At 40.6% G+C, this 121,896-nt stretch overlaps 4 protein-coding genes across 6 annotated transcripts; 2 read left to right on the top strand and 2 right to left on the bottom strand.

The window, feature by feature from the left end:
- Positions 1 to 3,053: 3,053 nt before the first annotated feature.
- tspoap1 (TSPO associated protein 1) lies at positions 3,054 to 69,937 on the bottom strand. 3 transcript variants are annotated; one of them, XM_029447730.1, is made up of 33 exons: positions 69,761 to 69,937; positions 67,681 to 68,716; positions 62,689 to 62,955; positions 44,151 to 44,258; positions 43,666 to 43,794; positions 41,653 to 41,829; positions 39,885 to 40,088; positions 31,814 to 31,981; positions 29,890 to 29,973; positions 29,161 to 29,250; positions 28,734 to 28,856; positions 28,554 to 28,658; positions 28,266 to 28,316; positions 27,252 to 27,272; positions 25,148 to 25,328; positions 24,198 to 24,287; positions 23,562 to 23,767; positions 21,656 to 21,762; positions 21,461 to 21,570; positions 20,514 to 21,374; positions 18,533 to 18,684; positions 17,543 to 18,019; positions 16,765 to 17,154; positions 15,778 to 15,933; positions 13,502 to 13,601; positions 11,513 to 11,655; positions 11,117 to 11,285; positions 10,253 to 10,321; positions 9,021 to 9,068; positions 8,228 to 8,346; positions 8,065 to 8,136; positions 7,247 to 7,351; positions 3,054 to 6,708 (listed from the first exon to the last, which is right to left on the bottom strand). In XM_029447730.1, exons 2-33 carry the CDS (start codon positions 68,593 to 68,595, stop codon positions 6,385 to 6,387), a joined length of 6,321 nt encoding a protein of 2,106 aa, XP_029303590.1. In that variant the 5' UTR covers positions 68,596 to 68,716; positions 69,761 to 69,937; the 3' UTR covers positions 3,054 to 6,384. The 3 variants fall into 3 exon arrangements, with proteins under 3 accessions (XP_029303590.1, XP_029303591.1, XP_029303592.1); XM_029447731.1 differs by lacking the exon at positions 62,689 to 62,955; XM_029447732.1 differs by lacking the exons at positions 10,253 to 10,321; positions 62,689 to 62,955.
- Positions 69,938 to 79,177: 9,240 nt separating this feature from the next.
- LOC115018741 (scavenger receptor cysteine-rich domain-containing group B protein) lies at positions 79,178 to 89,842 on the top strand. The gene is given in 11 exon segments (XM_029447934.1): positions 79,178 to 79,313; positions 80,946 to 80,971; positions 82,151 to 82,199; positions 83,389 to 83,694; positions 83,805 to 83,870; positions 85,628 to 85,773; positions 85,775 to 85,943; positions 87,540 to 87,608; positions 87,735 to 88,049; positions 89,327 to 89,410; positions 89,526 to 89,842. Coding segments are annotated over 11 exon segments (1,683 nt in total).
- A 3,549-nt stretch (positions 89,843 to 93,391) lies between these two features.
- ywhag1 (3-monooxygenase/tryptophan 5-monooxygenase activation protein, gamma polypeptide 1) lies at positions 93,392 to 107,424 on the top strand. The gene is made up of 2 exons (XM_029448391.1): positions 93,392 to 93,643; positions 105,281 to 107,424. The coding sequence occupies exons 1-2, from the start codon at positions 93,557 to 93,559 to the stop codon at positions 105,935 to 105,937; spliced, it is 744 nt and encodes a 247-aa protein (XP_029304251.1). The 5' UTR covers positions 93,392 to 93,556; the 3' UTR covers positions 105,938 to 107,424.
- A 9,092-nt stretch (positions 107,425 to 116,516) lies between these two features.
- hspb1 (heat shock protein, alpha-crystallin-related, 1) lies at positions 116,517 to 121,641 on the bottom strand. The gene is made up of 3 exons (XM_029448776.1): positions 121,088 to 121,641; positions 117,769 to 117,832; positions 116,517 to 117,245 (listed from the first exon to the last, which is right to left on the bottom strand). Exons 1-3 carry the CDS (start codon positions 121,536 to 121,538, stop codon positions 117,089 to 117,091), a joined length of 672 nt encoding a protein of 223 aa, XP_029304636.1. The 5' UTR covers positions 121,539 to 121,641; the 3' UTR covers positions 116,517 to 117,088.
- Between the last annotated feature and the right edge of the window lie 255 nt (positions 121,642 to 121,896).

Raw genomic sequence — 121,896 nt, 5'->3', positions numbered from 1 at the left:
CTGACGTTGCTTCAGGAAGACATCTCTTTGCTGCCAGTATCAATTCCTTTAATGTTGGTATGTTGGTGTTTCACAGCTGATTTCAGTTAAATCGGTAGATTCTGAACAAACTCGAATGTGAAATGTCTGTTCACGGTTCACACAGCTGCTGCTCATCCTGTAGCTGCAGTCAAAAAGAAGCAACACGTATCATCCATCATCATCTCATCCATCAGAAATATACTTGCAACACTTTTGCTCTAGAGTTTTCTAGTGATAGCCTTATCTCACAGAAACTGCTTTACATACATCATCAAGCACTTGTAACAACACCTTCCTGCTCGTCTTTGTCTTCTGAGCAGGAAGTCACAAATCTGCACAGCTATGCTCATGTATACTTAATATCTATCATATGTTTATTAATGAGTGGTGGAAGAAGTATTCTGACCCTTTACTGAAGTAAAGGTACTGTGAAAACACTACATTAAGAGTCAAAGTTCTGCATTCAAAAGCCTCCTTAAGTAAAGGTATGTAAGTTTTAAGCTAAATGTTCTTAAAGTATGAAAAATAAAAGTATTGATTGTGCAGTAAAATGTTGGTGAGCAAACATCTGCGTTTCCTTTTTCAGTGGCCAGTTAATGTAATTCACTCCAAAAGTACTCTTATATACTAATATTATACATCAGACTTATATCCAGTGGTGGAAGAAGTAGATCCTTAACTTAAGTAAAAGTACTGATACCACTCTGTGAAAATACTCCACAACTAGTAAAAGTCCTGCATTCAAAAGCTTATTAAGTAAAATGATGTAAGTACTATCAGCAGAATGTTTCTTGTGCAGTAAAATGTTCCCTGTCAGTGTTTTATTATTATATATGATGTTACTGGATTAATACTACAGCTGCATTAATGTGTATGTTGCATTGTCCTGCTGTAGATGTTTACGGTTGTGCTCATTTTAACTCCTTTATATACTGTTGGGTAGTTTAATCTACAGCAATGCATCATATTCTATAAGATCATCCTGTTTGTAGCTTCTCTGTCCTGTGAGAACATAGTATCTATAAAAAGTCAACTTTTCTCAGAGAAACCGTTTTCTTTAGCGTAAGACTTTTTCTTTTAACTGGAAGAATATGACAAACTGTAAACAGCAAAATAACTAAAGCTGTCAGACAAATGTAGTGGAGTAAAAAGTACAAAATGACCTCTGAGATGTAGTAGAGTAGAAGCAGAATGTTGCATTCAAAAGGAAATACTGAAGTAAAGAGCCAGTAACTTAAATCTCTTAAGTACAGTACTTGAGTAAATGTACTGGTAATAAAATGAACTTAACGTGAAATATAAATGTATAAGTGGGTCACATTCACCTGATGAGAGCGCTACAGATATGCTCAGTGTGTGCTGTAGTCTCTCTCCACTTCATTACCGGTTTGTTACCCAGTTTCACGTGGCACTGTGCTGTGGACTGAATGTGCATGAAGCTACAGAGCGTCTACGAGTGTAAATGACGTCATCGCTCGCACCACAGCATCTTGATCAAGATGGAAAAACGGAGCTTAAGCCTTAAAAGGATTTCATGTGAAGTTAATTAAAAAAATGAAATTATTAAAATGAAAACTGGGATGTTCTAGTGTTTAAACTTAACATAACAAACTCAAATGTTGATTATTGTGTTTAAAAAAGGATCCTCTCAGTTGCTGTCAGCGTTTAAAAAAAAAAAGCGGCAGCAGAAGGCAAGAGAGTTAAGACGGAAGAGGAAAAGAGAGGCTGTGACTGTTAGACCTCTTCCTGTGGTTACATCACGTGTCTGAGGAGGCTTCAAAAGGAGACAATTTCTTCTTCTTCTTCATCCACTCCTTGGACAGACAGGAGACACCTACGAGTCCGCCGGACGACCGTCGCTTCAAACCAGAGAGAAGACATGAAGGTTGAGGTAAAGTACGATGGACGACATTACGTCTTTAATGCTACAATTATTTGGGTCGACGTTGTAAAAAGAAGCTTTTTATCTATAATATAATTACTGCTATATTATTATATTACAGCTTTTACTTTAATCCTCTGCATTTCTTTTAACTTCTTCAGAAATTCATTTGGAACTTGGATTAAAGAAATTGCACTTAATGGCTCTTTTTATTTGGCTAATGCAAATGATTTATTTGTTAGGTGTTTTTATGTATCTACTGGATTTTCTTATTCTGTCCGATCAGTTTCTGATCCGATAACAGATGTCTGCGGTTCTTGTCGGCCTTACTTTACAAGACTTTTCAATGTAACAAGTTGTTGTCTGTTGCTCAAGACAGAAAAGCTTACTCATGCCAGCCAAAATGGCTTCCTCAAGATAGCGCTTCTTCTGACAAGTTCTGGCTTCCACTACCGCGGGGCAGTTTGAGGCACCAGGGTGGGGTTTTTTAGGTGGTTTTTTAGGTGGTTTTTTTTCTTGTACAAAAATGCCAAAAGGCCTTACTTCGATTTGAACGAACTTTCGATGCATGCAAATGTTTCAAGACAAATCAGGAAGTGTGCATTCTCTGGTTTGACATTGAAGCGGCGGCTGTTGGAGGGTTGAGGTTTCAGTCTGGTGTAAAAGTGTATCTGGGAGGGTGGGGGGTGTGTACGTGCAGGTGCAGAAGCAGGAAGAAGAAGAAGAAGAAGGAGAAGACGAACAGTGGATGTACAGTGCAGTCATCCATAAAGTAGAAAGCACTACTAAACTCCTCGCCACAGTGTAGTGTTTCCTACTTTATGGATGAGTGTACTGTTGGCTTCAGGGAGAGCAGAGGCCGCGCGTGGAGCCCGCCACGCAGGAAGTGCGAAGAAAGAGGAAGCGGCTTTGTCTCACAAGGCCACGCATCGCCCAGAGTGTTGCCCCAGTCAGTTCACATGGGCGGCGTGTGGTGTGGCGCAAAGCTCGCACCTCCATTTTATAATTCATGTTAACTGTCGTGAAAAAAAGAGATAATTATGTTCATATGATGTGTAATCTGTTTGAGATATAATAAAAAAGAAATAAAAAAAGTACCTTTTGTTATATTCTGTCTTCCAGGAGCACCACATGCATTACAGACTCAGCGTTTTCTGTGAAAATATACATACTTTATTCCTGTAAAAAGATCCATATTGAAACAAACCATCACAACTTCAAGTCCTCTGTTACTACATCTTCAGTTTCTGTTCCTCCCTCAACATTGCCCGGACATGCAAAAAAAAAAAAAAAAGAATCTGAAAAACAATATTAACAAAAATATTTACAGATGAGTATTAAAAACATTAAATATATAAAAAAAGGTAAATCTTCCACTTTCAAACAATGAATGCAGGTCAGGAAGACAAAAAAAGAAGAAGTTTCCCGCGCTGTATGAAAATATACCACACTGTCCCAACACTGTTCATTATATACACACAACTTCTTCTCCACTGCATTGACAATCTACAACTCAAATATTGTAGACAGGTCCGCCTAGAAACATAAATATGACAGTAACATAAATAAGGCCGAACATGGGTATAACATTGGTATGCATGCAGTCAATAAACAGCCTGTAAACAACATATTAAAGACTAAACAAGGTCTTCTTGTAAGGCTAAATATGATCAACTGAGCTAAAATACGACCTACGTGGGAGCTATTCAGTCAACAGCGGAGCCGCCTACTCACTACACAGCAGGTAGAGGAATACTTGTGCATTAAAAGGCCGTCAAATACAAGATCAGTACAAATATTCGCTGTACATTTCGGCAACTTTTGAGCATCCAACCCTCTTAGAAAACAAAACAAACTAAACATACAGTACAGACTCAGTCTATCTCACATCTAAAGTGTCTTTGTCTTGGCGTCATCATGCTCCCTTTATGCAACACTGACACACAAATAAAACATTCATGACAGTAAAGAAAAACTATTTGCCTCCAACTTGCGTCATCAGGTGTGACTCCATCAAGCAGCACGAGTGAAATCAGGCCTGATCTTCAAAAGAGGAACCTTCACGTATCGTTGACTCCCACCGAGTATATCCCCACGCTGCTGGATGCCTGCTCTCTCGTAGCTACGGTAACGGGCAAAGCACCTAAGATTTTGGCATATTCTGCAGTTTATTTTTGACAGCCAGAGTCAACAAGTGGCTCAGCGTTAATAAGAAACTACAAGTAAAAACCTGAGAAGTTACTTAACAGCCCTGTGCCACAGAGAAAAAGATCTAATCAGAATGTGTTGTAACTGCTAACACGCTCAATACTAAGGCCGGGTGCACACACTCACAGCACAACTCAGAACTACACCTTCATTACAAGATACAGAATCGTTAGATTTCTGTTCTAGTATTGCTGTACACAATAAGCTATATTGCTAAAGTTGTCTATACTTTTCTGATGCACATGTTTGGACACAAAGAACGAATCCTCGCTACACTGCACGGGCTGTTAACACACCGCATGTTGAACTTCACTATACTTAGACATGGAGGCAAAAGAAAAGATACATGAAAAGGTTATTGCAGAGTCCTTTTGGAAAAGAATTGTAAACAAATATAGGCTAAAATACACGGCTCAAGTTGTAGCCCGCAGCTAACTCCCTAGAATCATGGGAACTGTAGTTCCAAAACTTGGAGCACGATTATCCCCTTATAGAACATTATTATTATAAAGAAATCCATTAATATTAACTTATTTCAAGTTGCTTAATAGATTCTTTTCAATACTAATAGTATTATAATGTTCAGGTACTTGTACTTTACTTGAGTATTTCCATTTTAAGCTACTTGACTACATTTTGGAAGCCAATATTTGACCCATTTAACGTTAGTTAATAGTTACTTTTTAGATTCAGATCATAAATACAAAATATGAATCAACTACGCTGCAATATAACAACTAGTTAATATCCAACTTCACCAGCTGCAACTTAAAGTGATGAACACATTAATGCATCCAAAATGATAATGCAACAATATAATATATATTATTTTGACAAGGGGTCATTCTGCATAATGAGTCTTTTACCTTTTGTACTTTAAGTACATTAAACTTAACACACACCGTTAGACTTTGAAAACTCCTGGATAAGTCGATCTAGAGAAAATTGATTAGCAACTATTATGATTATGAATTTAAGCACAAATGCCAAATATTTGATGGATTTTAGGTCCTCAAATGTGAGAATTAGCTTTTTTGCTCCTACATCACAGTACGTTGAATATGTTTGGGTTTTGAAGTGTTGGTCTGACAAAACAAGATGTTTCATGACATCACTGTGTGCTGTAGGAAACTGTGATGGCCGTTTCTTTATTGTTTTACAGGCCGAAAGATTAAATCGATAATGATTTAATAATAATAATTAGATGTCAGCGTATTAGCTAATAGAGCAGCATACTGATCACCAGATACTACATTGTTTTTGTACACGCTGCACGTCTCCCACACAGACAGAACATATGTATTATGCAACATTTAAGCCAGTTGTGACTGTTGTCACAAACATCGAGAGTTTCCGTGCTAATGTTTGAAAGGCATCTGTTCTCACACACACACACACACACACACACACACACACACACACACACACACACACACACACACACACACACACACACACACACACACACACACACACACACACACACACACACACACACACACACACACCTTGAACCCCATAACTAACTAAATCTAAACTACCCTTATCAGAGTAGGTCATGACCTTCTGTCTGTATGACTAACCTCCTGCCCTGATGTCACTTCATGCAATGTGGTGATGGTTAGGGCGAGAGTCTGACACAAATAAATAACAAGTTCTGTACAAAGTATAAATACTCTTATAGACACGAAACAAATGTGAGGGACAAGCAGAAAGATATTTAAAATACATCCGCTCGGGATGGGTAGTGCATTCTTTAGTCACACAGAGGAAGAGATAGACTGCTGCTTCTGTTCGTCTGCTTTCAAATCAATAAAGTGGCACCAGTACATGAACGGTAAAGCCAACATTTCATTATCTGTGCGTGTCTGGGCTGAAGTCTGCTGTGCTGTTCAATATCGTTCTGTATCATATTGTTATAAATAAAACCGATCCATTGAGAGATAACTTAGTGTTTTATATCGAGCAGTAAAGCCTATTGAGTTGAACATTTGCAAATGCTTAGATAGTTAGGTAGTATTCAGAGAATGTATCTGCACACTTCAACATGCACATCGACATGCTCGTGTGATGCTGTAAGCGGTATGTTGACGTACTCTAAATGTAACAGCTGCTAGCAGTGCTCTAAGGCAAATGTAGAATTACTGACGGTTACAGCATCAGTTATTAGATCTGATAGCCACTCACCGTGCCGACTACCGACTGAGACTAACAGTGGAGATAGAAAAAGTGCTTTCAATGTGACGCGAGTATTCTGAGTCAGATGTCCTGACTCATTCTTTCTTGCTGGATCCCAGCTTTTTGAACAGCTTCTTGCCTTTGGAGAAAAAGCTTTTCTTCTTCTTGCCTTGTGGGGAGCAGTCTGTCTGTGCAGGGCTGTCTGCTGGAGGGAGGGGGGCTGGAGGGGAGCAGCAGGCCTCCACTGCTGCTAGAGCTGGAGCTGGAGCTGGAGCTGGAGCTGGGTCCAGGTCCGACGCGAAGCTCGCAGCGGGTGCCAGTTTGGGTGCCAGGTTTGTGTGCTCCGTCGGGTCAGGGAAAGCCTCTTCGAGGGTTGAGGGCCCGGGGTCTTGTGGCTCTGTAGAAGACGTCCCGGTATCCTTCAAGAAGAGAGTAAGACTTTAAGTATGCGATAACTAAAGCTTAGTTATGCTAAAAAATTAGAACACCAAAGGGAAACATAAGGATAGGACACACACAAAAGAGAGGACAGATCTCAACTTTTTGTGAAACTAAAACCATCGGGAGGTGCAGGATCCCACCCAAATAAGCAGTGTAGGGGTACAGTTAAGGTGGAGGGAAGAGGACATAAACAGGGAGTGAACAGTGAACTCGTGGGGGTCGCTGAGCTGCCATAGTTCTCTCTAAAAACACTTACGATCAAGTCTCGAAGTGTACACTTCGTTTCTGCTTCTGCAAAAGGCCATGCAGGAAACAGTGGGGCGAAAGAAATGCAACAGGACAGAGTTAAAAGAAACAGAACAGAAAATAACCAGACGCTGGAAATGCATGAAAGAATGTAATAAAAAGAACTTTTTGATGTCAATGATTTGTGAAAATGACACATATTGCGGGAGGAGGTCGCCCACAGTTCCATATACAGTAATGCATGCTAGATACACAGAAAAGCTAAGCCACCTGTAATTCTTTCCTGTGTTCTGGTGCTGGCTGAGCCTCAGCTTCCTCTGGTACGGCCTGCAGGAAGTTGGAGGGCACCAGGCCGCTGTGTCCATTCAAGTCTCCCTGGAAGAAAAATACAAGAAAAAGTTACAAGAGTGTAATTTAACTTCTGTAAACCCATACTCTGCTATTTTGTATTAGTCAATCAACAGAAAATTAATTAACAACTATTTTGATGACTTTTTATTATTTAAAAAAAAGGTATAAAACTTCACATTTACATTTTACACTTTAAAATGGCTAAATATTAATAGACCTGTCATATATTTTGTTGAGCTGTGTGTTTCCAACAAATATGTTCCAGGTTCTTAAATGTAAGAAGTTACATTAAGCTTTAGAAAATAATGACCAAACGATTAATCGATGTTGCTAAATATTTGTTACTATATTGCTAATATTGTTATAAATATAAATATATATTTATATATATATATTTTTTTTATATATATATTTTTTATATATATATTTATATATATATATATTTTTTTTTAATATAGATATAGATTTATATATAAATATACAATATTCAACCATGTTGTATTATCACTGTATACTGTGTGTATATTACATATACTGCACATATATTATATTTAACATTATATTATGTATATTGTATTTATTATTCATTATAATACCTGTACTATGCTGTAATGTATTTCTTTTTATTTCATTCAAATAGTACAGATCAATAAAGTCTTGTTTTATTTAATCTCATTTTATGTAGATTTGTTTGTCTTGCACACAGTAATGGATCCTCGAGTCATGTTAACACTTACGTAGAAGAAGCCATCTTCGTCCATGTCACCAAACACATGTATGATGTCTCCTGCACTGAAGGTCAGCTCAGCCTGAATCCAGTCATAAAAGAAACAGGCAGATAATGACCACACATGTAGTGCCTTGCCTGGAAAACAGATATTATGCATGTGCAAGTCTGACCTCTATATCATTGTTTGGGGAGCTCTCTCGTGGATCATAATCAAAGATGGCGACCATCCTGCGAGCTCCTGGGGCGGGGTTCCCCACAGCTGCAGGAGCAGCGGCAGTCTGGCTGGGATCTGTCAGTCAAACAGAGAGAGAAGGTCTGATGAACTAATCATGAGAGGAGTAATTCCAATCAGCTCATCAGCATGCAGCTCATCGTGTCTGCATGTTCCCACTCGCTCAGCGTCATGCTAAGCCGAGGAAAAGTCACATCACTGCAGTCAAACACATGGAAATAAAAATAGAAACAAACAGGAGATTAGCAGTGAGAGTTTTTATCTTCATTAAAAAGCTTGTAGCAGCTTGAGCTGTAAAGATGAAGACAACTGGAAGGATGTGATGATTAAATGATGCCACTGTGAAATGAAAAGAGGAGTTAGGAGAAGGGACTGCTTGACATTTATAAATGGGGTTAATGAATAACTTAATAAGAAGACATTAGATTGATCTATTGTTCTGCGATTATTCTTTCCAACCGAAGGAACATTCTTTCCTTTATTGAGGATCTTAAAAAGATTCTTCAGTATACCCCCCAAACAATCAAACAGTCCCTAAACAGGATGGATGAAGGTGAGCCCTGGTGTTATCAGCCGTTAGAAAACAGTCCAACCAGTTCAAAAGAAGGTCACAAAATGTAAATGCATTATATAGCAAGTAAACGCATGCTGTCCTGGTGGACGTTGAAAGGGTCGTCTGATCATGCAGGTGAAAACAGAGAGGCAGAGCAGTCAAGGGGGCGACTACAAACCTTGGCTGGAGGAGTCTAAGCTCTCCTCCCAGAGCGCCGCAGACTCCACTGGAAGAGACGAGGAACGGGAACAGAGCATAAGCACAATCACAGAATGATACGAGACCTCAAGGGCCAAAGAATAAACTGTCTGAAGAGAAAGTATGTCTCCGTCATCACACACAGTCACAGATGGAGATCAGAGGGGATGGATGTCTCAACAAGTGGACTTTAGGTGATCATGTAATGCAGTTGAGACGTCGAAGCAGAATACTGGCAAAAAGGGCTATTTTATATCAGTACGTGACCACTGGGGCTGAACATAGGGTTATTTTACTTTTTAAGCTCCTCTTGAGATTTTCTGAATTAAGCTTTAAATGTCTGTTGTCATATTTTATGACGACATCACTCTTAAAAAACGTAAAAAAGGTTTTGCACTTTACAACGCTCTGGAGTTATCGGAAATGTTTGGATCACACAAATCAGAAACATGAACTGGAATCTAGTTCTGCAAAAAGTACAATATAAATCTTTATCTGCAAGAATAGAAAAAGGTTTCTAGCATTTGAATGTAGATGTAGGCAGAGTATCCACCGTCTGTCTTCTGAGCGAGAAGCTTGTTTTGGCCCGTCTGTCTATCTGGAGATGTGCGTATATGTCAAACTAGAATTAACGCCTCGTGGTTGTATGCTAAGTTGCAGTTTACATCCATTTCTGTCAAAAATGTAATCACTTCATAATTCTACTCTATTAGACATTTGTGTGACCTTTGACCTTTCCCCACCAATTCATAATCCAAGTTCCCTCAAGACTGTTCCTGAGATACTGCGTTCAGGAGAACGGGATGAAGCAGCCCTGACTGCCACATTCTGCTGCTCTGTCTGCAATGTATTACATGAATGTCCAATGAAAGCTGACAGGACTGACTCAGAACTTTAACATTTGTGAAGGTGTTACTGACAAAAATCATAAAAAGGTTAACCTGTGGAGAGATGAAGAGCCAATAAGCACTAAGAAACAAAGTGTAACACTAGGCCTTGATTATAGAATATGACACTACTGTAGAGAGACTGCTGGGAAGCTGTCTGATAGCATTACTACAGCAGCTGACCTAAAAGTCCCCCCCTGGTCGCTGAGTTAGAAACAGCAACTGAAAGAGCAAAAAGCTCCAGTGAAAGAGACAGAAAGAGAAGCAAACCAGAGAAGAAAATAGAGAGGGGAGGTGGGAAGCCGCAATCTGCAGCGAGACACACCTTTCTTGGATCGTCTCGGTTTCGGCGGTGGAACAGGGCGACGGGGAAGCTGTGCGTGTGTGCGAGTGCCTTTATGGAGTTTTAGAAAGGAAAACCCAAAAAACAAATGAAACCAAAAAGAAACACAAAGGTGCATTTTTTGAGAGAAGCAGACCAGACAAAGTAGACAATGAGAAGCCAGTGAAGAGCAATTTAAAAATGACAACCAGTGAGCAGAAGACACAGCAGTGACAACAAGTGGAAGTGAAAAGGTTAAACCATCTGCAAATACCGCGTTGGGTAGAAAAGCAGAAAACGGAAGCAAAGGGTCCGCTTGACTTTGCTGTGGGCTCGCTACAACCCGCCACAGGCAAACACCTAGGACTTGGGGTTTTCTTTTTTTTTGACACCTGCATGAAAATGCACTCAGTGACTGAGAACTGATGCTTATGATTTCCTTAATAGCAACACAGTGAACAAAAAGCCATAAAAACAAAGTAATGCCACTAGGAAAGTTTGAAGATTAATTTAGTTCAACAGAAATCTGATGTGATGAGAGAGCTTTTACTTCTCCTCCTCTCATCTGGAGAACATCAACAACTTCCAATCCCCCCAATTAATAACAGACTAAAACATGACAATGTGTCTCTTTACACAGCTGGCCAATTTAAAATAAATATATTTTAGGTCTGGATTCTGCATCACTTGTGCTGCTATTTTCACTTACCACTTAAAAATGACCAGGGGAGATATTATGAGTAAAACATTACATTTCACACCTATATTAAAGGATGTCCTAATTGACTAATTTCTAACACATTTACCAGCAGACAGCATCATTAGAATGTAAACAGAACCGGCACGCCTTTGGACAGTTTCACCTACCGATCTTCTCCATGGAGGCCGCTGTGGACAAGAAGCCCTGCTGCAGTAGCTGCTGCCGGGTCTCCTCGTCCTCCACCTGGATCTCAGACACCATGTTACACGGCACGTAGCCCAGGTGACCAGCAGACTCTCCTCTGTAGAACCCGTCTGCGTCTTTATCTCCATAAACCTGTGGAGAGGAGTGTACAAATGTACTATTGCTTTTGAGCGTTCAAACACAGGCCAAAGTTACAGAAGTTTCCCAAAATATCTCATGAGAGGGGCATCATATACAGTGTGCATCTTTAACCGTGCACGTGCTGTAGCCTTCCTTTTAATGTGAGCTTATCAGGGATGCTGTGAAGGAAAAAACATGCATGATTGTCGTGGTCAGTAGTGTGTGAGCTGTGTACACACTTTGATGATCTGTCCTTCAGTGAAGGGCAGCTCTTCCTCAGCAGCATCAGGATTAGGTGACATAGAGACAGGATCGTACGGGAAGAGGGCCACAAAGATACGGATGTCACCGTCGACTTTGATCTTTGGGGAATCAACACCACCTGCAGAAACACACACGCGTACAAATACACGCTTACAATACTTCATTTGCTACGCATATCCAGGTGTATTTGGCACAGGTATGGTGATGGTGGATTCTACCGGTTTAATGCAATCATTTCCTGAATATATAATATTGCTGAAACTGGAATACATTTGCACTTAACCTGATCAATGTAATAAAACCCAGTTAAGTAAAAACTCAACCAACAATGTAATAAAGTGTCTGAAAACGTTTTGTGTAACGTTAGTGTAACTGATGGTGTCTAATCTCAGACTCACTTTGGTCTTATGGACGATCCGTGCATCAGCACGGTTATGGGCGGGTTGTTTCACATTCAGAGGAATTCTAGTTGAACAAATCTTTGCCTGATAAAAACGTAGCACTTGCAATGCACATAAAGCTAGATTTTACATTTGCAAACATGAAATCAGTGTCAAATGTTTTCAGTAGGCTAACATAACACTAACAGTATTTTACATTTTGTATAGTTGCACTTATTTTATACATATTCTTTTACATTATTACATTATCCGTCAAAATGATTACATCATCAGTTATGAAAGGTATTACATCATCTGTAAACATGTTATTACAATATCATGTCGGGACATTTGTATTACATTATTGGGTTTTATTACATTTTCAGGAGTGTATTACTTCATTGGGTGCCACAGCGCTACGCTAAATCAGTCACTTCTTGAACGTATTTTCAACGGGTTTAAGAAGTTTTTGTTTTCACGCCATTTATTTTTATTTGTTTACTTTGTCTAAATAAAATCGATTGTGACTATTTTTACACGACGCATACTCTGCACACAAGCCGTGCAAAGCTTGCAATAGCACGGCCAGCTCTCCCCTCCCCCACCTCCCACCGACTGCACTGCTGCTATGAACGGTGCTCGACGAGCACAGGCATGTCCTTAAAAGAGGTAATGAAGCTAAACCACTGATCCTAAGCTGTGTGAGCCGTTTGACAAACGTGCATGATCTGCAGCGAGCAGGCACCGGGGAAAACGCTGTTTGACCCACTCTCTGATATAAATCTGAGGACGTTTACTGATACAGGCAAAAGAAAAGAATATTATCAAAGATCGTGCAAAGCAGCCCTAAAAATGTAGCGTTTAGTGCGGTTTACAGCATAGCGGACATGAGGTTTGACACCAGTGTGGCTAAAAGTGTTACAGCTGTAGCCTATTTGACAGAGAGCGACACATTTGAAGAGCTGTAGTGAGACTTTAAGCTGCACTAAAGAGACATGTTCTCTATCTCATTAGGGAGAATCAGCCCATCTGTGGCAAGAGTCACGGGCAGACGACTTGGACACTTTCACATCCTCAATCATCTTCTAGTAGATAGAGACAGAACTTCTCCTGGCTCCCTTCCTCTATCTGGGCGCACGTGCATGCATGTGTGTAGTGCACCCAGATATCCCAGAAAGGTTAGGTTTATTAAATGAATGTGCAGTCTGTATCATCACTGAGAAGAACAGAAAAGAAGGAGGAAGAGGAAGAGAAGGACTCGTCCTCACTGCAAGCCGTTTCTTTGCTGGCTAATCGAGGTTACTATTTTAATGTCTGTCACTTCCTCCTGTCATGACAAGCCACTTTGAGTTAAGCCGTTTCTCAGCTTAGCAGGCTCTCTCGCACTTCTTCACTGCAGCTACAGCACCTCCTACCCCATGACCCCCACCTCCCTTCCTACACGAGGTGCTAATCTGACTACCAACATGTGAGAGAGGGCGAGACTTACCAACAGAAAGCACAGGTGTGTGAGCATCAGAATACTTCATATTTAAGTTAAGAGAGAGGGGAAACAGGAAGACAAAAGAGGAAAGATTGTCTGACCTCTGAGTTGCCTGGCCTGCAAGCACGCTGGTTTAGAAGAGAGCTCAGCCTGCACTCCCCACGATGGACCTGCCTCAGCTGGAGGGACCTGGCTGGGCTCCTGGTCAACATACAGAACAATAAAAAATCAGAAAAACCATCTAATACAGAATCACAATCACTACTGGGGAGAAGAGGGCAACTCTGGGTTCAGAGGAAATGAACGGCAAATGCAGCCGTTTAAAAACAATATTCAATAATCTATGCTTCATCCAGTGTTCATTTCTCTGAATTGTTACTAAATTCAGTAGAGATCAACACTTCATCAAATACAGAAACAAACAGGTCTACTGCTTCCACATAAACATGTTCCCTTTTTTGCATTGTGGTGGTGTTAGGCACACAGACCAAAGCACTTTGACTGTAAACTAATGCGGGACAAGGCAGACCACTTAAAGACAAGAGCTGAGTGGTGAACAAGGTGTAGGAGGATATGAATGCAACAGGAAGTATTGCAGTCAGACAGAGGGAGAACAGAGTCAGCTACACTTTGGCTGACACACAAATGTATAAAGATTAGAAGTAAGGATGGAAATCGAAAGGCGGTTCTAAATCGTCCGACCCATTTGAATTGTATGCCTTCGCATTTATTGATGGCGGCATGTTTTTATGACAGTTGCGTGTTTGAAAAAAACTCATTTGTCATCACGTCAAACTCTGTGTTCATGCTGCTGGAAACTTGCAACAAGAAGGAGTCATGGCAGGGATACAAAATAAAAGCCTGGCTTCATTTCACGAATAAAGATGATCAGTGCTGCTTGTAATATCTGTAAAATGACTCAAAGAAAATAAAACGGTTGCGTTGATACTGAAAGGCCTACTTTTTATCCAACACAGAAAAATGGATCAGGAATCAACAGAGGAAATACACCGATAGGCAGAATCGATGGCATTGGTATCAATACAATCTTCATCAATTCCCATCCATAACTAGAAGACTGAAGCCAAGGGTTTAAACTCTTTAAACCTTTTCTTGGTAACTAAATAATATAATGTATTTTTCTGGCTTTGATAACAGCCACAGAATGTGCTGCCTGACCTCCCTCTGTCACTGCACTGATGATGGAAATCGTGGCTTTCTACTGAGCGGTGGAGTAAGAGGGTTAGATCCACACTGCTAGAGGGAAGAGGAGGGGGCTGGGACAACACACCCAAGGCAGCTGGTCTGCAGCAACATTTACCAGCGGGTCAGCCTTCAGCCCTCGGCGGTGAGCAGGTCTGCTGTGCTCCATTTGAGCCCCCTCCACCCACCACTCAGAGCCCATCTGCTCCATCACCACCTCCCCCGCACTGTACTGCACCGGCTCCTCGTTGTCATCTGTGCCGTACTCCACGTCGATCTCCGCCTCCTGACCTACAGGTGACCTCAGAGTCCGCTCTGTTTGGCTGACCGGGTAGGGTCTTGGCGGGATAAGACCGTGGCCGGGGTTGGCTCCTGTGGCGGCGGCATTCTGACTCCTGAGCATAGCCTCCCTCCTAAGGCGGTCCCCTAGCCCTCTGAGCAGCGATCTGTCTTTGCTGTAGGGGGGCATCTTGGGAGGACAGCGGAACCGCATGCTGCTGGGTTCCTCATATAAACTCATGTCTTCTTCTTCAGGATAACTCATGGTGTCACCTGCGTCGGCAGTAGTGCACCCGGTGCTGCGTCTTAGGCTTGAACTGCGAGGGTCCGTGCCGGAGTAAAGGCTCTCTGGTTAGGGATCTAGGATCCCTGTTGAAGTGGTGATGGTGAGGGGGAAAGTTTGGGTTGTGGTGATGCGGGTGATGCTGGGGGGCATGGTGGAGGCGTTCTGAGTCTCCGGGGCGAAGGTGGCCGGGCCTGGGCCGAGGCTGACCGCGGCGGGTTAAAGGCTCGTCTTGACTGCTATCTTCCTCTTCTGTCAATTCAGGGATGCTGAACAGCTGCGCGTCGTGTTGCGCCTCAGGAGGTAACTTAAGGATCCTCTCAAGTACCTCCTCCTCACTGTCTGGAGTCTGCACATTACGTGACTACAAGGCAAATAATGGGTTGGTGAAGGTGGGATGGGATATCATATTGTTCAGTGAAAATAAGGGGAAGTGCAGACACAACAGAGGGCAACCGGGTCATGCAAAGGAAAGAGAAAAGAAAGAGGAAGAAAAAACAAAAAGAAATCAAGCATGATCAAAAACAGGACAGAAGAAACAATCTAACTATGCAAGAAAAACTGAAAGAAGCTCATCTTCCACAACATATGAAGTGCTCCTCATTCCTTCACCCTTAGTGCTCTGACTGAGTAGCCCCTGGCCTGTGCTTCTCCAAAGTGGTCGGAGTAAAGTTCCTCCTCCTCCTCCTCCAGGATGTCGGACAGATCTGAGCGGCTGTTGTCTGCGAGGTAGTCACCGGGAGGCTCCACAAGCCCTCTGCTGTAACTCTGCAAAACAATATGTCAACATTTTGAAACAAACTATCCAACTTATCTTACATTTTAAAGACTTAGTAATCATTCCACTGAGTGTCGAGTACAATAAACAATACAAAAATCTACAAGTTAAACTAGAATATGTTGCAGATGCAGATGCACTTGAAACAAAGCTGTGTGTCTGTGGCCTTTTTCTGGCATTGGTCCAACTCATGCACCTCTGAGACACCGCACTGTGAGAGCTCACTTGAAATATGATGCAAATGTATAACTAGGGTTAAAACTTTCTTAATATGAGAGCAAGATGTGAAGAAAAAACTTTGTCTGATGCATCATCTTCTTTAATAAAGTATCTTTTAATCAGGGCTTCTGTAGGTTCTCTAAGTAAAAAAAGATGTAAATACCGCAAAGAATGTAATTTAACACCACAACCATATTACATTCTATATCGAATATAAAAGTATGACAGCGTGGCCTTGAATTATTTAATATTAAGTCACATTTCAGTACTTCCCAGCAGCATATCACTGTGTTAAGTGTAACTTCTGTATTGTTTAACTGAACATGCTGTGCAGGGCTCCAGGGAGGCTGTCCCTGTAGTTAGTTCACTGTAAGTCGCTCTGGATAATAGTAAGTCTACTGAATGACAAATAATATTAATAATTACAATGATTAGATTGATGGTTATTGGGGAATAAGACAACAACCTCTGGAGAGCTCAACCAAAAACTCTGCTCCCCACTTTCAAATCAGTTCTCAGCAGTGATGGACTCAGCTACACCTGCATGAAATATTCATTCTTGTTGTGGAGAGTAAACCATTTCCAATAGTAGGCGGGCTGACCTGCTGCTTCCTGTACGCTGGCTCTTTGTCCTGTGTCAAGAACTCCTCAATGGACACCAAGCGGGTATTCTCTTGATCCTCCTCCGCCTCGGACTCCAGCGGAGAGGAGCTGGGGGGTCGGTGGACGTTAATGTTCTGAGGGTTAAGGAGGTTTGTGATCGGGGCTTTGGGTGGGGTAGGGACGCGCTCAGGGGTCCCGAGGAGCTTGGCACTGGGGTCCTCCATGAAATCTGTGATAGATGGGAAAGGACGTATTGTTCCAGGGCTGGCGGTGTCTCTGCGCTGCTCCAACACGGCTGCTACTGCTGCTGCCACCATGACTGGGGCTTCTGCAGCTGCTGCTACTATAGATGGTTGAGGTGCTGAGGCGGTGGGGGAGGTTACATCAACCTAAAGATGACAAACATAGTCAATACACTGTTTAGCTCACTTTATTATTCTAGAACAGGAGTCTGACAGTGTTGGCCCCCCATGAGAAAAACACCCGTCACATTGTTTTTAGATTATTGGCAAATTGGCAATATTCAAAGTATGACGAATTAGCAGTTCCTGTTTGCACTGTACCCATGGATATACTGACAGTTATCACTGGATAACTTCGATACAGATGAACACCTAAATGATTGTAAGATACAAATGTTCACACTGAACCTAAAACTATTGAATAACAAGTCTGTGTTCAGGTTTTAAAGAACCTTAATTGCATCTATGAGCTGCCACTGCTGAATAAACAAGTTGTGGCCTCTTATATATAGGAGGATGGAAGAGTGATGATTACCACAGGAGTAATGGTGGAGTCTCCCGGTAATATGGCCTCACACACAGCCATGGCATCAGCAGAAGAGGGGTTGGCCCAGGCGTTCACATATGAAGCAGACAAGAGAAGATTTTCTGAGTGGAGAGCATGAGGAGGGTTGGCAGCAGCCTCCACTGCGAGGCCAGTGATGTTTGTGTCTGATGGCAAAGTGCTGGGCAGCATGGAGACTTTGGCAGCAGAGTGTTCGTAGGACGGCGGTGAGGACAGGTTACTGCAACCTGTAGGGCTGCAGGGTTGGGCTGGCACAACTGGGGCGGTGAAAGCTGGACCTGCCATGATGGCAGCCAGCTTGGTGGGCACATTGACTGGCAGAGAGTCGCAGGACTCCCCGTGGGCGGACATGGTGCGGACAGTGAGCTCCCGAGCTGCCAGCAGGGACTGCATCTGAGAGGGGCCCAGCAGGGCACTGCCGGCCGTTGGGGAAGACACCTCCAGCACCTTGGATGGGAGAACAACGTACATTATTTAAATTCAATCATCACATTGACGTTATAAAACTGCACAGCAGCAACAAAAAGCCAAAGAAAGACAGAAACACACGGAGATTAAAATGCCCGGGCTGGTAAATAATCGACAGATATTTTTGGTATTGTCGGTTTCACAGATTTAGAAGAATACACCACAGTTGCAGTTTGAAATACAAACTTTTTATGTACTTTACTAGAATTTCTTTTACATTGAAAGAGTCAGAAGTGTTCTTTGTTTTGTTGGTAACAATAGTGAAGTCACTCAGATTTGGTTAATAATAAATCTTACTATATCTCAGCTGTGCATGAACTACAGGTTGTGAACTTCTTTTTGTTAAAAACAAAACTGTGAAATTGTCGGTTATCTTATCGGCTATAAGAAGCATGTAATTATCGGTATTCAGTAACAGCTGAAAAAAATAAATCCATATTGTGCATCCCTGATAGGAATGTTAAAGTCCTACAGAAAACGTCAAGTTCTTGCCTTTTTCTTGTCAGCATATATCGTGTATCCAGTGACACGGACTCCGTTGGAGGTCCCGGAAGCATCTATAGTGACTGGCAGCCAGCTGATGAGGGCGATGCCCGGGGAGGGGCCGTGCTCCAGCTGTACATCCAGAGGAGCATCAGGGGGACCTGCAGGGATTGAAAGCATCATACCACAGCCAGTGGCAAGCAAAAGATGCAGAAATATTTTCATATTAATATATACGATCAAGTGATTCACATATATTAAAAATACAGTGTTTGGGATATTACAATGATTATCACAATGGGAACATGATTCTACAGAGAAACAAACATCTAATCTAAAAGGGACATTAAGAAATGTAGAATCATGTACCTGAGTTCTCAGACTGTGGGCATGAAACTTAAGCAAATTTGAACGATTATTTAGAGAAATACAACTCAAATCTAATATGACACTGATCACACATAAGCATCTTACAGGACCAAGATTTATTCATGAACAATTCAATAGTGTTGAGTGGAAGGAGCAGATTGGCATTATGGTACAACAAACCGACATCAAATGATGTTTGTGACAAGATTGTCACTTTGAGCTGAATCTTTGCGCCTCCCCTTTCACTCATGCACAAAGCTTTATTGGCAGGGCAGGAACATATTAAACAAAATGGCAAAGTGCACTTAAAGATCAAGAATACACCAATTTGCCATGATAAGAGAACCCTACTTTGACGTCAGTAGGAATACTTGATCATAGAGGATGGCATCTGTCACAACCAAGTCACTGATTTCCCTTCCCTTTGAAGTAATGCCTTCTGTGCCGCCGCGGTGCTTGGGCTGCTTGATAAAGGCGAGGCGAGTCAGAGCAGCTCTCAAAAGCAGCTCTCAAAAGCAGCTCTCATGAATAAACTGATTTACGTGCGTAGGAGATACACAACCACCACCACTGATTATAAGACGTAAACAAACAAACAAACGTTTACGATACTTACACGTTTTGTTTAGCTAAATAATCTTCATAAATGAACATCTGTTTATGTTTTTTAAAGCGTAAATGCAATCGGCAGAGGTTAACAGCGTTGGTTAGGCTATAAAACTGCATGACTTCACGTCATGTAAGGTGGACTGGTGTTCGGCGTGATGACCTTTAATGTCCCAGACAACCTCTGGAGTCTCATTTAGCCACTTGTTAACAACCGCCTTTTTTAAGGGATTTTAAGAGTGGGGTTTAACGCCTTAACCCTAACCCGTGAAAGTCTCTTAAACTCGTGTTAACCGCAGACCTTAGTTCAGGCATCTAACCAAAAAAACATTAAAAACAAAAACCCACTGACTTATAGACGAGGGGACAGGAAGTGCAAACATGTTCATTAGTCATTTCAGTGTTTTAGGACTTATTCCTGCAGCACTCTCAACATGTATCTCTGATCACTGGGCTGCACTGCCCAACAGTTCAGTTTGTAACCAGCTGGACCAGCAGTGGACTGTCGCCTACAGACCGTGTGTGGCACATACCAGCACTGCTACAGTCTATAAAATGTCAATCACTAACATATGCATATGGCACACAAACACCAGAGATGATGCATTTTTAGTTGATAATACAAGTTCAGATAATCTGATCATCTACCTGTGAATCTGTTTTCATTCTGAACAGCAGCTAATGTTGGAGGGAAGCAGATCACAGTGTAAGGGTACTTGAGCCTTCTTCGCTCCATATTGCTGAATGTTTTTTTAATTTGCAATCTTGCAAAAACAGTAAGTCTGATGTTAGACCCATCCCTTTTATTCTGTGACTTAATTTAAATAAAGTAGTTTTTCAGCCACAGTATGAGGCCAGACTGGGCCTTACATGTTCTGTACTTACTCCTCGTCCAACCTGCAAGTTTGATATGATTTCACTTTAAAGGTGGAAATATGTCTTATTGATTCATGTCCAATCGACGATGTGTAAGTGTAGTAAGCATCTGAAATGAGATAAAATACTAAATCCTGACCTGCCATCAGTGTGGTGAAGGTGATTGTAGCGCTTCTGTGTTCGCGTCGCTCCACGGGTAATTCCCATGGCGTGCGGTGTGGCCGTGCCTCCACTTTGACTGTGTACTGCAGGCTGGGCAAGAGGTTATTGAGGCACAGCGAGTAGCAGCCAGCCTTCACCAGCTCGCACTCCTCCTCGTTCAAGGACACAATGTGCACATAGTTACTGTTGCTGGGCAGCCAGGACAGGTTGGAAGAGGTGGCGGTGATCCTCTCCACGCGCAGCTGCGTGGGCGCCACACAAACGTCCCGACCAACCAGCATGCTGCAGCGCATCTGGTCTGAGGGGCCCTTCTCTGTCAGGCTTTGCACTGACACGCGGTAGGCCTTGAGGTTTATGTCCAACCGCTCCAGCACCGCTTTGGTCTGGGCACCGAAGGGCACATTGAGCCGCAGCTCCTGGTCCACATACACATTATAGCTCCACACATTGCCCCACCCAGCCGGCACCAACGGAGGGTCCCAGCCGATGATGATGCTCTTGGCAAGCTGCTTGATGAGGGTAAGCTTACGTGGGTAAGGCACAATGTCCACTCCCACCTCCTCCAAATCCAGGTCCAGGCCGTTGGTGAGGGGGGCTGGGACAGCCAAGGCCGATGCTGTATCTGAGGGGGCTGAGGCAGGGGCTGAGGCGGCTGAGGCCTCTGTCCTTCCTATGTGGAGGTGATGCTGGTGGCTGGCACTGTGCAGGCTGCTGTCGAGCAGGGAGTTATGGGACATGTCCGCTGTCTCTGGATGGTGGGTGCTCATGACATCATCGTCCGATACGCGTTCCACAAAGTTAGAGGGGACCAGCCCTCGCCGTCCATCCATCAGCTCACCTGTAGGGAGCCACATTAAACACTGAACACCACGCCGAAACAGAAATATGAAATTGTAGATGCAAACATTTATTCTCCAGATTTACCTTCATAGAAGCCATCGTCATCCATGTCTCCATACACGTAGATGTATTCTCCTGCAGTGAGTGGAAGCTCCACTTCAGGGTTGTCATTGGGGCCATCATAGGGATTATAGCTGTAGAAAATGTATTTACAGTTACCAAATCATATATTAACAAACTGTTGCTATAATGAGTCAACTGTTGCTTTAGTTTCCTTACCTGTATCTTGCAATGAAAACCTGAAGCTTTGCTGCTCCTCTGCTGGCTGTGTAAGGAGCCGGGGCTACATCAATGTCCAGCTCCTCCACTTCACTGGCAGTGTCCACCTGAGAACACCAACCGAAGATGAACTGCCTGAACCTTTGAGCAATCCTGAACACTGAACACTAGATTTAGTCTTTGAACACATGGGACTACAGTTGTTTTCTAGTATCTAGTAAAAACAGATGATTCATATTGAAAACATTTAAAGAACATAATGCTAGCGTTTTGACTATTGATTTACTGATTTCAGTTTTACTGTTAGATAAATGCCCAAAGTAAGTCCATACCAGATTTCAAGACTTAAAACGTAAACCAATCAGAACAAATGTTGTGGCATGTTTCTTTATCACACTAAATATAGTCTTTGGGGACACACTTTTTATTCTTCTCACATGCTAAATCCACAAAAAGCAGATGTCGAGGACTTGTAGTGAACTGGCTAGAAAAAAGGATATTCTTTAAAAAGTGCTTTTTTTCAGTGCAATTCATTAATAATTTCTATTAAAAAAAAAGTCTATTTACTGTAATTACAGAACGAGCTATAAACTACTATAGATGATTGCTCACGAGAAGATACTCTGTACAATCCTCTTATTATTATATGGTGATTTAATATCCATGAGTCACTGATGTTGGGAGAGAATCACCTTGATACCTGGGTTTGATATCCATTCACAGAGGTTACACACAGTACAATAAGAGGGCTGGTATATTTATAGCTCCCTGGGAAAACCTTTTTAAGGATAATCACTTACAACTACTACTGTATAACCTTCATAATCCACAGTGGCAAATGGATTATCTCACTACATATGAGCTTTATTGAAATGTGGGACGAGGAGTGACTAGATGAAAAGACCACCAGGTGACCTGTCTGTCATGCAAGACCAGACACCGACTCTTTACAGGCAACAAACGTACTGAATCATAGCAGCAGATTCAAATAGCCTCTTATAAAAGAGAGCTTGAGCATATCCCGCTACAGTGTGTCCTCGCGTGAGATGACAGGGAGGTAAAGGAGGATTTTTTAATCCATTAAATCCACACAATCAATGTGATCGTGCGTAGCCGTCTTGGTAATCTTGATGAGCAATCTGCCTGTCTGTGTGGAAACAAAGAAAGCAGAAGAGCTGCAGGGAGCAGGAGTCCTGTAAAGTGACATAACCTACAACCAGGGCTTAAAGTTAACACGAAACCTTAGCCATCTGATGCAGTTTAAAAGGAAACCATGTTGGCTGGCAGATATTAAGAGCTTTCAAATGTAGTAAAGTTGAAAAAGTTTTCAAACATTTTCAGCCATGCCGACAAACTGTACTACATTGTGAGGTGTGGCTTATACTCTAACCCTGTTTTGTCCAGTGTTACTAAGATTAATGCGCCTTTAGAGCTGCACCAAGTCCTTTTGATGATACTTTTGATGAGTCCTTTTTCATGGCAAAATTAAATTAGTAGATTTTCTGCTTTTTTCTCTGTTTTGTATAATATAAAACGGAACGTCTCTGGGGGTTGGACTGACAAAACAAGACATTTAAAGACATTACCGAGGACTTTGAGAAACTGGGATGGATATTTATTTTCTGGCATTTTATAGATCAGACGATTAATCTAGGAAATAATTGGCAGATGAATTGATAATTGATGCCTCACGTGCAAAGTGTATATTTCAGTATGAGTATTGCCACAGTGACAGTATCTGCTCCCAGGGTATCAATTAATTATTGTTACTTATGCTAGTACGTTGTTTTCTATGTGTCATTTGTCTCTTTTAATGTATAAAAACGACATATTTACATCATGTTGATGTTATTTAATGTGTGTTGCTCCTGATTCTAAAGAACGAGTAACAAGTGGTGCACCGTACCTCATGTGTTGGGCTTGATTTGTGCGGACTGAGGTGGGTGTCAGACTTGGGGGTGAGGTGTGCGGTCTCTGACTTGCTGGAGGAAGAGCCTGACTTGCTGACGCTAATGGTGGGCAGCTCTCGATGCTTGGTGACAGGCGATCGCTCCACCCGGGACAGCCCTGCAGCGTGGGGGGTGGCCCCCAGCCGCAGCGCAGCGGCCACATCTAGCAGGAGAGAGGAAGAGGATATACATAATCCATGACTTTAATAGACGACGAAGGCTGCGTCACTTGTTAAACTAGGTGAATCCACGACAAGCAAGGTGGGTGAGGTCACTCTGGTTGACATGCAGGAAGGCTCAAGGTTGAACCTGGCTGATTAAACAGTGGAGGAAAAATCCTGTCTCCATCTGTCTGAGGTCAGAGGTCACGCTACCTTGTGTCACACCAGCACTGTTAAGGGGCTTAACTGGTACATTTCTCAACTCAGCCCAGCAGCACTGACCCTCATGCGCTGATTACACGCATTACAGACAAGCTCCGTTGCAGTGCTGGACGGTGACGGTGAGGGTGAGATGACGGGTAAGAACATGCTGTGCTTTTGTGACATATTATGAGCAACGGAGACGGAGAGAGTACCGAGCGGATCATTTACCCTCAGGGCAGGAGAGAGTGTCACCTCCCTCGAGACTCCAGAAGGCTATATCACCCAGAGACACCATATCCCATGAGCCACCAGTGCAGTCTAAAACACATGAACAGTGTAAGGAAAGAGAGGTTGGGTACATTTGTGGGAGACATACAGTAGGAAAGATTTGGACTAGATTTGCACTGTTGTTGTTGTAGTTGTTATGTTTCAGGTCGTTGTGCCTGGGATTACATTAAAATGGATACTTTGTTTGTGAAGAGGAATATAAATTCCCGTGCCTTTAATTCACAGTCGAACAAACTGAGATGTGACACACACAGCTGATTGTGCTCAGTTTGTATTTCTGATACACAGAACAGATACACTGGTATTAAGATCCTTTTAGGGATCATTGCATGTGGCCTTACTATTTAAAGAAGAAAGTCAACAATGAATAATCCCTATACTGAAAACTGAAATGATGCATCCTGATGGGACAGTTTAAAATCCAGTCTACCAAGTTTCCCCAGCCTTGCTTTCTGCCAGGAGATAATTACTCTTTGATTACATCTTTGGAACTGAAGACACAGATTATGTACTATGACAGTTGCATTATGGTGGGACAATACTGTAACTATTACATTATCTTCAAAACAAGACAGATAAAGTGATCTGCCGTATTCAGTATGTCTTAGTCATCAATCCGTTGAAAAGGTTACTTCAAGGACACCACTGTGCGTTTACTAAAACTCTTTCATTTACCACAGGTTGCTGTTATGCAGTTATATGCAGGTACACATTTAATGGATATTATAAATCAAGCATTAATAAATAATACTAATTAGTGATTCAGAATCCTCTCATGTACAGCTAATTGCAGTAAGGAATCTATTAAAAGCGAAAGCCCTCAACCGCTAATACGCTCTCTGTACAGGTTGTACTTGTGAGTGAGCACACGTCACGGTGGTCTGGCTCACCTCGCTCTGTAGTCAGACCCACCCCATTGGTCAGAACAGAGAGGCTGGAATTGTTGAAGAGGCTAGCGCTGGCCAGGTCCGCCTTCGAGGCCTGCAGTCGAAACTTCTCCAACTCTTGGGACAGCATGCCGAACTGTTCGCTCTGGCTGCGACATTTGTCCTCCAGGTCTCGTACCTTTGACTGCACACATGACGTAACAGACAGGGAAAACAGCCATACAGTAAAAACCTGTTTTTAAACAATTGACTTTAAATGGGAGAATCCACCTTTCAGCGTTTTTAAATACTCACGCTAAGCTTTGTTTATTAGGTTAGTTAAGTAGTGGTTTAGCATAGGGCTTGTGTCGTAGTTGGATTTGTGCTTTAAGTGAATGTGTTTTATTGTAACACATCATCATCATGTGGAGGGATCTAACCCTGTGGGCTCTATTTTCGTGCAGGCGCAACGACTAGTGCAAGCAGCACAACGGCTGCTTGATATCTTCCTGACCTTGAAATTGTTTTGTTTTTTTCATTCAAATGAAGCAGCACAAAGCCAGTCATTTATATTTTATTAGTATTTATATGCGTCTTAGATCATTTATATATTTTGTTTCTGTCACTCAGCTGCCAATTTTGGTGATTTTGTCCACAACAGATAAATGTGGAGAAATTGCGCAGAATTAACAGAGTAATGCTTACAATGTAAATAAACCATTTTAATTAAACAGTCTCCAACCAGTAGATGTGTTTAAATCAGCATACAAAATACAGTTTAATGTGGATAAAGCAGCCTGCGTTAATCTATAAATGAATATGAGTAATTCTTAAAGTATCCACAGCTGCTTTATACTGTGCCCAAAGGCAAAACGGCCCTTTTGCGCTTCACGCTGCTGCACATACATGAACCAAAATAGCGCTTTGAGACGCGCAGCCAGTCTGTGCGCCCTGGATTCACCACTCTGCATTTCTCGCTGCACTTGCACGACTAAAACAGGGCCCTCTATGTAAAAGCATGTCATGCAGAAACCCTTTATGCCTACAGTATACAGCCTCTCACTTGGTTACCATGGAAAACATTTTTTATCACATCTACGGAAGAGTATTAGGGCATAAGGGGGGAAATAAGGGGATATTTTTTTTTATTTTACATTTCGAGAATAAAGTCAAGATGTGGAGAATAAAGTTGAAAGTTCATTTCAAGAAATTCTGTTGAAATGTTGAAAACAAAGTTTAAATGTTGAGGTTAAAGTGAAACTTTGGAGAATAAATCAAACTACTAGCATTAGCGCATGTACTGAAAGTTATATTTTATTCCCGAAATGCAAAATGTTTAAGCCTGGCCCTAATACTCTTCTGTACACATCTGATCTTACACAGAAAGGATTATTTTGGTGGATGCAACACAATAAACAACACACAGTAAATACATTGCTGCTTATGTAAAGTATAAATAATACATTACAACATTAAGTAGAGCAATATAAGGTTGGGTTTCTAAACAGACAACATCAACTGTCAGTGAAACATTTGCTAGAAGCTTCAAACACAAGTTCAGGTTGCGGTGGGAGTTTCCTGGCAGGCCCATCTGACAAAAGCCTCCGCACGAAACTGACTGAATAACATTTCCTGTAAACTCTCACCTACGCATAAAAAACCTCGTCTGCAGTCAGTTTGTATCGAGCTACACTGAGGTGAAGTGGTACTGGTAACACAGGTGAAACATGTTAAACAGAAACTCGACGTATATGATTAAATACCAAGGCAGTATGATGAGTGTGCTCCACGCTGCTGGGAGCGATAAGTGTTGCACAGATACACTGTTATCTGGCTTCATGTGAATGACCTGATTTACACACACTCTGGGAACATAAAAGATCGCATCAGCATCAAATAGGCCTCTGTGGCTACATGAAGCATTTATGAAAACTGTTTAGCAGTCATTACTGCAGGGCTGTTACTCATGCTTTTAATTTAGGTATTTGAACAAAACTGTCAACTTGAAGGATTCAAATACAAGTAATTGGGGTTTGGAGGTTCTATCTACAGGGGGTTAGGGGAGGTGTAGTGGCAGGAAGGTAAAGGTTTGGCCCAGGAGGTCAAGCAGGCTAAAGGTGAACAGTACCTGCATGCAGTCCAGTGTACTCTGGTTAGCAGAAAGAGAACACAACAAAGGAATACAAAAGTAAACATGCGGGAATCTGAGAAACAGAAAACATATTTCAAAAGTAGAAACGCAGCAGAAGATCCTGTATCACTAGAATGTATCTTGGCCCTCAGCAGCCAACGCCTTTTGAATTAACACAAATATTCTGTGTAATTTTACAAAAGGCAGCGTGTTTACAACGAGCTCTCGAGAGGGAACGAGACTTTCTCCTGTGATGCTTTGAGTTCAGAGTCAGAAAGTGAGAGAATCTTAGCAAGAGGAAGCAAACAAGCATTTAAAAAAAACCAAACACAGAGTAACTATACTCTACCAGCTCCCTCTGCAACACAAGCTGAGTCAACTCCTAAAATAAAATACACACTTCATTTAGCAACAAGCACAGTGTGAAGAACAGAGCCCAGACAGCAGACTGGATTTAGTAATCAACTGTGGAGGACTTTTTGAGGATCGGAAGGATCATTATTCAAAATCAGCAGCCAATCAGAAAAACGGGGACTTCCGCTGTCATCGAATGTCTGCTTTCATTTTGAATTCAAAATGTGTCACACTCACACAGAGCATCAGCGCCACATAGCAACGGAGCAGCCATCTGTTCTAACGGTTTTCCAGGCCCATGAGTGCAACAAAAATATGAGTATTTTCTGCAACAGCTTCTCCGCCAGGTGTTTAGATAAGAATAAAGAGCATATTGTGCTGCATGTCCGTGCTGCTACAGTGGCAATGGCATGTATTGTGTCTACTAAACACAGGGAAATTATCAAATAGTTGATTATCTCGTCAGTCGGAAATTCACTAGTGTATGAGAGAACCAGTGAGGAAGTCTCTAATATCGGGGCTGAGTGAATAAAGTTCCACTCTTGACTGTAAGAAACACTAGCACCTTAGATTGTTGTTCAGTAAGCAACTCAGGGCTTATATAAGCAGTATAGAGATAATATCTTTGCTAGTCCCAGTGGTGCAACACAAACTCACCTCCAGCATCTGAACCACTCCTTCATGCTCCCTCTTGGCATATAACTGAGCCTGAGGATAAAAGAAAAGTCATTAAAGTCTTAGTAATGTTGGTTGTTTGCTCATAACATTTACAACACAGCGAGCTCCATTGACAAACTCAATGTTTTATTGGTGCCCAAAGGGTGCCTCCTGCTGGATGAAGCCGCCTATCCCTCATAATGCGGCTGAAAGCAGCCTGAGGGTTTCATTTTAGCAAGAGAGACATTAGTGAAATATGTAAAGTGTACAAGAGGCTGTGCTTCTTACCCGCTGTAACCGTTTGATTTCATCCTGTTTGAACTTAAGGATAGCCAGTGCCTGCTCATGTTCCAATTCCAGCTGCTGCCTTCGCTCGGCGACCTCTCGCATATGCTGTTCAGAAAGAAAAACATCAGAAGGCCATTCTTTTCCAGTAAGGGAGTAAAGACTAAGTGAGCCCAGCAGTACCTTTAGGACCTGCTCTAGGTCCTCCAGTTTGGCACGGAGTCTCTGGTTCTCCTCGAGAACTGAATTGTGTTGAGCGGTCACTTCAGAGAGATCTTCCCTCAGCTCCTCATTCTCAGCCCGAGTCTGACAAACAGCAGCAGCAGAAAGGAGAATTATATTAGAAGGATTTCATTATGTTGCTCTTGGTTACTTTGAGATTTTACTCTCAAGCTACATGAGGCTGAAGAGTTGTTTACAGTCTCTTTGATTGTCACAACACTTGTGTTGCTTGACCTCCTTTCTAGTGATGTCACTGCATCACAAGATCTCAGCATTGAGTTGGTGAGTAAAATATTATCACGACAAACAGCTCTGATGGCCAAAACTTTGAAATTCAGAGCCACTTTAAAGAAAAGCAAAGAGCTCGACGGGGCCGGCAGACACTGACCTGGTCGAGCAGCTGCGCCTTCCTCCTGAGGAGATCTGCCTCCTCCTTTAGTCGCTCATTTTTGCCTCGCTCATCCTCAAGCTGGCTCTCCTGTTACCAAACCACAAGACAAAGTTCAGATAAAGCCAAGTCATCCTTACGTCCACTCCGGTAGGGCTGCGCCAAATAGTTCAAAGCTTGATTCATACCGTTGACATTATTAAAAAAAAAAAGAAATGTCATGTCTCTTCATTATGTTTGAACCCAGTATTTCTGCAGCAAAATATTAAGCTACACTAATATTATTAGTATTATACTATTTGTAGAATTAGATTCCGGTGGCTGTGTAGGATTGTTTCAGACTGTTGTGATCCAAACATTTCCAAAAGTCAACGTTTAGTGAATAAAGAGAGAAGTAATCGTTTCCCTTGTTTTTATCAAATATCTGTTGGCGTTTAGCTTTCAAAAACATTTGCACTGCGGTGAAAAAGCTGTTAGTTCTCCTGCTTGTCCCTCACAAAGGGAGGGAGGCACCAGTATTAACGGGGCGGTCTAGCAGCAATCTAATAACACCATAAATGACATTTATATAACCACAATAACAAAAAGAAATCTCTTCTTTTTCCTCCCCCATTTCTTTTTGGATGATGACATCATAAAATATAAAGACAGACATTTGAAGCTTCATTCAAAAACCTCGGTGGAAGTGTACAGCGCTACATAAGGGTAAAGAACAAGAACATTTCTCACCAAATCCAGACATCTCTTCTGTCGCTTCTTTACTTCATGCTCAAAGTTTTCACATTCTTTTCTCTTCTTGCTCAGCTCACTTTCCTGCACCAACAACAAAGCAGAGAGTTGCATTGAATCCTTATTTTTTAATTAGAATATGGCCCTTTAACTTTAACTTATACACTGAATAAGAGCAAAGCCAAAAACAACATGTAATGTAATTAATTATTTGTATTTACATTTTGCAGAATACACATTGGCTTTAGTTTCCATATTGACCTCTGACACGATAGCAATGAGGTATTACAAAGCTTAGCATCCTTTAATTATTCTAAATGCAGCTTACATGCAGGACCAGCATAGGAGAAATCAGCTTATTTCAGCATGGCTACAGGACCTCAATCAAGTATTACCGCTGGGATTGTGTGGGGGAGGCAACAGGACAGACGGGCTAATTGCAGACCACCAGCAGCTGACTGAAGAGATACTGTACCAGTGATGGCACAGCAAGACAATAATGATAATTACACTGGACTCTGTGCTCTGATTTGCTTGATTGTGTATCAGCCGCAGCTTTAAAAGCCTGAATAACGTTTATCAAGCTGCTGTAGAGTCAAATCAGGGCTTTGAAGCTAAACTACCACGACGGTTTCACAATCAACAAACACTTCTCACTGAACTGTTCATTTCTTGTGGCTCCCCATGAAATAAATCGTTGGCCAGATGGTGCAGAGCAGCGTTCTCCTAAAGGGACCCCTGACTGAGGACCGCTGACTAAGTGAAATATTTTAAGGATATTTCATATTTTATACAATGCACAACCATAACTGTGCAGAACAACTGATAAACTCTTAATTTAACCCAAATAGTGAACGCAATAGCTGCAGGAAGTTTGTGTAAAATAATCGATTTGGATGAATTGTGAGCAGATTATTTACTGTGAGTATTGAATCAGAGATCCGTTTTCCTGTTACTTACAATTTTCTGTCTGTATTATGTATTTGTCTCTACAATTGAACAATCATTCAGACTTAATAGGCTTCTCCTTTTGACAAATTCAGTGTTTTCTTCCCCCTCAGGCTTGTCCATTGTTCCAGTAGCTCTGTGGTTGTTTGAACAGTTTTCTAATGCAGGACCTAAACTCTGTTTAGCAGAGAAGGAAACCTCTGTCTTCACCGTGCACTTATACTATGTTTAACAACACAAAGATAATTTAATGTTCCTTGTTAAACAAAAACAAAAAGAAACTCAAATAAGCCACGTTACTCCTCGTGCAGCCAGACTGCGTACTAATGTAACGATGCAGAGCATAACACTAACTAACCTAAATTATACACTCACTCATTCCCTTCATAATTAAATAAAACAAGAAAGCAGTGTGTGCAGAAATGATGCAGTTGAGCAAACCATGTAAATAACTTTGGAGAGAATGACATTAACTATAGCTTTAATGCTACGGACACATCAGTGAGAGCAGATATGACTGCTCGGCTCAGTAAAGGGTGAGGCGACATTTTCCATCCTGACAAAGAAAGTAAACACAGAGCTGAGAGGGAACATGTTCTATTTAAGCCACGAGACCCACTTGTGGAATCAGCAAGGGCAATGTGCTATTCTTTGGTTTCCAGGGGACAAGATCAAAATAATCCCAGCGTTACATAACAAAGCTGACCGTAGTTTCCCTTCAGCTCCCGTCAGCTCAGGCAGAGCTGACGGGAGAACTGAATTCAAGCTTCAGTATCACATGCAAAGTGGAGAGCAAGACTCCTGCAGTTATTGCTGCTAAGAGGAGTGTCGGACTCTCACAAACATTGATTTGAAAGCCTTTGGGGACATTTAGTTACCCTGTGCATTACTAACCCTTGAACTTCAGAACAGGAAACAGTCATAATTGGTGCATTCTATTGCAACATCATTTGAGTATAGTACGAGATGCTCTCACCAGAAACTGTAGGTGCTGCTCCTCTGTGTGCTCCTCCTGATGGGAGGGGGTCGGGCTAAGGCCCGGTTGGGGGGTTACTCGCAGCCCCGACTCCTCCTCCTCTCCGGGAGTCTTCTCACACCTGGATGGAGCTTCATCTAATACCACACACGGGGTCTCTCCTACAACCTGACGGGGACAGAGGCAATCATCCAGTCAGTACGTCATTTATGTGACAAGTAAACGTTGACTTCTGCTTTCCCACGGGACACGAACACCTCCCTACTCTTTATACTACGTCGTCTATCCTGGCTCACCATTGCGTGGGTCACACACATACGAATGAATCACGTGGGTGATATAAGAGTTAAAGTGCATGACTTTTCGTGGGTATAACTACGGAAAGTGTATGGCAACAGCCTGGATTGTTATATTGTAAAGTAACACTAAACGTTAAACCCCCCACAGTGAGTGAGGGATTAACAGCAAGCCTCCTTCCCAGTGGTCCAACCATAATCAAAGAATAATCCGGGGGGGGGAATCCCTCTAGCCTGCAACAAGATCAAAACCCATTACCAGGAAAGCCTGTTCTTTCTAATTAGGCTGCAGTGCAATTTCACAGTAGAATGCTTTATTTTGCTATTTATTTTCATAAATGGTATGATTTGTCTAACTTGGATCCAGGTGGAGGCCATTGGCTGACTTTGGTTAAGGGTTAAGAGTCAGGAATCAATTTCTAATTTTGGAGCAAACCTACTTATGCTCAAAGTAGAACTGTGCTAGTGCAGCCAAAGCCATGACCCAATAACAGGATCAGAGGCGCTGTGCCACGTGCTTCCTTTACACTCTCCTTTCTTTCACATTGTCGGTCACTATATATATATATATATATATATATATATATATATATATATATATATATATATATATATATATATATATATATATATATATATATACATACACACACACATATATACACACATATCGGTGCAGACTTCAGGCAGTTTACACTTGTAAAAGAAATGATTTCTCTGTCCGGACACAGCATGGAGGGACTCAGAAGTACTGACAATTTATACATAGGGGTAAAGTTCAACCAGTCACATAACCCCCGTCCAAAAAGAATTGCATTGCATAACTGCATTAAAACATACTGTTCCAGATCAACTACAACATTAGCAAAAAGATACACTTTGTATGTATAATACTCATTTGTTCCTTCTGATCTGTCGAAGTTTACTTCAGATGGTCATTTGTAGGGTTTTAACATATAAAACAATTAAAATCTAGCAAATGTAACACAACTTATTTTGCATCTCTAAGATCTGGTAGCATTGCATCTGTAATATTTTAGAAAAAAATAACAAATTCAGTTGAAAGTCGCTCTGTTAGAGTGTTTAGTGCGATGACACTGTCCTGAACAAGTCAATAGAGAAACGCACCTGGACATTGAGGGATCCTCTCCAACCACAGTTATCTTTTTACATTTCCCTATTCTTAGAACTTAAGTATTGCTCCTTCACACAGTCGACTGTGTGATACAGCTACCAACCAATCCACCCTTGAAACCATGAACGCATCATGTTGGGAGTAGAGACGTGGAGGCTGAAGGTTAGGAGAGATGTGCAGTCCCATTGGAGAGAAGGAACTGAAACAAGACTTCTGATAATAACATTTATAAAGACTTTTTAACATAAAGTATCGACAGCAAACCGCAGAACAAAATCAATTCATGTTAAATCTCTGTAGCCTTGGTGATATTTTAATATCGACCACAATTTGGGACAGAAAAGAAGAACAAGCAACCGGTGAGCTGCTGGAGTCATGTTTGAATGATCTGTGAAGAACACGAAGACAGCTGCAGTACTGCCATTTCTTATATCAGGAATTGACACGTTAACTGATAACATTTAAGATTCAAATTCTGTAAAGGTATAAGACAAAACACAAACTACAAAGAATTGTGTTTGCTTACTGTAATGGAGCTTTTGGTCTTTTATGTCACATTTATATTATTAAGCTGACATCACTGCATTAAAGGAGACTAAAAATGGAAACCATATTTTCAGTGTCGGCCACCAAAAGCCGATGCCTGGTTGCTAGCCCGGCAACCGCTTTAAAAAGTTAGTATTGGGTCCTGGTTGGTAAGATATCATACTAGATAGAATAGATACATGCTGCACGTGTTCTGTGTCCACCATGTTGAAGCTCTGTTAAATGCTGCATGTGAAGCATCAGGGAGGGTGAAGGTTTGTTGTCTTGAAGGTCAAGGATCATGACGGCTACAGAAGATCTCAATATGATGCAATGACCCACTGTGACTGTTTAGCACCAACATCAGTGTCATGTCTGTGACGTTAAGCGAGGCTGTCCCCGGTTTATCTTTTGGCTAGGAGAACAGATGGTGTTAGTAGTGGTGACGAAAGGCCAGCAGGAGGCACTAATTCCATTGGCTCCTGTACAAAACGCAGCAATGAGGGCTTTAAACAAACACTGCTGACTTTTCTGTTCCTAATTCCTTTTGGTGGTCATTTCAGGTCCCGTCACATCCATCATACATGCCAGGTGATCCAAGAACCCTGGCAAGATGCCCACCTTTGTATTCAGTCAGTCATGGTTAAACCTGTCTTCTTGTGATTCTTAATTAGGTTGTAGCACTTCACACCCACTGTCTTAAGTGTGTGGAGTATGCTGCTATAATCTGGCAGTCATGTGCCAAAATGGGAGTGACACATAAGTGGTGGCCAAGGTAAAATCCCTGAGCAAATTTGAACAAACCCCATCCTTTTAAGTTATTATTGTCCTACTTTTCGCAGCTCTTTCTAACGCCTTTGCATTAAGTAAAGTTGATTCAATTTAACTTCTTCTATCACAGGTGAAGTTAAGGAAAATCTAAACTTTTCATACCGTGACATCATTTCATACACAGTAACGACATATTTCAAACAGTATGACATACATTGCTATCAGTCTGCAGGGGAACACCCATAAAATGAGCAATTGTTTTTGTAAAGGGAACGTTAGCTTCAGTTATAGGCAAATATGATCCGGGTTCAGGCGACGCGTGATATAATGCTGACATGGTTTTGACGGATGAGCACAGACGGGAAATATTATATAATGCATAATTTATACAATGTTATGAGGAATAAAGGGACTATCATAGAGCGCATTAGACAAGGGCTTAGGATTTCATGTATAATTTCAAAGGTTGTGACACACTGACGTGAATTAGTGGAACATTTATGAGAAATGATCGGTTAAATGTTGGTGCGCCAACAAATTCAAATAGCATACTTAACCATTTATTTTAGCAAAAACAGTAATGCATTGACAGCAGCGACATTACATTATATTTAGGAACAAAATCAAAACTTAGACGCTCACTGTGTTGTTGCTCAACTATTAGCAAATGAATATTTTTGAATTTAATGTTATAGCATAGTTTACAAAACATGATCTGACAGGTCAGGTGTTGAAGGAGTACAAACATGGGTTAGCTATGGGCCCATGTGGCGTTCCTGTACCCACTTTATAGAGCCTACATTCACGTCATGTTGCAGTAGTGCCGTAGAATAGAACATAAACAGGTGTTCAGATGGTTTTAATAGGATTTTGGGTTGACTCTTTTTAATTAATTCTCAATTAAAATTCTACTCATTCTTATCCATATTGAGCAGCAGCGACTCTTAATTAAGAAGATAAATATTAAATGTATCCTGAAAAACCCATTACAAATTATTTCTTTGTCATTCGCTTGGACCAGTGAAGGAAGGATTCACCAGCTGTTTCAATCCTACCACCAAGAAATGCTGATTACCTTTAATTACTTTTATCAATTCAAGATTCTTTTAATAATCATCCTTTATATTTTGTACCTAAACTAGTTACAAACAGTCAATCTGTGTTTAAAAAATGAATGACCATCTATTACAAATGATAAGTAATAGTTGCATTAATATAAAGCTGAATGACCTCTGAACAACTATAATAAAACATGGTCCTTTAAGGGAACATGGTTTGAGGATTGTATACAGACAGCAGTCATTTCTTCTTAAAATAAGTGTAAAGCTGGTTCCTGCTCTTAAACTATCTCATAAAGCCATCCAAAGATGTTACGTTATAGTTAAACTGTACATTCATTTGTTGACTTATTGTGTCCTATTGGTCTTTCATTAAATATGAATATATCAACCAACCAGTCAATAGCATGTGTTGAGTAACTGGTGAGATTCAATCATGGTTAGCTTCAAATCTAAAACATCAGTTCCAGCTTTCAAAAGCTAATTATGAAAATCCACTGAATTCAAAGTGTGATGAATACCTCACATTGAGAGGTTTGTGAAAATGTCATGCGAGAATGTTTTCTTCATTTTACACAAGTATTAAAGTATTATTAATGCCACTTCTGCAGCACGGGGCGTTCAAACACACTCTGCAGACACAGTCCACATTGTTGCTGAAGCCACTGGAGTCAAATGAAATCATCGATGACAAAGGTATGCTGGTTAAAGCTGCTTGCAGCTCTGAGGGAAAATGTGCTGGGTCCATCTTTATCTGACACGGCAATGACTATATTGTCAATTACAGCTAACACACATTAATAGTCTACAAATGAATGCTAAATGAGGAGCTAGGATGCTAAAATAAGATCTAAATATATTGTTTCTTGGCATGCAAACGTGCTTTATTGAAATAAAGGATTGTGATTGGTAACACCTGAAGTGGCACTCATTTATTGGTAAATATAACTTTATGCATGTACTTTTATTTTATGAAATGTTTGGGATTTTAAGGAGCGCATATGAGCTTTAACATTTTACGTGCATATACCGGTTTGCTTTGGATTCAAGCACGGAGTTCTACGTCAGGCTTTCATAGAGTATAAATGTATGTAAATGGATCATTTGCACACATATGCAAAGTATGTCAAATTAATGTAATGTATATTGTATTATGAGTTTTATTTATTTCTTAAAAGCCTAACCAGGGACAAGGTCAGCCAATGAGCTACGGCTAGAAGTCCTATATACATTGCACTGGTTGCACTTTATTTAAATCTAACAATGCCTACATGTATTGTCAGTCAAATTAATAATAAAAAAACTCTGCCTTAATATGTATTACTAGTGATAATTATAATACTGATCATTGTGAGCTGCACGCTAAGGTTGGAAGGCCCCCTCTCTGTGAAAGACACCCCCTGACATTACTTCAGTCACACCTTTAATATGGGCCTTCATCAAACACTCGTGTTGCAGGTGAAGCTGTTTTTGCTGAGTTTGGAGAATCCAGTGTTTTCCTCGCTGGTTTCTCTCAGTGTAGATGCTCAGTTAAATTGCACACACTACCTGGTGGAGGAAACATGCTTTGGTGTGTATTTTGGCTGGATTTGGTCACGACAGACAGAACAATACGTCCTGATGTATCAACAAGGAAGACGAGCACGTCTATAAACTTTGAAAAGTACAGAAACACCTGACTCCGTCTCTCTACTCCTGTGCTCTTTGCAAATGCACATGTTTAATCTGACGTGATGAACTTTGCAAAAAGTTGGTTTCTCAGTCACAGTAAGGGGTGAACTAAAAACAATTAACAATGCATGCACAAAAACATAATAATTATAAAATGAATAAAGTAAATACTCAAATCTTGCGGATGGGTAAAGCCATCTAAAGCAATATCAATAAATGACCTGATGAAGGATACAGCCATGTCTGAAGTCTACCCTCAGCAGCAGGCGCCTCTGAATGTCGCTGTAGATCAGATCCTGCATTAGAGGCTCGCCTCTGCATCACAGTGATGTTCCATTGTGTACACCTCACACTGATGTGGTCCATTTACTAAAGGATCAAGTGCACCTTGGGCCCATGCGTACTAAAGCAGGGTCAGATCCCATTCAGCAGGCCCTGAATGCCATAAGCACATTGGTGTAATCCCTGCAGACTACTGAAACGGGTAACTGGATCACTTCTTTTAAAAGCACCTTAATGGATTGGCCTGGCCGTTGATTTTCTTTTTAATACGGAGCATATCGATGTCCACCAATGAAACGCTCTACCACCCTGTCACTAAGTCAGCCCGTCTAAATTCTACATCTGGAAGCTCCAAAATATGACCGTTATAAAACCGTGTTTCTGACAGGCTGCCCTTGACTAGGCCTCATGCATGTCCTGTGTTTCTCATTTGTAAGAAAGTGGCATTCCATCACAGACATGGCCGAGATTTAGCCCAGGATTTACTGAAATGAATATTAAAATACGACAGCTATGAGACCAAAAAGAAAAATCCCCTTAGCTGCAAGTCATATTGTTATACTCACATAAAATATTAATAATCTTTCACAATAAGCTGGTGATTTTAATATAAAGCACAAATGCAACGCTCGCTAGCTTGAGCCAATTCTCTCACACTGCAGATTCGTCATGACACTGATTAGTTTTCAGTGTTAAGTCTAAACTTTGAGTCCTGCACGGCTTCAGGCTCACGTCCAAGCAGACACATATGAGGTTATTGAAGGAGAACTACAGCGGACACTGAGACCGACACAAGGAGACGACAAAACTCAGAAGATGACCTACCCCTTTCGTGTGATCTGTGGCAACGTCAAGGCTTCCCTTGGCCTGCTAGTTATCCAGAGCAGGGCGAGATAGAAAAGTCTTTAGTGCGGTTGGAGTCTTACCTACCACCCAAAACCCTCTCACCGCTGCCACAGCAACAGAGAGCGGATTACTGGACTGTACCATTCTGTTGTTAGAGGGGATTAGAGTTCACACAACATGGCCCCTTTCTGGGTGTGCGCGTGCCTCTGGGAGTGCGTGTGTGCGTCCCACAAACGGAGAGATTACCACTAACGGCATTCTCATTTGAGCTTCACAGGCAGATAATTTACTCTACTTCACAGGCAGTGGAGAATATATACATATATTCTCCACTGCCATCATACAGAAATTGCATCTTTTCAAATCATTAAAAATAAATGTTCCCCTGTTACAGATGTTCAATGCTATGGCCACCTATATTTCACAATTACAAATAATGTCCTTTCTGCATTATGTAACATGATTATATATTTAAGATAAAGAATATGTGCATTTTCAACTTTGAGACTGATATACAGTATCTGCGCATCACTTCACCAGTGAATTACTGTTTCTAAGAAGTGAAAAGAGAGGAGATCAGTTTTAATTGCAGAGACGATCAGAGTGTGTGACTTTTGTATCTTTGATCAGGCCCAAGTTCAAGGCAGGGAATCATCTCATTATGGCTTGTGGCAGATTAGTATCGGGTCCAACAACAAGCCATTACATAACATTGCGAAACAGCATCCATGCCAACATAAACGTACAGTAGGTTTTAGAAATACTCAGTGGGCTGTATTTTACACGAACAACATATAATCTAAACTATAATGTAGTACAAACACCAGCAACGCTCCTACTGTAGGAGTACAAACATGACCTGGTGTGTGTTCGTTTATTATCACATAATTAACTTCTAATAAAATGAATGATTAATTTTTTTCTTTCAAATTTACATTGACTTAGATTATGCATTATTTTGGTCTTGTTTATAAAAAAATTAAAAAGATCCCCACTACACAGCAACTATGATAGAATTTTCTTAGCTATTTTACAATACATACAGTTACATTCCTACTTTTGCATATATATATATATATATATATATATATATATATATATATATATATATATATATATATATATATATATATATATATATATATATATATATATATATATATATATAGAACTCTGCACCTTCATACGTATTTATTTATTACTATTGTACATATAAATATAACTCAGCAAATGTGCAATATTTCAACTTTTTAATAGGTCACAGCAAATCTTTTTTTTATTCTTATATTTTATTTATAATATAGATTTTTATTCTTCTCTATTTTGAAGACTGTTATGTGTGAAAGGACCGTCAGGATTTCTACAGAGAAATTATTTTTCTATTCTATCGATGTCACCAGATTTAGTGTGCATAGACAAGCTAAAAATAAATGAGGACCAACAGGGGTCAGTGTAGAGCCGTTATGTGCTCTGATGGGTGACTTTACCTTTTCTTCTTCTTCCTCCTCCCCCTGCTCCTCATCCTCCTCCTGGATTTCCCCACACTTCCCTGGGCCGCTGGAGTCGAGACTATGGTCGTGCTGATGTCCGGATGATGTGACCGACAGCTGCCTCTGGAGCCGCAGCACCTCCCTCTGAGACTCCCTGAGAAGCCTCTCAAATTCCACTCTGCCAGATGGACCAGGGGAGCCCTACACAGACACACACACACACACACATGCATCAATGACCACCTTAAGACAGTAACGTCATGAAGTCTTACCCCCAGGATATATATATATATAGATATAGATATAGATATATATATATATATATATATATATATATATATATATATATATATATATATATATTGTGTTTGGTAGATGAATACATTTAGAAATAAATATAATGGATGTAAACAGTAGTACATATAACAGTCAGAGGGGGCACTGCATAGCTAAAAACAAAAAGATGCAGTAAAAGTGATTCTGGGTCATGGACATCCTCTCATTTGGACTTCATATAGAAATGTTCCCACTCAAGTTGTGAAGACCACTTCACCCTCCCTCCCCGTCACATGGTGAGATCACTGGGATCCAGCACAGACACTCTCACTAGATCATTAGACAGCTCACCCTGGAAGACCCTGCATTATGAAAGGCAACAGATTTTCACATTCAGGAGAATGAGCTCTTAAGTCAATGGAGCAGTAATTAAAAACAGGCACTTAGAAAGGCAGCCTATTCCTGCTCATCTAGTCATCAGCAGTGACGCAGCCTTTGTAATACGGGCTTAAGAGGGAGTTAGGATGAGTAGTACCAGTGTTGTCCAGCAGAGAGCGAGCTTGTGGCAGGGATGATGATGATGATGATGATGATGATGGTGATGGTGATAGTGTTGATGGGACACTGGGGCAGAAACTTGAGAGATCAATGATAAATTACCTTAAATTGAACTCAACTTCATTTATTTATAAAGTGGTGGAGGAAGTTTTCAGATTCTTTACTTAAGTAAAAGTACTAAAACTACATTGTAAAAATGCTCTCTCTGTCACAAGTAAAAGTCCTGCAAGATGTTACTTAAGTAAAAGTGTGTAAGAATAATCAAGAAAATGTACTTAAACTGTTAAAAGTATCCCCTGCCACCCCCATTAGATCTGTTCTCAAAACTTCAGAAGAAATTGTGAGATTTGTATGGAACAATAGGAGGGCAAGACTTCGTTTGTCTTTATTGTATTTACCATTTGATCGAGGGGGTTTAAAATGTCCAAATATAATGTGGTGTTACTGGCTGTACAGCTGAGAACCATTGTGTTCTATTTTTCAACGAATGATGCTCCTCATTGGACTGTAATAGAATCCCATGGTTTAAAATGACCTCTTCCCTTATACATATATTCAGATACAGTAAGAAAGCTACGTAAACAAACTAAACATACAAATGTAAAACATATGATAAAGATATGGTATGATGTAAAACAAATTTATAAAGAGCCGCATTCACTATCACCATATAGTCCAATATGGGGTAATCACTGAATGAAAAACAAAAGACTCAATTAAAGTACAAGTACCTTATAATTGTACTTAAGTACAGTACATGAGAGAATGTACTTAGTTACATCCCACCTCTGTATTTATATAGCACCTTTCATAGAAACATGTCGCCCAAAGTGCTTCACATAAAAGAGAACAACATCTGTCTTTATTATGAGCCCATGTCCAAATCAGTGTCCACACTTCAAACTGGTCAGTGAAGAGTTGTGATGAATACCTTGGTGGTGCCGAGCCGAGCCTCCAGCTCTCTGCACTCGTGCTGTAGGGCAGCGATCTCTTTGTCTTTAGACAGCAGAGCATCGGCGTGCTGGGCAAGGTCCCGAGCTCTCTGACGGGCAAACGCCCTCTTGTACTGCTCCACTGACCCGGGTCTCATCAGTGACGGGGAATTCACCTGATCAAGGGCAAGAAGGAAATATTTATTATTGAACACCAGAAAGGATTTCATAGAGAAAGACAGTTTTACACTTTTGAAATGACTTGGATTCATGTGAATATCTTTAAACTTTTACAAGAACCAAGCTCTTTTAACAATATAAAGTCTCGTGGTGGTTTGCAGGAAAGATTGCTGTAGATGTCTGGTATTGGCAGGTGGTGCAGGGAAAGCAGAGTTACCAGTACTGTCCTGCTGAAGACAGTGAGTATAGTAGTGAAAGATCAGCTAGAAAATCACTATATCAGATATTGCTGTCCAGCTACTGAGCTTTCAGTGTTTGTCAGGAATGTATGGCTCTCACTTTGGCTACAAGCAACAAATATTATTCCTTTAACAGTATTTTAAAGGAATAGTTTGGATTTTATAGTGGGGTTTTGTGAGGTACTTATCCAAAGTGCAGTATATGGCGGAGAAGCAGACAGGAGTACTAGTCCGGAAGCTAAGCTCTACTGCTGTGGACGGGGGCAATATGAGTTTAAATGTACGCTAAATTAAGAATATTTTCTCCACATTACCTTGCTGTCAGACAGCCCTTTCCTTATGGGGAACTGAAGCCGTTATCTATGCGCTCTTCAAAACCACCAGACCCTGAAATGGTAACTTGTAGACCAGCAACTCCCGTGTTCTGCGAGTTAAAATGTTTTTGTTAATGGAGTCTGGTGGCTTTGAAGAGAGCAAAGATAACGGCTTCCCTTCCCTTTTTGTCTGACAGCAAGGTAATGTGGTGAAAATATTCTAAATATAATAAACTTGTTGTTGGTGTAGAATAGATGTATCAGAGCTACATTGCGGTGCCCTTCAGTGAGCAGCAGGAGGTGAGGGGGGAGGGCAAAGGTCCCCCCACAGTCTGGTGAACAGGTGCACTGAGAACACACAGCAGCCGGTGACAGTAGCGGCCAGGATAGCGTAAGCTGGTTCTTTAATTTTTGCAAAGAATACTGTATTCTTAACTCTTCAGAAGAGACTGGAGGATCTTTCCCCCTTTAGGACTCTTCATCTGTTACGGCAAAAGCCTGCTTCAAATGCTGCTTCATGCTTTTATAGGTGTGCACATGATTTCTTTACGATCATCCACTAATTTGTGAGTTGTGGAAAGATACTTTTTACTTGCCAGAATCTTGCACTCAATTGTTTCATGAGGAATGTAAATGTTTTTCACCCAAACTGTGGTTGATCTTTAGTTTGCTACATGTAATCTTTTTTGCAGCATCTCTTTTGTAGAGATATTTACCAAAGAGTATTAGGGCTATGCAAATAAGGAGCATGATTTATTTAAATTCTGCATTTCGGGAATAAAGTCAAACTTTCAGTGTTTGTGCCAGGCTTATAAAAAACATTAGAAGGGAGATTTACTTTTCATTTTTGCAGTTCAACAAAGTTGAAATGTCGAGAATAAATAAAACGACTAGCATTACTATTGGCATATACGGAAAATTTTACTTTTTATTATCTAAATGCAAAATAAATAATCTTTTATCTTCCTCCTCTCATTTTTGTCACTTATGCCTGAAGGTAATTCTCTTCCGTAGATTTTACATCTCAAAGTTCTTGCAGACGTTCTAGTGATGCATTAAATTACTCAATTGCATGCCGGTATTTTTCAACAAGGCTCCCATTCATCACATGCTGAACTATTCCATTCAACTCATTACCGGACATTAGGGTGAAGTGGTGATTTGGAAGGAGGTGCTTGATAATGAGTCACTCTCCAGTATTTAGGTCACAGTGGGGGCAAAGGCTGGGAAACGCAGTTCACTTTGAAACAGCTAGAGGTACGTTATTTGTGCCGTATACCACTCTGAGGTTGGCCTCCTGCAGTTTTCGAGCTCTCTCTTCCAGCCTCTTAGCAAGAACAGACAGCTCTGTGTTCTTTCTCCTCAGCCGCCTGACCTTCTCCTCGGTCTCTGGTGCGCTGCTCTTCCGCTGGGAAACAAATATCATCATCAGACAGTGCCTGCAGCAAGGGTTAACACAAACACAGCAATGCCAAGCAAGCAACATTTCACATTTTTTGTTTATTCCTGAATAAATGTTTGGAAAAGGGATTCAGAAGCACAATTCCTACGTTTATATCATCTGTGTGTGTTACTAGTGGACATTCAGAAGATGAATGGGGAAAGGCCAACACACTGACAAAATAATTATGTATTTATAAAGTGAATAAACGACTAAAAGAACAATGGACATTTAAAACATGTTGTTGGCTGTTTCTGTGCACCTGGCCTACTTTCTAGGAAGCCTTCAGTCAAGACTACAAACTCTGTTATTTTTAGTCTCACCAGCAGGCCATTCTCCTCCCTCAGTGTGGTACAAGTCTTCTCCAGCTCATCGAGGGCTCGCAAGAGCTCAGAGTTCTGACGCACCAGGAAGCCATAGTCGGTACCATTCTGAGAAACAAGCACAGCACAGACAGATGTAGAGTTTACATGCTTTTTATAAAAAGAGCTGGAGTTTTTGTGTTGTTTAGAGAGAAAAGGGATCGAGTTTCATTTGTCTAGAAGCACTAAATCATGTTCCATCTCTGAGTAAAAGGAGAGCTCTGCTTTCAGACAATGTTTACATAGTGCTATCTAATGGTGTCTGACAGCCCACTGAAAAGGCTTTTCATTAGACCAACTCAATCAGCCTACCTCTGAACACCTATTACACCACCCTAACTCAGCATAAGAGAAATGCTCTGCTCTCATATGAAGCTATGGAGAGAAAGAGCAAATACAATTACAAGTCAAGTTGCAGTTTACATCCAGACTCATATACCGGTAATATATGTAGTAAAGACTTGCAAGGAATAGGAAATGTATGATTCCAGTGAATAATATCCAATGAGAAACATGCTGTCTTCACTTGGGTATTATTTTTTATATACAGAGGACTGATAGAGCTCAGTCACATGGTGCAGCGACAATCATCTGAAGCTCAACATCAATTAAAAGCAATGAGCTTGTGGTGGACGACCAGAGGATAAAACACAACGCTGTGGCCATGACTGTAGGCAATGCTTCCAACGTGGATGTTACAAACTCTTAAAACCTATACTCACATATTCAACCCAGCAGCACAGAAGAGTTATACAACCAGCTGTTTCAAGGTGGACACCCAAGATTAGTGTCTGAGTATCTGACCAAATGTGAAATATGGCCATAATCTCCCCTTTGGTTTCTGAGTTATAAATTAATACATTCAAGTGTTTTTTTCCGGCCATTATTCAGAACCTTATGATGTCACAGGGAATATGATATTTGACCTTTTGGATATGAAATGTCATCACTTTATAATTTTATCCTACATTTGTGTGAAATTTTGAATTAGTTTATCAATTCTTGAGTCTGGGCAAAACATGACTTTGACACTAAATCAGTCCAAAATGAACGTTTGTGCCATATTTTAAGAAATGACCTCATCAAGGCATTCATTAGATATCACGTATAGAATTTAGACACTTTCTATTCTTACAAATTTTGTGATATTATATATATATATATTTTTTTTGGTCATCAATCAACTACACCATGCACCCCATGCAGATGCTCTCAAGCTGTCAAATCGGACAGAAACACCAATTAACTGTGATCGTCAGGACTTCTAAAGTGAGCATTCGTCTCAGGCTTCAGGTCTGCACCTCAGGGCAACGGACTGTGATGGGAGAAATGGGAGGGACAAAAAAGAGAACGGCATCAAACTATTTCCCAAAGACACTTTACACCAAACCCAGAGTGAATTTAATGATGCAGTCAGTTGTGCTGAAATAAATACATGTTATGAAGTTTTATAGCAACTTTATAGTAGTTTATATAATGTAATAATCCTGAGCTTGTTATGTTGTGGGCTGTTAGTGAAGACACAGCTCAACAAATCAACAGTAGATGTGGCACACAGTCAATGTGGCAGATTGTTAATGTGGTGATCAAGACGGTCGTCGGTGTTTGTTGTCTATGTGGAGGAAACCTCAGATTGCTCTTTCATTTGAATGATAGAGATGGCAGCCTGCCTCTGCCACAGGGATGCTCTCTAAATGAGCCCTGAGGCTCAGAGGGAAGGCTGAGCGTAGACCTGGCACACTGGATGTAATGGCAGATGGACAGACGAGGGTGAACAGATAAGCTGAAGGTAAAGGGAGGGTTTGTCCTCAGAGTGAAATGCATTCAACACAAAAGGTAACACTGCCTCATGTCACCTGTGGTCAGTATGTATCCACAGATAGATGGAGGAAAGTGTGTCTGTGGTACAGCACATATCTCAGCACACAGATGGCTCTACATGTGAAACACCAGCAAACCTGTCTCCATTATTACTGTGGGGATCTGATTATTAACTCTGCCACAATGACACCCAGCACAAAACTAAACACTAATGTTACATGAAACATCCTGATGACACGGAGCGGTGTAAAAATCATGTGATGTCATCTTGTGAGATTATGTTGTCTTGGTAACTGCAGATGATGGACTCCCTGGAGACTTCCTAATGCTACTGTACCTGTTAGTCAAGTCAACACTAATGAGCAGCTGTTTACTGACCCAGCAGCTGAGGCCCAGTGTGTTCATCCTCCAGCACTATTGTGATGGTGACATTGAGCTCAATATTTGGTTAGTGGGGTACAAACTAGTGCCAGGAGCACCATATGTTTTCAGGGTAAGACCATGCAATATTTTGACTGGAATCATTAACACATGATCTGGTGAGGGAAAAAGAATAAATTAAATCTTTAGAAGTAAATGGAAAAATAGTGCCAGAAGTGGCAGCATTTTAATATCGTCGAGGGACACAATGTAGCTATAAATACTCAATCACTTGGTCATGGCCAGACCCACTGCAAGGACCCAAAATAAGTGCGTGTTTTCGTAAATTTCCATACTGTCTAAATAAATTGTGAAAAGTTTGCAGTCAAAGCAAAGATGTGATCACTATTTGACACTGTAGGCAAAAAAAAAAGATGCTTCATGGACGACATTTATAATCAATACAGGCAGTGAGTGACTCAGCAAGTGCATTCTCCTTAAACTAGATTGCTCTCTTTAGGCACATCTTGGCATCAGCTAAGATCCTGTTAGACTTAATGTACTCTCATTATTCTGGTTGAGCATAACTACACCTCAAATGTTTGACAAGGAACCAACTTAAGCTATTACACCACTTCATGTTTAAGTTATAGCCTCAGGATTTACATTAAATCAAACCACATTTCTGATCAATATTTCTGGTCATTCAATCTATTTATTGTGAAGAAGCCACAGGAAACACTTTGTGTTTGTCACACACGATAGTGCTGAGTGCAAAACAAGATTTTTTTTTCATTGTAATTTTGTTCTTATGAAGTAAAAAAAAACACATTGTTAGAACAAAAAGTAATTTCCTAACTTTTGTTTATGTGTCTTATACTGGATAATAATAATAATAAAAATAATAATAATAATAATAAGCTTTATTTGTATAGCACCTTTCATACAAGAAATACATCCCAAAGTGCTTCACAGCAAAAACATAGTACATGATTAGACAGAGCCTTTACAGTAAAATAATCACAGTGTTGATGTACATGAGTCTGAAGTACCATTATAAAAATAGCAGAATTAAAATAGCAGATAAAATAGCACCCTAGTTTCCCTATCTGTGCCGTACTTAATGACCCTCCTGTCAGAAAATCACATTCATCACCATACTTGTAAATGTTTTAAACTATCAGAGCCATATTTTGAAAGCATGAGATCAACAATGGGCCCCTGTGGCCTTTCAACTGGTTTACTCCCTTTGCTACCCATTCTTGGTAGTCTTTGTCAAACTCTTTATTGACCCTTGTATTTACGTTTACAGTGTCAACCTCTTTCATATAAAACACAGACGTCTCCGTGAGTCCAGATTCTTTTGGCAAAATCTTGGTTAAAGCCTGCTTCATAAACAAACCCCTGTTTGTTAAGTTTTATGAAACCTATCGGTTAAAGCCTGTTTTTCTCCAATATATTCTTTAATCTTTCACTTTTCCACTAATTGTGTAAAGAACACGTAAACACATTTATCAGAGAAACTTCCTCTTTTTCCCGTGGTAAAACAGTCCATTTGATCTCAAGTTTTTGAAAAATAAACACTCTGAAAATGTATCCTACTTACCTTTACACATTCCAGTAATACCAGTAATAATTCACCATTAAAAGGCTAAGATAAAATGATATGAAATATCACTATTAAAAGGCTAAAGTAAAGAGATATAAAATATCACTATTAAAAGGCTAAAGTAAAGAGATATAAAATATCACCATTAAAAGGCTAAAGTAAAGAGATATAAAATATCACCATTAAAAGGCTAAAGTAAAGAGATATAAAATATCACTATTAAAAGGCTAAAGTAAAGAGATATAAAATATCACTATTAAAAGGCTAAAGTAAAGAGATATGTTTTTAGCTTACTTTTGAAGATATTGAGCGAGCTTGCCTCCCTAATGTCTGCAGGTAAAGTGTTCTTTGGTGCATAACTGCAAAAGGCTGCATCCCCAATTTTCTTTTGGATGTTTCTGGGAACATTTAATAAACCAATATTTGATGATCGCAATGTTCTTGGGGGCACATAGTTTATTAGAGAGTTGGCAGTGTAACTTGGTGCGGTTCCGTTTAGGGCTTTGTATACAAGGAGGACCTTAAAATCAATTATAAAAGTTACTGGAAGCCAGTGTAGAGCAGCTAACACTGGACTGATGTGGTCTCTCCTCTTGGTTCTAGTCAGCAGCATCGCTGCAGCGTTTTGGATGAGCTGAAGTCTCTCCGTTGTTTTTTTTGGGACGCTGGTAAAGAGTGCATTACAGTAATGGAGTCGGCTTGAGATAAAAGCATGGATTCGTTTTTCAGCATCCTTTTGATTTATAAATTGTCTGATTTTAGTTATATTTCTAAGGTGGAGGAAGGATTCTTTTGTCACCTTGTTTATGTGGGATTTAAAGCTTAGATCTGAGTCTATGATAACAGCAAGACTTGTAATCTTGTGGATACTGTAGAAACTAATATCTCTGGGTGTTGGTCAGAGATAATTAAGACATTATTATTTATTTTTTTAACAAGATGCTACTGTAATGAATCTTTTCTCTGGTCAGGAATAGAACCCACACACAAGAAATCACTGTGGTCAGGTCACAAGTTTAACAGAGTGCTTACACACACTCGCATGAAAAAGTTATTTAGGACAGACTTGACATTAATACCAGATCGTCAGAACATAAAGTAACCATCTAAAATGAGACACAAAAAAGCTCTGTACCCATAACAATGAAGATTATCCACATGAGATTTCATTTCACCTGCACGATGCTGTGGTGTAAGTCTACGTGATCAGAAGGAAGGACAGCAGGAGTTGTGCAGTTAAAGATAAGGCTTATCAAGAAGTTTTGCATACACCTCATCATCTCCTCAGTGGACCGCAGCTGCTTCTCTACCCGTTCAATCAAACACGGAAATAACAGTCAATCAGTGGTTACGTCAATAATTATTGTAACTGCTCGACAAAAAGGCTGCGACTAACAATTATTTTCATTATTGATTAATCTGTAATAATGTATTAACCGTTTGACATGTAAAGCTATAACTGTAAAACAAGGAATTGGTCAATACCTCCTTCACATATCTCCAGAACCATCCATCCAATCTACTTGAAGTGTTGCAGGTGTAATGTTGGGGACCAAAGGGAGCGCAGTGTCAAATTTGGGGCAATTTGGACATGTGACACGTTCAATATTAAATAAACTTTGAATAAACAAGCAAACAGTGCAAACAGCAGCGGGGGTCGGGGTTCGGGGCTTTGCAGTCCAACATGTCATCTGCAGCAGACATCACTAACGCTACAACTCTTCTCCACTTCCCTGGAGTCAACACGAGCAGATCGTCTGCTGGAAGCAGAATTTAACCCGAGTTTATGTCACCATTGTTCTGATCGTGAGTAAGTTAGCCTCGGCTGGGGGGGGGGTTTCCCCCCCCGTTGAGTAATACTGTATTCCCCGGTGTATGACTTGATACCAACTAACACTAAAAATGCTACTGCCAGCAAAATACCTTTGCCAATCAAATCCATGCTCTACTTTATAACCGCAGTTGTTATGTCAAAGCAAGCGACTAATACATCTGTTTTAAATGAATACATCCATTAAGTGTATTTGAATTTATTTGATTTGGGGGCCCCAGGCAAACGGCCTCTTGCTTTACTTTTAGTCTCTAACTTGGAATGTTGGTATCGACAGTGGTAGAATAAAAAGTCAAACTTTATTTCTGAAGTAAAGAGATTAATAGCTCACAGTAAAAGTCCTGCATTCAGCTGAAGAGTGAAAGAAAGGCATGATCAGCACAATGAAGGCTACTTAAATGTGCTTGACATCCGTTCAAGGTTGAGCTTTCAATTCTAATATAATGCTGGACAGTTTAATGAATAATAATGAATAATATTTTAATTGTTAGATTTTGTATGTAAAATCACACACACTGTGTGTCAAGTGAAACTATGTTATGGCAGGTGTATTGCTCAGGACCAGCAGCAACACCGCAGGCCAAGCATTCAACAGGCATGTCTTGTTTTGTCTGTCCAAAACCCATAAATCACAAAACAGACAAAAGCAGGAACTCTCCATATTTGAAAACAGCATTTTCTACCATTTTTGTATGAAAAATGCAATATCAAAATAGTTTCAAATAATTAATCGAATTAGGCAAGAAGTCGAGCAATCGTTACAGCTCTACTTCATAATAAAGGCCTTTCAGATTACAAGTTCAGTCTGTATTGTCCTGCATGGGAGACACTATGGCTTACAGCACGGAAAACACACAAAATAGCAGTAAAAAGTCAAAGCAAATTCTAACATGTAAAATCAATAAATTGGAAAAAGTTCAAAATGAAAACGATAAGAAAATAAGACAGAGATTGTCTTGTTCAGGTTAAGTTAATGGTTGTTAGCGCAGCAGCAGACTTCATGACAGCTCTGGTGCAGCAGAGGAGAAAGGGTCAGGAAACAGAGAGGCTGTTATCTGTGAGATAAAAGCTAAAAATAGTAACAAAGAACTGAAACAATCCTCCAAACTACAGCAAGTCCAATGTTACATATAAGGTAGAAAAGTACTAAAAACTGAAAGTGGTAGTTATATAAACATGACTTTATAAAGTAGTGTCACACTGTAGCAATGGTAGAGGTGACACACCACAGGATGCTATTATTAAAGTAGGCTTCACCATGCCAATGGCAAAAGGACACACACCACCACTAAATCATTGAAGTGATGCTCAAACACTACAACTAGCAGAAAGAGTTTCACCCTAAATCACTTTTTAAAATGTAAGCAGAGTAGTTATGTTCTTTTCTGCACAGAAAACATTCTTGAATGGCTCAGAGAGTTAGCCTCCGTTCAGATGAATCCATGTCCTTGAGAGGTATTGTGCCATCAGCGAGACGAGCCGGTCCCAATGTCCCAGTGTTCCTCTCAGGACGACGATACAAAAGCCCAATCAATCACCTCAGAGGAAGGCCAGCCAGAGTGAACTCAGCCTCCGCCTGCCTCCATTCTAATACTAATCATCTTGGAGTCCGTCCATGTCTTCTAATTGTTCCCTGGGAATCACACTGAAATACAGACTGAATAAACCCGCCCTGCTTTCGCTGCAACAGAAAAGGGTTGCAGGTGGTGAGGTTCACGCGAGTGTATTAGCATTCTGCCAGTTTCCCTCTCTGGCAGTGCTGTTTGCATATGGGTCTGGCTCGGTAAGCAAAGCAGATGCAGCTCAGTAGCAGGAGGGCAAGGGTCTCGACACAAACGTCTGTCAGGAGAGCCTGAGCCCTGGGCAGGACAGACGGGCCTAATGGAGCCCGAGCCCTGTGCTCCGTTTGAATCTGTCTGCAAGCATCGTGGACACAGGCAGATAACTGAAGGGAGTAATGAGTATAAACACACACACTGCACTGACACTGCTTAGCATACGGTCTACACCCCACAGGGACTAAAACACTTCATGTTTTACTTTATCTTTGTATTGTATCAATAGCTGTCAATATGAAGATGGGAAAAAGTTTTTGTGTGCATCCATTACTTATTAAGTAGGAATTCATCTGAAAGACGTGATTATATAATACCTCAAATTAACTGCACAGTGAGGCAAAATTGTCCAATTCCTATCTTAGTACCGTTAGACACGTTTTGCTGTGAGAGCAGTTGTGCGACTGCAGCTGATAAAGGAGGGTGTGTGAGCCTTTACCGATTGCTAGTGTGTGAGATATGTTGTGCTGTGAAAAACCTCTTTGGTATCTGAGTCAGCTGTTCATCATCATTCTCTGGTGCTTTCACTACCTAAGAAAAGAAGTTGAATCACTGAGCTTTTTCTGATCACGACAAGAAATTCTATAATTTCAAGTCCGTAAAACAGATTTTAAGAGAAAAGCCTCTTTCACACGGTGCCACTGACACCTTCTCTGTATAGGAGATATGTATGTGTTAAAGACACTAATTCAGATCAATTAATCCAATAATATTGCAGGTTCCACCTGTGATAAAATCAATACTTGCTTGTAATCCAAGTATACCCACTGAAGGACAGGCTCTGCCATCACATGGCACACAGCAGGTTCCAGCACCAACATGTGTTACTGGCCTTGTTAGTAAATGCAGAGTCCCCATTTATCAAAACTGTTTGTTTTAAAGGTCAATAAAAATAACATAACTTGAGTTAAGTACAAAAAGAAAAGAGAAACTTCACTATCTACATGTATTATTAGATTTCTTAGCCGACACTGAAGACTGAGTTTTGTAAGGAGAGCAAGGAGGAGACGATCTGGGTCAGCTGCAGTGTTGTATGCCTCTAAGGGTCTAAATGAAAATGGCTTTGGGTGTTCTGGAATGATCCTCATGCTTGGGCCTTTTTATTGCACGCTGTAAAGTAGAGAAGCAACACAGACTCCATGGATAAATAAAAGCAAAATAGCAGATTGAAAATTATCTAATAGGACAAATCTTCAGGAATAAATGAATAAATGTGCTACTCTCGCTGTATGTAAGTCTTATATGGAGCTTATAAAACTTCTAGTATGGACAATATTGATACATGTGTAAAGTGAAATTCAGATGAAGTGAGATATAAACGGAGTTACTGAGTAAAATAAGGAAATCATTCATAGCAAACTAATAATAATAAATGTTTATTTGCTATCATAGCTCTATTAAAGCAGACACTGTGAAGGTGCTAGAACACACAGAACAGCTAAACTGAGACAAAGCTTTTCCGTTCTCAAAGCTTCAAAGTGTTTTATTAGCAATAGACTAGCAGTAAATAAAAATTCACTGTAAGTTGCGTTTAAGATATTCACAATCTAGCGGTGGCCCTGAGAACTCAATGCACTGCAAGAAAACTCTGTGCAAGAGACAAAACACGAGCACGATGGGTTTACTGCAGCTCCTTTTGTTTAAACATTGTGATTGCATAATTCACATTTAAATTGGTAAATTAATAATTTCCTAAAGACTAAAGCGAGATCAACAGCAAGTACCCGGTATCTGAATTAAAAACCGAATTATGCAACCACAATGTTACAAGAAAGAAAAGAAAACAGATAATCGGATTCAGTAACTTCATGAGCAACAAGAAAATAATTGTTTGTTTCCGGTTTGTTCTGTACAATTTGCAGCATTTCACGTATTTGGTTGTGTTTTCTCACTTTGCAGCATTTTTGCACATGAACTGTGAACGTTGGTTGCTTTCTCCCTTTGTGCTTGTGTTTTGTGTTTCCTTGAATGCGTTGAGTTCAGGGCCACCGTACATTCTTCTCTTCTTCTCCCACCCTCAATCTCCACTGCATTTTATGTGATTTCCTGAACCACAAAGAGTAAGCTGTTAAAATAGACATGTGGGGGGGGGGGGTTTCTTCCCGTTGATGAAAATATAAAAAAAACACTGCAATATGAGGCATATATCTCTGCAGTGTTAATGACTGTATAATGTATGTGGCAGTAAGAAGATCAATCAACAATAAATGCGAGTACAATTTATGGAAAACAGAAGGGCTAATGTGACATTACGAGGGACTTTTGTTACCTATCAACGAAGATTGGAATAGATAATTAAATGTTTGATTTATACTTACATATTCATAAGGTCCCACAACCAGATTATGCTTTTGTCTGGGATCCACGGCGAGCTTTTGTAAGGGGTATGGAAATGTCTACAGTCTGGTTTCACAGAAACGCCGACATCAGCATTATTAGCTGACAGCTAGAAATCCCCCACTATAAAGCTCTAAGGAGCCGGCAAGACAAAGACAGAGACATGCACGCAGGCACACACACACACACACACACACACACACACACACACACACACACACGTTTTGCCATTGTTCAACTCTTTGTTGGACATGATATTGAAAGTGGCAATATTAAAGCAGCATCATTGCAGCCATACAGTTTGTATTATTACCGTGCAACCACAGGGGCTACTGCTAAAGCAATGCATCAATATACCACTAATTATACCAACTGAAGGACTTGAAAACATATGAAACTTTTATTTCCAGTGCTCTTATACAATTCCCAGAGAAACAACACAAAGTTCACTTTTGGCAAGGCCTGGGTGGAAAAAAAGATTACCCACAGTAGCAACTGAATGAAAAGCTGCTTACTCAAAGGCAGCAGTAACACTGCATTGATACATTAAAAGGGAATCTTTACAATATGGTAATCATTGTTTTTATTAAAAAGTATTATTAAAGTACTACTACTACTGGGGGCAGCTTTTTAATTATTTGCATTTAAAAAATAAATTAAAAGTCCTTTAATTTCTCAAATACAATTACCGTAAGAGCTTCTGGAGTCCGGAGATGATCATCCTACATTATCATCACATGTCAGAACACATTAGTTTTTATAAATGCACAGGCTGCAAGAAATCGCTGTAGAGATTCATTTAGCACTGTCGCTCAGAGGATTGGCATGAAGGAGGCAGTCTGCTGAATCTGGAAATGTGCCTTAATTAATCCGGGCCATGTCTGCGCCCAGTAATAATGGAAGGGGAAAGACCTCCTCCCATAGACCCAACCCTCAAAAAGACTCCCGACCTGAACACACTTTTAATTACCAGCAGAGGCGAGAAACAGGACAGGACAAAGTCAGGCAATGGCCGCCGATCTACTGAAGTGGATACTAATGGACTTCACAGTATCAGCAAAGCGTTACAATTTAGAGCCAAATCAATGACTCTCTTTATCTCCGTCTCCTGCAGGACAACATCACTGGTTTTCTAATGAGGTTTCCTGGACTGCTCTGCGGTCACACATCCTCAAAAAGACATGAACAACATTTATCTGTTTTGATCTCCTGTACGCCTCGACTTCTATAATAGATGTGGTGGTGGTAGTGGTGGTGGTAGTAGTGAGGGTGATGGTGGTGATGGTGGTGATGGTAGTAGTAAGCTGTGCACAAGAAGAGGTTTGTCTCCAAGACCAAGGAAGAACCCATTACATTTTGCACCGGATCCAAATCACAGGGCGAATTATTTTTCACTTTCATTAACAGTGAAGAAGACTGCACTTGGCCTTGGCGGAGGTCTGCGCTCTCCAAGTACCCTTCTAGTTTCTATAGGGTTTCAGAGTCTTTTGTTCCAATTACTTTAAACAAGGAAGCAATATCCACCTTATTTATAGGACAACAGAAACTAGGCTTAAACTCATTTGAGATCTGTGGCATTGCAAAACGTTCTTACAGTTAGGAAGCAGGGAGGCTGCTATCTGCAGTGGTCTCAAACAAAGCAGAGAAATACATTTTTATTTGAAAAGAACAACGAAGCTGTTTGTGGCCCGAGGTATTATACTCATATATAAGTCATGAAGAAGCCCTCTTAAGTGTCCTCTCAAACCCCCTCCTGTATTTATCACGACTCATCCCCCCGGGGTACCTGACGGTGACAGATTAGGTGGTCTCTCTTACTGCGTTAGAGAACAAAGAACCAACACGAGACACCCCTTTACTCCCCCCAGGCGTCCAGCAATCTACCTCTACCGCCCCTCATACAGACGTCCTCTGGGTGAGGTTGTGCAAAAAACTGAAAGGCACAGTCTGGAAATGCTTGTTAGTGATTTTTCCCTCCCATGTGTTTAGAACATAGGATGTGTATACATTTCAGCACATAACCTTTATGTGGGATCTATCAGGGATGGGTTTTCCTACCATGATGTATCCTCTTGTAACAATTGGCTTATTTATCTGATATCCCAGCAGTGATTTCAAGCTTAATCCAAGTTAAGAAATCAACATGAAAGTCATGGTAGGTATGTTTTAGCATCCACAATGCATGGTGAAACATTAACTATGATAACTCATCAGCCTTCACATCTTGTCTCCATTCTGATTTGGAGCTTCTTTCTTAGAAAGGCACCACAAGCCTTACGGACACAGTAATTATAATCCTCACCAGCACGGCTGCCTCATCATTTCACAGTGCACAAATAAAAATGTCACAATCCCCTGAGTCTCCGAGGGCTTAATAAGGAGTCAGACATGCATAGAACATCTGGTCTCTGAAAAAGTCAAAAGAAGAACAGAAGGAGAGGTCGCCAGATTATTCCATTTAGTGCATTGTCAGCAGAAACTGGAAAGAGGAGAGACAGAATGTAGCCGAGATGATTTGTTTCTCCCCGACCGTCCACAGGTTCAACCCCGAGAGCTTCAAAAGACTATAACCCTTAATCTTGTCAAAGAAAATTGCATATGCATATAAGCCCCTCGACCCCCGCTATCACACTAGCAACAGCTTCATTTGTGGCGTAGCACAACACACACTGCAAAATGGTTTAACTGCTTTAACATTTAAAACCACATCAGTCATCATAATAGGGAATTAAGTGTGAGGAGGAAATATTCGAGAGCATCCACATCCTTCTTTTGTATTTCTCCCAAACACACATTTTGAAATTTATGTTGCTTCATTTGCCACTTTGTCAGCATGACATGATGTGTAGAAAAGCTATTGTATTGTCCTGAAGTGCCTTTGTTAAATGGAGCTTTGATAAAAACAATCAAAATGAACAAATGACAAATATGGGCACACCATTTAGCCAGTTTCATTCCACAGATTGGGCTGACCTCCACAAGCTAAAATGCACTCAGCCAAAAATGGAAATGCATAAAATTAATTGAAAAAAATCCATCCAACCAACCCCCTTAAGGACTGTGTCCCCGCTCTTGGTGTTGCCAAAGATTATTCCTCCTGCTCTGTCACTGTCATCGCTGCAGTTTCCCCCAGCCAGCATCTCGTCACCACAAGCTCACTGATAAAGAACTGGAAAGTTCCCCCGGATGTTTCCAGTGCAGAGACACATTCTTAGTGAACACTGGGAAGTCCCATTCCTGTATCACCAGTACTGTAAAACACAGTATCTCTCTCTATACACATCATGTGATACAATGAAGTAGGCTTAGCCATGAGGCAGATACTGTTTATTTTATGTTAAAAAGAACAAATATATATTTATGAATTCTCTATTATTTCACTTAAAACTGTGATTTTGCACTATTCATAAAAAGGAGAAAATACTCAGTACTATTCATTCGTAGTAGTAAATCGTAGTAGTATTTAATTCACAACCATACCCGTGCTGCTATTTAGGCTATTCCATGGTACGTGTGAAAAGGAACAAGATGGAAATGTTCCTGTATGCATGAAAAGTGAATGTGTGAACAGGGAAAATCACAAGCAGTGCCTGAAAGGATATCCCAGTAATTACCGGGAAGTATGTGTGAAAGAAGCTTTATTCAGAGGAACATGGGGGAAGACCAGGCTTGAAAGTTAGTTTCCAGACGACGGCGAAATTAATAAAACAAACTGCACTCTGTAGACAGCAGAGGATCAAGATAGTCAATAAGTCTCTGACAACAATGTTGCACCATTGAAATGTCCAGACACTGTTACAGTGTTCCACATCAAACCTTTACGAGTCACATTCAATAAATGTACTTCTGGTGGAGGCACTCCACTAATGAAAGGCTTAAGTGACCTTTCTTGACATTCAGTGGGTCAACAAAATGAGTCTCCCTTTCCTTCTCCAGGACGAAAAGCATTTCCCATTGTGAGGGGGAACACAGGAAATTATTGGTTTAATCTCGCCAGGAGTTTGGGAGCAGGACCAGATGACACAGGAATGTCACAGACAGCAGAGAGCCTTTGGAGGGCCAGAATCTGTGTGTGATATTAGGTCTAAAGAGGCAATGAAGGTGAATAAAGAAACACCAACAGCTGATGACAGAGCTTTAAACACAAACCTTTTGCCACCTTTAACAACCTAACTACTTCTGTACCATTTTCTCACAATGATTTAGGTGTCATAACATAGGTTTATGAGAGTATTAGCAGGAAGTGACATTTAAATGGGAAACAATAAGTGGTAAAGAGCATTTCCAATACTGCAAAGATCATGGTTTTAGAATGTGGCTTACATTTTGCAACAGTGCGTTCAAAATTTGCTTTGCCTCAGCAAATGTGTTGCAGTAAACAATACTTTGGCGGAGATGCCTGCTGATCAACAGGATATATTCTGGGTATCACACGTACAGTTCAGTGCACGGTGTGGAAGTGACACCCCACAGTCATGGCTCCACAGTTGCCAATGAATGCGACAGCAAACAAAATGTCTGACCCGTGTTCCGTAGCGTCTCAGCCAGACAGCAGACAGACAGCAATGTTTGGGCTGAGACAGTGAGAGACCAATACTCCAGGGATTCCCCTCTCACTGCTCTATCAATTATTCACAAGTCATACAATGGCTGGCCAATAACACACACAAACACACAAACACACGCACACACACACATTATGGCAAAAGGAACGATATATAAACAGGAATAAATCTTACACTGATGTTAATGTTGAAACTGTCACAAAACAAATCCTGTGACTTTACTGTAGTCAATTAATCAATGACAGAAAATTAAATGAAATCATTTTTTGGAGTCTTCAAGAATTCTGATGGCAACTTCTCAAATGTAAGGTTTTATACAATTGTAAACTGAACATATTTGGCTATTTTGACAAAACAATACATCTGAAGAGTTCACCTTGAACTCCATGGTTAATGATTGTTAGTTGCAGCCCCACATAATGCACATCTAAGAATAAAAAACACAACAGAGAAATAAATATAATGTGTATAAGAAGTAATACTGACGCCAGTGCAAAATAGGATAGCAATAAGAGTAAGATAAATTAGTCAAATAAAAGTAAGCAAAATAGAACAACAATAATAAGATAAACTTAATAAAATACTTAAATTAGAATAGAAAGGTAATTTTGAATGTAATTTTGGCAATGGTAATAAAAGTAATATAGCAAATGATATAGCTATTATTGTTTTTCGATGTGTACAATTTGTTCAGCGGTGCTTTCTGCAGAAAGTTGAGGAGGGGATAATAATACTGTGCACAATTTAAGTTTCCACTATTTAGCATTGTTATTAACTTAAAGTATATTGCTTTGCCAAAATATGAAAAGTTCTATAATAAATCACAAAGATAAATAACCATATTTTAAAAAGTGAACTGTTTTAAATCAACTCTTTCAATCAGCCTTACACTGTGCAACACGGTGGATGCTAGGCTCGTCATCAGAAGCAGAACAATAAGTGGAAGACTCAAGCGACATGACTACATACATCCACTTTCAGATTTGTGATTAATTAGGATTACAGGCACAGTGATGGTAAAACCAAGTCTTCTATAGAGACACACTGCTCCACTTTCAGTTTTCCCAGAGGTACAAACTGGGTCGGTGGTGACCTGGTGTCAGTGCGTCACAGTCTACACTGCACTGCATTTAGCAATAGATCAGTAACAAACGGATTTTCACTGCTGCTTTACCCTGAAAAATCTTTTTAGAGCTGCTTTGAGGAGAGTAAAAAAGCTCTCCAGGATTTTTGCTGAGCATCAGTTATGTCATTTTATCCACAGCAGGGTAAGTGACGCGTTAACAAGGTCACAAAGCATACACTTACAGGCGTCACAGCTGACGGCAGATTGAGCGACAAGTTCTCTTATGTTTGGGTTTTAACTGGATTAACTGGATAGAAAGGTGAACAGAAGCACTCCAAATATACAAAGAGCAGCTTCAGCACTTTGTCAGAGCTGTAACATGCTTGCACACTCTCCAAAGTCAAACTTCCTCACCAGGTAGTCCCAAGGACTCCAGAAGATCGCTGTACAGTGACGGATTGGGCAGCGGCTGGAGTTAGACTGTGTGTGGCAAAGGTATAAGATTCATAGCCACTGCTGAAAAAAGCAAATAATTCCACTGTCCCACTGTTGGATGGTGAATCAGAACTACACCTAAAATAACTGCTCCAGCCTGACCTTAGCTTCACAATCACAGGGAGGGATCAAAACCAAATGAAGGGTCAATCAGGAAAAATAACTTCATCTTCAGGGGATAATTGAGGAGAAATAGTACACCATCTCTTTGGAGCTCCATTTGGAACTCAGAGTGTGTAAACCCATCAATCATTAGAGAGGCAGCCATATGGTATCCAGACAGGTGTTACAGGGTTGGGACCACAGAGGACCACAGAGGACCACACAGTAAACATGCTCATTAGCCTTCAGAGGAATCATGCTTCTTTCTTCCATGAAGTCGAAAGGCTGACAACTGCTTTGTGTAATTGGTGCTCACAGACTAATATAGGTTTAGAATGGTTCTAGATGAAAGACACGACTGCGGCCACTGGAATAGTCTTACCAGGCAATTGAACACATTTGTACATCAACATAATCCTGGCTCACTGTTGGATATACAAATCTGACTATTTAAGTTTCCTGGTCATAAAACACATCAAGCACAGCAAAATAAAGTTGAGTGAATGATTGTGAATAACAACAAGAGCAAGCACACATTTAGGGATTACCTACAATAAAATAAGATGTTGACCTTTCTGCTAGATAAACTGGAGGAGACGTGTAGCAAAGGGCCGCAGGTCGGATTCGAACTCAAGCCGCTGCAGTAAGGACTCAGCCTTCGTACATGTACCATTCTACAAGGTGAACTACCTGGGCGCCACTTACACTCATTTTCTTTTTAATAGTAAAATAATTCAGAAAATGTTCCCTAACTATTATAGGAAGATTTATAGGGATTAATATATGTATTTTCCCAACAAACGCTAAGTAAATTCACAGAACCAAAACAGTCCTTTAACAGCTTTATGTGGGCTAAACCACACTGAATCATGGAGATCTGATGATTAACATCAACCTACACCAGCCATCTTTCTATATATATTTATAACCCAGCCAATTCATATGGGGGGGGAGGGGAGGGGTTTGCTGAACATGATGCCACTTTCCAGCTACAGTTTTACCCACTTTCCTTCTAATGTACAACACCGGCTCTGGCTCTTACGTTAAGGTTTAACTCTAAGGACTACAGTTGCATTATATCCTCATAAAATTGCATCCTGCCGTACACGCATACATAAATCCCACACACAGACATCAAATTATACATGGAACGGGTGATAAGACAACAAAAGGACAATCAAGGTACCCCCACTGCAAATAATCGTGTAATTATGGACAATAATCTAAGAGTGACAGCCCTCTGCCAACCCCCTACTGCTCTGAAATAGCCAAATAATTATTTCTAATACATCATTTGATGTTCCCTCTCAGCTTCTGTGGCCACAGATCTTCTCCTGTGTTATGTGTTGACAGTTCATTAGGGTTTTTACTACGCTGCGATTGTGGTGATTGGGTAAAGAAGTGGCGGGGGTGGGGAAGACAGCAGGCAATGTTGCAAACAGATTACTACCTTGGGTAAATGATGAAAGTCTGACCCAACTGATGATACATTCAATCTATCAAACAAAGGAAACAATTGGTGATGGAAAAAAGTATAGTACTAAACATGTCACAAAATGCTGATAGCTGGCATGCCTTTCCAAACAAGTATGATTCCACAGCCAATTAGCCCCCCCCAAATTTAGCTGAGAATAAACATAATCCAATACTAAAATACAATGAAATGACAGAAACAGATATAAGCATATGTACAGTGCATGTGGTTACTGAGTGGCAGCTGCCTTCATGTGTTGCTCTTCACAGTCTAGGATGGAGACATTGTACTGCCCGTTTTAAAAGGCACTATCTGCAACCTTAATACTTACTACTTACTTACTTACTACTACTACTGTGTAAACCGCTCACAATCAATTATTCCAGATGTTACAAACACTATATATATATATATAGATTTTTGTTTATTTGTTACTAGTACATCAAAAATATGTATTTTGTTAGTTGTATGGAGTAACGTAAGCAAGTTAGTTCTTTACAGTCTCTCATTGTACGAGCTACATGAGCATCAGATACATGAGAATCCGATGGCTTTCCTATTGATTTTCAATTGGCTACCATTAAGTGGATCTTCTGGGCTAACAGGATATGCAGAGGTGTGAAACCAGGGACAAGGTTGCAATAGGTCAGCATAATACGTGTCAACCCTCTGTTTCTACTACAGCACTGTCCCAGGATAAGTGTAGAAAAAAGTTAAAAACAAAAAACTCTGTATAGTCCTCTAACTTTAAGATTCCTATGCTTTATACATTTCAACCACATTATAGTCTACAATTTAAAAACACAACCATAGATGGAATAATTGGTTGAAAATCTGCCATCAAAATGTTTGTTTTTTTAAAGAAGACTTTCGATGCTAAAACACACTACATTATGTCTGCTACTCGTTAGTGGGACGCCTCTCGCATGTCTCCAGGCCCCAAACATTTACATGTCAACCATCAAGAATGATACTGGAAGATTCAACAAATGTTTCACACTCACCGTGCGTAAGCCTTCCACTTCAAAACCATTGAGATTTGCATAAAGTGAGTGGTGCCTTTTCCCTAACAACGACGTTGAAGTGATATTAGCCGTAGTTGGGTCTGCCTTGTCCAAGAGCCCACGATGCTTATCATCCTGCTCTTCCGACTCCCTCAACTCCTGCTGTTGTTGCCCAAGAGCTTCGGCCACCTCGCGGCTCTCCATCCCTGTGTGTGCAGGTGCAGGCTCTGGCTGCTCAGGCCGAGTGCACAGGTCATACATCACTCTCTGTAAAGTCAAACAGCGCAGACGGCATCAATATGACAAAATGAGGTGCCCAGCCAAGACCGAGCCATTGCAGGCTTTTCATTTGCCGGAGGAGAATTACATGGATCAGCTGTGGCAGGTTGACTTCAAAATGATAAAGATGTCACTGTCCCCAGCAGTTCAAATGAGTGTTTCTTTCACAGCTAAGGTGAAGTGTCTGAAACCAAGCAAAGGACTGCCATTGCCATGGTTGTTGGTAACTTAACACAAAGCCTCACATTTGTAAATCCCTATAAAGTGAAACTTTAAGCTGACAAAAATGTCACTGGTGAAGTTCCTTGCCTAACATCTGTTAGAGCAAGAGTATGTGTGCTATATCCAAGACAAAACCAGTTACAGATAAATCAGGAGTTGTGATGGACCTCCTCTCTCTCTGCGCTGTGACGTTTTCCAAAATGAGGACTATCAGCTCCAAAGGGATCTTACGTGTTTTTGGCCTTGGCCTGTGAAGGCAATTCAGTGAATGTCATCGTCCTGGTAGCATTCTTGAGTTAGTATTCATCACAGTGTATAGCATTCAAGTCCTGCTCACTGCATTAACATAGCCTTCATGTGTTACCGCTCGGTCGTCTGACGGGGGTTTGTCATAAGTACTTGTCCAGAAAAAGGAAAAGACACACCAGTCCACTTAACCTACGTAATGCTGAAACAGCGCATGGAGGCCCAACTGAAATAGCAAACAAGAAGGGACGTGCGATGGAGGAAAAATAAAACAAGAAAACGATCTAACTAACAGGTCTCCACTTCCGGTCCCCGTTGTCTTAGTGATGCTAAGATGTGCGAGGCATGTTGACTCTTCAGCCGTGAGTCTGTCCTCATTGATGCGGTGTCAAAAAGCATTTCATCCAGATGCGATAAGACTCGACAGGCTGGTTAATCCCATCTTGGTTACAGCGCAATAAAAAGGTGAAAAAAGAGGACGAAGGGAGAAATATGTGTGTGTGTGTGTGTGTGTGTGTGTGTGTGTGTAAGACGGCGAGTGTCGCTGAGAGGAGGGGGTAGGGAGGACTGCTTCCATCGTCCTATCACAAAAAGGCAGGCTTTGAGACGGGGCCCAATCATTACCGCGACTAGAGCTCGTTTCCATGGAGATGACGCTGGAATGATGTTGGCTGCCTCTTGAACAATCAATAGGCGGTACACACTGCAACACAGGGAGGCTGCAGGAGGCAGACAGAGGAACAAGTGTGTCCAGTCCAAACTAATTCTAATGTTTTACTGCCGTTGTGCCCCAGAGAAACAAATAAGATGTCTACAAGGTACTGAACGCTACTCAAGCGTGGACACGGACATTAAAAAAACATGTAAAGCAGTAAGTTAGATGCCACATAAGATAAACCTCGTCTCAACTCAATGCCGCTTTACAAATTAACTTGTCATTTATCCCGACTGTCCTCCTTTCTACTTTAGGAAGTTCTATCAGGTACTTCACATAATTGTTTGTCAAATGGGCAAAACAGCTTAATAAATCTGAAAACAGACTGGGAGTGTGATACAAAAAAATTGTATTCAAGTTTTATTTATTAGCAGTTATCAAATAACAACAACAACATGAGTTTGGGCCAGATCCTCTAACGCCACCCAAAGCAACTACAGTTAATAATTCATTAACAGGATCATTGAAATTCTCGCTTTTGCTTCAGCTAATAAACTTTGTCTTTCCCTGCCGCCATTTTCTTGCCAGTGCCTGATCAGAACCACGAATGGGCAACTCTCAACAGAGATTAGATGGGAAGCGATGGCTCACTCCCTGGCTACATCCATCATCAGCTCCGGAAAGAACTATGTGTTTAATTCTTCTTTACAACTTTACCAATCGGCAATCGGAGTTGCTCGATTTACCAGCCAGACGTGGCGTTTTACTTGCCTTTGGGAAGCGGGTGTCTTACTTGTTGGGCGCTGTGGCATTGTCGAAATATTTTATTTATATCGCCCACTGCTAATTAAAATATGTCACAATAAGTCAAACGTATTTACATAGTCATCACCTACAATCTATTCTCAACTCCTCTACAGGAGGTCAACATGTACTTTAACACGTTTGTACTGCTTTGTTGCAGACACAAAGCTTGCTGAAGCTTTAGAGTGTGGCTGTTTCGATAAAAGGCAAATGTCTATCTTCTGTTCCTTCAAAAGGTCACCGTTAGAAAACCCACGACTGGGTGCAGCAAAGTTAAAAATAGACATTTTGCCAACATTTTTTTCAACTGGCATTTTTCTGGTACACTGCCAGTGCAGTCAACACTAAGGTTGTTTACCATGGCTTACTGTGAAAATGAAAGTTCATCCCCATTTTAATGTACTGATACATGTACAGTATGTACTCAGTAACACAGGGGAAAGGGGTTGGTTTTCATAGAGAGCAAGAGCCTTAGCCAGACAGATCACGGCTTCTTACTTTGCCCTAAGGCTGCATTTCACAGCTTCGGTCTATTCCCTTATTATTAAATAATGCTCACAAGACCATGGCTTTAGCAGCCTAAAGACAAAACAAACCCTGACGTGAACTCCACTGAACATTATTTCTATTGCTGCTTCAGCTCAAACAACAATATACATTTACTCTCTGATTGTAAACAAAGGTGCTGACAGAAAAACAACCAACAGAACAAAATTGTGAGATTACAGTTGCACGCATGACCACCAGCAAGTGTATTCATCACATGTTGTACATAGCAAACATACAGCAAATATAACAAATCTCACTGAGCATAAAACTAATAAAGCATCAGTCAGCAGAACCTAATGCATGTCAAACAGCATAGGCTCTGCACAGATACGAGCAGCAGCCAGGTCCATCACGGCTCAGTGGTATTGACATCCTATCACACTGAAATATTCTGACTAAGTCTCCCCGTCTGCCTGTCATGAGACCAAAGAGCCAGATGCTGGTTGAATTCATCTCACGTAAAATGTTCTCCATTCAATTAAGACAGGGAGGAAAAAGAGCAGCTCTCAAAGATCATTTGGAATTTAGCAAAAAAGCTAAACAGCAAACTTTCATAGCTGTTAGTTACATAATCACCACAACTATCAGATACAACAGCAGGTTGCAATCACAAATAGGCCATCCTTCATTTCTTCATTTCCTGCTGCTGTGTGGCATCATATCACACAATTCAAATAATTGCTTTTATTTGTTTTATTCCACCTTTCTAGTGGAAATTCTTTCAGATTCAAGCAAATTAGCATTTTTATCAAATAGTAGTTAAGAAAATCACAAAAGCCTATTTTCCATTTACACACCAAACATACCAAGAACATTAGTATCAGCATCAGTATAGCCAAAATACAAATGCACAACTCTTTCCTCACTGTTTTCCTTTATAAGCGACACTTTAAATGGTTTTATGATAAACATATTTGTCTCAGTGAATTGCATATGCAGATTTTTCATATAAAGTATCCCATTTAAACCTAAAAAACTCAAGCGTTCATAGCACAGATGGCTTATTTAGAAAAGGCAAACAAAGTGGCAGACTGGAATGAACAATTTGGCATGTTTTTGTTAAAAACAAATATACTACAGTGGATGTGTTTTTACACACTTTAAACTCACATGAATAATAGAGTCCATTCTTGTTAAAAAGGGGATTCCCATTTGAACACTTTTAAAATATTGACATCGCCCTGATGCCAGTTGCTGGGATAACAAGGGCAGGACCATGCAAGAAATATGAGGTTTGGCAAGTGGGCATCGCTGTTTCGACAGTCGGAGCTTTGATTAATTATTCAATTTCCTCTCTATCAAAACTTCAATCCAAAATGTAAGAGATGGAAACACGCTGACCCACTTCTGCCACTCCAACGAGAGGCATTAACAGATCCCCCACACGTGCTAACCCCTCCTCTCTGCTCACACCCTGCGATTCTTCTTCTCAGACAACATTAACATGTATTTTACCACAGCAGTCATAATTACTATTTTTAACATATCCTGCATCATAATGGCAACTTAAAAGGCTGCAAAATGGACAAGTGTTTGGTCTCTAAAATAACCCAATTGTTGCTTATAGTTTTGCTTCTCCATCTTACTGCTGCTCGCTATGCACCATTTGTTGCCTTTCACACTCTCACACACACACACACACACACACACACACACACACACACAGATGATCTTATTAAAAATGAACAAGATTGTTTACAAACTAGAATAACCACGTTGCCAGCCAGTCAAGTTGCAGTTTCTATCCATGTCTGTCCAAAATGTCATCACGTCATCATTTTATCTTATCAAACATCAAACTTGTGTTGTGGCCAAAAACATGTTGTCACAGTGACCTTCCCATTTGACCACTACAATCTACTCTATGAGACTCTATGAGTCCAGGTGGATGTTTGTGGCAAATTTGAAGAAATTATTCCCGGCCTTCCTGAGATATTTCGTGTTCACAAGAATAAGACGTTCTGGCCATCGCCGGCGCGGAGGCATGAAAATACAATAAAAAAATATTTTACTGTCAGTATGTATGTATTATTATTATTATTATTATTAGTATTAGTATTATTATTATGAAGCAACATAAAATTATAAAGACACTTCAATATTCCAAGAGTGCTGCCAACATACTGATGAAGTTTCTGGTTTATGGGAGCAAAAGAGGAAATGCTAGCAATAATTTACTTTCTTAATCACTCAATTTTGGAACCATGTGTGGAATTTTAAAATATGAAACCGCTTACCTCCATGTTTCTGTCCATGCATTTGGAGGGCGATGACTTGTCTGACCCAGAGGACTCGGCGCAGTAGGGGGGCTGGTCGTCCCAGCCTGCATGGGGAGCGTTGTGAGGGTGACAAATTGTCAGCGAGCCACTCTGACAGGTGTCCACAACTGCAGCGGAGGTGCAGGGGTCAGCTGCACAGACGGCCCTCCCTGAAGGCTGCTCTCTCAGATCTTGTTTGGTTTTCTTTTTAGGTGAGTGGGAAGCAGTCTGGGATCTCTGTGGCAAGGCCCTGGAGCAGGTTAGAAGAGGCTTTGTCTGACAGGAGTTACTACCGTCTTCCAGAGTTGGCTTTCTTGAGAGACTGTTAGAAATGTAGCTGGGCTTTCCTGCTCTTTGCCTTCCCTGCAACAGTCTTCCATGGGCCTCTAGCAGGTGGCAGAGGAAGATGGCCTTTTCTAGCTCCAATTCCTGCCTGTGATGCAATTTATAGACTGCCTGCTCACCATTTATCTTCTCATATAGCGTCAGCAGCAACTGCTCAAGCTTAGTGTAAGTTTCTCCACCACACAAACAAAAAGCCTCTTTTTCTGTGGACTCGACTTCAGTGTGACGTCCACTGTCGTTAATGTTCACCTCCTTAGCCAGCAGACGCTGGTTTCTGTTAGAGTGCCCGTCCTTTTGGCACCTTCGTCTGGCTGCCAGCTCCCTCACAGCCCTCTGCTGTTCCCTCTCTGCTTCTTGCCGCAGGTGCCTCAGCTCCACAGAGAGGTGTCCACGGGCCCGCTGCGTTAGCTTCTTCTCTGCATCCCAATCAGCACGCAGCTTCTCCAGCTCTCGTCCATAGTCCGCCTGGCCCAGGCATGGTTTCTTGGATGACAGTGTCAGAGGATTATCCCTGTCTTCCCTCATGATGCCACTCTCACAGCACAACATGCAAGGAACGGCGAGACGTATTCATATCTAAAGAGGGGGCCATGCATCAGAACTGAGAGGAAGTGCAGGTGGGTGATGGGTGGTTATCAGACATGCAGCATGCAATTATCACTTCAGGTCACTGGGAAGATAAGAGGTGGGGGTGAGAGAATTGGAGAAATTGTCAGATATTTTTTAATGTTTTAGAAGAATGTAAAAACAAGAAATGCAATGTTCCAGCATAATGAAAGTAGGTGATGAATTCAGTATTGATCTCTGTTAGAGGGAGGATTCAGAAAAAAAAGGCAGCAGCACTCTGAAGAGCTTCAAGAAATCAAGCACAATGAATACACCGATGAACTTGTGATTTTACTCTCTATGCCTGAGGAGCAAAGATATATGTGGCACCTGCTTAGGCTGTGTGAAGTCCAACCAATACATAATGTGATAGTTTGTGTAGATACACAAACGTGTTCATAACAGAGACCTTACCAATAAAATTATGAAGAAGAATCTCGTTTTTAAAGAATCTTTATTAATCACTCAAAAATGTGAGAGATATTCCTGAAATTAGATACAGATAATTGTCAATAAGAATGTCTCTAATAACATATATACAACGGATAACTGTCCATGACGTAACATTTCCACAAATTACGACTGTATTTATACTGATATTTTGTATTTGTTCTATCCTAACCTGGCATAATGAACACATGTCCATATGGTATGCAGATGGATGACCACCAACAGATGAGGACATAAACACAAAACAGCACGAGGTGCGATTAACAGAGCTTATGCTTAGGAGCAGGAACAGTCAGCTGAAGATGCAACAAGTAACTAGTTGCGCAAACAGCAGTGCATCGTTACTTACAGTAGCAATCATTACTGCAGCCAATGTTACCCATCATGAGCTCAATTCAGCGGCGCCCATATGAGCGCTGGGATACGGGTCATATTACAGAGGATGGGGACTTCGGTAAACAGCTAATTAACTAGCATAATTTCGCAAGCTCATATAGGTTCAAGCAGCCGGTGCTATTGTAGTTAACGCAATGTAATAACGTAAACAACAGTCAGTAGTATATTAGAACTGGAACAAGCCCTGACCGCTAGCTACTACACTGTTAGCTAATGTTAGCTCACCGTTAAGTTTTCTTGCCACAACTTATATCAAACTCACCTCTCAGCGGACTCAACTCTTAACTTTTCATCAATGGAGTCATCCTCTTTCAACCTTAGGTACTTTTATCAGCTCTCTAACCACATTGAGACTGTTTACGTTAGTTGTTAAAGGTCCACAGAGCCATGCAAGAAGTGTTTTGTTTATATGTGAGGCACCAGTGTCACACAGCCCGTGTCCAGCGTCACTGTGCCGTCCAGACAGCGCTGCCTTCTCAGTGTCCCATCATTTAAAGAGCCGCTGCAACACGTTACTGTACAACTCGTCGCACATTTAGATGACTCGTTGTATTAAAACAACATTTTCAAGTAAATTTGGAAAGTCAAGGGCGATAGATTTCCTTTGTCCTGCAAACAACAGAACGATGAGAGTAATGTGAATTGGCTATGTAATCAAAGTTTTCAGTAATGTATCTCTAATAATTGTTTCTATGCACCCTTACTATTCCTTCTAATCGCCTCTTCGTCTGCTTCTAAACTTTCTCGTTAATATAAAAAAGTTACGCCTTAAGTGGCTGAATTTACAGATTTGTTGAGTTGTTAGTGTGCGTTTGTACAATAGTAGCAGTATTGCGGACACTCCCTGAAGGCAACATAATCATTGAATCCAACCAACCTGTGTGAGTTGAATGACCACTAGTGGCTACAGGCTGCTAGTGCAGAGATGGTCAAGTTAGATGCCATGATTATGATGTCTTGATCAGAAAGACCATTGTATTAGATTATTATGTTAGCACTTTTTTATATCAAGTATTACCCAAATACTCCTTAAGTATTAAACCACTAACTGATGTTAAAGTGGACAGAGGTTCATACACAACCTGCATTATTTTTATTTCTTTGACATGATAAAAGTATGTATATCCTTTGTGAGGAAGAATTAGATTTTATGACGCCGGTATCTTCTTTTTAATTTGTCATCAGTTACCTATAATTAGTTTTCTTAGCGCAATATAAGGAGTCTGCACAGCGTTTAATGAAAGACTAGCATCTGTGGTGTGCGAGTGTCTGTGTGCATGAGTTTCATAGCACTGACAAAACGTCCCTTGTGTCACAGTTTTGGATAACTGGCAAACACGTAGGAGGAGATCAGCAGGCACAGAACAAAGCAGGCTGGGCTGAAAATAAGTTAATAAATCAAGGCGTGCAGAGACGACTTGAACGCACAAAGGATGTTTAAAAAAAACTTTAGTAGTAAGACAGGAAACAGATTTAAGGAAAGGCTGAGGGTTTAAATACACCAAGGAGAGATAATTAGGAAACAAGGAACATGTGTGCAAGTGGCTAATAAGGAGGCGGGGAAGGAAGGAAGGAAGGAAGGAAGAAAGAAAGAAAATACTCAATAGTGGTGACTAGTGGACAGATAAGGGACAGCAGCATGGCCCAGAAAGTTCTGGGAGAGAAAATGTGTTGGTGGTGGTAAGGGGAGACAGATATCACCATGACTTGTTTCTCATCACTTTATGTTACCTGGTCCAAAGTCTGAGGATTAGGTTCCATCTTACCTTTCCTTTAATCAGGAATTTAATCCTATTTGCTATTATGCTTATATTCTGGTCACAGCAATAATTTATTACAAGCTCATAAGTCATTTTTTTATTTGCAAACACACAGGAATATGTAATCAAATTACAGTTACTTATCCAAATGTTGGTGATTACAAAGGGGTTACATCCGAATATATTGTTTTCAGTAAAAAGCTTACATGTAGAACTATAATCAAAAAGTAATACCGTAAGTTACATTACTCTGATAAAGAACATGGTAACTAGTAATCTCTGACCTATTACATTTCAAAACAAATGACAATTTCCTTTTTTAAATTTTGTAAGGATAAAACGCTCTTGATAACTTGTACTTTGCCGTTCCATATGTGTACACCAAGATATCTGAGGGAATACTGGCCATGTTTTATTTTGGAAAAAGGAAGGTGAAGATGATCATTCCTGTGAATTTAGGAATCAAATTTAAAGAAAATGCTAAAAGATAATGGAAGAGAAAAAAGCAAGAATATATAGTTGTATATTAACACACATATCTGATGAATATGTGTGTCATATAATGAAATTATGTTCAGTTTCCTATGTCTAGTAGAGTTATTTGCTATGTTTCACAGTATGCATTTCCTCTAATGTAATGTGTTTTTGCTACTAATACTCTCATCCCAATCTTATGTCTCACTTTTTTCTGTGCATGTGGATAGAATCAACAGGAATGCACTGTTTAATATGATCCCTGGGTCTTTGATAAAAGTGCTTCCTGAGATTTCATTATTTGGCAAAGGCGAAATGTATAAATCCTCAAAGGTATGTACATACCTTTTCAATATCATGTTGCCAAAATCCATCAAAGAGACAAAACATGCCGTGTCTGACCACTGGGTGGCAGTTGTATAAGAGGAGAATTGGGCTTCGTCTATATTTTGTTGTATGCTTCTTCTAGTCTATATGTTTGTATTATGCTAATAAACTAATGCACTTGCATACAATTGAGAGCATCTCAAATGTTTTTTGTTCGAGAGGTTGAAAGAGACTGAAAGAGAGAGATCCAGCATACCACTCTGTGTTATCAGGGTGTCCTTGGGCCGCTCCCTCTCTCATTTCCATCTCCGTCTGCTCATGTGTGGCACACTGTTGGGAAGAGGCAGAAACAGAGAGACAGGGAGAACAAATATGCTGCAAAACTCCCAATGCCTGCTGATGCATCTCCTTAATCATTTACCACAGTTAACAGTGTATTTTACATCTACAGTAATGATTCTCCGCTTTCTCGACTTCATCTGTCTCGACTGTGATTAGTACATGCAGTATTTACCTGTACCATTGTTGAACTAATACACATTTCTGGACATGTTTCTGTCGGTACATCTGGGGCCTTGGTCATGATGTGAGCATATTACTGTACTTTTAATCTCCAACACGTGTAAGCGTGAAGGGGGGGTAGGGGTTCATGTGTGCTCGGTCGTGTGTGTGTGTGCGTATGTGCGTATGTGCATCTGTCTGACCACAGATAATCTTGCATACTACTGGATCAGCCGAATGTCTTAAGTGCACATTGATATTTTATTTCATAATAGTTTCAAATAACTGCTTCAGTAGCAAAAGCTAAAAATAAGCCTGACATAGTCACATTCTGGCTTTGTTGTGGCTTAAAAACTGACATCCATTGCAAAGTTTGGTCTCATTTTGAACCGGAGCATGATCCATTAAAGTAAGTCAAGATACGAGATGAATAAATCCCAGTTTTTGTTATCTTCGCTACCATGAATAAAAGGGAGCCGGTATGATTTAGAGGGGAGAGGGAGTCACACCTGGTGGAGACCTGCTCTCTACCGAGTGATTTTTCTCGCTGCATATACAATATGTTGTAGCGTATATGGCTTCTGTATATTCGGACATGTCAGTATGTATACTGATACCATGTGTGAATACTAACAACTCCCATTTTGGTGACTGTAAATCTTATAATTTGACAGCAACAAGTGAACACAAATATATATATTTATATTTAACCCATCTACAATATAATTCTGATGACGTGAAAAGCATAGAAAATATATTTTCCAATATTTGTTTTTGCATTATTTTTGATACTCTGCATTCTTCTTTTCTTATTCTCTGTACTTTAATCTAAATCGATATGACCCTGTCTTTTGTGACCATTTATCTTTTTCAACAATCCAGATGAAGTATTGTTGTCGGTAATTTGTCAAAACAGCCTCTGTGAATTGTTTTCATTCACACAAGCCAAATGACCAGAGGCAGGTATTGTATAGTGCTTTCTTACGGCCTATTATTTCAAAGACATTTGAGTCTCCTTTTGTATTGTGACTCGATGTAATGTCATATAGCGGAAGCAATTTGTTCACTATCTTGCTCTTCTCTGGTGTTACGACCCAGCTCGGCAAGGGAAAAGGAGTAACATAAAACCAGATGGTCATGGTGGATAACCTAAACAATTCTAAACAAAACTTTGGGTGAAAACTGGATCAATACCAAATACCAACAAAAGTCATAAATAGCACTGAAGCACCTAGCGATTCCAACACATTGGATACAGATCACGTAACTTAACTGATGACATTAAGATACAACCGAATCTAGTATCCACACACACGAGTACAAGGCATATGGCTGACAACACCAGCAGCCCCGACTGTCGAACTGACCAGGCATTTGTAGTCACCGGTCTCTCCAGTGCGCCTCGGATTTGAGAGCCGGAACAGGTGCACACCAATCACAGCCGGTCTTCATCAAGATGGGAGGAGGAGGTGTTGCCGCAGCCAATCAAGGGGCAGCAGTCACACATCCAAATCTGCATACTTAAATAGGGAAAACAAGGTGCATGCATCCACAAAGTAATCCCCGCAGATAAATATGGCCGTGGCCGCAACATCTGGTGTATACATTTATTGCCACCTTGGCGGCAGATTATAACGCACGGAATGTGTTTTCGTCACATTTAGTGGCTGCTGTGAGTGTGGTACAGTAAAGCTGTTTTCAGTGAAAAAAGCTCTGATAAACCCACTGTACTCTACTTGCCTAGCACTGAACAGTGGATACACAAAGTTAGCGAATAACTGGTGATCATAGCGAAGTTTATAGTAGCTAAAGAGTCAGATATTTCCCAAGGTAGAGAACAAAAATACTGCTAAAAGAAAGTGAATATCATATTCATCAGGTGGCCAGAAACAGGACTCCTAATGAATGCTAACGTTGCTCAGTATCTACTGGATGTGTAGAAGCTGTTTGCTAACAAGTTTGCTATAGCAACTTTATGAGCTGATAATATGTCAGTGTTGTGTTTGTGGCTTGTTTCCGCTGCCCCTAAGTGGCCAAGAAATGAATTAATTCAGGATTAAAGTAACAATTTCAGTAAATAATCAAAAAAGTAAATTAAAAATATTGAGTTGATGCTAATAGCTCAGTGACGTTGAGTAGGCTAAGTAATGTGGCTGGTATCTTTTCTGTCAATACTGTTGTTGTAGGCTACTCAGTACACACTACTCAACCGTTACACGTTTTCTGGGGAAACACACTGATTCTAAACTATACACATATTCCTATGTGTTAGCTTCCCACCTTAAAACTAAGCTTGTTTACCGTTGACTAGGCTAGTTAGCCGCTTGGTAAAGAAAAAGCTGCAGTTTTCAGAGCAAGACAAGGCTAATGGTAAATCCGTAACCTTGTGGTACTGTATGGTGTATTTTCTCAATGCTATCCTGGAGGTTCAGAACGTTAGCTTAGTGAAACAGAATCCCCGTATGTTGGCTCAACCACTGATTTGGGTGACACCTCAGGAAGAGCCATGAATTGGTCCTTGAAAGCCTGTCAATGACCCTGGACAGCCTGCACGTTTCTCCGCGGCTCAGAAAGGATTAGTACTTGGAAGCAATTGTCATTGGTCTGCTGCACAATCCAGAGAGGCCTCAGGCTTTTCTTTGTAAGGAGACATGCAATTGAAAGGACTACAGAATATCTTGTATGTGTGAAATACAACCACGTTGAGATACATTAAGCTTCTCAATGGAAATACTTTTTGGAAAACCAATAAACAAGATGGAGTGCAGGAATTCATGGAAATGAGGAGTCTGTGGAGTAGCTCAATATTTCTTTCAGGGGATTTGCATAGTGAGGTTGAGATGTTGGTAACACATGAAGAGGCGAGACACTTCAAGCAAAAACATCTTTCAGAGTAGTGGAAAGAAATCATCCAAAATACACATTTAGATGTTTATTTTACTACAAGTAGATTTCTCCTGAGTTCACCCTTTCAACATTTAGCAATAGATAATACTTTATTTGCATATTTAAAAATAACATTTTAGAACCTTGTAATACAAAACAATAATTGTCTTTATTTAAGTAATAAACTGGAGAAGTTTCAGTGTTATTTATATAAATCTCCACTTCAGTAGCATTAATATACACCAAACCTTCCAGTTTCATTCCTGTCAATATTCTGAAGATTTTACTCATTAAAAGCCTGATTTATACAACATTTACCTAAAAACATGACTTTTTTATGGCTGTTGTCATTTCTGTTCAGGAAATGTATGCACATTAGCACATACGTATTAAGATAATGCCTCAATTGCATATTTAAACATAAGATTTCTGAAAACTTGTAATGGAACAAATAAAGTAAGTAATCAACTGGGGAAGTTTGTTTACCCTATTCACCTGTTGTGTCTCTCCTTAAGACCGTGTATCGTTCATTCAGCTAATGAAAGATTTTGGATGTGCTGTGGGAACTTTTAAAGGCCAAATGCAGCATACTGACTCTACACTGAGCATACTGTGGTGTAAGATGTTATGTTCAGTTTGCCTTGACTTCTCATTCCACTGTGGTGGATCCAGTTTTATTTGTCAATCATCACAGTTCTGTGGGACTAAATGAGGACCGGAGGATTTTTAAAACCTTCTTACTAGAAACTACTGTGTAGAACTTTCTGATTTTCTTTGGCTTGTAATCGCTTTAGAGTCTTTTGCTTTAGAGTACTTCTGTGTGGGAGAGTCCTTTGCACACGCACACACACAGAAACACAGACGCACGCACACACACACACACACACACACACACACACACACACACACACACACACACACACACACACACACACACACACAGGACCTGAGCCACAGCCTCGTCTCCCTCTGTGAGTGTGTGCAGAGATGAGCAGGACCGCACCTTCTATGAACGCCACCTGAAACTGGAGATGAAGGGGTACCAGTAAAGGGTTAGCTTTCATTGTCTTTGTATTTGTTTTGTTGTTGCCCTTCCTGCTTCTTTTAAACATAGACAGGTAGAGGGCGTTAAGATTATTAACATACAATGCTGGTATTTATTGTTTACGTAATCTCTGTCACTGAAGCCAGGTACTTATAGTCATGCAGGTGAAACAAGTATTGCTGGATACTTTTCTGCCTCCATTTCCACACAAACTTTCTGTGTGACTTTTGGAATTAAGCTGCCTTCTATCTGAGCTCTGAGGACACATTTTTATTACATTTTTTGGGGGGAAGGAAACATATATTTTTTTTTCAATTTGTTATTGTGGGTGAAGATAAACTCTTTCACAACAGGTATGTATTTAAAAAAATATAATCAAATACTAAGTTGTTTTTGCTTTATTTATTCGATTTATTTGATTATGATAATAATTGTGATCCTGCGTCTGTTAAATATAACTTACATATCTAGCTTTTCTCTGTCTGTTTGTTGTTTATGCAATAACTGCACATTTATTATAATATGAAGGGACAGAGATAATCATACTGTACAGTGTTGTTTCAAGGAAGATATTTAAATAGAGATTATAAAATGTCAAACATGTTCAGAGTCTATTAATTATTTCCTTAAATTCCATCTATTATTTAACAAGGACATCCATATTTTCAAAATGAAGTCTTTCTTCTGTCATGTTTTGTCACATTCTACACAGAAACCCTAAATACACTAAAAGGATACTGCTCATAAAAGGTTATGGTTAGACATGCATTGATTCTCTGTTTAACTGTCGTACATTTCTCTCAGTTAAAGAGACAGGCAGTATTATTCTGCAGTTTATCTCAGGCATTAAGAGGTATTTTTGTGGGGCCTAGATCTTTCAGCTATTTCTCAGCACGGGGAAGTGAGAAGGGAGGGGAAGCAGAGCCGACACAAAAGGCAACATTATTCCCCAGCGGATCTGCGCTACATCCTTCTATGAATGGAGTATTGAAAAACATAACATTGGGGACTAGATTATTTTTCATCCCTCATAACTGAGCCATTTGTCCCAGAGTTTCGAGTGGTTTGTTGGTACAGTCTGCAAATGAGACAGCCATGGTTCTCGAGTGCTGTGCTGGTGTTAAACTCCCCACCTCCCAATTGGACGCACAATGAGCTCTCTGTGGGCCTCTGGCCTACTGCGCTGCATCTTTTCAGACAACAGTCCAGTGAAAATGGACTGGACCTGGATTAAGACGGGACAGTGCAGAGTTGTTTGTGTGGCTGCTGTCAAGTGTTTTCTTGTCACAAATGGCCCTACATAAGTTGTGTGTTAAATGTACCTTCACAAGCTTAAGATGTATGAATACACAGTGAGTACAGTGGCTCAAGATCCCCCCCACACTTCTACCCCTGCCTCCTCCTCTCCAAGGAGACGAGAGGCGCCCCTGCTGTGTCATCAGGTGCCTAAGCGTTTTGGAGGGTTCTAGTGACAGATTGCAGGAAGCAGCGTTTATGCCTGACGATGGGGACCACAGAAAGCAGAAATGTCTTTTTGTGCCCCCTGGGCTCGGAATGTCCACTATCTCGAGGGGCCAATATCAAATTCTCCCCTCATCATCCCCTAATACACATTCCTGTGTAAGGTCAGGGGGAATTCTGCATCAGCGAAGAGACAAACAACTCAAGGCCAAGCCACACACTGTGGACTCCCAATGACAACATGCTTCTAATAACACTATTTGATTAAATTCTGGGATATTTGCTCTAAAAGAAGGGTGTGAAATTGAGTCATTCCAATATCCACATTTCATAATATACTGTACTGTTTTGTCTTTTGGCAGTGCGGTTAAAAATGTAACTTCTTACAAAATGTCACTTCTTACGTTTTCAATTACATCCTCACACTTCAGCATATCCTACTATAGCATGTTCTTGAAGTTTTGGAATCCTCTCGCAGTATTAGATGAATGACATTAATCTGTTCAGTGTCTGGCCACAGTGCTATCTAACTTGAGTGATTGTCAGTGAATCCCAATGTTCTCCGTCTGAAGGAAAATCCCCTTGATTATCGTGACCCACAACACAGGTGCTTGCCTCTGTCGGTAACATAAGCCTTTCCCAGCTGTTGATGATGTTTGGAAGCTTTGAAATAAAACTTCCTCTGCTCCAACCATCAGTGTAACAGACCCCATTCTCTTGTTGCGGCCTCTGTTACCTGCTGCCAGGAAGATGTACGGCGGCCATTTTGTGCTTATTAAACTGTAACTCTACTCCTTGTTCCCGGTGTTTAATCGGCAACAGCAGCACTTTTCAATGTCACATGCCCATGTCTGGGAAACTCGGGTTTGTGATTTATTCTGAGAAGTGTTTGTGTGTCACAAAAACTTTCTTACAGCTCTCTCTTGTCCATTGGGAGTGATGTGCATCACATGATCTCTGGAAACGATTTCTTTTAGAGCTACACATGTTCAAAGCCTGACCTCAGACTACCATCAATACCTACTACAGCACAATAACAACAGCTGAAGGCTGCACCAGAGAAAACAATCCAATACTATAATTAGGCTACTCTGAACCAGGACAAAAAGTAGTCATTGTCAAACTCTAGTGTTCTACATTTAGAAGTGTGTTCACATACAGCGCAGGACTTTGGGAAGCCTGTTGAAAAAGACTGACAGTGTGTGAATGTGTGTGTTGCAGGCGGATGGTCAGTCAGGCAGTCATGCGAGGCCAGCGTGTGGTGGAGAGCGAGTGTAGGTGCTGGAACCCGGCCGTCTGGCTCCTGGTGTCCCTGCTGGGATCCCTCGTCTTGGTGGCCGTCAGTGTGCTGCTGCGACTCGGTAAGTGTGTGAGTGGGGGTGGGGGCTTCCTGACTGTAGGAGTTTACTTTCTGTCATACAGAATGTTACATGTGATCGGGAAAAAAAGTTGTTTTCACCCGCTTCGGATGATATCAGCCCGCTAAATGGCCGTTATCAGTCCTTATCAGCATCCTAGATAAAGGTTCGAAGGGGCCTGCTACACCTACGAGCATGTTCACAATGGCGTTATCATCTATTCACATGCTCTATTGACGTAGCCTACGTAAGCAAAGTTACGCAATGTACGTAAATGATATAATGTTACTTTGCATTACTTAATGTTACATAACAAATGTAGGCATACTTACTTGAGGTTAAACCATGATCTTTTTTGTAAACTTAACCACGTAGTTTTGGCGCATAAACCCAACCTAACTAGAAGTGAAACCTAATGTGACTGCGAACCTTTCATAACCTTGGATATGCACCTTCTGGCCTACTGGTGGGAGCAGTTTGCACCTTCTGAAGCATGAACATTTTAAACGGGTAACATATAGTAATTTACTTAAGACATATTAGAGTGACCACAATCTGAAATACAGTTTTGTCATACGAAAGGCACAAAGACAAAATGCCCTATTTCACAATGTTAATGCAAGTGAAAAACTATTTGTGCATTCGCTCCAAAATGTAATGGGTTCTTCTTTGGTTCATGCTACACCCTTCAACCAAATGTCATGAAAATCGGGGAGGAGTTTCGTAATTCTGTTAACAACCAACAAACAGAACCACCAACATTATCTCCTTGGCAGAGTTAACTAAAGGCTAACGTAACATAGATTTATCTCAACAAATCTTTTGGAACAGTTCTTCAATGATATTTGTGGTGCATTATCTTTGTTAGAGGGAACAATGTGAAATATATATTGTAGTAATAGGCCTTAACAGTTTGGAGTTCTTGTTACAAGTTCTCAATGGCTCTCAAGTGTCGGATAAAACTGCTTTATAAAGTATATCATTTCCTACAGGGTTCGTTTTTCTTACACTGGTTCAGGGCAGAGGTTGGTTGTATAAAGATTGAAATTACATTCCTCGTGGTCCTTGTAATCTCCTTGTGTGTATAAATTATATGTATTTGTTATTGTTCCTGGTCAGACTCGGCAGCACTTGTTGCTGTGGGAACGCTGACCATTTCACCTGTAATAGTTTTGACAATTGAATAATAAAGACAACTCGTTTGTAACTTCATTATTTACTCATCTCTTACGAGCAGATTCACGTTGAATTCACACCACAGTCCCCACTGCCATGAACGGTAATGGAATACGACACAAGTTGGTTTCTTGCGTGTCGGTGTTGAACCACATGTTTGGGACGTTATTAATGCTCCAGGACCGGGTGTGCCTGCAATTGAACTCCCTGTATCTGAGTGTCCACAAGTCCGTCTGCCCTGTGTTTACCAGTGATAGCTGGCAAAAGCCCTGAAGTTATTTTGAAGGGAGCCAAGATCTATTCCACTCACTGGACGTTATGGATCAACAAATTGGAGGGAATGAGATATAGCAATTTATTCATATGTGTTGACACCAGCTTACTGCCTTTGTCTCTTGTTAAAGCCAAAAGATATCCAAATGTGTGCCTTACTAACATTTTTTTGTATTCAAATTTCAGGAGACATGAAAATAAACAGACGGGCTGTATACAGTAAGTCATATTTAAGTTAATCACGTTGTATTTTTCTGATCCTCCTTAAGAACTGTGTGTCCCTGGAATATAAACCAGAATGTAACCTGCATTTGACGGCGTAAACAGACGTGTTACCAGCCCCAGCTAAAATACAGGGGGCTAAAATATATATATATATACTGTACATGTTTCAATGCCACAAACAAACGGGAGAAGCCTGTGAATTGACCTACATTGGGTGTGACGGGGGAAAATATCCTCTGGTGTGATTGTGAGTTGTTGAAACCGGAGATATTAGTCTTCAGGCATCAGGATGTCCTTAATACAGGTCATGAAACATCTTCCAGTGGGATGTGTGTGGCAAAACACACGCATGTGAAATGTGATTCACACACAGATGATAGCTCAGATCTACACAAACCCTTTTGTGTTTAGCATATGAAATATCTATTGACTGTTTTAATTGATTGATTTGGTTAACACCAAAGACAAGCATTGCATAAAGGTGCTATGATAAAGGGAATCATTTGATTAGATGTTGTACTCCGCCACTCACAGACAAGAGTTACATTTTATCCTGAGGGAAACATGAATGTGTTAAACAAATGTCATGGCTATCCATCCAACAATTGTAAAGAAACTTCACTCAAACCACAAATGTGAACCTCAAGCTAGAGGAAAAGTCAAGGGATTTCCAAATTCTGTAGAATTCATCCTCTGAGAACCACGAATGCCTGTATAAAATGTAAGGGCAATCTATCCCATAGTTGTTAACTTTCCATGCCGCTAGCATGGCTAAAAACCCAAATTAAAGGAATAGGCTAACATACTTCAGTTGTAGCCGGTGTCCGAACAGGCCTCCTGTTGTGGTTTCAGTCTGTGTCTCGTGTTACAGGAAAATAGATATAGTAGATATAGAGTACAGTAACTATGGAAGGCCAAGAGCCTCCTTTCAACAAATAATTTGACCATACTCTCTCTCCGTCTTTCTCCATATTCCCTCCTCCCCCCTATTTTAGCCAATGGCGAGCCAACCCCCGTGAGGACGCATTACCAAGGTAAGCATGAGCTGGACAACCACACCTGCCCAGACACACCCATGTTCAGAAAGACATGTCTGCATCCAGGCCATGATATGAAAACAGATCAGTGGCTGGCTGTGTGTCAGTGACACAGAGTACAGAAGGTAGATCAGTGCCTCAGGCTTTTTAAACAAGGTCACTTTCCCAGCTCTCCATTTCCCTAATCCCCACTTATTTGCTATGTAACCTCCCACCCTCCTGCATCCACCTCACTCTCTTCCAAGGAGTCATGTGGCTTATTGTGTGCTTTAACTGGGTAGGATTAGATTTTGCTATTAACTGTCATTACATTAGAGCCATGCTAGTCTGTGTTCTCATCTCATTTTTTTCCAAACAGAATCATGTTGGCAAAATGTCCCTTCGACAGTAGAGCTTTCATAGGCCTCAAATTTCTCAGGGAGGTGGCACAATTATTAATCTTTGTATCTGCATATGAATGCAGATTCTGTAGGCAACGGGACAATATTTTGGTATTGGAAGCATTCTGGTTTCCATTTGTAGTTCGCTTGTAGTCCGAGTAGTCATGTCTGAGTGGGCTTTGGTTGTTTGAAGCTAAACGGTCGCTGTAAAGAGAAAAAGAGGTGGAACACATTGGCCGCAATGCAATCTTTCAACCCATCGGTTATTGTCTGACAACGATTTAGCTTAAAATGAGCTTGTAAACTCCAGTCGTAGACAAGCCCCCAGGAAGTGCAGCAGGCTTTGAAGCAAATCTTCGTAGTGGCTAAACCGTGGAATTACATCTTCTGTGTCAGTCACGTGACGCCATGGGGCCCAAAAAGACTTTTTCCCATTTACTTACATCAGGGAAGAGACGTCTGTCCATATTTTTTATTTATTTAAATAAACTTCTTAGTAGGAAAACTTGAATGGTCCTTATTTAAATCATTAGGTCCTGAATGTTGTAGAATGTGCTAATAGCCAAATCCAGAGTTATTTTCCCGCCTCCACTCATGTGACTGAGCAGAGACTGGCTGTGACGGAGCGGCGGGGTTTAAGGAAAATGCAAGTGCGCATACTCTATGGGCCCCATGAATGCGGAAGAACGCTGGAAGATCCGGGTCATTTTTTACTATTTAGCCATTTTGGCTTCATGTGCCCCTGGGCAACCTTCATAGGAATGAACGGGGCCCCGCCTCCAACGCTGTATCCAGTTCTTTTAATATAACCATGGTTGCCCCCAGAGGTTACTGCTCATCAGACCGATAGCCAATGGGCTCCGAGATTACACAATCATAACCAAACAACCTGAACATCCTCATCTCACTTCAAGACAGGGAATGAAGTTGTGTTTGAACACTGAGGGCAAAATAACTGACAGATATTGTGTGCTTATGTCTCCTCACCAGTGCAACTGGTGAACGGACGTAACAGGTGTGAGGGTAGAGTGGAGGTGTTCTACAATTACTCATGGGGCACAGTGTGTGACGACGACTGGGATATGGTGGACGCCAACGTGGTGTGTCAGCAGCTGAAATGTGGATCGGCTATGGCAGTGGGCAGCAGCTCTCAGTTTGGACAAGGCACAGGTCTCATTCTGCTGGATAATGTGGACTGTAGAGGAAGTGAAACAGACCTCAGTGAGTGCCGTTCTTTGGACTGGGGCGTGCACAACTGTTACCACTATGAAGACGTGGGTGTTACCTGCAGAGGTAAAGCCTTTATATAACTTTAAGTTGGCTGAGGTGTGGTAAATCATTTCTGGAAAGAAAAGAGGACAAAGTGACTAAAATGCCTGCTTCCTTTTTCATTTTGCTGCTAGGATATTTGACGGAGCCGAGGGCCGAGGGCTTTCACACCACACTGCCCCGGGTGAACCACGGTTTACGTAAGTACTCCCTGCTTCTATCTAAATGAGTGGTCTTCTGCCAACCTGAAATGTCAGATGCATGAAATTTAAATTTAAAGCATATAGGAAAATCCAGAAACATAATATACTAGGGACCATTTGAAAAATGTATATTTGTAAACAAGATGTGAATAACTACAACCCCTGGTAGTGAAACAACAGTACGAGCAAAAATTATGGAAGCCCATTTCCGCCAGTAAAAGAAAAAAATAGAACCTCTTCTTATAAGTCATTATAATGACAAACGTTCTTGAAATAATGACATTGTATCTCAAATAAAGAGAAACTTATTAAGATACTAATTCAATATTTTGAGAACATTCTCATTATAATGACTTTTTTTTTACTTCATCACATTGGCGTAAATGGGCTCGCATACAAACAGACCTAAATGTAGAGGGAACAGTGGACCAGATTCATCAGGTGGCCAGAAATAAGCTAATGTGGCTCCATACCTGTTGGAAGTGTAAAAAGGCAACTGATTGCTAACATGTTAGCCAAATTAACATAAAAAAGAGACAGAATGTCATTGCTTTTTTCACACCATGTTTCCACTGCCCCCCAGTGGCCATAAATTATGCTATTTCATGTCTTTGCATTTGACCCTGAAACACACAAAGCACACCTGGTCAGCCATATTAAGTGTTCAGTTAACACAACTGATGAAATTAGTCGCCCTCCTCCGAAAATGGAATCATGCCACCAGGCTGATGTGCACAAAGGTTTAAGGACAGATGCTGGATTGTCTCTGCTGAATAAGTAGATCAGACCATTATTCATGTGCTCATTCCAATGCAACTTTAAAAAAGAAGGCGAATACAACTTTTTTGATCGGATGGAATACTTAGAAAATATGTCTTTCAGTAAATTAAGAGGAGTTCCACTTCAGACCAGCTTTTCTCTGTGTTTGGTTAGATGTTTTTTTTAATGCTCGAGGATCAAAATCAGAAACACAAACACCCAAATCAGTGCAAAGCAGACAGGTGGCATGCCAGATGCCAGATTACTACAAAATTCAAGGCAGGTTTTATTAAATAATGAATGATGGCTTATTTTGTCATTGTCTGGGTGCAAAATGCAGTCACAGTCAGTGTTTATCAAAAAAATATAAATTGAAAGGAAGGATATATTATTTCATTTTGGCAAAACCGTCATCACATTTTACGCAACATCAAAGGCTTTTGAGCTCAGTAGAAAGTATCTTTTGGAACCTGTACAATACAACTCGAAGGCCTCTTGAATCCCCGGCTGTCCTTTTTGTTTGCTGGCTTTGCCTTTGTTGTGATTGTTTTTTACCCTTAATTCCCAAGAGGATCATGACAAAATGGAACAGTGACGTATCTCAAACCCACTGGGAATGTAGTAAAGCTATCCAGATTCATGGCTACCTCTCAAGGAAGCTCATCTTAAGATGATGGATGATAATGTCTATTGTGCTCGGTTAAAGGTGTGTTTTTGTCTGTGCCGAGGCATTAAATGACAACATCTGTGTTTAGTGCCTGTATCAGATGTTCACCACAGTATGGGTTGTATAGGCCCACACCCTTCTCTTTTCCCTGTACCCCTGCCTGTTAGTCATTTCATCTGTCTTCAACACACCCGCAAATCCTAGCCCGTATTGAATTTGACGTTAATATAGATTCTAATAAAAGCCAACAGACTCGAAAAATATGCTGCAGAGAAAGATGTCTTCAACAACAGTTCCTATAAATCCCCCCCTCTCCATCTTGGTTTAGGAGATGGCACCATCCGTCTGATGAATGGACAGAACGCCTGCCAGGGCCGGGTAGAGATCTACTACCAGGGAAACTGGGGGACAGTGTGTGATGATGAATGGACCTTCGACAATGCCCGGGTGGTGTGCCAACAGTTAAGCTGCGGTAGTGCCTGTCTATGCACACACCAACTCCTACTTTGGCTACGGAATCGGTCGGATTCTCCTGGACAATGTCAACTGCCACGGCACAGAACCCGACCTGTCTAGATGCAAAAGCCTGCCATGGGGCAAACACAACTGTGGCCATCATGAGGACGCTGGGGTCACCTGCACTGGTACACTGCTCTCAGTCATGGAATATGCATTAAAGGAACACGTCAGCCACAAAATGATCATTTGTATATCAAATTACTCATAATTAATCATGGCCTGCACGATGAACAAAGAATTAAAAAAACAGAGAAAGGTTTTGATGAATTGAAGTAAATGGGGCGTTAGTAGTATAATCCAAGTCTCATTTATCGAGTCGTACGCTCACTGCTTCCCAAACACATTCATTTTCACTTAAAGCTCACTATTTAAAAGACTGTCTCACGCTCAGAAGTCTTTTAAATAGTAAGGTTTTAGGACAGTGAGCATGTGAGACTTTTGGATTATTCTGCATGAGTTGTGAGAGTTTGTTAACAGATGTTTTGATATCATTTTGTTTCAATTAATCAAGAACTTTCTCCGGTTTTTGATTCTTCGTAAATGCGAGAAAAAGTTTTCTTCAAGAATTGAAGTTAACATGAGGTAAGTAATGATACACAAATAGTCATTCTGTGGTGAAGTATTCCTTACACATGTTGGACAGATGTGTATGATTATTTTAAAACATAACTGAACACTAAACTTTTTTCAATTCTGATTTGGGCCACTTTTTTATATGTGGTCCTAAATCAGATACAGGTCGGATATTTTGCAATGTGACCTCAGTCTGAACAGGCAACAGAATGACTCTTGTCTATAATGTCAGTAGTATAATAGTGGTATCCGTGTTGGTAACAAGCTGTTTTTGAATTAGTAGAAATAGTAATAATAGAAGCTGTTTCATTTTCTTTTTTCTACCCACCTCAGGATCCACCACTGTACCTCATGTGACAACAGAAAACCAGAGAGGGTTCAGGTCAATACACACCACTGAAGGTATACAAGCGTAATACACAGTACTGTAGATGGTTATCTGTACCCAAGCAAGCACACGCTAATTATTATGGAGAACAAATATGTAAAAGAATAAGAAAATAAATATGGAAATATTAAGAAGAATCAATTAAATAATTCATAATTAAATAACAAATATGAAACAGTAATCGGGAAACCAAATAAATGAAAAGAAAAGGTTGAAATATAAAGATAAATAAATATAAGATTAATGTAAGAAATAAATAATAACAAACTAAATAACAAAATATAAAATAATCATAAACTTTTATTTTCCCATGTATTTGTTCATTTATTTCTGTATCTATTTTTATATTTTTTTAATATAAATGTTTTGCACATAAATGGTTATTTTATATTATATATTTGTATCCCTTTATTATTCTTTTCCCTATTACTTTTGCTATTTATATTTTTCTTTATATTTCCACATTTCTTTATTTATTCATCTTTATATTTCCACAGTTATTTTTCTTTTTTTAAGAGGTACTCTAATGACTCCATAGATAATTACTCCTTTGCATCAGCAATTCATTTTGCTGGATTTATTTTCCAAAGTAAATATTGTATATGCACTTCTGCTAAATGGCCGACAGAGGGAGCCATTTATATCTAGCCATTTGTCCACCATAGTGCCACGGAGGTGGAAGCTAACAGACTAACCTCACCATGATCATTGCAGACAGGTAATCTATTGAGTCTTATCATGTATCACATCTTCCCTCCAGAAACAGAAAACATTACAGTCACCATGCCACCAACTACAACAACTGTTACTACAACTGTCCAGACAAAAGGTAACAATATTCAACTTTAAACAAAAATATGTTTTACATTGGACTGACCAGGGAATATTATAGCCTTGTATGCAATTATCAGAAATGACACTGCTTTGATGTACTTGTCTATTTATCCCTGTGCAGCCAAAACAGCCATTCGTGTGATGAATGGTAACAGTAGCTGCCAGGGTCGTGTAGAGGTCCGCTTCAAATCTGTTTGGGGGACGGTGTGTGATGATAACTGGGACATGATCAACGCCAAAGTAGTGTGCAGGCAGCTAGGTTGCGGCCCAGCCATCGATGCCAAGACCAAGGCCTTCTTCGGCTACGGATATGGTCCCATCCTGCTGGACAATGTGGAATGCACCGGCTTTGAACCAGACCTGTCCGAGTGCTTTCACCTGGGCTGGGGTCAGCACAACTGTGGCCATCATGAGGATGCTGGAGTTATCTGTGCACGTAAGATCTGACTGGACCTCTCTAACACCATGTGGGGCTAAAGCAGCCTCCATTAGGCATACATTTATGACAAAGCACATATACAATACTGAACATAGGTTATGTCTGTGTCATAAACCTCTATCTTAAAGTGATGGTTTGGATGTGGCGTTGTATGAGGGAACTTAACCATAGTAAGTGTATTTCCTACAGTAGATGACGGTCAGCGGCTTGGAGAGACAGACAGAAGCATGGACTCTAAACAATGTACTGCTGTGGACAAGGGCAGCAGCGAAACTTGTTTTAGGCACCTGAAAGAAAGGCCCACCTAAACAAAATCAATACAAGAACCTGTTATCTATGCTCTCTTTAAAGCCACCAGACTCCTTTGACAAAAACAATGATTTTACCTCGTAGAACACAGAAGTTGCTGGTCTATCTCTGCCTCGATTGGTTCGTTTGTCTGGGTTATTGTGTGACTTTAGTGAATTGAACCAACCAAAGTCACAAAGTTAAAATTACTGTTCTTCAATGGAGTCTGGTGGCTTTGCAGAGAGAAAATATGGATATAACAGCTTCAGTTCTGCGTCAGAAAGGGCTTTTTTAGGTGGCTAAAATATGTTTAGCTGACGGACCCTTCAACAGTAGTACATTGCTTAGCTTCCATGGTGTATCTCCTGCCTACTTCTCCATATTTGGGGGTGTGTCGACCGACACTGACTATGGATATGTACCTCCAACGACCACACTTCAAAAAATCAGAAACATCCCTTTATGTCATCAACTTTACTGAAAATCTCATACTTCCTATTCATTTGGTCATCTGTGCTCGCCCTGCTGAGCTGTCCACTTGCAATGCATGACTGTAGTACTCTTGGAAGAGGAGACAGCCCAGAGAGCATAACAAATACAGTGGATGAGTCAAGGCACATCAGCGTCACTGCCTGCATGCAGCCCAAATTCCACTTCTTTCAAGCCTAAATGAAAAGCACATAGAAACTCCCCTCTGCTTGGATAGCACATCCTTGGTTTTAGGTTGATCAGAAAATATGGACATATACATGTTTTCTGAAGGTAGTGGTTTTATATCAGTTATTTCTAGTAATTCTGCCTTCAGAAGCTCATAACTATAGGCAACATATTTAACAAAAAGTTGATATTTCTAAACAATGTTGCTGCAAAGTGTGTCTGTGGCCTCAAAGGAGCCTTGCTAATGCTTTTGTGACCTGATATATCCTGAGTATGCCCAAGACCCAGAAGCATCACTCTGGGTTTTTTTGCTTTCCTCTATCTTGTAGCTAGTGAATATTACACTGGAATTGGACGTGACTTTACAGTTACAGAAAAGATACCTGCCACCACCGCCACACAACCCTCTGAAGGTAGGTTAAATATATCTTCAGCCAGAACAAAATCAACCTATTTCCTTAAGACTCACTGGGTAAAAAAAACTGTTAAGACTCAGAGTTTATGCAACTATCATTTTTGTGCCTGCAGGAATGGTGAGACTGGTGGGTGGGGAGCACCAGTGTGAGGGTCGGGTGGAGATGTACTCAACTTCTGGATGGGGCACAGTGTGCGATGATGCTTGGGACATCCCCGACGCTCAGGTTGTGTGTCACCAACTTGGCTGCGGAGAGGCCACGGCGGCTCGGGGAGAAGCTTTCTTCGGGCCCGGCACAGGAACAATCCTGCTGGACAATCTCAAGTGCACCGGTGCGGAGGGCGCTCTGCGGGAGTGCTCCCATATATCCTGGAATGTGCACAACTGTGACCACTCTGAAGATGCCGGCGTCACCTGCTCACTGTCGTGATTTCAGCAGAACCACACTCCCATCTCCACCATGGGTAGGAAGTGGGCGTACCAACCTGGGACTTGTATACATTATGTAAATAACAGCTTTCACAGCTGCAGGAATGCTCCACCAACAACAACATACAAAATAACTAATATGACAATATATGATTACATACTATAAACTATCTATGCCTATTAAGCACTTTATAAATAAATATATGATATAAAATACAATGTACACAGTTTTTTTATTTGATAAACAAAGAAAAACAAAGCGTTTAACTGTCTGTCTCTCTTTTTTGCCCTAAATGTTAAAAATATTTACTGTACATGTGATTCTTTGATGATTAAGTAAGGAGTCCCTCAATTACTAATTCATTATGTGGAATAAAGGAGGCAAAGTTGTGGACTTCAGCTTCAAAAATTGCAAATATGTGTGATAAAACAAAGATAAATATAAATGGGAATAAAGGATATACTACAAACCATAAGAATTCAAGATAACAGACACAACCATAAATAAATGTGTTACATCTTGTGAATATGCAGCATCTCTCTCCTTCTACAAAGAAGAGATGTTTCACCTGTGTTCTGTAAACCATCATATAAATAAATGTAACTAATAATCATTTACATGTGACAAAATATATATATGTAATAATATGTTCTTATTTTTGGTATATAATATAATTTTGGTGTAAAAACAGAGGTATTCAAATCAGTCTATGCATCTGGCATTGTCCTAAACATGAGCTTTCATCTTGTATTATTTAATAGCACATGCACATATGGTGACTCCACCATTTGAATTTGCTCAAGTGAGAGGATTGTAGGGATTTACCTGTGAGAGGATGAGATTTGGAGTGGGTCTGATTTACAGCAGGTTTCACATTTAAAACCAGCTCATTTCTTCCTTGTTATTTACCGTCTGTAGCTAATCTGAGCATACTAATTGTTACGCAAATGCATGATGTTAGCTAAATCAGTCCCTGTACCCAATAAAAAAGCAATATAGCTAACATAATTTAGTTGAGATGTAATTCTCAAATGAAATAAGCCAATTGCTGTATAGTAAAATTAAAACAATTGACTGAACCCAATTTGGACAATAACATGCCAACCCTCCGTAACGTAGGTCTCTGTGACCACAAGTGATAATACAGGATAATGATTAGTGCTAATATGTAGTGTAATAGTAGCAAAAGTACAGAGCGAAGTCAGCAAACTGACTCAGCAATGTGTTACACAACAGTATCGATGTAAAGTTTGCTTACGTTAGCCACGATAAGCTAATTATCATACCTGACCAAGAATGCTACGTCTTTAACAGCATCACTCCTGAGTGTGTTGAAATGAACGTATTATTGGTAATGAATTCTACTGTTTAAGACTTTTAACTGTCTATAATGAAACAATATTAACAGTGGCATTATATTAAACTGTGTAAAAGAACATGCGAGTATTGAAAAGCAGCTTGAGACCTCCCTGTAATGCCATAAAGCATTTAAAGAATTCTGTTAATGCTTGGAATTTAGTACTTTTTTATTTGTGGGGCATTAATTAGTGGATTAGTTTATTTTTATACTGGGTGATTTTTTTTAAATACCCATTTTTATTTTTATGTAAATAAACTTTAAACAAATCAAATTGTATTGATTTTAGTTTTGACAAGTCATAAACTGGAGACACTGGTCATAACTCAGATTCAATACACTTGTGTCATCATACACTTAAATACAGATATTTGGCATTGGCATTCGAGATAGTCACACCTGAATTGCAGATATCTATAATTGGAGTTTTCAAACAATGATGGAAAAAGTAACTTTAGTCTTATTGGTCAAATCATACTTAGAGATTAGTTTAGCATTTTGATAATCAATAATTAGAGATTCAATATTTTAAGATGACATTTTGACTCATAGACCTAGTATGAATGTGGTAAACAGCTGAAATGGCTTGTCATAGTCAGAATGGCCTGCAGAAGAGGGCGTGTTTGATGACTCATGATAAAATGACTCAGCATGACGGCGTCATGAGCCTGCTCTATATGTATATCCATGGTTACAAAGATGGTTTCACAAACAATTTATATTGCACGAGAACAAACTATTAAAAAAAAAGTTATTTGAAACTAATAAAAAAAAAAAAATTGTGTTTGGCTTTTAATTGATTCTAGTCTTGCTGTTATGAACTGATCCGTGGTCACAGGTGTCTTTTCTTTATCAGCTACACAGGCTTTGAAGGTGACTCAGCCAATCAGACCCTAAGATAATCTGCTTCAATGACTATAATCATTATTATAGAAATAATGAGTAAAACATGTACTATTTAAATATTACTCGTTACAGATATTATAGGCTATATCGAACATTTGGTGTCCAGTACCTGGTGAAAACAGTACGTCCCCACTGTTTTAAACAGAAATCTACAAGACTTGCACTTGAACTTCAAGTTTCCCATTCTTTGAGACAACACAAAAAGATAGCATTTGTGTGTCTCCTTATATTTCACAGACAATACATATCAATATCTTGTGGGAATAAGATCAATTGTGAGGATATGATCTTGTGCCATACTGTATATTTTTATTTCAGTATTCATTCTTGAACCCTGGGTATAAATTATCTGCTGGCTCCTTTCTACCCCCAGTTCCTCCCTCTCTCACATGGGCAGATTAACAGACAATGGGCCCCTGGGCCCCAGAAAAAGGCCCCACCAGCTCTTCTGCATAGGAGCAAGACACACAGACTTTATAGTTGTTTAGTTTCTGTTTGTTGTCGTGTTGGGTCTCTGTAGTCGTTACGTATCTCAGTTTAGTTTTTTGTGGTGATTTTGTGACAGTTGTTTTGATCTTTTTGTAGTTATTATTTGTCTGTAGTTGTTTCACGTCTCTTTGTAGTCGTTGTTTATTTCTTTATAGTCATTTTGAATGTCTTCGTGGTTGGTACATGTCTCTGTTAGTGACATTTTGTAGGTGTAGGCCAGGGAGGCTCCTAAAACTTTGGGCCCCTTGGCCTGCGTACAGTAGGTCCGTTTAGTAATCGGTCCATGCTCTCTTAGCACTGGGTTAAATATTCCAATGCTGTAATAATACAAGACAAGGTTTGTGTGTCTGGTAATCTGATAACACACACATTTATGGAGGATTACCATCAGTGTTAACATTGTATCAGCTGAAATGATGAAGGCCAGATTTCAATTCAGGACCCTCTTAAAGACTTATGCCCCTTTTATGTCAGTTGTATTGTGCTTTAGTAGTGAATATCCCTTAAATCCAAGTTAGGCCTTAGGAGAGGTCCGTGAGGTTCTGGGGCCCAGGGCAGTTGGCATTTACCTGGATAGTAGTCAAGCCACTGTCCTTGGAAAGTGTGAGAGAACGACCCAACAGTATATGTGACCGCTATATAAAAACGACCTCCTTTTTCCTAGAGTATGTGCAGTGTAAACCCTACATTGCCTGGCTGGAGGGCAATAGGCTGTGCTGTCATTTTCTCTGGACTGCCAGGCTCGTTACATCACTCTGTGAAGACACGCCTTTTTGGGTGGTGACACAACCGAGAGAAAGTGCTCGGAGGGGGGAGGGGTGTCCCGTCGGCAGGCACACAGACAGCAGGCAGCAGCTGCAGCGAGAAGGACCCGGTACCCGTTTCTCTGCATTAAACCATTCATAGTAACGATTTTTTAGCTCCGAAACACATAGGACAGCAACACACACCACACATCTAAAATGGTAGACCGCGAGCAACTGGTGCAGAAAGCCAGGCTGGCCGAGCAGGCGGAGAGGTATGATGATATGGCAGCTGCCATGAAATCGGTAAGTAGTCTTCCTCTGTATTGACCTTTTCTCAAAAAAAAAAAAAGTATATAAATAGCCTCATCGATAGGTGTGTGCATTTGTGAGAAATGTGTAATAGCTAGCTAACCTAGCATTAGGGCAGCAGACAAGGCACTGTGCCTCTGTGTTCGAGCACATTTTGACTTTAAGAGAATAAGCCACGCAAAATTGGTGTATGAAAGTTATGATTAAAGAATACGTTTATGAGAAATACATCATTGTGAGCAGGAAAAAGTAGTGCTTTAATAAGATTTGGGCAACACAATTTTAAACAGGACTGCAAGGCCCGTAAAGCCTATGCTCACATTATGACCCGTTTCCATACATTTCAGTTATTAGTGAAACCGTGTCGATATAATGAGGTTAAATTGAATTTATTAATTAGCAGTAAATCAGATTTTGTCGGCGGTGTGCTCCGCTGGATTGTGGATGAAATGCGGTCTGTTTGATCTTGGGGCGGTGCCTTTGACCAGGCTCCTTTAAAAAACGGCCATTCAGCTCGGGTGTAAAAGAACCGGGGGGAATAAAGCACACAAAAACGATGAGACGTGATTTAATCGTATGTCTGGTTAAAATGTGGAATTAGTAGCGAAAGAGTATCAAAATGAGCCCGTCGAATGGTGCGCATAGTGGCGGAGCAGAGGACGAGCTAGGTGGTACCATGATGATGAGAGTGACATCGTAGGCTGATGGTCGCGTTCCGGTTTGCACGAGAAATAATCAGCCATCGATTTAGTGTAAAATACCACTTTTCTTTAACCTGATGTGGAGAAACTAGCAGACACTGTCCCTCCTATTGGCACTCATTTGGCGCATTGAAGAGCAATGTTGGCTGAAGGTTGATCGCAATCGATTTGCGCAGAAGCAGCGCACAAAATACGAAGCGTCCACCTTCCAGACGTGGGTGTTGGTGGACGGACGGCTTTCTAGAAAGCTCTGTAGATGTCATATTGCAGCAAATGGCAATTTTTTTTGTCCGCACACTTTAGCATGACGGGCTGCCTAGTATTAATCGATGCTGTGTAGCAACCCGCATCCCTGCGTCCTCGACCTCTTCCAGCAGGTTCCCACACAGAGGCGTGCCGCAGCATCTGCCAAGATGCAGCACAGGCCCACCCGTAGTGCACCATTTCATAGGCAGGGTTTTATCACAAAGGCTGCATATCTCTATATCAGTGATGTGTGGACAATACGATCATAGAGGAAGGGACATATTAGAAGTGAAAGTCAAGGGATGTTGTTCTGAGTGACGAGGCCCACTCTCCTTTTATTTAAAAGAATGTACAGAATATCTGTGCAAGACTTCATATTGTGTCTGTGGTTACTAATAGTGACTTTTAGATGATAACAGAATCATTTATAGTCGTCTTTATTGGTTTTATATTAAAGGTGAGATATGTTCTATAATTTTCCTCCATAATTATCATAGAATGAATTCTTTATTCTAAAGAGTTGTACCTGTTTGCTTTTATTAACAAGGACAGTCCTACCACCGGGCAGCAACCTCAGCAATGTGAGCCCAAGCTGCACAGGGTAGTGGTTGTGTTGAATAGTAGATAAAGCAAGTTTATTGGAACTTTTTTCAACATCAGCTTTAACTCCAAGAGTCAACAAGTAAGCTGTCAGCGTGTTTAAAGGCCACGCTGTGTGCCGCTCTGCTCTCAGGACCAGGATGTAGTGGGTAAAGCCAGAGAGGGGGCCCGGCTCCACCCCTTCAGATTTATGCCGAGTCAGAGAGAGAGAGAGAGCTGCCCCTCACCCAGCTAGTCTCTCTGCAGCACTGGGCAGCAGGGTGTGTCTGCCTGCCTCGCCCATCATTTGAGGGGAATCCCTTGCCACTGCAGACATGGTAACCGCCCCGGTGGCAACGGAACCAAATAAGCAGGATTACAGAACACAACACTGCACCCATCCTATGGAGGACTGTAACGCTTCAGACTCAGGAACCAGGCTCAGCCAAAATGAACAATAATGTGGATGCACTGCTGTTAAATCTGTATTTTCACCACTGCCTAGTTATAATAAAGTAGATATCAGAACAGAATGTATCCCCATCAAGTATACTTTTACATCACCGATGATTTAAGAACATAGTTATTCCCATTATCTGGGGCAGTCATTCATTATTTGGGAGCCAGTGAAAAAGCAAGGTTTTCATCTGTGATTTCATACAAACTGTAAATGAGAGCTTTGCTTCTTTTTTTGTCTGAATTTTTACATCCAACAAAAATGTCCTAGCAGAGAGTCATCATCAGGCCTCCCATGTTTTGCCAATTCATTTTTTGGGCACTATGTGAGACATCAGATGTCTGAGAGCAGCCTTAAATTCAGCTTGTCCTCTCTCTGTCTGTCGATCTGAGCGATTAGTAACCGATCAGTAATGCAGACCCAGTTGCCTGTGGTGTTATACTTGCGAGCAATGGGAGATTTGGAGCACAGAAAAATATATTTTGCAAGCACATGAATTATATTTTGAAGAGAAATAATATGCAAGCAAGTAGAAAATATTTAGTTTGAGAAATAAATAAATGTGCATGTTTGCTTTTATCCATAGTAACGTAAAGAAGTTATGATCTTGAACTTCTACATGAAAAAGCCACATGAACCAAAAACATTTTTTTTTGTTCTTCAATAAATGTTTTAGACTATAAATTATTCAAAGGATATGTTAAACCCAAAGGGATTCATAATGAATGTCTGTATAATTTGGTACTGTCTACTGTACAGTACACACATATATACACATATATATATATATATATATATATATATATATATATATATATATATATATATATATATATATATAAAGCAGTACTCTGCTACTGTATTTCATAGTAATACTTTATATATTACTAAATGCCTGCCCTATGAAAGTTCTTGCAGTTGCCCATTGATGAGGAATATTTTTTTAGGAGACATTTTTGAGAGTGACGGTGAATATTTAATATTCATGTCAATGGTCTCTGTATTACAGTATGCATATCTAATGAAGCTATTACATCATTGTATTCACTTGGGCACAGTGCCTCAGCCCTTTAATATACTAATGATTTATGACCTAAATCATTACAGGAGTTTTCATCTAAGAAATGCATTTAAAGAGGTAAAATATGTTGTGTTTTACTGCATCTCTTAAAAGACCGTGCCAGGGTTATGGCATGTTGTAGCCCATTCACTTCAAATTGAACACATTTAGTTTTCTGCCAGCGTAGGTAGTTACTTTGACATTTTAATACAAAAACAGAAACATGTAGTTTTAATAATACTGATAAAATGTGTTGCTAAAGCTCACAGAGATTCAGGACATCGTCATATTTAGAATGTCAGTGACGTTTTTGTGTGTTTGATGTGTTTGTGTGGCGACGACGACTTGAACCTCAATTCCCAAAAGGGGAAAAAAAACAAAGAATTTTATAAATGTCAAGTTATTCTTTCAAAATCAAACACTGCCTGTTTGCAAGTCACACAAGGCTTATACTTCTTTTCATACAAAGCCGGGATGATGTGCTGTATTGAATGCGCGTCGATACCTCTTTCACAAATCAATCACTGTTCACAGAGACTTCAGTCTGCAACTCTCAATACAAGTGACTGCTAAAACGCAGTTACACAGAATAAGATTACACAAAGTAACTAGGCTCGACAACAGGGTTAAGTTTCAGTTCATTTTCCCTTAGTCTCTCTCTCTTTAGCTTTATTAGGGTGCCATAGCAACAGCTTAGAGTATATATACATACTCTTTAATTTGTGAAATCAAGACCTTTTAGTTTGTTGCAGCTCATTTTCATCAACGTGCTAACAGTTCTGAGCTTTGCACTCTCTCTCTCTGTCTCTCTCGCTCTCTCTCTCTCTGTCTCTCTCTCTCCCTCTCTCTGTCTCTCTCTCTCTCACACACACACACACACACACACACACCCTATTGTAGAGCGTCTTAGGAAGTGCTTGGCACAGAGAGTCAGGGCTTCCATCACTCTTAATGAACTGAATGCATTATTCTCTCAAGACTGTTCGATGCATTAACAGATGCATTGTGGGGCAGCTACCCCATACACTGAATGTATGTTTAATATGTATTGACGATACTATATAGTGTTTGCTGCATCTCAGGGTTTAACAGAATACCTAATTATCCGACAAAAAACGTCCAATTAACAAAGATCAGCGCTAATAGCCACATGAAGTGACAGTGACATTGCTAGTGAATTCAGAGAGGAGGTGGATAACTGAAGCGCGTTCAAGAGGAGTGTCACGTGGTGTTAGCCAGGCGAAGGCATCGGCGTGCTCAGCTCAAACTCATTTATTTTAGGATGCAGTTTAAGGATGCAATGACAGTTGTCATAAAAATAATAATAACTAAAGCTCCCCTACATGGCAGTTAAAATAAAATAAATGAAAAAAAAGAACAAGAAAGAAAATGTTTTGGACGTGTCTGTGCTGTGATATCTTTAGCACAAGAGCATCTGCGAAGTGGACCTTGATGTGGGGCAGATATCGTTTGCAAATTATGCGCAGTTTATGGCAGATGGCAGCGGAAGCAACCCACTCTTTGTGAAAAGTGGTTACAATTCAATCTGAGCGAATACAAATAATAGAACAGCTAGAACAGTCTGGTAAGTTCAGAAAATGACATGACTTTATGCAGCCTTTATAACCAGGAAAGACAATTCTAATGCTATATTGGGATATTCAAAATCTAAGACGATATCTAGTCTCATATCACAATATCAATAAAGTATTGATAAATTGCCCAGCCTCTAATCTAATATATGAAAATATGGATGTAATTGTACTTAACTATCCATATACTGTAAATGCAGTAAGTCTATGCCAACACATATTCAATAACACAAATAACGTTTCAGTTTCTCGTGTTGGAGTAACACCATCAGTGCTACGCTGAAGTCTGACACTTCAGCATCTGATTTGTCTGTTGCTATGGGTAACAACATAAGTTGGAAGAGAAACAGGGATATGATCCATAATATTTTGCATCCACTTTAATTCTCACTGCTTAAAGCAAACTTTTGGACTACTTGTGTCTTATTTTGCTAGCGGACACATTTTCAATAGAAAACAATGTTGAGTGGGGGAGTGATTTCTGTAGGACCCCTCCTATGTGAGGGGGATGCTGCAACATCATTTATTGTCTCAAAATGTAACAATGTTGTTCATGGTAGAGTTAAGATTTTTCATTTGACACCTATGATGAGCTTCATTTTAGATACTAATTGTCAGTGTGCTAAACTAGGAAATGGGAATACAGCCTCAGAAAATGTCTCTCTTCTCTCTGTCACCATTTCCTGTTTACTAGTTCATTTTGAAGTTTTTGTCCAGTGGGCACAGAAAGCATCAAACTCCTTCTTCTGAAGTATGAACACACTCTTGAACCTCAATCCAAATATGAATGCAGCCAATGTCATCTCAGGACATTTCATGATGTCCTGAAATGAGTCTTTACTCAGTGGTGAGTCACACAGGCACTACGAGAAACGCCCACCTTGTCCACGTACACACTCTATAATCAGGTTCATTTCACAACATCTTGTTTACATTTGCAGCAAGATGGAATCAAACTGAGTGATATTTTCCAAAATAGTGCTTTATTATCTTGTAGCATCTTTGTGTTGCTCTGATGTCTACTTCTCCTTTTACTTAGTCACTGTCAACGAGTGCAGGGACATGAATGCTAGCAGCATTATGAGGCTTCACGTTGACACATCTCCCCTGACTTGCAGTTGTAATATAGTTAAAAGGAAAAGAGGCAGCTAAAAAGGGAATAAGTAGAGTGTGTTCATCCTTTTCTGGGTGTGGAGTGTGAAAACATATACTGATGTCTGCTTTTAGGACACTCACATTCATTTAATTTATTTTCTCCTACAAAAACTTTGTAAATTGTAAAAAATATTTTATAGAATTTTATACAACACCGGCTGCAGCCATCGGGTAAAGTGGTATCATGATCTAAAGCCCAGTTCAGCAGCTAGTCAAAAGGACCCTGTGGAGAACATTTGCATAACACTGCATTATCCAGTACCCACAGATATAAAATTGTCTTATATGGGGACACAATCACTCCTCAGTGTCCAATTCCTTCATGAATGCTGAAGTGGTGAACAAGTATGAGAGTGACACACATTACTAAAGCACGATAATGCTTTCTAGGTAAAACTGGTATGGTCAGGAAAGGCCTCTGGGGTAAACAAGGTCTCCGTTCTATCATCTTCAGAGTGGTTTAGAAGAACTTCAGGCTTTACTGAACACCAGATCTGTGGACCTTTCTGGCTTGCAACAAATATGTTTTTTATTATCTCCCATACTTAAATGTTGGCTATGTTCTTGTGTTTGTAGAAGAATGCTTGTTGCTTTATTGCTTTGGCACCATGATGGAGGTTAGTATGGGATTTCATGCCCCTGAATGAGTTTACAGGATTTCTTACAGACCTGGAAAGTTTGAAAAGAGGGATTTTGACAAGATGGGATATCTAGGAGATGGATAATTTTTTTTCAATTTGACTATTTTTATTTAATTTTTAATTATAATCTCCGGCAGTAGATCGTGTGTGTATTATTATTTATGTCTTACTTTGTGAATTAAGGGTTTATTCCGACCAAACCACCAACATTTACTATAGATGATATAGTAGAGAAATAATGACCTGTGACAACATTTTCATTTGGGAGGGTTGAAATGTTTTTTTGGGACAATGGTGAAAAAGGTTTCCTGGAGCCCAGCGCTAGACACATACCTGGCAGAGACCTGCAGTCTGCTGATTGCACTTTTCTAGTTTACTTATTTATTTTATCGGGATTGCAATCTCTTATATCATTTAATTTTGATTTATTTTTAATTTATTGTACCAACATTTAAAAGGATAAAAGGATTAAAAGGATTCTTCACTTTTGGTCACATTGTGCGTGACCTGTTTCTGTCTTTAATAATGACAAGAGAGAACTAGTAATAACAGAGAAGCTTGCATTAGCCTAACTAGTGTTTGACATCTCTCTATACCAGTCCAGTAGCATAACCTAATAAGGTCTGCACATCTTCCTCATTCCTTTTGAGTGATCAGCCCTTTATCTGTCTTATTATTGGATATGCACATCAGCTGTAATCACAGAAAAGCTCCTGTCATATGTGGTAGCGTAGCAACAAAGAGTTTCTTAAAGCTCCCTCTCCACCACCATTACTAAGACACATACACCGCCTTGCATCCCCCTTTTCTTAGCACCAAGGCTCTAGCCTTATTCACACCGCCAGTGACGTCGGGTAGTCCACGGCGCCTTTGTGCTTTGCTGCTTGAAAGAGGGTTGGCAGGGGGGGGGGTCGGTTGTCACATCAGGTTAGGAGAGCCCGGGTAGTGAGAGAAAATCAGCAAAGGATAGACAGAAGGAAAGCGAGGAACTGGAAGAAAAATGGGGAGCTGTGGGACAGTGGCAAGCCTTCATTATGCGAATTGTAATCCATTAAATGGAAATGTAAGGGGGCGCGCATTGAGGTCTAACCCAGCCTCTACTTAGGCCCAACATATCCTCTTACTCTCCCAGCCCTGCAGCTCTTACAGTGTCTCTCCTGTGGTTATTAATGGTTATGCAGAGAGCTGTCAAAGAGGAAGTTATTGATTGTCCTGCCTGTCCTTTGTTTGTATTAACACTCAGTTGTTTGGAAGTTTGACTGCCTTGTGCAAGGATGAGTCACGAGAGCAGGCGCGATTGATGAGCTTTATGGGTAGACAGAGCTCTATTGTCATCCCCGCACCACAGCTTCCGTCAGGGCTTTCTGCTCACCCTGCAGCCTTCTGAAACAAAGGCATCCATGTTTTTACAGACGTGTTGTTTAGGCCTTGTTTTTTTTACCTCTCTGTTGCTCCAGCACTGACCTACTCTGCTGGTTGCATTAGCTGCAGGTCAGATACTTGTTTACGCTAATTGTAATTTAAAGGGCTAAGGCATAGAGTGGTATGGAGCTTAGACTGGGCTTCAGCAATGACTAATGGGGGCGAGGGGGACTTCTGTGCTTGTAAGTGAGATCATTACGCAACAGAGGTCATTTATATGTTTGCCTGTCTTCATACTCCTCCAGTACAAAGGTCATTTTATGTCAGTTGTACATTTTTACAACGTCTTGTGTAGAAACACTCCTTAGTGAACAAGCACACAAAAAGCTGCACTGTTCATTACAATGCAAAGTAAGATACGTAAAGGATGATGGTTTGGTTGTTGGGACGATGCTACAGGACAAGCCATGGCAAATCCAAATTCAAATGGGTTTTTCCACTTAAAATACCCTGGCAGTCTGGCCACTAGTTACCTTTTGGACCAAGTGGATGATTTGGTCTTCTGGTGGGTGGGTAATGGTTTTTAGGAAATGTCATTGTAATCTGCCTTTAAGATTTTGAGAAATGTACAACTTTTGGCCTTTACAACAAATCCCAGAATCACTCGGGTTCATCCTCTGGTGACCATGACTGGAGAGTCTAAAGCCATGCTAGCGGCTTTGTGAGGTTGTACACGATGCTTTAAGCTAAATGTTATCATCAGCATGCTAACATGCTCACAGTGACAGCACTAACATTTTGATGTTTAGTAGGTAATATTTACAAGGTTCACAATCTTAGTTTAGCATGCCAACACTTGCTAAAAAGCACCTAACACGAAGTGCAGTTAAGGCTGATGGAATGTGGTGTTGCAGGTATTTAGTCATAAACCAAAGTATTGGGACAAATTGAAATTGTGACCTGATAATGGAGCGAGAGGAAATGTCAAGGGATCAGCAAAGCCTGTAGAACTTCACTTCTTGAGACCTCAAACACCCGTAGTTAATTCAATATGTGTTGAGATGTTTCACTAAATTCTAATGTGAACCGCATAGAGGTGCCAAAGGAAGAAATTTCACTCTGAATCAAAAATGCCCTTGAATATCTGTTCCAAATAGATCAAGTAGATGGCTAGATAGTTCATAAATATTAACCTCATGGCGGAGATAGAGGAGAAGACTCAGTAGGATTCATCATCTGGGGACCATGAATGTTTGGACAAAACGCACCATCCTCAGGCCCTGCATGTCACTAGCATGGTTGAGGCACGACTGAAGTGAAAAGGTTGCTTGTGGTTTTGCATTCCTCCCATGTTTCATGTGTAGCTTTGGAATCATTTGTGTCCTCTACCTCTTCTTTGCTCTGGCTGACTGCCACTGTAAGAGTTGGCTGAAAGTTGTGAAATATGAAATGGCTTGTTTGCACTTATCCCCACGCACAGTGCTGCAGCGTTCTCCATACCATCAGCCATGTCAGCATCCTTGCCATTAGAAGCTTGTGGTCAGCGTCTCCAGCAGACATAGTATGGCTCTCACAAACAAAGCTGATTTTGCAGTCGCCATGGAAACAGGGGATTGCATCACTGGTTGCTCTTTGTCCTCATCTCCCTCCCTTTTACAGTAATCTCATTAAAGAGGGTGGTCAGGTCTGGGGAATGGAACTGTTGCTTTATGTATCCTGAGAGATGGTTGTGGATGTATATAAGGACTTGTGAGAGAATGAGTTCATCAGAGAGCACATGATTAGTCATACGTTTGTATCAATAGAGACTGTAGTACCAACTGGAACAGGGATTAGCAGCTACTGTGTGTTATTGGGGTCCAACCAAAGCAGAATGATTCAGCTGTTTGCTCATCGTGACTGTGATGCACCTCAAAGGTCACAGGTTTAAGCTTTGCTGTCCTTGAGCAAGACACTGAGGCTCTGCCATGGGTCGAGGATGCTGCGTACACTATCATGCAGCACAACCTCCGGGGAATATTTGTCATACGATTAAAAATGTCCAAAAGTGACCTGTTAACGTGCCTTTATAGCAAGTTAAATTTGTATTGGACGGATTACCATGACATTATTTACAGACATTAATCTTCCCCAGAGGATGAATCCTAATACCATGGGTGACTTTTCATCTAACGCCACCAGCAGGGCATAGTTTTCACTTATTCTGTGAATTGTTTCAATATCTACCTAACAGATTGGCACACACTTCTTTACATATATTTCTGGTTCCCAGATGATTTTCAGACTTTTGCGCCACCATGAGCATAACATTTGTGGTTTTGAATGAAATGTCTCTAAAATAATTGGATGAATTGGAATGACATTTGCTACAGACATTCATGTCCCCCTCAGGATGAATTGTAGTAACTTTGGTGACCCCTTAACCTTTCCTCTAGCGCCATCTGGTCAGAATTTCAGTTTGTATCTTGTATATCTTGGTAATGGCCAATAGGCTACCTGACATTCCCATCAGCCTCAGCTCTTTAACTCATAAATAGCAAATGTTAGCATGCTAACACTAAACTGAAATAGCAAACATGGTAAACATTGTTAGCTAAATATGAGCAAGTTAGCATTGTCATTGTTAACATGTTAGCATGCATCTGTCAGAATTCTCAAAGCATTACTGTGATTAATGCCAGGTTCAGACTACACAATATTGTTGTCTGTTAAGATGGTCACTGTGTCAGATTCGGTGTCAATGGTTTCAGATAAGTTATTGCCGTGACTTGGCTGTGAACCATGACCGAACATAGGCTGACGTTTCCAGGACGCGTGTGATGTCATCGGGAAAGAGGTGCTAGAAACCGACTCCCAGGAACAGTTAAGAAAAGCCTGAAGAAAAAAACGATTGACCTTTCCCCTGGAACATCATTCCTCTTTTGCTTCGCCATGGTTATGTCTGTGCTTGGAAGAGCCCTCTGTGCTCCTGTTGGTGAAAGTCACGGACGTGAGGCAACTAAAATAAATCTAACATGCTCGTCTTTCTGCCAGGAGGCCATGAGACGTCCCAGATGCGGTGTCGGATAGTCAGGCTAGTTTGTGTAGTCTGAATCAGGCTAGCATGAAGTGTTAGCATTACTGAAGACTATTAGTATTGCCTTAATTAATATTACAAATTGAATTACGATTAAATCAAATATTGCCAAGTTTATAAATGCTGAATGAATATAAACCCAGAATGTAGTTTTCTTTTATGTTGTCCGACATAGCGTTCAGTAGAGGCATTGTGAAGAGCCGGTCCACGTGATTGGCTGGGCCCCCTGCTTTGCTACGCTCATGGAACGGAATTCTGTACTGAAAAAGAAAGTAACAACAGGCTTTATACTCAGAAAAGGTCTGTAAAGATGCCTCTGCTGCACAGTCCCAGTGGAGTATAAAGGATTAAATCCTCCAGCCAGACACAGGCCTGTCAAAACAAAACCAGCTTTCAGGGCTGCGGACAGCCAATCAGCAGTCACCTCAGAGGATGATGTCAGAGAGCTGGAGGCGTGGTTTACCCTGCAGTGCTGCCTTTAGTGTTGTACAGTTTGTCTGGAGTCATCTGTGACAGTTTTCAGAATTGTAACTTTGTAATTGTTTGCTTATGTTGTCCAACAAATTGTGATTGCTGCAGTTTGTGCATAAGGGATTAAATAGTTATTTCTTGTGGTCATACTTTGTAGCATGTTACAGGTTTTAACTGTCCAATTGTCAGCAGTTGAATGCTATTGAGACATATCTTCAGATATTTGACATAAATAAGACAAATAACAAATGGAAATGCCTGCATATCTTTCTTTCTTTTTTCTTTCTTCAGGTTACAGAGCTGAACGAAGCACTATCCAACGAGGAGAGGAACCTACTCTCTGTGGCCTATAAGAACGTGGTTGGGGCGAGGCGTTCATCCTGGCGTGTCATCTCCAGCATTGAGCAGAAGACGTCGGCAGATGGCAACGAGAAGAAGATCGAGATGGTGCGGGCCTACCGGGAAAAGATCGAGAAGGAACTGGAGGCCGTCTGCCAGGATGTGCTCAACCTCCTCGACAACTTCCTGATCAAGAATTGCAATGAGACGCAACACGAGAGCAAAGTGTTCTACCTGAAGATGAAGGGTGACTACTATCGCTACCTGGCCGAGGTAGCCACAGGGGAGAAGAGAGCCGCGGTGGTGGAGTCCTCCGAAAAGTCTTACAGCGAGGCTCACGAGATCAGCAAGGAGCACATGCAGCCCACCCATCCCATCCGCCTGGGCCTGGCACTCAACTACTCCGTCTTCTACTACGAGATCCAGAACGCCCCGGAGCAGGCGTGCCACCTGGCCAAGACCGCCTTCGACGACGCCATCGCCGAGCTGGACACCCTGAATGAGGACTCCTACAAAGACTCCACTCTCATCATGCAGCTGCTACGAGACAACTTGACGCTGTGGACGAGCGACCAGCAGGACGACGAGGGAGGAGAGGGCAACAATTAAAGAGTCCAAAACCTCATTCTGCCAAAACAACACAACATGCGCGCTCACAAATGACAAAATAATAATACTAGTTAAAAAGTTGTTAGAAATTTAAAAAGAGAAGGGAGGGGGGGTGGTGGAACAACGGCGCCCAATTCAGCCGATGGTACTAACGTGGCTGCTGTTCTTTATTTTTCAACAAATTAAAAGTGTAAAATAAGTTGGAGGGAAGACAATTTTAGCTTGAGAAATAACCTAAGATTAAAAAAAATAAACTAAAAGAATGAAACCCCCTCCTTGGTAGCGTCTGCAGCATTTGCCAAAATACCACTTTAGAAGCAAGAGGTATGTCATTCATCGCAGTGTGACTATTGGGTAATGATACCTTCACACTGGCAGAGACTGGTCTTATCGCGCAAATGAAGCTGAGCTGTCTTATTGTATTTGGTGAGGGGAGGAGCATTCAGAAATTGAGTTTCGATGCTTGAGCAACCAGAAAATTAGAGTAACCTTGAATGTCATGGCCTTGCTTAGTGAGAGAGAAAGACAAGAGAGAAGAGCGAGTGAGAGAGCAGACGGGTTACAGAGATGAAGACGGGGCTTTTTAGGGGTGTCCAACTTCATCGTGTAACTTCCAAACGTACCGACATCTTTAGTTGCACCACACTATGATCGTTGAGTGAAAAGCAGGTTGTCTCTGGTAATGAAGATAACATTAAAAAAAATATGTTTTTGTTTGCTTTGTGTCAGGTATGTGTCCAGCTCAGTCACACAGTCATACTGTAACTAAAAATACAAATTCATAAAGTAAACTTAGTGCAGCTTGTCCCTCTCATGTGCTGATGTGCTTTATTAAATAAATTAACTGTTTTTGGACACCTAATTCTTATTGTCAGTATTTCCGTTACTATAACTTCTATTGGCTCCTTGTAGGAAACAGTTTGGTTCACAGAAATCCAGATAGCAAAGTAAAATTAATGGAATTTAAAAAAAATGTGTGGTGATTGAACATATGAGTCCACCCATAGTCTCTCTTCATAACTCTCAGTAGGATCTCTGAAATGGCACCTGGAACCACATACTTGATTAGTAAACTAAGTATAATTTGTGGACAGAGGACATGCAATGTTAAGTGGAAGCTCTAAAAGCAGATTTGAGGTTTGTGGATTTACTTTGTCTTCAGTTTCTTGGTCAAGAAATGCACTTGCCTATTATACTGTTTCTTCAGTGTAAGATGATAACTGCTCCAATATTCTCCATAATACAATATTGTGCATGCTGGTGATGTATTTATACAGTAGCTTACATTTATTAACTTATACTGTAGATGTTATGTATTCATATGAACATGGAATTACTAGACCTTAATCAGATTATTTTCTATTTATTTCTTTTTATTGCGATTGTTAGCTAGACCTTATTTTAATCTGTGTTTTCTTTACTCCATTTGCTGAAGTACGCTATACCAAAACAGTGATTGTTAACAATAAATTGATCTGTTACGGACATCGCTATGGTCACATGCAATTCTTGGTAAGGGTGACAAAAGGTGAAGAAAACATGTTGGCTTGTGATTCTTGACGGCTGCAGGGAGTGGATGGTCTTCTATATTCAAACAATGACAGTTAAAGTACTGCAGATCAAATTGAATAGTAAAACACTGCCAAATTAGTATCTTCTCTACATTTGTTGTACAACAAACACGACTAAAGTAAGTGAAATTAAGCCTCTTATGAGCATGAAGGTAAAGTTTTCAGCATCTAGTATCTATAATGGGTTCATTATTCAACCCAGTGGAATGATGGGAAACACATTTAACGATAGTAACGAGGCAAATTTACTATTTAGTAATAGTATTACTGTTATGGTAACAATATAGTAACCTGCCAACAATAAAATGGTAAGATCAGTGCAATATTTTGATTTTAAAATGCTAATATGGTGACTGAATGGGGTAATAAGATGATAATAATGAGGTAATATAAAGGTTGATGAAGTCAAGAGAGCTGTGTCTTTGAAATGAAGAGAATGGAATGTACAAAGGTTTAAATAATATGTGCAATATGTACCTAATCCAAAATATTTACATCATAATTTATATTACACAGAGAAAATAGACTTACATTTTCTATCTTCGTTTAAAAACATTTGCTAGTTCATGGGGAAGATACAATAAGTAGTGCTGTGGTCCAATTTGTGTCCCAGATGTATTATTTTAACTAGGCTTTATCTCAAATGGAAAGAGTCTACACGCATGCGAGCAGCCTCTTTCTGCTGTAGACTGTAATTAGCAGAGGTGGAAAGAGTACTACACGATATATGATCCTACAAACAACGAACAAATAAAATGACATTCAATGTCAACGTATACATAGTGGAACAACATGAGCCCTAAAGTCAAAACCAGCAATTCCATTTATAGCACTTTGCAGTATGATCAAACAACTCACTAACAGTTAGACATGTACAACCTCCTTCCCTTGTGCAGCCTCACAAGGGAAGACAAGAGAGACACAACTCAGATATTATATTAAAGAGTGTGTTGTGTTGCAGATATCTACTGAAATCAGCTCACTGACAGTCCCGTCCTGTCCTGTCTAGTGAGTCACTGTAGTTCCAGTCTGCCTCAGTGCGGAGGGAGAAGAAGTGCAGCTGCCTGGCTCGGGCAGACTCTGGGTCAACGTTACATCCATGACCCCTGCAGGTTTTGATAGTTAGTAATGATTCAATCCAAAGTGGCACTGATTTAGGCGACTCCCTGCGTGACTGTCAAACTTTCTTTTTTTGCCGTTATACATGTTACACATAAACGTGTTACAGTAAACACAGATATTTAAGCCCCAACTGAAGATTAGAAGATAGCAGCGTTATTTAGACCCCCTCTCAGAGTCTAATAAACTGACAGACTTACAAGAGGAAGAAATGCACAGCAAATATATCAACACTAGGATAGAGAGATATAGCTGTAGAACACAATACACAATATAAAGAATACACAAAAATACAGTACAATAAATGCAACTAAAATATAAACAGGTTAACTTACTCTCGTTATTTTTTTAATAACTGATGGTTTTGATGATTGAAGAATAGAGTAGATTGTATGGACCCAGTAGTAGGTGAAATACTGCCCCCTATTTATTTGGAGCAGGTGGCTCGGAATTACACATTGAACCTTTAAACAAACACGGCCAATACAAAGTCAATGGACACCATGGCGGGTGCAACAAGCACTTCTTATAGATTGAACATCAGAATAAAACATCACCAAAGCAGAACACATGGGGCTGTATAGACATAAACTCCACAGCGGCTACAGCCACAACACAGGTAAAAGCAAAAAGGGAGACACAGTTTTTACACACATACAAACACACACACACACACACACACACACACACACACACACACACACACACACACACACACACACACACACACAATGCCATGTTGCTAGACAACGCAGTAGTTGATGTACTCATCTGGAGAGAGGTCAGCGAGTGTGTTGTTGTAACTCACCTGTCTGAACAGCATTCTGTGGGTCTTCCTTTGTCCTTAAGGCCCTGTCACACATATCCGTATGGCAGAAACGTATGCTGCCGTATATGAAAATTTGTCAGAGTCCAAATACGTCCAACTTTTCATCAGATCGGAAAAATGAACATATACAGATACACATGTCTAACCTATTGATAGCGCATCACTTAGTAATACAAAGTGTATCAGACGAATACATAAGATATACAAAAATATGGCGTATATAAAATATCGGCAATACGCTGGTTTACGTTGATATAAGGTATAAGTAGTATTCGTTAAGAGCAGGCGGTGTTACAGCTGGGGTGCGTTGTTGAACGCTGATGTTTTGAGCATGTTCAAAATTACCGGACGTACCCGACGTGTGCTTCATGAGATATGCAGACGTTACGTGACGTTAGACATACGTGAATACGGAATACGTACATGAATATTTACCTACGTGAATACCTACGTGACTACGTTAGAGGAACGTTAGATATAGGCTACGTCGGCTGACGGTGAACCCTACAGACAATGTATTGATAACGAGTGGATACCCTATTCCTACCCTATGTTAAGATGATGCCTGACGACGGAGTAACTTATTAAACGTGTTTCTACAGTACAGCTAGCGTTCAGCATGTTAGCCGTTCTCCAGCATCAGCATGACGTGAACCAGATGGCACTTTTCCAGCTCCGTTGGCCAGACGCTCTGATACGTTTTAAATAAGTAAGTGATACGCTATCAATGTTTGACATACGTATAATAATTCATTATGTGTTCGTTATGTATACGTCAGCGTATGCTACAAAAGTTTGACGTATTTGGACTCAGACAAATTTTGAGCTAATTTTCATATATGCCGGCATGTTTCTGCCATACGGAACTGTGTATGTCTGGCGTGTTCGCTGTAACGTCTGCGTACTTTAAATGATCACAACTTACTCTTAATTTATATCAACCTATTGCCGATATTTCGTATGCGTCGGCATATGTTTCTGTCATACAGATATGAGTGACAGGGCCTTAACTCTCAACTTGTTCATTCTCAAAGCAAAATCTAACCTGAGCCTCTCGGTCTCTGTTGTATTCTAGAGTTTTGAGCTGAATGAGGCTCTGCAGTCACATCAGGAATTCACCTTACTGAAGGTAAAGGTTCCTGAGTGGACACAGAAGTCTCTGCTGAAGGATCCACCATGAGCATTTTTAGCATGTTAGCATTTCCAGACCCTGCGTGCAACATCGCGCGTGTGTTTGGGTGGTGCATTAAATCAGTTATTAATAGGATATTCAACCTTTTAAGTGTGCAGAGATACAATATTTCTTACAATAACCAGACCCCACAATAACGTGATCCTTAATTTCATTGCATTGTTGTGCATTTTTTGTCACGTTCACTGAGTGGCCCGGCCCGGGTGCGACCGCTGTTCTGCAGCCCTCCTACCCCGACAGTGAGCGCAAACATTTAGAACAAGTAAAAGTGAAATGATCAACTTTTAAAATCAAAAAGTATAAGCACACAAAAAAGTAGTGTTACAGTAACAAGAGTGAATGTAATCTGTTCAGGAAGGATCTTTGACCCATGTGGCATCAATCACCCCTCATTTGAAGCTAAATGACAAAAGATATGGAGGCATTGTCAAAATATACATATTGCTAGTAAAGAACTAAACACAAGTGAAGAAGCGTTTCTCAGACATCACAAGTTCACGGCTCATGTGCATGTTGATCAGGTGAGCGAGAGGAATGTGCACCTTCCTCACATACGTACCAACATTGACTCAAGGAAATGTTAAATTAGAAGATGAGAAAATAGCATTCAGTCACAACTCATGGTGGTGCTACATGAAGTCAGTAGAATGTGTCCTCTGGGGACAACGCATGTCTGTACAAATGTGAAAGTCAATCCATTAAACAGGTACTTCATATTATTAATATTTAGATATTTCAGTCTGAACCAAAGTGATTGCATTGCCTGGAGCCATGTTGCTTCATGGCTTATAAAGACGAGAGCTCGGTTACTTGTGGCACCATTAAGGAATATGCAACATGGGCAGTTTTAATCCAAATGTAGATTGTCTCCAAGAATGAATGGGATACTTTCCTCATTATCTTCCTATGAGTTGTTCATGTCATGCCGAAACTAATGGCTATGATCTGAGCAACGTAATAAATGCATGACTCACTCCATCAGACCTTTGCATTATTCATAAAACACTGACAGGACAAGCACAGCCTTCCTACCATCAAGTTGGACCAAAACAGGTGAAGACAATTATACAGTTTCTTCTCAATAAATATAGACATTTCCATGCAGATAACTAAAATAACAAAACAAACTGTGTCTTTGAGCACAATTACATTTCATCAAACCAGCAATGACTGTGCTGAAAATTGATGTCAATCAAGAGCTACAACATCTTCAATCACTGAGGGAGAAGTAATTACTGAACAGCTGGTGAGTGCGAATTGGCTGAAAGACAATCAACACTCACATATGATTGGACGACCCCCTTGTCTTAGGTGTTGTTACCGACCAATCCTGAGCTGTTGCTAAGGAGAAAGAAGCACACCACCTGCCCTGCGCAGTGCACTGCTCAGAGTTCTTCAGTCCACACAGCAGATATCAGACCTTTTGTTCATCTATCTTTTATAATCAAAAATGATATGTTACGGTTGTATGAGTCTCCAGTGGCCCATGAAGATGCAGCATTAGTGTTCTTTAAAGATGGCCATCAATTTTGTAACACTAAATGTCATTAAAGGGACAGTTAGCGTTTAAGATGAAGGTTCATTCTCTTTAATGCAGTTTAGTTTACATATTTAATCAAATACTTATACATCTGATAATATTTAAAGTTGTATATATATATATATATATATATATATATATATATATATATATATATATGCTTTTAGGCAAAAAGCCTTAATAAGGTAAATCAATAATTTATGTGTGCTGATTTGCGTTGTGCTTGTACCGTAGCAAAATCTTGGTGAGGATGATTTATTGCTGCCACACCCTGGAGTGTAACCCGCTCTGATCCACAGCTGTTGCTGTTGATTCGTTTTTATTGTTGGACTTTGCTCCATATTCCTACTGTAACATCATAGCAGCATGCTCTACCAAAGAACAGTATACTGGGCCATGTGTGGACCCCGGAAGTGGCCATTTTCAGTTAGTTAAGTTAAGTTATATCTCTAGTGCACAAATTAATCATTTGTGGCCTCTATGTATATATGGAATATATGGAAACTTTAATAATATGTAAATGATCCACACCAAGTATCTGCATCAGTTTTGATTCCTTTACCATCCGTGACAGCGACGCTGCTTTGTTTTTTATAGCTTGTGAGTCTGTGTGTGTGTCATCATGGCAAAGTGTGCTCCTGGAAACACTTACTGTAGCAGGAACGACCACTTGAGTAATGTGCCAGGTGTTTCTATTTGTGTCTGTCTGTCAATGGACAGATTTTGTCAGTTCGATAGCATCCCAACTGTGCAAGATGCAGTCACGAAACATTGGAGGTCATGTTTTGGGGTCGGTGTCTGTTTGTTGCCTGACTTGACTATGAGGGGCTAAGGCTTTAGCTGTATGTATTTTGGCCCCAGACACTCAGAGGCCACGTTTACATGGTGAGTTTCATTTGTAAGTCGAGCATGTCGTCCACAGCAGGCCGTGGCTCAGACTGCAGTTCACTTTTGTTGCTGGATGCTGGATATAATAATGTTACAACCAAACTCTTCTTCACTTCCCTGCAGTCAAGGACCACGAGTGAAGAAAAACCTACTGGAAGTAGAATCAAACCAGAGCGCAGTCTTGCTCTGAGCTGGTGTCTATATCAGCAGAACTCCATTAAAAAAGACAAGGAAAAATAGGGCCTTTGCGGGGGTCTGCGCTCTCCGGCTGCCCTTCTAATTAAAACATAGTTATGCTGCCCGAATGAACATGACATGAGAATGTCCACTGTATTGAAATTAATTGATTTATTATGGCATTTCTTGATTTTTCTCTTGAATAATCCGTCCCACTTCACTTCAGCATCACTTGAAAACCTCTTTGGAAAAGCTGGCTCTCTTCAGCCTGTCAGTCTCAGTGCAGGGTGGATGTAGAGATCTCAGAAGAGGAGTCCAATCAGCAGCCTGGGAGCTAACAGCACTCCACATGAGGACACTTCCCTGGTTTAAGGACTGGCTGGCTCCTGGATTGCTGGGGATTGGCATGAATAATTTAGGCCTGCATTAAACTGGAAGAAAATGGTGACTCATGGAAGAAGAAAAGTTGAAATGCTAAGTGGTTTAGAGAGTGCTGCCTCGTCTTAAGGCAGTGTCTGTTTGGCTTCCATGAATGGCTTCCACTGAGCTCACTGTGTAGCAGATAGTACTGAAAACATGTAACGCTGCATACTGTATAAATGCATATATAGTGAATATGATGTCCAGCAAATGGACATCTGTCTGTGAGATGTTTGAAACTCTCACACTCAACATTTGTGTGTATTATACAGTGAAATAGAAAATAGAAATGTCTGAGATCAAAGTAATGATATTCAGTCACTATAAGTCTGGGACTATAGAGGGTAGAAAGCACCAGTGTAACTATACAACATGCTGGAGGCTCAGTGCATAGCAGAGCGCTCTATAAATAGATCTCCCCTGCAGCTTTGGAGTCCAGAGTAGAGTTAGTATGTGCATTACTGGGCTGGCATGCAACATGAGTGTCTGGAAGTTGACAGGGAGGAAGAAAAAGAAGTGATGAAAACCACCAGCCATTCAGAACGTCACCAGTGACATCTCTCATCTGATCCTGCATTGACTGATGACTAACTGGAGGGAGTTGAGCATTAACAGCTGTACAGTGTATTGATTGCAACAGTGTCTGACCCTGGCCTAGTTCCTCGAGTTACCTCCTGACCATGTGTGTTTTACTCCCTATATGTGTCCTAGTACACATCAGAACCATGTGGAAATGTGCAAGATGTGTCATGATCGTGATTTTGTATATCCTGTTTTATTTTGAAGTGTTCACTCCCCCTTATGTCATGTCTAGTTGTACTTCCTGTCTGTGTGTTTTCCTTCTGTGATTGTTGATTTGTTCCTCCTGTGTCTGTTCACCTTGCCCTTGTGTTATAGCTTCTCTCCCCAGCGGTGTCTCGTTCCCCTCGTTTAGTGTCTGTGTGTATATATCCCTGTCTGTCCCAGTGTCCCAGTGTTCAAACTTTTCACCCTACTCCCCTGTAGTGTCTTGCTAAATATATGACATTTTACAAAACACAACTTTGAAAAGGTTATCTAAATTCTGAAGATTGGAGTTTGTTCATTTATCATTCATACCCTAAATTATATTATATTTAATTCCTAGCACACAAATCTAAATCTGTTTGTCGAGGGTCTGATAAAATCACATGAATATCTAATGAGAGGGGAACATAAGAACTGAATCCGTGCTTATAGTTAGAGTTTCTGTGGAGCGTCAGCCATGCAACAGTGTGAATTAGAGAACAGCAGATACTGCACCATAATATTTTCCTAAAGCCAAAACAATCATAGTATAGTTTGTCATTAGTCATAATAAGTGATAGGATAGTATGTCATAAAAAACGTTATATAAAAACAAAAGTCATAGTATAGTTTGTCATAGAAATGTCATGTAAAAAGATATTCATTCTAAACTCGAAGGGAACATACTGACCTTGCATACAAGTCATAAATTCAGATGAAGTTTTGCAAGAAGTTGAGAATCAGAAAGACACCACAGTTTGTCTGTCTGTCTGTCTGTCTACATACTAGCAGTTTTGTGAGGCTGTAGGCTACTTACAGTACTGTTTTGAGCTAAAGGTTAGCATGATAACTAGCATAGTTAGCACTGTACAAAGTACATCTGAGGGTGATGGGAATGTCATTAGTTCTGCAGGTATTTGGTCATAAACCAAAAAACTAATGGAAAAATCATAGTCTCACCAAAGTTATTATAAATCATCCTCTTCGGATTTTGAATATATGTTGCTAAATACATGGCAATCTTTTCAATAGTTGTCAAGCTATTTAAAAAATGTCAACCTCGTGCTCTCGGTAGAGGAAACGTCAGGAGATCACCAAACAGCACCATGAATGTCTGTGCCAAATATCTGGTCAATCCATCCAACAGAGATATTTACTGTAAGTCTGGACTGGACTTACTACTCTGGAGTAGTGGACCTACAGGATGACATAACATAAAGCCACACCAAAAATATGGCTAAAAGTATCAATAGAATAATCACTAATAACTAATAAGTGGTTGTACGTCATATCAAACACATGTTTTGGCTCCAAGAGACTCTATTTTCATTCGTCCTCCAACATCCTGTTGCCATTGTTTTCAATGACCTTACTCAGTCAAGAGCAGAGAGCACATTTCCATCAATTATGTATCTGTCTGGGCATGAATAATTCATCAGAGACATTCTGTATGATGGAATTATGCAATTTTGGGCAGAAACACAGCAGCAACTGCCTTATATACTGTACACATGACACCTATCTCATACATCAGCTGACTCTCCACTTCATAGTGTACAGACCAGGGCCATGTGAGTACGATGAGCGTACTGTACATCCCTTATGCACTGAATGAGTCTGCTGAAGTATATATAATATTATGGTATGTTTGTAATGAACATTACAATATTAAATCATTTCTAGCGTTAAGCGTTGTAATAAAAGGACACAGTGTTTAAGAAATGTTTTTGTTACAATTTTAATGAAACGTGGTGCATTGTCACTGTGTAGGGATCAGACAGTCTGATGGGGGCGCTACTCTTAAATACAACAAAACAGTGATGCAGAATCCTGTTTGTCATTGGCTGCCTGCATCACTCATGGGGGTTGACATGTTTCACTTGCTCTCTTTTGCATGGATGCCCATCAGATGAATAATTTAGCATAAGATACCATTTAGAATCTTAGCATTTACATTTAGTTATTGTCCTGTTCCCAGACTTAAAACAGGACACTTCAGGATGCTACTTACACGATGTCATGTCACCAGCATGTAAATAAACAGTACAGAACTTAAAGAAAAAAGAAGAGACTCAATATATTGTTTATTTTCTTTATTCTATGTTTGCATGACTGCTTAGTTTGCAGATACATCCAGTCCAATCCCACACTGCGTACGCTAACAGGCAACATTCTGCACTCTGCACAGAATGCATGCTCTCCTGGGACCTTGGTTGTTTAAATTACAACATCACTGCTACTACAGTCCGCTTTACTGTTCTCTTTAGTTTGTCTGTAGAGGCTGCATTGAGCGAATTTACTCCCCCGAAAAGAGAAAGGAGTATGTGTGTGTAAGTGAGGGAGAGAGAGAAAGAATGCTGTGAGCGGGGCTAAACTGAGATTTCAGATGAAGAGTGTAATTACAGCAGAAAGAGCAGGCATATGGCACTACTGCAGATGTGTTTACACTGTGCACTCAGCTGGGGTTGGCTCATTACCAGAGACGGAGGGGAGAGAGGGAAGCAAGGGCAATCCCTTGCTTCCCTCTCTCTGGCGTGTGAACAAGCCTGCTTTAGGAAGGGAGTGATAAGCTGCTTCTCCACCTTTCTAGAAGCGGTTTGTAAAACATAAAGTATGTGTTTATGTGGGAGACACTGCACTGCTTGTCCTTCTACTTCTTGACCATGCCCCCTTTGTTGTCTACATTGACAGGAATCATGGTCTCTGAGGACTCGATGGCCGGTCTGATCAGAGGAGCCTCCACGGTCAGCACCCCCTCAGGAGACAGGGAGGAAGCCACCTTCTCAATGTTGGCTGTAGAGGGGAGGCTGGAGGGGAACACAATTAGGTTATAATTCTAAGAAGTCACTCCAGGAAATCGCCATGACAAAGCGCTGGCTGCCACTACTTACACACAGACTGACTGAAACATTAATACCTAAGTCACCCTTGGGTAAAATCACATCCAAGAACAGCTCAGTCTGTCTTGTTGTGGCCCCTGGATGGCAGCAGAGTCCTATGAAGCTAAACACTCCAGCCTGACGAGGTGGAGGCTGCTTTTCAGCCCTCTACAGGCTGGATCAAAACCACTAAAGAGACTCGCAGCAGCAACACCACAATAAGAGAATGTCAGGAATCTGAACCCAGCCCATCAAACAGCCACAACAAACCCATTTTAATAAGAAGTCTGTGAGTTTTGAAGTGAGTTGTTGACATATTACATGGCCAGTAGCTTCCTTTCAGCAACTTGACTATTAACATGTACAAATTGATCAAGAACTAAACTTTAATTTAATTTAATTCTGCATGCTTATTCTTTGATAATTAACTTTTAAACAATCAGCTACTTACGTGTATTTCCTGGTGAAGCTTCTGGACACAAAACCATGCTCGTCCTTCCTGTCCTCATGTTTTCCTAAGGACATAGACAGCAAATAACATTTAGATTATTTTTAATTGGTCTTGTTATAGCAATAAAAGCACAGGTGCAACACAAAATCATTGATTATGCCTCAATTAAAGTATGTCACAAAAAGCCATAACATTGAGTCAGCATGTACAATACCAAAACCCTGTAACTGGTTCACCTGCATTGAATGCAGGCATGATTTATTAACCCAAAGCCAAAATGTAGATACTTAAATAGTTTGACATTTTGGGAAATTGTGTTAAGGTCTGGTCCCTCTTCAAATAGTGTTTTCTTCCTGTTAGAACGGTGTTTCCGTAAGCGTCGGCCCTCCGTGGTTGGGGTTAGGGCTTGGGTTAGGTGATCATTAAACGACGCAGAGAAAGCTGGTTGTGTTTAGGGATAAACTTTACTTCAGATTTAGATTAGGAGAAACACATATCGACAGGTAAACAGAACACAACACCAGGAGGGTTATTCGCTTTCTTATCTTAAATGTTAGATGAGAGGATTGAAAGCGCCTGTCTGTCTGTTATACTGTATCTGAAGCTAACAGTCAGGTAGCACACAGACTAACAAAGGTAACAATAACTGTCGACCAGCACCTCATAAACTCGCAGATTTTGTGAGCTTTGGACAGGGGACTCCCTGAAAACCTGAGTGCACGTTCATGAGTTTTCCATAATGGACAGTAAGTTACGTTAGTTTTGGACAAATAAGGTAGGTTACTACTTTTAATTTGCATTATCCAGTCATGCTAACATTAGAACATTTCAAAACATGTGCCCCATAGGCTATCATGTGCCATGAAAGTCTTGGATGAAATGTACTGGCTAGTTTACTAGTATACTTTGTATATTTGGTCTCACACCTTTATACATGAAAATTGATATTCTCCCTTGGAAGCTTTGGCTGGGCGTGTGTTGATGCAAGATTCATACTTACATCAATTTGCAATACTACATTAATATCAGAATACAGACTGACAAATCATCTCAGTTTGAAGTAGGCCTATTAGGCATGAGGTCTTGCTAGCTTGTCCAAAAAGTGACGAGAAGGTGCATGGCACACAGTACTCTGTGTAAGACCGGGACAAATACCAAGTTTTTAGGAAGTGCCCTTTGGACAGAGCCAAGCTAGCTTTTTTCCCTATGAGTCTTCATGCTAAGCTAAACCAGCTCCTGGCTCTAGCTTTATATCTATTATTATGTTGTGACCGGGTGGTTATGTACCAGACAATTTCTTGGCATAAGACATTACAGGCAACCTCGCTGTCACTCCAGGAAGTCACAGTGCCTGGCCACGAACTTGTCTTGCCCTTCCAGTCTTTGTGCTAAGTTAAGCTAACACCCTCCTGGTGCTAGCTTCATAGTTACTGCACACACATGAGAGTTTTGTCAATCTTCTCACCAAATTCTTGCCAATTTGTGAATAAGGATATTTTCCCAAAATGACATGTTAATGTATCTAGTACTATACTGTATTTGTATTAGTATTGCAGGCAAACCGTACAATGGCCCGGCTATTTTGTGTTTGTGGAAGTTTTGTGGTGGTATTTTTATCCACAGCCATACCAGTCATAGAAGATCCTCACCAATCTTCATCGGTCAGTGTCAGTCTCCTATATGCACTAAGATGTCTGACTGTGATGTTGAAACACTGCCCTTCATTCTGCTGTAAAGACCTACACTGTTTGTTATGACAACGGGCTGATAATGGTTGCCATCCTCAGGGATCTGTCCCCGTTTTAACAGGATGACACTGCTGCTGTGAGTGTGGCTGGGCCAAGTCTGCATGAACAGTACAAAGAACTCTTCACTAAAGCCGATCATCTTCAAACACATCATCCCTATTCTCTGGTGACATATGAGAAACAGAAGGTGGCAAATTCCATTTGGACGAGAGCCTGTGCTTTGTTTATCTGTTCCTGACTTTGTCACTCAGCAGTGAGGTTGGCCATAGTCCAGCGCAGGACCATAGAGCTGGGCTAGATCCAGCAGTCCTTTTAAAGTAGCAGACACGCTGTATGAGTCACGGCTAAATCCTCTACTCTGAGAGCGTGATTCTTTGTGAAATGGCTGACAGAGAGGCTGAGACTGACTCAGAGAAAAGGGGAGCTCAAGGCCTCGGAGAGCTAAGCTATTATATGATCCATTCCACACACATTTATTTCAGGTTTGCACATTTAGCCTTGGTCACAATCATGGACGGACAATGAAAACATTGCACTGCGAGAAGTGAAACCGGCTATTTAATAAAACAGTTTGTGCACCGTGTTGATCTGCGAGCTGCTGTGAAAGCCAACTCTCACATGTTGAATTGTGTTTTGTTTTGCATCTAGTAGGCGTGCGGCCAAAAGCCCCCGCCCTCCAGTGTGCTGGAACTCAGTATATTGTCTCAGGATATTATGTAGCTCTGCAGCAATGCATCTGTGTTTGATCGAGCTCAAAGGTTTCCTTTTTATCTTAGGTCTTTTTGTCAGGACTGTAGCAGTTTATTTTATATATGGGAGAGACACACCTAAGTACATCAAGTGAGACATTCTGATATCTATGCATCTGTCCTGATGCACATGAAGACCTGATTTTTAAAAGGTATTCCTTTGTCATTGGTCTAATGAAAGACTGGCTCTTCCTGACAGGAAATTACTTTCAGGATCATTTTAGTCTATGATGTTATCACAGTGCTCCTACTTTTTCACTTTGTGGTTTGTCCTCTTTACTCTTCTATGCAATTAACAGTGTGTTTGACATAACTACACATTTGTTAGGTTATTTGAATCAGTATTCTTACTACAAAGCATCCTCATTCTTATTCTTACTGATGACAATTTTGTGGAAGCAATGTTTTGTCGACAACTTGTCAAGGCTATTGAATGTAGAGATGTAGCGAAGACAGTCAGTTGTCAACTATTTTAATAATATTATTTTAAGAAAAACATTTTAATCTCATCCCTGCTTCTTAAATGTGAATAGTTTCTGTTTTTTACCCCTCTATGACAGTAAACTGAATATCTTTGAGCTGTGGACAAAACAAGACATTTAAGGATGTCATCTTTGGCTTTGGTAAACACTGATCTACGTTTTTCACCATTTTCTGACATTTTAGAGAAGAGAATCAACAGATTGATCGATAAAGAATATAATCATTAGTTGCAGCCCTAGTATGAACATTTTAATAAATATTGACTCAGCTCCTTGAATCAGTATGCACTAAGTACCAGTACAGTAAACAGGGAACAGTGAAGGAGAAATGAGAGCTCACCAGTGATCTCCACCACGCCGTCCTTGGTCTTCACCACCAGCTCCTCAGGTGAAAAGTGGTTGACATCGAGGGACACCTTCCAGCTGTCTTGGGTCTGCTTGATCTCTGACATGCCGCTGCTCATCTGTCGGGACAGGGCACGAGCCTGCTGGGCCATCATGGGCGGTTGGTACATCATAGGAGTGTGGGGCATCATGGGGGAGTGGGTCATCATGGGGGCGTGGGGCATCATGGTGCCCATTGGGCTCATTTGGCCCATGGTGGCCATGTCCGAGGCCAGGATGGAGGGCCGCATGTACCCCGGCCAGTGGGTGCTGGGGAATGTGGTGAAGTCCTCGGGCAGCGCCGGCATGCCGAAGGTCTGGTCGAAGATCCGGCTTTGTTGCCAGTCACGGAATGGGTCCCAGCTGGGGGTGCTGAGCAGGCTGAAAGGAATACGTCTCTCTGTCATGGCTGCTGTGTTTCTCTGGCTGAGGGGTGTTGCTGCTGGCTGCAGAAGAAGAGCCCTTTGGCCTCTTTGAAAATGATTTCCCAATGTGCTGTCTGCCTCTCAGCTGAGAGCTTTTATACGCACTGACACCACCCCTATCAACAGAGACCTCCCATCTGACTCAAGCCCCCCCAGCTCACGTTTATGGAAAGTACTAGAATATCTATTTGTGGCAGAGGTAGCACTGGAATGGAATCCAACAGGGAGGCCCTCCCCAGTAACAGCTGCCCAGTGCACTGTTAACCCTGGTGTGTGTAATCCCCCAACCCCCTCCTCTGCGGGGGGCATCTACGCCTGCTGAACACATAGAAAACCAGAC

This window comes from Cottoperca gobio, chromosome 14, assembly GCF_900634415.1.
Source record: "Cottoperca gobio chromosome 14, fCotGob3.1, whole genome shotgun sequence".
In the NCBI taxonomy this organism is placed as follows: domain Eukaryota; kingdom Metazoa; phylum Chordata; class Actinopteri; order Perciformes; family Bovichtidae; genus Cottoperca; species Cottoperca gobio.
Note: the sequence above shows the minus strand (reverse complement) of the source record. Positions and strands in the feature narration are given on the sequence as shown.

What these genes read in the sequence shown, in the direction of transcription:
- tspoap1 (XM_029447730.1), bottom strand. Translation starts at nt 68,595, where the DNA reads ATGTTGTGCTGTGAGAGTGGCATCATGAGGGAAGACAGGGATAATCCT. An exon ending in GTACACTGGACTGCATGCAG is followed by an intron (nt 25,329 to 27,251) that starts GTACTGTTCACC and finishes TCATGTGTGCAG; the next exon opens with TCAAAGGTACGAGACCTGGA. An exon ending in ACCGAGACGATCCAAGAAAG is followed by an intron (nt 9,069 to 10,252) that starts GTGTGTCTCGCT and finishes CGTCTCTTCCAG; the next exon opens with TGGAGTCTGCGGCGCTCTGG.
- ywhag1 (XM_029448391.1), top strand. Translation starts at nt 93,557, where the DNA reads ATGGTAGACCGCGAGCAACTGGTGCAGAAAGCCAGGCTGGCCGAGCAG. An exon ending in TGGCAGCTGCCATGAAATCG is followed by an intron (nt 93,644 to 105,280) that starts GTAAGTAGTCTT and finishes TTCTTTCTTCAG; the next exon opens with GTTACAGAGCTGAACGAAGC.
- hspb1 (XM_029448776.1), bottom strand. Translation starts at nt 121,538, where the DNA reads ATGACAGAGAGACGTATTCCTTTCAGCCTGCTCAGCACCCCCAGCTGG. An exon ending in CGGCGTGGTGGAGATCACTG is followed by an intron (nt 117,833 to 121,087) that starts GTGAGCTCTCAT and finishes CTATGTCCTTAG; the next exon opens with GAAAACATGAGGACAGGAAG. An exon ending in AGCTTCACCAGGAAATACAC is followed by an intron (nt 117,246 to 117,768) that starts GTAAGTAGCTGA and finishes GTTCCCCTCCAG; the next exon opens with CCTCCCCTCTACAGCCAACA.